Source organism: Musca vetustissima, unplaced genomic scaffold (assembly GCF_032173495.1).
Source record: "Musca vetustissima isolate MV318-11 ecotype Yass unplaced genomic scaffold, APGP_CSIRO_Mvet_v1 utg10043, whole genome shotgun sequence".
Classification (NCBI taxonomy): domain Eukaryota; kingdom Metazoa; phylum Arthropoda; class Insecta; order Diptera; family Muscidae; genus Musca; species Musca vetustissima.
Genome location: NW_026872583.1, coordinates 1 through 135,449, shown reverse-complemented (window position 1 = coordinate 135,449; position 135,449 = coordinate 1). Strand labels below are relative to the sequence as shown.

Below are 135,449 nucleotides of genomic sequence, written 5' to 3'. Positions count from 1 at the left end.
CCTAAACAACTACGTATTGCTATATATAGTAGATAGATAAATTGCAAATGTCGATTTAATCGAAAATACCTTGGGAGCTTAATGTACCATTTACATGAAATCGGCTGAAGCTATATATAAGTTTAAAAAGATTTTCAATAATTTCTATAGGGCTCGTCCTTGCACACGATACTAATTTACTAAATTCATCTAAACTTTGCACATCGTAATAGTAGGGGATGACGGATACCAAGCAACGGCTCTGATTGGCATTAATATGGCAAAGCCCAGGCTTGTATTGGCTCCTCTTTCATTTCAATTGTGGGCAATAACCTCCCGCGGTGTCACCTGGGGTAGCTATTTTCATTACCCGTTAGAGTAGTGAGCTGATATGTGCCGCCAGCTATACAAAAATAGGTAAAGGCGTCGGGTTAGTTTCCAACAAATTCAAAAATTAGTTTTTTACACTCAGAAAGAAGTACGTCTATGAAAAAGCAACGAAGAAGAAATCTAACTCCTAAACCCCGATCTGCAAATCTGCATTTGGAATGTGCGCACGATGTACAGAACAGGCGCAATTATTATTGCCTTATAGGAAATACGATCGAAAGGGACTGGCGTAAGTAAATCAGACGATTACGCTGCCATGAAACGAGACAAGAATTTCTCTGCAGATTTATGGTTAACAGGAGAAAAAAAATACATCATCTCCAGATTCTTCACTCCAGTATATAAGCGAATAGATGTAATCCCTATAAAATCGAAGCTCTTCTACATCAGTCTCATTTGCGCCCATGCTCCGACAGAAGAGCGTTTAGAAACAGCATATAACCGCTGCCCTGGTCATGGTATTAAAATTCTGCTAAGAGATTTTAATGCAAAAATCGGAAGGGAAAATATTTTTTGAATTTCCACCAAATTCAAGCACGTGGATTTCTCCTGAGCAAGCAACAAGAAATCAAATCGATCATGTTGTGATAGAAGGAAGGCGTTTATTCAGTGCTTTAGACGTTCGATCGATACGGACCACTACCTTGTAACAGCAAAGGTTCGCATTGGGCAATGCATGCCCAATGAGTGGAACCTCAGCATCCTGTGTCCCATGCACCAAAAAAAGACATGATGATATGTACCAACTATTAAGGAATAAGTTTCCTTCCCATTGTAAACGACTGAAGCTAATGGTCAATGACATTGTTGAATCTTACCAATGCGGATTCAGAACTAGCAAATCCACCACTGGCCAGCTTTTCATTCTGTGCCAAATCAATTTTTATAAATCTAATATCAAGCGATTGGAATGTCCGCACTTCTCTCACGAAGGGTCTAGAGGGCAAAAATGTCGTGCAGATCGCTTTGAAATATCATATGGAGTTCCGGGTATGGTCAAGCACGACACCTTTAATTTCCGGCGATGTTGAGATACATCTTAGGGTGTGTAATGACTCTAGAGGATATTATATGCAGAACATCGCATATTTTACAAGGTGACCATATACTTTGAATGGCTGTTTAGATGATTTTGGTCAATAATCCGATTGCCAAATCAAGCAAAACCTAGAGTGCCCAAATTTTTATTTTATGGCGTAAATATTCACCTCGGGAAACATGATTTGGAAAATATGCCAGGGTTAGAAATAGGAGCTGTCGACCTGTAATCGGCCAGTCCGACAATTGTGCTCTGCTCGCTGGTTTAATCCTGTGCTTACTTTCAAGAATTCATAAACAAATTCAGTGGTTCAAACTTTAGAAAACTTCTCAATCCATTGAATCAAAAAACTTTAATGATTCGTGGATCCACAGATTTAAATTTTTTATCACTTATTTAAGGACCCCGATAGAATGACCAATTGTTGCCCAAATGGCTCCACCGAGTCTAGGTTTGATTAGCTATTACAAAAGTTTACCATCGAAATTTCATTAATTTCTTCACCAGGGCCTTTTGCTTTTACCGTTTCACTCCTTGTAACTCATCCCTCTAATAGGGTCATAATTAAGATAAGCGTAGATTCCGAGTTGATTGAAAAATGAGTTATATAGGTATTTTATTTGTGGCACCATCTTCACAAATGTTCAATATTTCGAAATGTCATAGTCCTCATGAAATGTTGAAAGTGACACTAATTTGTTAGGACCCATGTATATGTTCCAATAACTCTCAGATTTATCTGATATATTTGCCACACATAAACCTCATTATAACGAACCCGTTGATAACATTATTTCCTGACTGACAGCTCAGGTAAAGACATTCTTCATTCGATTTAATTCTTCTTCCATAATAACAAACTAACCAAAGTCTAGAATGCCCCAAAAAGATTTTTCTAAGCGAACAAATTCTGTGTTATATAAATTTTAAATGAAAATATTTCCATAATAATTTAAATATTTTAAATCAAATATTATGATTACTCGGATTATAGTTTTGCCCTGTTTTCCTATTTGAAACAACCTGTAGTCACTATGCGTAAGATATTATACAAATCTAAAAGTATACCAAATAATTCTGCATTACGCATTTTTCTTCTTCTCATGAAATTCAATAAACCTTTAATCATAAATCTCTCAACAAAAATGTATTTGGTTTGTTTGCTGCAACAACGACAACAACATCAGCAGTAGAACAACAGAAATCAAATCATTTTCTTAGCCCGAAGTAATTCATAACAAAAATGTGATATGCGCTATGTGTTGCTGTTATACATTCTTGCCTTTGGTCCAGCAAACTGAATATTATGTCTGGATCGGATCGGACTGGTCGTTTTTCAAATTTACATTTCTGCTGATGTTTGCAGTCTAAATCATTGGTTGAAAATAATGTTATTTATTACAAATAACAAATGATTGTATTTCATGTTTTGCTGAATGAAAACACACAGGCACACATACGCAGAACACACAATGTTAAAACAAAACTGGGTATTTTAAATTTGAATCTGTGTATGTGTAACAAAGTAATCATTAGAGCATGAAATAAAATGTATAATTCTAAAATTTATATTCTCACTCTCAGTATGTAATGTGGTGTTTTGAATTGTAATTTAGTATTTTGGTCTGGTAGTAGGTTTTTATAGTTTTGAAGAACTTCAACCATTTACTACCTTTTAGACTTTCCATTCCTCTCCACAATTTTTTTATTATACCCTTCACCACACTGTGGTACAGGGTATTATGTCTTTGTGCATATGTTTGTAACAGGCAAAAGAAAACGAGATAGACACATGGTTCCTTTTGAGAATATACATAGAATCACTTTCTGAGTCGATTTATGCATGTCCGTCCGTCCGTCTGTAGATGTTAAATTGTAAACAAAGTACAGGTCGCATTCATGATCCGATTTGGATGAAGTTTGGCACAAGTCACTTATTTGGCCCAAGGACGAACCCTATTGAAATTAGGAAAAATCGGTGCAGATTTAGATATAGCTCCCATATATATTTTCATCCGATTTAGGTAAATTGGGCACCAAAGTCCCTCTATATCTTTCGATTTGCACAAAATTTGGCACAGAGTACTGAATTAGTTCCAGAATGATTTGTGCCAAGTTTCGAGAAAATCGGTTCAGATTTAGATATAGCTCCCATATATAGTTTCGTCCGATTTAAGGTAAATGGTGCACCAAAGTCCCTACATATCATTCGATTTGCATTAAATTTGGCACAGAGTACTGAATTAGGCCCAGAATGGTGTGTGCCAAGTTTCGAGAAACTCGGTTCAGATTTAGATATTGCTCCCATAAATAGTTTCGTCCGATTTAAGGTAAATGGTGCACCAAAGTCCCTATATATCCTTGGATCTGCACGAAATTTGGCATAGGGTACTGAATTGGGTCCAGAATGGAGTCTGCTACGTTTCGTGAAAATCGGTCCAGATTTAGATATAGCTCCCATATATAGTTTCGTCCGATTTAAGGTAAATAGGGCACCAAAGTCCTTATATATCTTTCGATTTGCACGAAATTTGGCATAAGGTACTGAATTAGGTCAAGAATGACGTGTGTCAAGTTTCCAGAAAATCGGGTCAGATTTATATATAGCTCCCATATATATTTTCGTCCGATTTAAGGTAAATAGGTCTCCAAAGTCCTTATATATCTTTCGATTTGCACGAAGTTTGGCATAGGGTACTGAATTGGATCCAGAATGATATGTGCTAAGTTTCGTGAAAGTCGGTTCAGATTTAGATATAGCTCGAATATATATTTTCGTCCGATGTAATGTAAATTGTGCACTAACGAACCAAAGATTGACCGACCCGAAAACAATTTTGTACAATGTACTGAAGTTACTATAACTTTTCGTGTGTTAAGTTTTCTTGAAATTGGTTCAGATTTACATATAGCTTCTATATATACTTTCGTCCGATTTTAAGTAAATGGTGTACTAAAGACCCATAACTAGGCCGATTGGCAAAACGTACTGAAATTAACAAAAATAAATTAATCTCGGCCATGTTTCCTTGAAATCGGTTCATATTTAGATATAGCATAGCGTCCATATATAATTTCGACCTATTCATGTTGATTGTAAACCAAATAATCAATGGGTGCTTGATTGATATGTTTCTTCGAAAAGACGACATATGTAAGGATACATATGTAGAATATCCCCAAAGTGGTGAAGGGTATCATATAGTCGGCCCAGTCCGACTTTACTACTTTCCTTACTGGTTTATTATGTATTGAAATCTTTACGAAAATGAATAATTTTCATTTTATATGTGCACTGCTAACCTGTACACAAAAACATATTTCATATATTAAATCTACATTTTTCTTATGGCATTGCCTGAGATTTTTCATAAAGGAAAAAGAGAGAGATGAAAAACCTGCAACGGATATAAAAACCAAACAGAAACATAAATCTTGAAGCAATTTTCCGGTAAAAACTAACAAACATCTTTATTTTGTATGAATACGTAAAGTTATTGAAAAAACTGAACAAGAAGTTGTCTGGATGTCTGCAGGCGGATAGAGAGTAAAAAAAACATGAATATACTAAAATATGGGTAAATGTTTGCATTAAAAATTTAGGGATTATTATGCAATATAACATTTATATTTCAAAGTAAATCCTACTATGACTTATCTTCAAATCAAAATTACAATATCTAAGCTCACCTATTATTAGGAGTTGTAAAAAGTGAGAATATACCGATAATGATTTGTGGGGAATTTCATTATCAACTGGAAAATAGAAATGGAAAATTATCAATAAATTTGGATGAAAATACTATATAAGAACTTTAAAATACCGAACTGTAGCGACATATTTATTTAGAAACCGAAATAATATAATAAGTAGTACATATTCAAGATTCCCTAAACAGGTCGGAACTTTTATATAGAAAATTTTTATTCTGCTCTGAAAAATAATGGCCCAAATTACAGACACTCAAGTTCAAAATTGTGAGAAGAACTTGAACATACCGAAAATAGCCACATGAGAAATTTTGGGTGAAAATTTAATAATATGAGGCCTACATCAAAATATGAACCTATATAGATATCTTTCCGCAAAAATATGGTTTACTCTTCAACATCCCAGAATGCCAATTTACAGCTACTGCATTGGGGAAATGCGGCTAAGACCTTCAAAATACTGGCAATAGAGCACTACCCCTTTATAGGATCTAAGGCAAAACATTAACCTATATTGATCATTTTCAGAATATATGTATGTCAGCCTTCAAGAACATTGGTGGGAGAATAAATAAACTAAAGATTGCAAATGTCGAAAAATGGTTGATTCCGTTATATGGAAGTTATAATTATAATTTTTGGAACGGAAATTTGACAATGAAGGTTACATTTTATGTGGAGGCTAAATACAAAAGTGGGCCGATATGTTTCATTTTCAATAGCAAACATGATGGGAGAAGCAGAAATGAATGTGCGAAATTTTAAAGCCGTGTTACAACCGATAGACAGGACATGGCTAAATCGACATAGAATTTTGTCCACCTTGAATTTACACACCACCTTGTGGTGAAGTACATACACATTCTTTGTTTAGTTAAAACCAGTAAGGAAAGTTCAAAAATCGGACGGGGCCGAATATATGATACCCTTCTCCACTTCTCCACAGGAGATGCTCATATGTACAATATCCTTTAGATAGATTAGACATAACATGTAGAAGATCTATATATATATATATAACATGCAGAATATCTATATATAAATGGACGTATCTGAACAACCATGGCATCCATCATTTGCTATGCTGCAACACAGTGCGCAATCCAAAATGTATCTCGACAAAAAATCCAATACAAACATTGACATGCATCAATCTAGACCTAATTCAGTTCTCTGTGCAAATGTTTGTCTCAATCGGACACATATTGGCAGTTAAGCGCACCATTTACATAAAATCGGAGGAAACTCTATATAAATCTAAACAGATTTCAAAAAAACTTTGCATACATAAATTTGTCCTACCTCGGAACGCTGTGCAAAATTTTATGCCAATCGGCCTAAATTTTATTCTTTGTTGCTCCATTTACATCAAATCTATATTTCATTTCACGAACCCAACCACACATCATTCTCGACTTAATTAAGTGCGCTATACCAAAATTCGTGCAAATAAAAAGACATATATGGACTTTGGTGCGTCATTTACCTTAAATCGTACGAAAATATATATGGGAGCTATATCTAAATCTGACCCGGTTTTCTCAAAACTTGACACACCTCATTCTAGACTCAGTTCAGTCCACTATAAAAAAGTTCGTGCAAATCGAAAGATAAACAAGGACTTTGTTGCCCCATTTACCTTAAATCGGACGAAAAAATATATGGGGGCTATATCTAAATCTGACCCGATTTTCTCGAAACTCGACACACGTCATTCTAGACTCAATTCAGTACACTATGCAAAATTTCGTGCACATCGAAAGATATATAGGGACTTTGGTGCACCATTTACATAAAATCAGACTAAAGTATATTTGGTAGCTATATATAATTCTGAACCGATTTTCACGAACCTAACCACACATCATTCTCGACTTAATTAAGTGCGCTATACCAAAATTCGTGCAAATAAATAGACATATGTGGACTTTGGTGCACCATTTACCTAAAATCGGGCGAAACTATATATGGGAGCTATATCTAAATCTGAACTGATTTTCAAGAAATTTTACATACATCATTCTAGACTCAATCCAGTACGGTATGCCAAATTTCGTGCCAATCGGAAGATATATAGGGACGATTTACCTAACATCGGGCGAAACTATATATGGGGGCTATATCTAAATCTGAACCGATTTTCACGAAACTTAGCACACGCCATTCTGGACCTAATTCAGTACCGTATGCCAAGTTTCGTGCAAATCGAAAGATATACAGGGACTTTAGTGCCCCCATTTACCTTAAATCGGACGAAAATATATATTTGAACTATTTTGTTTTTGCAAAATAGTCAGGCTTAATCCCAGTTTGTTGTTTTTATAAAAAAACAACTATTTATTAGTGGGGAATGTATGGCATTGTCCGCCGAGGGGTAAGGCAGGGAAGACTATAGTTTCGGATCTCGCCACTGATCCTCATCAGTTCCCTTAGTTTTTTGTTGGGGTATTCTCCCCAGAAGCTATTAATAGCTTCTTTACAAAAAACCTTTCAAACCCAAATGTCTCTTGTGACAATTCGAAGTTCTTACGTCACCAGCGATACGACCCCAATGAGAAGTTCGTTTCGTTGTCGCCTGACTTCGTGGTCAATAAGGCATTTACAGAACAAAAAAAGGCATTTTGCAAAAACAAAATACAGATAGTATCCCAAATAACCCGCCAAACACTACTGAAATTTGAACTATATCTAAATCTAAACCGATTTTCTTCAATTTCAATAGGGTTCGTCCTTGGGCCAAATAAGTGACTTGTGCCAAATTTCATCCCAATCGGATCATAATTGCGACCTGTACTTTGTTACAATATAATATCTACAGACGGACGGACGGACATGCATAATTCGACTCAGAAAGTGATTCTATGCACATTCTCAAAGAGAACCATGTGTCTATCTCGTTTCCTTTTGCCTGTTACAAACATATGCTCAAAGACATAATACCCTTCACCACAGTGTGGTATAAAAATCCCCTTTACATTTTCATACTAGGGTGTCTGTAATTTGGAAGAAATTTTTTCGGAGCATAAAGAGCTTATTTTGACATCCCTATCCGTTCATAGGTTTTAAAAGCCATGTCTGCGTTCGGCATTCCTGCAAAATTATTACCGATGTGCAGGATATCCTTAACTCGCACAAGGCCAGCAGTTAAAGTCAGAAGGGACCTCTCGGAGCCGTTTAATACCGAACGAGGATTGAGACAAGATGACAGTTTGTCGTGTGTCAAGGTGACAGTTTGTCGTAACATGCAGCTGGAAAAGATCATACAAGAGACAAAGGTGAACAGAAATGGCATCCTGTACAACAATCGACACATATTATTCGCCTGATATCGACATAATGGATCGAACATTGCGAGCGATAACATAAACCTTTGAACAATGTGAGGAGGAGTCTGCCAAAGTGGGTCTAGGAGTAAATTACTAGAAGACCAAGCTAATGGTATTAACGCGCAAGACGTCATGTGGACTTTCGAAATTTCCGAACGGATTGGCCTTTAATTTGCATTCCGATTTTTTTGTAGGGTGAAATATAGTACATTTACCAAACTTAGATTAACACAGAAGAGAGGAACCACTTTTTCTAGTACTTTAAATGATTAATGTTTTTAAAATATTTATATTTTGCATTTGATTTTATTGCTAGGGAATCTTCTGAATATATTAATCAAGCTCCCTTGGAGATTATCCCTATTTCAATTACACTGAAGGGCAAAACAACATCCTTGTCATTTCAATTTTCTTATTCTCCCGATTCAATACCATTCACATTCCATAAAATATATTAATATTAAATGCAGATTTCCATCTAAAATAAATTAACTATTTGGGATATTCCTACTCACTGTCATTACAGAAATATTATAAACTACCGAGATTCAATCATCCATCTCTAATGAATTTAAATACTTAAAATTCTTCAATTTCATCACTACAGCGCGGGAACAGTTATGTCAACGTAAAATAAATATTTTTCAGATCTGAATCTTGATGACAATTACAACAATAATTAACACCTCATTAATTCTTGTTCTTCTCCCACTAGTTCATTCACTATTCTTCGGCAATTACTCTTCAAGTTTTCATAACAACTTTTGAACTATTTTCTAATAACCCAAAACATGACAGTTTAAAAATGAAAAAAGCATAAAACCACTCATTATTCTCAACCCAAAGCGGGTTGACTGACTGTCACTCGACACAGAATAAGCATCCGAAGTAGAGAAATAATAATTTTTCACACAAATTCCTATCCCATCACTGTACACAGGATGGCAGCATCCTACTCAGAAGAAGCAACACTTTACTGTGGAATGTGCCCGAGGAAAGAAAATTGAAAAGAAAAAAGGGTTGCCTGCCTGGTTGGTTGGTTGGCTGTCAAAAAGTTTGTCACATAATTACAACCTATTAACAACGCCAAATAAATTGTTATTGTTTGCGTCAAGTAAATTATTTACTCAGAGTCAACACACACAACGTAACACACAAAGGGCATACACAGAGGCAAATATACATACACAGAACGTCTGAAAATCACGCACTATTCGACTCATTTACACAACACCATTTGGGGAGTGATATTCAAACAAACAAACAATTACACCAAGTTAGACATACCATCTACAACATCATCATCGTCGTCATTAACAGTGGGACGCAATAACCTGATTGGTGCACCGGGAATTGGAATCTACTATTACAAACGAGATTGAGATTGAATTTCTTCCTAAATAAATATTTTGTCTTTATGAAAACTAATAAGGATTACGGGTCTCTTTAATAGATCATATTCGGACCTTTTAAAAAAATACTTTCAATAAAAAAATGTCATCTCGATTTCGAAAGAATCTGATCTTTTGGACTTCTAACAGGATGTAACACTTTCTGATCTTCGATATATATTTGATGGTCTGACATAAAAAAAAATTAAGTCTGCTATAGAAAAATAGTCTTGTCTCGTCTACAGCATAAACGACGATTTTGTGCTATATTGAATAGAATCAGATCTTCTAATGTGAGACTTTTTGATCCCTATCCCTGTTTTCTTAAAGAGCATCAATTTCTTTTTCATAAAAAATGGTCTACTACGGAAAAACATCTTCGGATCTTCGCATTGTCATCTTTTACTCAAAATGTGTAGTCTTTATTGAAAAATGTCCTCTTAGTCTTTATTGATGATTAACTTCTGATCACTTATGGCTTCCGTGAAAAAGGTGTTTTCTGTATAGAACACCAAGTCAATTATAACCTTTGAAGATAAATTCTTACTCAGTTCTTCCATAGTGAAGACCTTAGGCTCTTCCATGATAAGGATATCCAGCCTTCTATGATGAAAACCACCGGACTTCTGTGCTTCCGTCGATAATTGGGCCTTCAGCTGTTCTATGATAAATACCTCTATATGATGAAGATAGCCAACCTTCTACGATGAAAACGACCCCCCTTCTGTGATCTTGTCTATAGTAAGGCCTCCACATCCTCTATGATAGAGAACTTTAAATATTCTATGATAAATACCGTCTATGAAGAAGCTGACTATCAGATGATCTCCGCAGGTCACTTCTATGAACAAGCCAATCATCTACTATTTTATGGTGACAAAGACTTCAGCTCTTCTATGATAAAAAAAGATCATCAGATTTTCGCCGTGGAAGGCATTTGAATCTTCTCTGAAGAAGATTTTCAACTCTACACTGACGAAGACCTTCAGATCTGCACTGAAGAAAACCTTCACTTGATCTTTGAAGGCGACCTTCAGCTTGTATATAAGGATCATTTGTTTTTCTATAAGGACGACCTTCCGGTCTTGTATAAAGAAGGCTGACCTTCACATATTCTATGAAAAAGCAGACCCTTAGCTATTTTATGAAGAAACTGACATTCCCCTCTACTGTGAAGTAGACTGACCTTCAGTTCGTCTATGAAGAAGCTGTCTATCTGAATAAACTGACTTTCTACTCTTCTATGAAAAAGAATGATCTTTGGTTCATCTATGAAGAAGGCTGATGTTCAACTCTGCTTTGCAGAAGGCTAAGCTTCAGATTTTGTATGAAGAAGGTCTTTTATAAAAATGACCTTTAGCTCTATTATAAAGAAGCTGACCATTAGCTCTACTACGAAAAAAATGATCTTCTGCTCTTCTATGAAGACACTGGCCTTTCATATTCTATGAAGAAGCAGACCCTCAGCTATTCTATGAAGAAACTGACCTTCCGCTCTACTGTGAAGTAGACTGACCTCCAGTTCGTCTATGAAGCTGCCCGTCTGAAGAAACTGAATTTCTGCTATGAAAAAGAATGACCTTCGGTTTATCTATGAAGAAGGCTGATGTTCAAATCTACTTTGCAAAAGCTAAGCTTCGGATTTTTTATTAGGAAGACCTTTTATAAAAAAATACCTTTAGCTCTACTATGAAGAAGCTGACCATTAGCGTTACTACGAAGAGGCTGATCTTCAGCTCTTCTATCAGGAAACTGACCTTTACATATTCTATGATGAAACAGATCCTCAGCTATTCTAGGAAGAAACTGACCTTCCGCTCTACTGTGAAGTAGATTGACTTCCAGTTCGTCTATGAAGAAGCTGCCTGTCTGAAGAAACTGACTTTCTGCTCTTCTATGAAAAAGAATGACCTTCGGTTTATCTATAAAGAAGGCTGATGTTCAAATCTACATTGCAAAAGGCAAAGCTTCAGATTTTTTATGAAGAAGACCTTTTATAATAAAATACCTTAACCTCTACTATGAAGAAGCTGACCATTAGCGCTACTACGAAGAAGCTGATCTTCTGCTCTTCTATGAAAAAACTGGCCTTTCATATTCTATGAAGAAGCAGACCCTCAGCTATTCTATGAAGAAACTGACCTTCCGCTCTACTGTGAAGTAGACTGACCTTCAGTTCGTCTATGAAGAAGCTGCCTATCTGAAGAAACTGACTTTCTGCTCTTCTATGAAAAAGAATGACCTTCGGTTTAGAAGAAGACCTTTAGCTCTACTTTGAAGAAGCTGACCATTGGCGCTACTACGAAAAATCTGATCTTCAGTTTTTCTGTGAATAAACGAAGAAGCTGACCTTATGCTCTTCTATAAAGAAGCTGACCTCCTGCTCTTCCAAAAAAAATTGACCATTAGCTATTCAATGAAGAACCAACCTTCAGCTCTTCTTGTAATAAGGCTGAGCTTCATTCTTCTATGAAGAAACCTGACCTTCGGCCCTTCTATGAATAAGCTGTCCTTCAGCTCTTCTATGAAGGAGGCTGATCTGCAGCTCTTCTATGAGGAAGACTCGCCTACAGCTCTTTTATGAAGAAGGTTGACCTTCAGCTATTTTATGAAGAAGGCTGAGGAAGTCTGACCTCCAGCTTTTTTGAAGAAGGCTGACCTTCAGGTCTTCTATGAAGTAAGCTGCCCCTTAGCTCCTCTATGAAGTAAGCTGACCTTCAGCTCTTCTATGAAGATGGGCGCACCATTTACTCTTCTATGAAAAAGCAAAAATTCTTCTATGGAGAAGACAGTTTTTCTATAAAGAAGGTTGACTTTCAGCTCTTCTATGAAGAATGCTGGCCTTCAGGTCTTCTATGGGGTAGGCTGACCTTCAGCTCTTCTTTGAAGAAGGTCGATCTTCAGCACTTTTGTGACGAGAAGTAATTGCTGTGGTTTTATGAAAAAATCTTCAGTTCTGCATTGAAGATGATATTTAAAACATTTTAGGTCCTATTTTTCATGAATTTTGTTCGCTTTGACCCACTGTCTTATGAAAGCCATAACATAAACCAACCGCAAGCACAACAATACATTATAATAAGAAGCACGTTTTTCTACAGTGACATTTATATGCAAACACACACACAAACATATACATACAATTAGGAAAAATATTTCTACGAAACAAATACACGCACACACAAACACACAGCTTCGAATACGACAAATGAAATATGAAGAAACGTGCCTCTAAGAGAAATGTAAATACTTAGCAGTTTGACTTGATTATAATGTCAGGCTTTCCCCCGCCACCTCTAAAACACCCACCAAAAAATCGTATTTTCAGTAATGTCTTTGTCTTTTTGGCTGTGGGAAAGGCGTAACGAGAAAAAAAACTTCGCGCAAAGGAAGAAAGAAAATTGGGATATTTGTATGTCGACATGAAGCGAAATGAAAACTTTTCGTTCAGTTTCATTTGTTGTTCTAAGCGAAGGCAGAGGAAAAATGAAAGAAATTTAGCAACAAGTATATTTCTACAATGTAGGACTACAATTGGTAATGGGCATGGTGGACTATAATTCTTCGCAGAAGTTGGTTGGAGATTGAGTACTCATAGTTCCATCATTCTGAATGATATTTGTTCTCACTACGAAAAAATAAGTTTCTTAAAATTTTTATAATTAGGGTTTGGACTTGACAAAGATTTGGATCAATTTCCAAACCCGAAATAAGTTGTTTGTAGAAGTATGTTGCTGTTGTAGAGCAATCGTTTATCTCCATTGCCTCCTCGTAGTATCGTCTAACATCATTTATGTATTAAGGAATTTCTTGTTAAAACAAAATGACAATTTTAGCCAAAGCGGGTGCGAGGAATAGTCAAAACATTTCGACTCTCAACCAAAAACTTTTTTCATTAAAATATTTTAATTTATTTGTTAAGGCAACAAAATCGAAACTGTTGATGGCGACATCAGCAGCCGAACAGCGCGTTTGCGAGAAATACCCCGAAACCACCATTAACACCATTATCCAAAGCAACTGTCTTATTGCCCATTACCTTTAATCCCGCTGTTGATGCCGCTGATGATGATGATGAGATGGCGGCGATGATTAGAATCTTTCAGCTGTTCCGTTGGCCCACTTTATGAGTTTCTTCAGGCCGGTCCGATAGACAAGAATAAAGTGGAATTTTTCTCAATGTTTTATGGCAATGCTAGCACCAACAATTTGTCTCAACTGTTAAATGTAACGTTAAATTGTTTGTTTCCGCCCGACCACGAATATTTTGCCTTTCATTTTCACACTTCATTTTGTTTGGGCTATTTTAAATGGTTGCCAAAGTCTTTATTGTTGTCAATTTGGAAATGTTGTGGTTGGGCATTGTAAAACTTTAAAATCCGTCGTTTTGGTGGAGGTTAGAAATATGGTCGTGGCCACAATGAGGGTTCTATTGTTGTAAATTTTCTTTGGCATTATGAAACAATTTTGTAATTATAGTCAAATTGTTTAGCGGAACTATGCTGACTTGTTTTAATGGAAAGGATTTTGAAAGTTGTGTTGGGATTTGCTTTAATTAAAATGACAAATATTTCGATGGACTTCTATAAAATCGCATAGTTGTACAAATGATCATCATAAAAGAGCTGAAGTCGTCTTTATCGAAGAGCTGAAGTATTCTTTATAGAAGAGTTGAAGGTCGGATTCTTCATAGAAAAGCTAAAGGTCACTCTTCTTCATAGGAAGCTGAAGGTTTGTCTTCTTAAGAGAAAAGCAGAAGGTTAGCCTTCTTTACGAGCAGAAGATCACCCATCTTTACGAGCGACCTTCACACCAGAAGAGCTGAAGGTCAGCTTCTTCATTGAAGAGCTGAAGGTCAGCTTCTTCATAGAACAGCTGAAGGTCAGCTTCTTCATAGAACAGCTGAAGGTCAGCTTCTTCATAGAACAGCTGAAGGTCAGCTTCTTCATAGAACAGCTGAAGGTCAGCTTCTTCATAGAACAGCTGAAGGTCAGCTTCTTCATTGGAGAGTTAAATGTCGGCTTCTTCATACAACAGCTGTAGGTCAGCTTCTTCACAGAAAAGCTGAATGTCAGCTTCTTCATAGAAGAGCTGAAGGTCAGCTTCTTCATAGAAGAGCTGAGGGTCAGCTTCTTCATAGAAGAGCTGGGGGTCAGCTTCTTCATAGAAGAGCTGAGGGGCAGGTTCTTCATACAACAGCTGAAAGCCAGCTTCTTCATAGAAGAGCTGAATGTCAGCTTCTTCATAGAAGAGCTGAAGGTCAGCTTCTTCATAGAAGAGCTGAGGGTCAGCTTCTTCATAGAAGAGCTGAGGGTCAGCTTCTTCATAGAAGAGCTGAGGGTCAGCTTCTTCATAGAAGAGCTGAGGGTCAGCTTCTTCATAGAAGAGCTGAGGGTCAGCTTCTTCATAGAAGAGCTGAGGGTCAGCTTCTTCATAGAAGAGCTGAGGGTCAGCTTCTTCATAGAAGAGCTGAGGGTCAGCTTCTTCATAGAAGAGCTGAGGGTCAGCTTCTTCATAGAAGAGCTGAGGGTCAGCTTCTTCATAGAAGAGCTGAGAATCAGCTTCTTCATAGAAGAGCTGAGAATCAGCTTCTTCATAGAAGAGCTGAGAATCAGCTTCTTCATAGAAGAGCTGAGGGTCAGCTTGTTAATAGAAGAGCTGAAGGTCAGCTTCTTCATAGAAGAGCTGAGGGTCAGCTTCTTCATAGAAGAGCTGTGGGTCAGCTTCTGCATAGAAGAGCTGAAGGTCAGCTTCTTCATAGAAGAGCTGAGTGTCAGCTTCTTCATAGAAGAGCTGTGGGTCAGCTTCTTCATAGAAGACCTGAAGATCAGCTTCTTCATAGAAGAGCTGAATGTCAGCTTCTTCATAGAAGAGCTTAAGATCAGCTTCTTCATAGAAGAGCTGAAGGTCAGCTTCTTCATAGAAGAGCTGAAGGTCAGCTTCTTCATAGAAGAGCTGAAGGTCAGCTTCTTCATAGAAGAGCTGAAGGTCAGCTTCTTCATAGAAAAGCTGATGGTCAGCTTCTTCATAGAAGAGCTGATGGTCAGCTTCTTCATAGATGAGCTGATGGTCAGCTTCTTCATAGAAGAGCTGATGGTCAGCTTCTTCATAGAAGAGCTGAAGGTCAGCTTCTTCATAGAGGAGCTGAAGGTCAGCTTCTTCGTAGAAGAGCTGAAGCCCAGCCTTTTTCGTAGAAAAAGCTGAACGTCAGCTTCTTCATAGAACTGCTGAAGGTCAACTTTTTCAGAGAAGAGCTGAAGGTCAGCCTTCCGTCATAGAAGAGTTAAAGATCAGCCTTCTTTATAGAAGAGATCAAGTTCAGCCTTTTTCATAGAAGACCCGAAGCTTAACATTCATCATTGAAGAGCTGGAGCACAGCCTTCTTCATAGAAGAGGACAGAAGAAATGAAGGGCAGCATTTTTCATAGTCCGCCGTGTTCGTAGAAGAACTGGAGGTCAGCCTTCTTGATAGAAGAAGTGAAGGTCAGACTTTTTCATAGAAGATCTGAATGTCTTCTTCATAGAAGGTATTAAAGTATTCTTCATGGAAAAAAATATCCTCTTCTCTTCAGATGAGCTGCAAGTTTCTTGTTATCTTCGTTACATAGAGAACCAAAATACCATACTACATAGGACTAGAAAATCTTCTTGTAGCGGACCTGGAAACTTCTCATTTAAAATACCAGAATTTCTTCACATTAAGACAAGCAACAGGTAAGATAAAATCCTAAAAAACATTTACCCATCATCATTATCGACAACAAATATTCGTCCTATTCTCCATCATCTCTTACATCCATCATTAAGCAGTAAAAAAAAAATTATTTGCTAAAATTATTACTGCTCGCATTGCCAGCTTGCTTTTTATGCGGTGTAAATTTTTATTGAACAAATTTGTTGGATTGTTTGTTTGGATTTCTGCATCGTTGAGTCTCTGGGTAAAGAACAATTGAGAACGCAAGACGTTTTTCTATGCAACAACCAGCAAGACGCATTGAAACCTTTGGAAATAATTTAGTCTGCAAAAGTTTTCTCAACGGCATTTCAAGAAGCCAAAGGAAAGTCCTTTGTTGCCACCTAAAGTTTTTTGTTTGTCTTGAGGATTTTTATTTGATGATAAATATTACTTATGCGGGTGACAGGGAGTGTGATTACTTTCTTCTCTATGGGGTTTTCTATGCTTTAGTCAACAATTGTTAAATAGGGAGGAAATTTTTAATGATACCTCTCAATCACAAGAATGAGAGTGAAAACACACAGATTCGGTAGAGAGTTGAATAAAATATCAACTTTAAGAAATAAATTCAATTTTTAAGGATATTCCTAAAATTAATTTATTTAAAGTATTGTTTCCCAAAGAGACAGAAATGTACATATCTCGGCAAATTTTTTAAATACAATTTTTCTATTATGTTAATAAAAGAATTAAATACTGTTAACAATTTTAGTGCTTTTGGCAAACATATTCGTATATTTCTCTATGTCAAATACATTCACATGTTGACAGTAGTTTGGCAAATACTTGACAATACATTGCAAACAAAAAAGACAGTAGAAATATAAAATATTGTTATATTCCGTGGGTTGACAAATAACCAGAGAAGATTTATTTAAATTGCTATTTTTATGCCAAAAAATCTGGAATGTTCGCAACATGTCGTATATTACAATGAGAATGGTATAGCTTAATTACAAGTTTACCAGTATATATTCTGAAGGAAGTAGAAGTATACAAGTGATAAAGAATATATGCTGATGTAATAGATATATGATTTGTTTAAATTATAAATGACAAAATGAATTTCCCGGCCTTATAGAAATTGTATCCAGAGTTGAAACAAAAATCGTTTTAAAGGTCATGGATATATTACACTATGGTACCAATCGACAAAAACTGACGCAATTCTAAAAAAAAGTAGTAGTAAAACTGTTTTTTTTTAGAATTTTCAATACACCCTCAAAATCTGAAGCCCAAAAGTGATTTTTATACCCTCCACCATAGTATGGAGGGTATATAAATTTTGTCATTCCGTTTGTAACTCACCGAAATATTCATTTCCGACCCTATAAAGTATATATATTCTTGATCAGGGTAAAATTTTAAGACGATCTAGGCATGTCCATCCATCCGTCTGTCCGTCTGTCTGTTGTAATCACGCTATCTTCTGAAGCAATTTAGATAGGGTTTTGTATAGGGTTGTCTTTTGTCTGCAGGCAGGTCAAGTTCGAAGATGGGATATATCGGTCTACGTTTAGGCATAGCTCCCATATAAGGGTACCCCCAACTTTTCGGTATTTTGGGGTTCTTGAGCACGTTTTTCAACCGAATTCGCTGAAATTTGGTACATTGGGTTCCTATTGGGTACTAAATGTCGCCACAAAAAAATTATAAATATAGGTCCACTTTTTCTGGTAGCCCCCATATAACTGTACCTCCTGCTTGGCAGTATTTTGGGGGTTTTTATCATATTTTTCCACCGAATTGTCTGTAATTTAGTATTTTGAGTTCTTAGTAGATACCAAATCTCTCCACAAAAAATTATAAATATAGATAAATTTTTTCGTATATCCCCCATATAAGGGTACCCCCCAATTATCGGTATTTTGGGGTTGTTGAGAGCGCTTTTCAACCGAATTCGCTGCAATTTAGTACATTGGGTCCATTTTGGGTACCAAATATCTCTACTAAAAATTATAAATATCGGCCCACTTTTTCTGTTAGCCCCCATTGAGCGCGATTTTCAACCGAATTCGCTGAAATTTGGTACATTGGGCTTTTATTGGGTACCAAATATATCTACTAAAAATTATAAATATCGGTCCACTTTTTCATTTCAAATACCTGTCAGTATACCTGTGGTGGAGGGTATTCAAAGTTCGTCCCGGCCGAACTTAACCCTTTTTCACTTGTTTTTCTTTAGCAATATTGGTATCTCCCCATGAATTATAGAGTTAAATGCAAAATGTCACATTTATTTGGCCAAGGTTGAAACCAATTGACATTTTGAAAATTGTTTAAGAATTACATATAACACCTATGTGGAGCTATCCATTTCGAAGTTTCAAAATATTGGACTGGAATTCGACATCTGTCAAACTAATTAGGTAAACCATTTTATACACCCTCCACTATAATGTGGATTGTATATTACATTTGTCATTCCGTTCGCACCACATCGACATATTTACCGGAGACCCCATAAAGTATATATATTCTTGATCGGAATAAAATTGTACGTCGATTTGACATTTTACACATGCATTGCTCTTACTCCTAAGATGATTGGGATTGCAAATGAGGTATATCGGTACCCCAAATATGCGGTATTATGGGTATTTTGACACGATTTTCAGCAGAATTGGCTGTAAATTGCTACGTTTGATTATCATTGTGTGTCAAATCTTCTTGGTCCACTTTTAAAGGTAGCTCCCAAGCAACGGTATTTTAGGGGTTTAGACATGTTTTTCTAAATAATCAGCTATAAATTGGTATTTCGGATCCACTTTGGATATCAGATCTGCCTACAAAAAATTATCAATATTAGCTTATGTTTCGGTGTAGGCCTCATGCAACGGTACCGCCCAATATTCGACAGTTTGATGGTTTTGGACATATGTTTCTTCCAATAGGTTATAATTTGTTATAATTTTGGGTTGCGGTATGGTAGTAAATCTTCTGACTAAATTTTATCAATATTGGTCCACATTTTAGAGAAACTCCCATACAACGCTACATCTAAAAGATCATTATTTTGGGGTGCTTGAGCACGTGTTGCATCCAATTTGGGAACAATTAATATTTAGGACCCTTATTGAGTAGACAATATCCCTACCAAAAATTATGAACATTGGTCCATGGTTCAGGGTTTCCCGATATAATGGTATTTTAACAGAATTGAGTAATTTGATTCATGAAATTCTTATGGGATATCAAATCTTCCAACTAAACATGATCAGTAATGGTTCATATTTTCGAAAATTCACCATTTAACGCTACATCCCTAATATCGGTATTTTGGGAAGCTTAAGCACGTGCTACAACTAAATTCGTGGTAATTGTATGTTCTGGATTCTCAATTGTGTGTATAATGTTCCTTCTAAAAATTATCAATGTCAGATTACGGTTTAGTATAGCTACCATAGCATAGCGCCATTCTATTTTCGGTATTTTGAAGTATTTAGTCGCATTTTCCAACCGATGTAGTTCTGGAGGTTTTACTTATACACAAATTTGTGTTGTATAGGTAAAAATTGTGTTATAACCCCACCTAAAGTTCCGCTTTTTAGGCATTAATACATTTTTATTCGAATTTTCTCATCGGATGAAGTTAGTTTGACATATCGGATGCCTAGGGAATAAAAAATTAATTTAAAAATGTGGAGTGGGCCAATGGATACCATCTTCAGACTTGATCTTGGCTTGGTAAAGGTTGTGCAAAATTTAGTTAAAATCGGGCATTCCATTCACCTAATATTCGATTTATAAATATTGTAAACTTTGACCATTTGTGTGGGAGGTACCAGAAGGAGTGGACCGATGAGTTCCATCTTCAAGGCTTGGTTAATAGAATAGGTTATGCCAAATTGGTTTCAAAACGGACATTCCCATTGCCTGTTACTAGATTTGTAAATATTGAAGTTTTTGACCATTTGTGGGGGAGGTACCAGAAGAAGTGAACCAATGGGTCCCATCTTCAAGCTTGATGTAGGCTTGATTAATGTAATAGGTAGTGCAAAGTTTGATTCAAATCGGACATTCCATTCGCCTGATATTGGATTTATAAATATTAAACATTTTGACCCTTTGTGGGGGAGGTACCAGAACGAGTGGATCGATTTTCCTCATCTTCGAACATAAACTATGTTTGGAAGAAATATTAAGATGTACAAAGTTTGGATGAAATCGATTATTATTCTCTTTGAGAGTTATCGTGAGCACCAGGCAGCCAGACATGCATACGGACAACGCACGGACAACGGATGGACATGTGTAAATCGACTCCAAATTTTCTGAAACGGATTTGGTCCAAAGAAACCTGGGCTCTAAAACCAATATTTCGATGTGGCACATTTTCACCGTATCAAAGTGTATTTACTCTCATTAGTCATAAGGCTGAGGGTATAATTATAAAACCTGTGTATAGTTCGCTTAAAAAATCGAGTAATTGAAAGCATTAGCGAAGAACCGAATGTGCCGATTCCTCATTGTTTTCAGGAAATAAGATTGTTTTTTTCGCATATTATTATCGACTTTCCCCTTTTCCAATGATATACCGAAATACTTTGGCACATTCAAAATATAAGTTGTTGGGTAATTATTATTAAAAAATATTCATCTTGATTTTGGTTAACCCCGCTTTGTTAATCCCAATTTAATTTGTTTAATATTACTTCCGCTCAGAGAAACAGCGAGCTACCGCAATAACCCAACCAAATTCAAATTTTGATGCGATTTGTAAGCAATTAAAATCATAGTAGCTAGCACAAAAACCCGAACAAAATTTTGCAATAAAGTGGAGGATTTTAAGCGCCACATATTCTTGTTTTTTATTTGGGGTTACAATGCTAATGGTTAACGCAAATGTGATCTGCCACAACGGAGCTTTTTTCCTCGTGACTCGATTTGGGGGCCCTGTGCTTCGTTAAGTGTCCATAGGTGCCCATATACCGGTCACCTATTTTGGATGTATTTAAATAAAATCTGATGTTACTATTAATTTGTTTTAATGAGGAATATATTGAATCTGAATCTAAAAAGAAAGCATACCATTCCATATCTTGAACCATATTGGTACTTTATATAGATATTTTGATCAGGTGTTGTTAATAAAAGCACATGGATATTAGCAAACGTTTGAATAGGTTTTTTATTTTATAATTGTCATCTTTCAATATATTTAAGGCCCTTTACAACATTGCAATATTTCCAACACATTCCCCTTTATTGTATCATTTTTTCGGTTGGCATCTATGACGCTGTGTTACTAATAAAAGTGGTTTGTGTGTTTAGAATGGCTGCAGCCACTTATATTTCAACACAGTAAAATAGTTTTGAAATATTTTTACATCAAAAGAGCCAGAAACAAAAAAAAAACAACAACACAAATCCCACACAAAATAATTTTTTTTATTAGTTTGTATCTCTTTGAAGCATCGGAACTGGATGAGCGCTTTAACCACATCTATGCATTACATGTTGGTCAGTGGTCAGAGAGAGCAAAAAATAGGTTGGGTGCAAAACACCAACAACAACAGCAACAAAAAAACTATCTATTGTTTTTATTCTGACACTGTTGTGGCTAAAACTGTAAAAATTGTTGGTTGGATTTTTTGTTGCTCTACGTCCATAAACAAATTCCAAATTCGAGAACCTGGAAAAATATTATTATAATCCGTTGAACAAAAAAGAATTTATTTTTTGTTACAAAACTTTTATTCTAACGAGATTATTATTAACAAACAAAAAAAAAAACATAAATAAAAAACAAAGTAATAGAAACAAATGGATACATTTAAAATAAATGCGAAACTATTAAGCCACATTTTTGGTGAAACAAGATGAAAATATCAGCGGATTATTTCAGTAAATCATAAAAAGATAGACCTGCAGGCAGGCGATGGATGGGGAGATGAAGAGTATCAACGTTAATTTTTTAACGTAGTCATTTTTAAAGAATATTTTTTTAACCTCGTTCCAAAGCGTGGATTATTTAAAGAATATTTTTTCAACGACCATCCATCCAAGGCGTGGATTATTTAAAGAATATTTTTTCAAACGACCAACAAGGTGTGGATTAGTTAAGGAATATTTTTTCAAACGACCAACAAGGCGTGGACTATCTACAGAATATTTTTTCAAAGGACCAACAAGGCGCGGATTATTTAAAGAATATTTTTTCAAAGGGTCAACCAGGCGTGGATTATTTAAAGAATATTTTTTCAAAGGACCAACAAGGCGCGGACTATTTAAAGAATATTTTTTCAAAGGACCAACAAGGCGTTGATTATTTAAAGAATATTTTTTCAAAGGACCAACAAGGCGTTGATTATTTAAAGAAGATTTTTTTAAAAGAACCAACAAGGCGTGGATTATTTAAAGAATATTTTTTCAAAGGACCAACAAGGCGTGGAGTTTTTAAACAATATTTTTTCAAAGGATCAACAAGGCGTGGATTTTTTAAACAATATTTTTTCAAAGGACCAACAAGGCGTGGATTTTTTAAAGAATATTTTTTCAAAGGACCAACAAGGCGTGGATTATTTAAATAATATTTTTTCAAAGGACCAACAAGGCGTATTTTTTATTTTTTCAAAGGACCTACAAGGCGTGGATTATTTAAAGAATATTTTTTCAATGGACCTACAAGGCGTGGATTATTTAAAGAATATTTTTTCAAAGGACCAACAAGGCGTGGATTTATTAAAGAATATTTTTTCAATGGACCAACAAGGCGTTGATTTATTAAAGAATATTTTTCAAGGGCCAACTGAGGCGTTGATTTATTAAAGAATATTTTTTCAAAGGACCAACAAGGCGTGGATTATTTAAAGAATATTTTTTCAAAGGACCAACAGGGCGTGGATTTTTAAAAGGATATTTTTCAAAGGACCAACAAGGCGTGGATTATGTAAAGAATATTTTTTCAAACAACCAACAAGGCGTGGATTATTTAAAGAATATTTTTTCAAAGGACCAACAGGGCGTGGATTTTTAAAAGAATATTTTTTCAAACAACCAACAAGGCGTGGATTATTTAAACAATATTTTTTCAAAGGTCCAACAAGGCGTGCATTATTTAAAGAATATTTTTTCAAAGGACCAACAAGGCGTGGATTATTAAAATAATATTTTTTTCAAAGATCCAACAAGGCGTGCATTATTTAAAGAATATTTTTTCAAAGGACCAACAAGGCGTGGATTATTAAAATAATATTTTTTTCAAAGATCCAACAAGGCGTGCATTATTTAAAGAATATTTTTTCAAAGGACCAACAAGGCGTGGATTATTAAAATAATATTTTTTTCAAAGATCCAACAAGGCGTGCATTATTTAAAGAATAGTTTTTTCAAGGCGTGGATTTTTTTAAAGAATATTTTTTCAAGGGCTATATAAGGCGTGCATTATTTAAAGAATATTTTTTCAAAGGACCAACAAGGCGTGGATTATTAAAATAATATTTTTTTTCAATGTATTAGCTTTGGTTTTCTGAAATTTTGTTTGCATTCATTCCATCAATTAAATTTTCTAAGGAGAAATTTCATATTGTTGTTCATCAAAGGTTCGTATTTTAATGGCAAAAGCAATTAAGAAAATTCCTTTGCATTTTTCAAGTACTTTATAACGCGCTTTAAAAACTTGCGTGATGTCACGTTTTGCTTGTTAAACTAACCAACCGTGCGACCATCCAACAAACATAAAACTTCAGATGAATGCACACACATAGCAAAACACAATTACCATTTGTTGACTCTAAATCACCTTTTAGCCACATTGTAAGGTTTGGCAAGAGTAACTAACAAAAAAGCGTACAACATTTCTTCACCATTGTTGAATCGCCGCCGAATGCAAGAGTCGCAGAACTGAACACTTGTTTGCAACAAGTTTTTTCTTTCTTGCTTTGGAGAGCAATAAAGCCTAATTGCTTTGTATTGGTGTAAAAATGACATTTACATGCTAGCAAATTTACACACATGCACACCAATAGTATCCACGGTTCATGGTAGCTAGCAATAAAAGGCGTAAAGTTATGCCTACATGAACACATTGTGTGGCAATTGTAGCTGTTGGCGTATGCGTAACTTTTAATTGTTCATTAAAAATAACTCATACGCCAACGAAGAACTTTTTGGTGTGTGTGCATTTGTAAACTTATTTCAATTGCATAGTTTAGGGAACGTCTTTTACGGCATCCTTGCTGGATTTTTGTTGTTTGCCATAAGTTTTAATGCCAAGAAAGTGTTAAATTGAATTGCTGTTTGTGGCTCTTATAAATTTCTTGTTAACTCAAATCTTCACAGCAAATTCACCAGTAGTAGTGGCATTACTTTAGCCTAGTTGTTTTGGAAGTGTGTAATTGTTTGGAAAATTATTTAATACGAAAGGGTATTAGGTTATGCATAAGTCAATTGGGAACACAAATGCATTATAAAATGAAAAAAATGACTATGAAGATTGTAGAGATCGTAAAAATTGAAGAAGAAATACAGAGTGTTCAAGGATCTATATATTTAAATAGGATACTGCTATTAATTGTTTAAGGAATATTTTTCAAGGTCTATAAAAGCCGTGGATTTTTTAAAGAATGTTTTTCCATTTACTATCACAAGGCGTGGATTTTTTAAAGAGGCGTAGATTTTTTTAAGAATATTTTTCAAGGTCTATCAAAGGCGTGGATTTTTTAAAGTATATTTTTCAAGCCCTAACAAAGTTTTGGATTTTTTAAAGAATATTTTTCAAGCCTATCCAAGTTTAGGATTTTTTAAAGAATATTTTTCAAGGCCTATCCAAGTTTTGGATTTTTATACCCTACACAACTATGTTGTCAGGGTATCATAGCTTTGTGCAGCCCCAAGAGTTTGTAACGCCGCTAAATATTGGTCCTAGACCCACCTTTTAGTAAACCGATCGTCATATCTCGACTATCTGAGTCGATCTAGACATGCGTGTCCGTCCGTCCGTCTGTCCATTATAATTTGTAAACACGATCTTCACGAAATTTTGCATGTAGAATGGGTTCTGGTCAATGAAGCCCCCTATTGTTTTTGGAAAAGATCGGTTAATATTTAGGGGATGAAATGGACCAAAACATTATTTTCGTCTGATTTTCTGGTCGCTCCAGAGGCCGCATTTATGGCCCAAACACCGCGATTTTTTGCACGGAGAAGGGGATTTTTTGCACGTGTGAAAAATTACAAAACTTGTATTCTATAGAGTATATATTTACTCAAGAAGGACATAGACCCGAGAGGTTGATATTAAATCCTAGAGAAGTAGTTGACCTTTAAATTGGTACCAATTATATTGCCGTAGGTACTCGGATGTGAGAGTAACACTTAAATATTTACAGGTGCTTACGTATTCATATATTATTTAGTAACCTATTACCACACTGAAGGGCGGACATATAGCGTTGATCGCTTTGAAATGTTCCATGAGGTTCCAGCCTATTTTTGTGTAAAATTTTAGGTTATGATCAGATAATCATTTTTCGGAGGAAGTGGACCGAAAACTTAATTATTTGTTCTTTTCGAGTCGAAAGCCGAACATCACAACACAACCCACGGTGAAGAGAATCTGGACAAGTAATAAGAGGGGATGTACTGATTATTAGTAACATTTGCTGACCTCTATCCAGTCCAAGGTGTGCAAATATCACCAAATATTGCCCAATCTCAGAATATAGAACCACAGAGAGTTAGATTTTCATGGAAGTTGTGTAGGGTATCGTATGGTCGGCCCCGTCCGACTATACAGCTCCGCTCACTGGTTTAAAGAATATTTTTCACTAATTTGTGGGAGAAAGATTAACTACCCATTGATAATTCAAAACCAGTAAGTAAAGTACAAAAGTCGGACGGGGCCGACTATATGATACCCTTCACCACTTTGGGTGCATACAAGAGATGTTAATATCTACCATATCCTGTGATAGAACAGACATAGAATCTTTGGAGGACCATTGAAATGGAATCGGGCGAAAGAAAATGTGATATATAGGTAGATATTAGAACCAATTGAAAAAAAAACCCATAAACAAACCATTCTGAAATCAATGAAAAAGTGCATTTAAACGGGAAGACTTGGATTCTTTAGTGTTCCATTTGTATTAAATCGAGTAAAATTATATATGGGAGCTATATATAAACACATGGACCAACCGTTGCATACACCATTTGTTTTTTTGTTATCACTCAACAAACCTTAGCACACATCCTTTTTCCTCGATTTGCTCGCATTTGCTTTGCAAAATTTTGCTCAATCGGAGAAATATTAGGAGTTTGATGTATCATATTATTAGGATTCACAAAAAAATGGACGAAACTATATATGGGAGCTATATCTAAATCTGAACCTAATTCAGTACTCTTTGTAAAATTATATCCCAATCGGACAAATATTGCAAAATTTTGCTCAATCGGAGAAATATTAGGAGTTTGGTGTATCATTCACAAAAAATTGGACGAAACTATATATGGGAGCTATATCTAAATCTGAACCGATTTAACCAAACCGTCGCAGACATCAGTCTGGACCTAATTCAGTAATCTTTGTAAAATTATGTCCGAATCGGACAAATATTGGGAGTTTGGTGCATCATTTACATGAAATCGAAGAAACTATATATGGGAGTTATATCTAAATCTGAACCGATTTTCTCCAATTTCAATAGGGTTCGTCCTTGGGACACATAAGGGAACTGTGCCAAATTTCATCTAAATCGGATCATAAATGTACTTTGTTCACAGAAATACATGGACGAACATGCGTAAATTGACTCAGAAAGTGATTCTATGCATATTCTCAAAAGGAACCATGGGTCTATCTCGATTCCTTTTGCTTGTTACAAACATATGTACAAAGACATAATACCCTGTACCACAGTGTGGTGAAGGGTATAAAAATGTTTTTAAGAAGGTTTTCTCCTAAGTAAGAGCCCAAAGATAAGATTTGAGGTACCTTTATTTGGGAGATACCCTAAAAAATCCAATTTTCAATACTTGTAACTAGGGCAATAGTAATTAATATTAAATTGCGAGCTTTGTCGGGATTTTAGTAGACAGACGACATAAAATTTTATTTTATTATTTATTTATAGGGTCTCAGGTTATTATTTCGGGGTGTTGCTAAAGGAATGATAAATTTCAACCTTGTGGTGGAGGGTATAAAAATCAATTCGTATGTGTGCGCTGTAATTTTTCCACTTTTACTCTATCCTTGCTAGTCCGTAAATCCATCTGGTATTCTTCGGCCTAATCTAATGTACCAAATCTTAAAATCAACCAAAATGCATGTTTGTGTAATTTTTAAGAAAAAACTTAGTTGCATGTCATTTACAGCATGATTTTTATAAATTACATTTATGAAGATTGCGAAATTATTTTTCTAATGTTATAAATGAAGTATTATATTCATTAAAATAAAATCGAATATTGAGAAGAAACCATGTTAAATTTTTTTGGAACCATACACCATGTTAAATTTTCTTATTATTGGGTTCTAATTGCATTCCTTACTTTGATTGAAATTCGCCTGACTCATCATCGATGCATAAGGATAAAAACCCAAAACAATTTAATATATACTATTTAAGGCTTGTTGCTCTCATACTGACCTATTTTTTATCAATCTTTCATTTCATTATGGTATTCGAAAAAACTCGATTAACATTTAATTTCGTTCAATAACATTTTCAATGTGAGAACTCAATTGCAAATTGCACTACAAAATAGAGAAGGATTAAATTTAAAAATGCAAAATAAGTAGGTGTAAATCACAAAATAATATTCACACATATTCTCGCATTTACATTTGTGTGCATTTCAATTACACTTCAATATCAATTGATGTTTTATGCACAACATCTAAAATAAAGCAAGCCTTAAATATGGATATCTGGAAAATGAGTGAGTGACTGAATGACTGACTAACTGAAATGAAATCACCAACATCATTGCCCAAAAAAATTGTTAATAAACCGGATGAGTGAATGTTCTTCTCGTATGGGTTTGAAATTTTCAATGCGACACTTACTCAAATACAGTCATAAAATCTGATTGGAATATTAATTCAAGCTCTTTTTTGGATTTTGGCTTCAACTCAGCTCAGCTCCGCTCATCTCATCCATATGCATGGTAAATTCAACAACTTCAACAGAATATGGTACACACACACACACAAATACAAATGAAATATTATCAACATACAGAGTTACTCAAACACAGACACACACACGCAAACACTCATACGTTTGCATATTCAAGGATATATTGGTATTTATGTGACTGGTCGTCAATCTCAGTATGTGATGTCTGTGATTTTATGATAGAAATATTCCCTCGCCCGACCTCGATTCATTCTCTCTCTCTCTCTACGTTAGTATTTCTGGTCTGTACGTGCTTTTTGTAGCATGTTTTCAATTTACATGAATTCAAAAGCTGAGCAATATATAAACCACATCATCAAATATTACGAACCGAAACAACCGTTTGCTATTCAACAAAAATAAAAATTCAGAACTAAGAAACGAAAATACATCGTTGAGGACACAATGTTTGACAGCAGTCAAATGCAAGTTTCTGTGTCAATGCATTTTGGACATTGAATAATATTCAAGTGCAAAGAAGTTTAATAAGAATTAATAGAAAATTCTTTGGAGAAAAAAAATTAAAAATCACTAATATTTAAATTCTTTATAAGACAAAAATTAACAAGTTCTTATTTACTTAGCAGGATTATGACAGAACGGTTGTTCCAAAAGTAGAGCTACAAAAATTCAAGCGCGTCGGTCTTATGCGCAGCTCATCCAAATTGAAAGATCATGTTCCGACATGTTGTCTTCTACTTGATCTTTTCATCGAATTCGTGGCCCTCCCTTTCTGGGTGAACCATCACTTGGCAGGCTTTTCTATGCCTTTTAAGTAGAGGTATCCCCATCGATGCTCATAACTTGACCAAGGCAACGTAGTTTCTGCAGCTCGATCTGTCTGACTATGTAGATGTTCGAGAATATAGTTCATGGGTCATTCGTCATTCGGACGGCGATATTCATCGTCGACGCAGATCGGCCCATAGATCAATCCACTCCAAGAGCTGTCTCATATGCTTTGTATCGCAAGTACCCATGATTCAGAACCATACAAAAGCACGGGTAGTATCAGCGTCTTGTAGAGTTTTATTTTAATCTGGCGGGAGGTGGCTTTGTTTCTTAACTCCTTACTTAGACCATAGGAGCATCTGTTGGCCAGCACTATTCTTCTCCCGATTTCAAAGCAATTGTTATTATTTTTTTTATGGCAGTACCGAGGTATATAAAAATCGTTCACTATCTCGAAGCTTAAGTTTTCAAGTTTCACAATTGGTCCGAGTCTGTTGGACAGCTTGCATTTGATACCATCATCTTGGTCTTCCTTCTTAAATCGTTTAAAATTGACTGTTACCGCCCTCAATGTTCGACACATTATGTCGATGTCATCGGCGTAGGCGTGTAACATGTGATGCTTGGTGTACAGAGTACCATTTCTGTTCACATTTGCATCTTTTATAACCTTTTCCAGCAGAATGTTTAAAAGGTCACTGGACAAACTGTCACCTTGTCTGATTCCTCGTTCGGAATTGAAGGGATCCGAGAGGTAATTTTTCTTTTGCCACTTGTTATCCCGCATAGTCGTATTAATTTTGCAGGAATGCTGAACGCAGACATGGCTTTAAATAGCTCTGAACGTATTGGGCTGTCGAATATGACTTTATAGTAGACGAATAGGTGGAATGTGTCGATGTGTTTTTCGTGGGTCTTTTCCAGGATTTGGTGCAGTGCGAAAATCTGATCTATTGTGGATTTGCCAGGCCTGAAGCCGCATTTATAATATGCAATAAATATATTTGAACATTGACTTCAGTCTTTCACACATAACGCTGGAAAGCGCTTTAAATGCGATGGGGAGGCGCATACCGGCCTGCCTCCTCTTTAGTACAGGGGACACAAGATGCAGAGGTTCCAATGATTGGGAATGTATTCCTCTAACCAAATTGTATTAATCATCATCTCTTATTGGTTCTGGGTTATCCTCTTCACCGCCACTCTCTGATACCAGAAGCTTTTCAAAATGCTCCTTCCAGATCCCCAACACGCTGTCTGTATTTGTCATCAGGTTTTCTTTCTTCATCCCTACAAAGGATGTGCCCGAACCAAAGCTGTCGGTTTGGTGTTTTACTCGTTGGAAAAATTTCCGGAATTCATTCCGAATCCTGTATATCTCGATTTACTCACGAACGCGTTTTTCTTGTTCTTTCTTTTGAAAATACGTTTTTCCTCTTTTTCTCCCGATAATTCTCTTTCGGCGTAGTTCACATCAGTAGCATACGACACTCCTGATGGCACCACGGGTCTCTCTAAATCTGGACCGACTTTCAGGAAACTAACACACATCATTCTAGACCTAATTCAGTACGCTGTGCCAAATTTCGTGCAAATTTAAAGATATATAGGGTCTTTGGTACACCATTTACATAAAATCGAACGAAAATATATATGGGAACTATATCTAAATCTGGACCGCTTTTCAGGAAACTTAACACACAATCTCAATTCAGTACGCAATACCAAATTTCGTCTAAATCGTAAGTCATATATAGGGAAGATATATAGGGACTTTTGTACACCATTTATAAGAAATCGGACGAAAATATATATGGGAGCTATATCTAAATCGAAACCGATTTTCACGAAATTTTGCACACATCGTTCTAGACTCAAGTCAGTACGCTATGCCACACTTCGTGCAAATCGAAGGATATATAGGGACTTTGGTACACCATTTACATTAAATCGGTCGAACATATATATGGGAGCTATATCTAAATCTGAACCGATTTTCAAGAAATTTTACACACATCATTCTAGGCTCAATTCAGAAGACTATGCCAAATTTCATGCAAATCGGAAGATATGTAGGGACTTTTGTACACCATTTATATGAAATCGGACGAAAATATATATGGGAGCTATATCTAAATCTGAACCGATTTTCATGAAATTTTACACACATCACTAAAGACTCAATTCCGTACGCTATGCTAAATTTCGTGCAAATTGTAAAATATATAGGGACTTTTGTACACCGTTTACATGAAATCGGACGAAAATATATATGGGAGCTAATCTAAATCTGAACCGATTTTTCCCAATTTCAATATGGTTCGTCCTTGGACCAAACAAATGAGCTGTGCCAAATTTCATTCAAATCGGATAATAAATGCGACCTGTACTTTGTTTACAATTTAACACCAACAGACGGACATGCATAAATCGACCCAGAAAGTGATTCTAGGCATATTCTGAGAAGGAACTATGGGTCTATCTCGTTGTCTTTTGCCTATTACAAACATATGCACTAAGACATAATACCCTGTACCACAGTGTGGTGAAGGGTATAATAACAAATTAAAGTAAGGGCGTTTGTAAAATGTGTCAAAAACCCGCAAAATACCAAATGTGATCCGATGCATCCCATTCTAATACCAAAGATCGTCTTGAAGTAGTTATGTGTGTAAGTAAAATTTAAATTCTCTATCTTAAATATTGTCATTTTAATCGTGAAATCAATGGATACATCGACTTAAGAAATTATGAAGGATTGAACTAAAATCAGACTGGGAGAGTATTTTTAAAAATTAATTGAATAAATTGGTTCCACATTTTATATGTAGGTATATAGAATGGACAGTCTACAGGTATATAGAAAGGACTATAGCCACTCGGCTTATTCTTTCTGAGAGGAGAGCAAGACAGAAACTAATAATATTAGATTTCGCAAATGACTAACCACCACTAGCGAATTTACATGCTATGTATATTCTAGTTCTCTATTTTCTCAACTATGTTGTCTCCCCCCATATTGGATTCAGTAACAAAATTAACTACACGTTCCTCTTAAGTTGTGCAATTGACTTAATAACAATTGATATTGCAGAAAATCCTCTTAACAAATCCCTTCAACATTTATTCATGCCATAGTGCTGTTGTATGTTTGTCTTCAATCTATTATGACATTACCAATAACAACAACGACCAAGTTATTGTCTATAACCAACTTCTAAATAACTTTATTAATGTCGAGTATGTGTTTTGTACGAGCGTGTGTATGTGTGTAACATATTTGATTTTGTACTTAAGGCATTATTAAATTAACTTTGATGACTAATCACACTTTGTTTGCCTGTTTGTTTGTTTGTCGTTTTTTTTTCTTCGTCTATTATTTTTATGGATTGTCACCATCAACTTCAAAGTGTCATTAACTTCACAAAAAGTTTGTTGTGGTGTTTCTGTTCTTGTTTTATTGAAGTGGAGACAAAAAATTCTTTATTATTAGGTGTTGTCATTAAATTACAGTGGTGCTTGAAAATACCAAATGTATATAAACGAACTCAATGTTCATATTATTCCCCCATTAGTTTTATTAAAACACTGTGCAACCCTGTAGTGACATATCCTTTAGAAAGTGTAGATTCGTTGCACATAAAGTTAATTTACTAAGTCATTGATTTTAATGGACATTGGTAGGGGTGGCTACGTGTTAATCAATTTCTATCAACTGAGAATGCAGCATACATTTTAAAGTTGGAAACAATTAAAACTCAACGTATCCGTTAACAATATGTTTTGTCACGATAAAATATGCGGAACGAATACCTTTCAGCTAAATAAAATAATAAAATCGGATACTTTATTCGCTTCAAATGATAGTCCCCTTTTTTCAAAATTGTGAGGAGTTACAAGGCGTGGCTCTTTAAGGAATATTTCTTCGGGGATTTTAATGGCCCAAGGCCTGGATTTTTTTAAGACTATTTTTTCAGGAATTTCTATAGCCTTTTATTTTTATTTCCTCTGTGACGTAGGGGATGGTAGACACCAAGGAACACCTCTGATTGCCTTTAACATGGTAAAGGCCAGGTTTATTTTGGTCACTCTTTAATCTCAATTGTGGACACTGTCCTCCCCGCGATGTCACCTGGGGTAGCTACTTTCAACGCCCAAGTAAACAAGTATTTCTTCAAAGTAAACAAGTATTTCTTCAAAAGTTTAAAGGACCACGATCTGAGAATCTGCATATGGAATGTGCGCGCGTTGTACAGAAGAGGCGCAGATTCCACTTGACGGTTGTACTCAAGAAGTACAAAGCCGATATTATTGTCTTACAGGAAATGCGATGGAAAGGAACAGTCGTAAGTAAATCGAATGATAACTCAAATCCCTGAAACGGGATTTGAATTTGGCTGCGGATTTTGCGTTTAACATGAGAAAAAAAGACCTCGTCTCCAGATTCACTCCAGTAGATGAGCGAATTGCTATAATCCGAATAAAAGCGAAGTTCTTCCACATCAGTCTTATTTGCTCCCATACCCCGACGGATGACAGATATGAACAGACCAAATACTTTTTCACGAGCGCCTAGAAAGAGCATATGGTCATTGCCCTGGCCATGATACTAAAATTCTGCTAGGAGATTTTAGTGCAAAAATCGGAAGGGAAAATATTTTTGGTCCCACCGTTGGAAAATTCAGCCCCCATGAAAAAAACATCGGGCAACGGCATGAGGTTGATTGACTTCGCGGCAGAAAAAACATGTTAGTTAGCAGCACCAGATTCGAGCATTTTGATATACACAAGACCACCTAGATTTCTCCTGACTAAAACACGAGAAATCAAATTGATCATGTTGCCATAGACGGAAGGCATTCATCCAGTGTTTTAGACGTTCGATAGATCCGAGGAGCGAATATAGATTCAGACCACTACCTTGTAGCAGCCAAGTGTCGCACTCGTCTTAATGTAGCAGCAAAGGTGCGATCTAATACAACACGGAAAGTCGACGTCGAAAAGCTGCAAACACAAAGATAGCTGAACCATACTCCGCTCAGCTCACCCACTTGTCTGACCAACCTGCAGACAGTAGCGACACGTAATGCTAGGGCGGAAGCAAATTGAGAGGTACGGGAGTCAGAACGAAGTCATGAAATTTTACCAACGAGTAAAATCGATGGCTTTGGTACAGACACATCCTCCTGTAGAAATCAACCTGTTGACCGATACAGATAGCGTGTCGAGAATCTGGAAGGAGCATTTTGCAAAACTGTTGGTATTAAATAGTGGTGGTGAAGAAGATACCCCAGAATCAATAATAGATGACGGTATAGAATGACTATAGGAATTCATGCCCATTGATTGAGACCTCAGCAAACGGTGTCCCGTGCAAAAAAAAAAAAAAAAAAGACCAGACGATGTGGTCCAACTATAGAATACTGTGTGAATGACAGAAGCCAATGGTCAATGACATTATTCGACGACTATAAAACCGCATTCGACAATACTTTCCGTTCAGAGGTGATTAAAGCCATGTCTGCGTTCGGCATTCATGCAAAATTAGTAAAGCTATGCAGAATAAATTTATGTGGCAAAAGTCAGCTGTTAAAGTCCGAAAGGACCTCTCGGACACCTTAAATACCGAACGAGGATTCAGGCAAGGTGACAGTTTGTCCTGAAATCTTTTTAACGTCCAGCTGGAAAAGGTCATACGAGATGCAAATGTGAACAGAAATGGCACTCTGTATACCAAACAACACATGTTACTCGCCTACGCCGTGACATCGAAATAATGCGTCGAACATTGCGAGCGATAACATCCACCTTTGAGCAAATTGAGAAGGAGTCTGCCAAAGGGGGTCTGGCAGTAAATGGCGACAAGACCAAGCTGATGGTATCAACGCGCAAGACGTCCAGTAGAATTGAACAAACTGTGGAACTTGAAAACTACAGCTTCCAGGTGGTCAACGATTTTATATTCCTCGGTACCGCCATAAACAAAACTAATAGCATCAGTTTTGAAATCCGGAGAAGAATAGTGTTGGTCAACAGATGTTACCAGGGTCTGAGTAAGGAATTAAAAAATAAGGCCATCTCTCGCCAGACTAAACTCACAGTCTACAAGACGCTGATACTACACGTGCTCTTATATGCATCTGAAGCATGGGTACTTACCCAAGCAGATGAGACAGCTCTTGGAGTGTTTGAGAGAAAAATTCTCCGAAAGATCTATTCTCCGATCTGCGTTTGAGGTGAATATCGCACTCCAATGAATATGAGTTTTATCAGACATCGGCATTTTTAGACGATGGCTAGGTTATGTTGTGAGAATGGATGAAGATGCCCCAGCTCAAAAGGTATAAAAAAGCGAGTCAAGTAATAGTTCACGTAGGAGGCGAAGGCCACAAATCCGATGGAAAGTTCAAGTAGAAGACAGGGTCGCGGAAAATGGTCTTTCAAACTGGATGAGATGCGCAAAAGACCGACTCACTGGGAAATCTTTTTAAACTCGGCTTATGGAACAACCATTCTGTCATAAGCCAGGTAAGTAAACAAGTATTTCTTAAAAAATTTCTATAGCCCTAGGCGTGGATTTTTTTAAAGAATATTTCTTCGGGAAATTCTATAGCCTTTGGCGTGGATTTTTTAAAGAATATTTCTTCGGGAAATTCTATAGATCTTGGCGTGTTTTTTTTAAAGAATATTTCTTCGCGAAATTCTATAGCTCTAGGCGTGGATTTTTTAAAGAATATTTATTTGCGAAATGCTATAGCTCTAGGCGTGGATTTTTTAAAGAATATTTATTTGCGAAATTCTATAGCTCTAGGCGTGGATTTTTTAAAGAATATTTATTTGCGAAATTCTATAGCTCTAGGCGTGGATTTTTTAAAGAATATTTATTTGCGAAATTCTATAGCTCTAGGCGTGGATTTTTTAAAGAATATTTATTTGCGAAATTCTATAGCTCTAGGCGTGGATTTTTTAAAGAATAATTATTTGCGAAATTCTATAGCTCTAGGCGTGGATTTTTTAAAGAATATTTATTTGCGAAATTCTATAGCTCTAGTCGTGGATTTTTTAAAGAATATTTCTTCGGGAATTTCTAAAGCCCTAGGCGTGGATTTTTTAAAGAATATTTCTTCGTGAATTTCTAAAGCCCTAGGCGTGGATTTTTTAAAGAATATTTCTTCGGGAATTTCTAAAGCCCTAGGCGTGGATTTTTTAAAGAATATTTCTTCGGGAATTTCTAAAGCCCTAGGCGTGGGTTTTTTATAGAATATTTCTTCGGGAATTTCTAAAGCCCTAGGCGTGGGTTTTTTATAGAATATTTCTTCGGGAATTTCTAAAGCCCTAGGCGTGGATTTTTTAAAGAATATTTCTTCGGGAATTTCTAAAGCCCTAGGCGTGGATTTTTTAAAGAATATTTCTTCGGGAATTTCTAAAGCCCTAGGCGTGGATTTTTTAAAAAATATTTCTTCAGGAATTTCTAAAGCCCTAGGCGTGGATTTTTTAAAGAATATTTCTTCGGGAATTTCTAAAGCCCTAGGCGTGGATTTTTTAAAGAATATTTCTTCGGGAATTTCTAAAGCCCTAGGCGTAGATTTTTTAAAGAATATTTCTTCGGGAATTTCTAAAGCCCTAGGCGTGCATTTTTTAAAGAATATTTCTTCGGGAATTTCTAAAGCCCTAGGCGTGGATTTTTTAAAGAATATTTCTTCGAGAATTTCTAAAGCCCTAGGCGTGGATTTTTTAAAGAATATTTCTTCGGGAATTTCTAAAGCCCTAGGCGTGGATTTTTTAAAGAATATTTCTTCGGGAATTTCTAAAGCCCTAGGCGTGGATTTTTTAAAGAATATTTCTTCGGGAATTTCTACAGCCCTAGGCGTGGATTTTTTAAAGAATATTTCTTCGGGAATTTCTAAAGCCCTAGGCGTGGATTTTTTAAAGAATATTTCTTAGGGAATTTCTAAAGCCCTAGGCGTGGATTTTTTAAAGAATATTTATTCGCGCAATTCTATAGCTCTAGGCGTGGATTTTTTAAAGAAAATTTCTTTGGGAATTTCTAAAGCCCTAGGCGTGGATTTTTTAAAGAAAATTTCTTTGGGAATTTCTAAAGCCCTATGCGTGGATTTTTTAAAGAAAATTTCTTTGGGAATTTCTAGAGCCCTAGGCGTGGATTTTTTAAAGAAAATTTCTTTGGGAATTTCTAAAGCCCTATGCGTGGATTTTTTAAAGAAAATTTCTTTGGGAATTTCTAAAGCCCTAGGCGTGGATTTTTTAAAGAAAATTTCTTTGGGAATTTCTAAAGCCCTATGCGTGGATTTTTTAAAGAAAATTTCTTTGGGAATTTCTAAAGCCCTATGCGTTGATTTTTTACGAATACTTTTCAGGAATTTCTATAGATCAAGGCTTGATTTTTTAATAGGAATATTTCTTTGGGAATTTCTATAGCCCACGGCTTGGATTTTTAATAGGAATATTTCTTTGGGAATTTCCATAGCCCTAGGCGTGGATTTTTTCAAAGTACTTTTCTGGAATTTCCATAGCCCTAGGCGGGGACTACTTTAAAGTACTTTTCTAGAATTTCTATAGTCCAAGGCTTGGATTTTTAATAGGAATATTTCTTTAGGAATTTCCATAGCCCAAGGCGGGGATTTTTTTGTAGTACTTTTCTCGAATTTCCATTGCCCTAGGCGTGGATTTTTTTAAAGTACTTTTTCTGGAATTTCCATAGCCCTAGGCGTGGACTACTTTAAAGTACTTTTCTGGAATTTCTATAGCCCAAGGCTTGGATTTTCAATAGGAATATTTCTTTGGGAATTTTTATAGCCCTAGGCGTGGATTTTACTTTTCATTACTTTTCAGAAATTTCTATTTCGCATGAATGAACTTTAGTATGTTTGTTTAAAGGGGGCAGAAAATTTGGGTTCCTTCATGAAATTATCAATATTCTATTGAATTTTCCACATACCCTGCACTTCCACTCTGTGGTAAAAATGTCCCATCTATACCATTTATATGTTAATACTTTGTCCGTATGTAACAAAATTACAACATCCTCCTCTAGAATTTGTGCAATCACATGAAAATATATTTTCTTCTAACAACAAAGTTCTTAATTTTCTTATCACACAAATTATTCCAAACCTATAATTCCATTATAAATTTATTGTCAGATTTAACACACAATTTTCGATGTCCTTACATGTATGCAACCCACACAGGCACATACATAAATACGACCACAAAACTAAATGGATAAGTCAACACCCACAAACATACCATTACCACTCATACATAAAAGAAATAAAAATTAATTTTGTTGTTGTTGTCTTTCAACTTATCCCTGTCAAATCCTTATAGTCTGTCTGGTCTAGTATATTTTAGTTCAGATTGCAAGTGGTATAAGGGAATATTTTGTGATTTGGAAAAGAGGACGTCTTCAGATGCAACCCAAAAAAAAAAAAAAAAATAAATAACAAGAAGAAAGAACAGAAAAATAGATAATACAATACAAGTGTCTTAGTGAGTGTCCTGTTGTTGCAACTGTGGCAGTAGCTCATCCCCGGCATTGTTATTGTTGTCAATGTGGATAGTCATGTTTGGGGTGGTGGTTTTTGGTGTTGAATGAGTGTGTGATTTCTGCATTGCAATCAATATAAAAATTGTGCAAACATTTGCACGAAATACACATTAAAATGTTCACAAACAAATCTACCCACCCCCTTTTTTCGGGCAACGATTGCCAAGGATTGTTGAAGGGTAGGGGGTTGATGACAAACATGATGTCAAAAGAACAAGTCAATGACGCCATATGCAATTGATGAAGTTATTCAATTTGATGTCCACAACACATCGTCTCGAACAAAAAGGACAATAGGAGTCAATGTGCCGAAGTCTATGGCAAGAACACAAGTGTGTAGAACAGCAGCAGCAACAACAACACTGCAAAAATGCAGGACATGACTCAAATGAACGACAGCAATTTTTTGTTGTAAATGACCATTTCTGGTAAATAAAAGAAATTGATGTAGTCGTAATCGGACATAAGGCCAAGCAGAAATAATGTAATCTTTTTGATAATGTCTTTTTTAGGTGTTGGTGGTGGTACTGTTGTAAAATTCACATGATAAGACAGGCACATAATTTCATGTGTATTTTTGAGAATTGTTCAATGCTTAGAAGCCGATTGGAATTGATGGGGAGGAGTTTATGAAATTATTGTCGGAATTAAAAGGATTTGAGTTTTGTAGAAGAAAAACATGATACAACGCAATTTCTATTTGCAATACACAGGAAGTGATTTCCGATAATCGTTGATTTGTTTAAGATTTTTTATTGAACGACAATAGGAGTCAAAATCCCTTAAAAATGAATGGACTTTAAGGACCATAATATAATATGAGTAAATAAACGTCAACGGCCCCAGGCTTGGATTTAAAAAAAAAATTCACGAATTTTCATAGCCCCAATGCGTGGAATTTTTGAAGGAATTTGCATAGCCCCAGGCGTGGATTTTTTAAGAGAATTTGCATCGACCCTGGCGTCTTAAGGGAAATTTTGAAGGAATTTTCATAGCCCCAGGCGTGGATGTTTTAAGGGGACCCCCCCATTCTCGGGGTCAAAATTTTTGTTGATATAATTCGAATCTACACTGATTAAAGAATGTCTCTACAAAATTTCAAGTGAAAATCTCAAGAACTGTTGAAGATATATCCGATTTATTGTGTCAGCATCAAGTGACGGCTGAAGGGCTTCTCAAACTTTAAACACGTTTTTCTCTTAAACATTTTTTTGCGAATGGCGGGCACGATAACTCAAAAACTAATAATCCAATCGGTTCCAAATTTTGCAACGTTTCTCTGGGAGTGTATAGCTCTCGTATGAACTAGGATAAAGCCAATCGGTGAAGATCTTCCTTATTTTTTAACTTGGTTTTTGGTAAAAAATCCGCGATTTTTCAAAAATATTTTTTCAAAGGGCCACCATTTTCTTAATTTTAGAGCGAAGTCAATAATCCTAGTTCATACGAGAGTCAGACATGTACTCTTTCTAACACCGTTGGAATTTTCGGATTCCGATGTTCCAGTGAGGAGTTATCATGCCCGCCATCAAAAATAAGGACTTTTCTTTAATTACAAAAAACAACAACAAAACAATAACAAAATTTTTTTGTAAATTATTTTTCTTCTCTTTTAAATTTTCAATTATATATGCGCAAAGTTACAAACCTTAACAAGCATTGGTATTGATTTACCAGCCCATTGAAAATCTTGAAAAAATAAAATCGAGAATGGGGGGTGATCCCTTAAAGGAATTTTTGAAGGAATTTGCACAGCGCAGGCGTGGATGTCTTAAAGGAATTTTTGAAGGAAATTGCATGGCCCCAGGCGTGTATGTCTTAAAGGAATTTTTGAAGGAAATTGCATTGCCCCAGGCGTGTATGTCTTTAAGGAAATTTTTGAAGGAATTTTCATAGCCCCAGGCGTGGATGTCTTAAAGGAATTTGTGGAGGAATTTGCACAGCGCAGGCGTGGATGTCTTAAAGTAATTTTTGAAGGAATTTGAATCGCCCCAGGAGTGGATGTCTTAAAGGAATTTTTGAAGAAATTTTCATGGCCCCATGGATGTCTTAAAGGATGTCTTAATGGAATTTTTTGAAGGAATTTTCATAGCCCCAGGCGTGGATGTTTTAAAGGAATTTTTGAAGGAATTTTCATAGCCCCAGGCGTGGATGTCTTAAAGGAATTTTTGAAGGAATTTGCATAGCCCCAGGCGTGGATGTTTTAAAGGAATTTTTGAAGGAATTTTCATAGCCCCAGGCGTGGATGTTTTAAATAAATTTTTTGGAAGAATTTTCATAGCCCCAGGCGTGGACGTTTTTAAGGAATTTTCATAGCCCCAGGCGTGGATTTTTAAAGGAATTTTTGAAGGAATTTTCATAGCCCCAGGCGTGGATGTCTTAAAGGATTTTTTTAAGGAATTTGAATCGCCCCAGGCGTGGATGTCTTAAGGGAAAATTTGATAGCCCCAGGCGTGGATGTTTTAAAGGAATTTTTGAAGGAATTTGCACAGCGCAGGCGTGGATGTTTTAAAGGAATTTTTGAAGGAATTTGCACAGCGCAGGCGTGTATGTCTTAAAGGAATTTTTGAAGGAAATTGCATGGCCCTAGGCGTGTATGTCTTTAAGGAAATGTTTGAAGGAATTTTCATAGCCCCAAGCCTGGATGTCTTAAAGGAATTTGTGGAGGAATTTGCACAGCGCAGGCGTGGATGTCTTAAAGTAATTTTTGAAGGAATTTGAATCGCCCCAGGCGTGGATGTTTTAAAGGAATTTTTGAAGAATTTTCATAGCCCCATGGATGTATTAAAGTTTTTTTTAAAGGAATTTTTGAAGGAAGGTTCATAGCCCCAGGCGTGGTTTTTTTAAAGGAATTTTTGAAGGAAGGTTCATAGCCCCAGGCGTGGTTTTTTTAAAGGAATTTTTGAAGGAATTTTCATAGCCCCAGGCGTGGATGTTTTAAAGGAATTTTTTGAAGGAATTTTCATAGCCCCAGGCGTGGATGTTTTAAAGGGATTTTTGAAGGAATTTTCATAGCCCCAGGCGTGGATGTCTTAAAGGAATTTGCATAGCCCCAATCGTGAAATTTTTGAAGGAATCTCCATAGCCCCAGGCGTGGATTTTAAAGGAATATTTCAGGATTTTTCATAGGCTCAGGCGTGGATTAAAAAAACTTCAGTATTTTTCATAGCCCAGGCGTGGATTTAAAAAAAAAACTTTGAAGGAATTTGCATAGCCCAAGGCGTGGATTAAAAAAAATCTTAAGCAATTTGTATAGCCCCAGGCATTTTTTTTTTAAAGGAATTTGCATAGCCCCAGGAGTGGATGTCTTAAAGGAATTTGAATAGCCCCAGGAGTGGATGTCCTTAAGGAGTTTTTGACATGGAGTATTAAGAAAAGGTTTCTTAACTGATTGTCATAGCCACAGTTGTTTATTTTTAAGGAATATTTCTTAAGTAATTATCATAGCCCCAGATGTGGAGATCTGATGGAAGTTTTCTTAAATAATTTTCATTGCAGGATTTTTTTAAGAAATTTCAGATTATAATATTGGGAGGCATGGATTTTCTTGCAAATACCTTAAACCGGGCATAATATAGTCGTCCGATTTTTGTACATTTCTTACTGATTTTAAATTATTTTCTAAGACCTAGGCCTGGTGTTTATAACTGTGGACTTACTCCGATTCCATTGCTCCTTCTGTCCTGTTTTTAAGCATTCCTTCTCTTTTCAAACTTCAATGGTGTAAATTGCATTTCTGCCATCCTGCCTAAGGTCATAAACCGGAAACCGATTCACTTGAATATTATGCAACTTGTTGTAAAACGGTTTATATAACTTTGTATATGTTAGTTTTTTTCATCATTTGGATATTCTCCACGTTCTAAGTTTCAAAACATTATTAAAAGTAGCAATTTGAGGACTTCACTAGACCGCCCTTAGTAAATCCAAGAATCAGCAAGTTCCTCACTCACAGCTAAAAAAATAAAAAAAAAATACAAAGTGTAAACAATATCTGGGAAGTAGCAACTCGAGCAATGCGACGATCCTACTTTTTTGTAGTCATAAAAATGTGCAACAATAAAAAACAAAATATGCAAGAAAACTAAAACAAACTTTTCGCGTCATCGTCAACACCATCAGTAGCATCAGCGACACCAGCTTTAGTCTCCATCAACGTGATCGTCGCCGTCAACATCATCCAACACCATGGTGGTGGTCTGTCTGGACATTATTATAACAAGCCAAAAACTTTGTACATTTAGAGTTAAAACTGTTTGTCTAGCTGCTGTTAATGCCCGTTGATGGCGATGATGATGATGGCGGTGATTATGTTGGTGTCGGGAAGGTAATGACGGTGATGGGCGGGCGTCTGCTGAAGTGTTTACAACAAGCTCACTTTGACAAACACTCAACCAGAATTATGTCATTAACAAAATACTCATAAAACTCGTAATGAGTCACAAGTGGGGTACTTTTGTCGGTATTTAATATTTTATTTGAATTCAAAGTTACTGCTGAATTTTTATAAATATTTAACTAGTTTAAAACCATAATTATAGGTTTTAAATATTTTAAATACAAAAATATTTAAAAAAGGCACGTGTTTTGGGTCAATCGGACAAATTTCTAACGTTTGTGACCATTAAAACAAAATCGGTCAAATGATAATATATACAATATCATATTGATAGGACAGACATATCATATTTGGAGGACCTTTGAAATGGAATCCGGCGAAATTAAATGTGTGATCTACACAAATGTTTGGACCTATTAAAAAACCCATACACATACGATTCTGAAATCTATGTAAATTTCCTGGTCAATCGGGGAGACTTCGATTCTTTGGTGTACCATTTGTATGAAACCGAGCAAAATTATGTATGTATGTACATTTTGACCTAATTAAGCAACCGGTATGCAGCAGCACAGTGCGCTGTCCACATATGGAACAGACATATAAAACACATAAAATCGGACGAAGCTCTATATGGGAGCTATAACTATATCTGATTTCAATGAAACACACTCTATCCTACTTTCAATTCCATGAGTTATTCCAATTTTTGTCTCACTCAGATAAAAATTGGGATTTTGTTGGACCATTAACCTAAATTTCCAATGAAGCTTTATTTGAGAGGTATATAACCGATTTCAAAAATATTTCACAAACATTAAACAAGACCTAATGCTGTGCAAAATTTTGTATCTATCTGACAAATATTGTGATGTTGTTGTTGCTGCAGCCCTATTGCTTTTACACAATGGGCTGAGGTGACAGACGTAAGACTCGGGTCGTTTTGGAACGTAGACCCCTCTGTCCTGGAAACTAAATCAGATGAAAATATATATGGGAGCTATATCTAAATCTGAACCGATCTTCTCCAATTTCAATAGGGTTCGTCTTTGGGTCAAATAAATGAGTTGTGCTAAAATGCATTTAATTCGGATAACAAAAATGCGACCTGTACTTTGCTCACAAAAAAACATGTACGGACAGACGGAAGGACGCACATGCATAACTCGACTCAGAATGTGATTCTATGCATATTCTCAAAGGTTATGGGTCTATCCACAGTGTGGGTTGCCCTATAAGCTGCGTTTTTCAACTCAGTAGCATTCCGACACTCCTAATTGTATCATGGGTTACTTAATAGTGTTCTTTTTACCCAATTGTTTATTTTGCTGCGGATTGTAGGGAGTCAGCAATTCTTTGTCATTATGCTTCTATGTTATTATCGGGACAAGGATATTTGCTCCTAGGATCGAACGTCGTTCTTGATCAGGAGAAATCCGTGTGGCATTGTGCATATCAAGATGCTTGAATCTGGTGCTGCTAACTACCATGTATTTTGCATTCGCGAAGTCAATCAGGAGCTGTCGGATGTTTCTTCATGAAGGCTAAATTTTCCGACGGCAGGGCCAAAAATATTTTCCCTTTCGATTTTTGTATTAAAATCTCCTAGTAGAATTTTAATGTTATGGCCAGGGCAGCCGGGGCATATGCTGTTTCTAGGCGCTCGTAAAATATTTCATCGGTCTGTTCATCTTTGTCTTCCGTCGGAGTATGGGCACAAATAAGACTGATACAGAAGAACTCCGGATTATAGATATTCGCTCATCTACTGCAGTGAGTTTGAGGAGGAAGTCTTTTATTCTCCTGTTAACCATAAATCCACACCCAAATTCATGTCTCGTTTCATGATTGCTACAATACAGTGCGTTATTGTCTGATTTACTTACGTCTGTCCCTTTCCATCGTATTTCCTGTAATGCAACAATATCGGCTTTGTACTTCCTGAGTACATCGACCAAAGCGAAAACTGCGCCTGTTCTGTATTAGCGGCACATATCAGCTCACTATTTCAACGGGTGATAATAGCTACCCCAGTTGACACCGCTACCAAAATCATCTCCTTATACCGAACCTGCTTCTCAACCTTCATTCGCAATTCAAATTTTAAGTTTTTAGCTTTATCCGTTCAAATACTACGAAATTGTAACAAATTTAGTACATTTACTACTTTTTATACCCTTCACCACACTGTGGTACAGGGTATTATGTCTTTGTGCATATCTTTGTAACAGGCAAAAGGAAACGAGATAGACACATGGTTCCTTTTGAGTATATGCATTGAATCACTTTCTGAGTCGATTTATGCATGTCCGTCCGTCCGTCCGTCCATCTGTTGATGTTAAATTGTAAACAAAGTACAGGTCGCATTTATGATCCGATTTGGATGAAATTTGGCACAGCTAACTTATTTGGTCCAAGGACGAATAGCTCCCATATATATTTTCGTCCGATTTAAGGTAAATGGTGTACCAAAGTCCCTATATATCTTTTGATTTGTACGAAATTTGGTATAGCCTACTGAATTGGGTCTAGAATGATGTGTGCTAAGTTTCGTGGAAGTCGGTTCAGATTTAGATATAGCTCCCACATATAGTTTCGCCCGATTTTAGGTAAATGGTGCACCAAAGTCCCTGAAGATCATTTGATTTGCACGAATTTGTACCTAGTGTATTGAATCAAGTTTAGAATGACGTGTGGTAAGTTTCGTGAAAATCGGTTCAGATTTAGATATAGCTCCCATATATAGTATCGCCCGATTTTAGGTAAATGGTGTACTAAAGTCCCTATATATCCTTCGATTTGCACGAAATTTGGTATAGCCTACTGAATTAGGTCTATAATGATGTGTGCTAAGTTTCGTGAAAATCGGTTCAGATTTCGATATAGCTCCCATATATAGTTTCGGCCGATTTTGGGTAAATGGTGCACCAAAGTCCCTGCAAATCTTTTGATTGGCAAGAATTTTGGCATAGCGCACTAAGTCTAGAATGGTGTGTACACATCCTATATGTATTTTCGTCTGGTTTAAAAAAAATTGTGCACTAAAGATCCATAGCTAGGCCGATTGACACAACGTACTGAAGTTAATATAAATTAATCTCTGTATTAAATTTTGAACAGTGCAGCGACGTCTTTTCAGATACATATGTTGAATATACCCAAAGTGGTGAAGGGTATCATATAGTCGGCTCAGTCCGACTTTACTACTTTCCTTACTGGTTCGATTTGAGTATATCCTATACATAAACAGTGGCCCTCATTCCTAATTTAAGAGTTCTAGCTCTACTGGTTCGCCAAATACAAATGGTACATCTTCAAACTAAGCTTGCCCTCACCCCAAATTTCAAGATTCTAGCTTCAGCCGTTTCGTCATAGCGTTGATGACTCATTAAGTCAGTCAAATGGATTTAAGGGAATCCCCCCCATTCTGTATTTCAAAATTTCGCGAAATGTTCTTCTTTATTTTCAGGGTTCTGAGATCAAAAATTGACAACATATCAGTAAAAGTTTAGGTCAAAGCATGATGAATTTTGTTTGGAAACGTTTAAATATCATACACCTTCAATTCCATTGAAGATTTCCAAATACATATGATGGGAACATCATCCTTACAATTTCATCAAATAATTAACTACTCTGCAGATCCTCAGTAACAAAATATCGTACTGGTATTTTTCACAGAAATTGTTCTTTTTGTGTTATCTGGTATTGGCATTTTTCTTAAAGTGTTGGTATTTCGATGTTGTTTTGTTTTCTTTCCTATCTAAACAATATTGTCTTAAGATGCCAATAAGCAATTTCATGAAGAGGCCGTTTGCTCAACTGCTATGGACATGATGTCCAGAGTGTAAATTTGTATGTGTGCGTATATCTGTCTGTGTGTATCGATGATAACCCTTTTATTGCAATGCCTTTAGCAGAAGCACTTATTTTTTATTTTTCAAAGATTCCTTTTCCATTGCATATAAAACAAAACACACATAAAATGTTCAAGTGAAGGAAAAACACAATAGAAGATATAACCAAAACAAAAATATCTTGAAGACGAAGATGAAGTCAAAAAGGGACCCAAGTCAAGTAATAACATCCTTCCTTATGAGCAACCAAACATTCAACCATCTATTCATATATACATCTATTCATCCAAATAACCTAGCATTACATACTATTTATAAAGGCATCCTTAAGATGTATAACAAAAGCAAGAAGAAGAAAAAGCAGTAAAAGCATAGTAGTAGTATACAAAAATAACAACAACAATACCAAATATCGATTTATTTATCTAAGAAGGCTCTATAGAAGATATTGAAAAATTGGAATTGAGATGTTTGTGTTTTCTGTTTTGTTTTTCGTTATATCGATAGCTTGTTGTCTGCCTGTGGTGTGATATGGCCAAAAGATTGTTGCAATAGCAAGAAGTGAATGTATGTGTGCGTGCGTATACAAATGTTTGTCTTTGTGTATGTTTCTAGCCCCAAAACCATACAAATCAAGAAATTGTAGAAACGACGAAAGAAAACACCAATAATGATTGCGGTTTAATGAAAGGATTATCGAAGTGTGCAGACGTGTGCAAGAATAAAATTCATTTATGTTTCTCTTTTTATCGACGAAATAATTCAACTGTAAGATAAATATGTTTTCGGGCGGATTTTTTTTTATTTCGTCTTAAAGAAGGAATATAGTTACAATAATTGGAAAATCTATGATATTACCGAAGATTTTCGAGAATGATGAAATGCATTTCAATTGTTGTGATTGTTTAGATTACTGAGGCGTAAATAGACAGATACAATAAGAATAATGAATGAAATTAATAATAATATCAAACAATAATTACTGTAATAATTGAATTTTATAAACCATTATTTTCTCTATACAGACTAGTTGGTCTTTAAACCGGAATATCGGTCTGTTTATATACCGATTGGTCTATATAAATTAATGTGGTCTGTACAGACCAATTGGACATAGGATCACCACTTGTATGCACCCAAAGTAGTGAAGTGGACAAAATAGTTGACCCCCGTCTGACTTTTGAAATTACTTGTCCAAAATTGTTTGTTGGTTACGGTCGAATTCTCTATACCTGTATAGCCCCCATATAATACATCATCCAATTTTTATATTTTGAGTACTCTGGACACGTTTTCCATCCAAAATGTCAAAAGGTTGATATGTTAGACTCTCATTGGCCTATCTTCCTGCCAAATTTGTTTAAAAAAATAAGATATATCCCTTTATTTATTCCTTAAAACATCCAGGGTTTTGGTTATGCCTTGAAAAAATATTTTTTAAAAAATCCAGGCCTTCGGCTTTGCCTTGAAAAAATACTAAATAACTCGGGCATTTGGTTATGTCTTGAAAAAATAGTTTATATATTGGTAACAAGTCCACCCCGCCTGTGCGTCTTCAGAAATATATTTAAACCAGTGAACGAAGCAGTATAGTCGGACGGGGCGAACCATATGATACCCTACACAACTTCCACGAAAATCTAACTTTCTGAGCTTGGGCAATATTTCGTGCTATTTGCACTCTCTTGGCCGACTACTAATATGCAGTACAGCCCTTCTAATTACTTGTCCAGATTCCCCTCACCGTGGGTTGTGTTGAGATGTTCGACTTTCAATTGTGGCCTCGAAAAAAAAAACACACACACAAAATTAAGTTTTCGGTTCACTTCATCCCAATATTATTATCTGACCATCATCGAAAATTATAGGCGTTGTCCTTGATCATACCTGGAACCCCATGGAAAATGTTAAAGCGATCAGCGATATAATTTCGCCCTGTTGTGTGGTAATGGGTTAGTAATGAATATATGAATACTTAAGCACTTGTAAATATTTAAGTGTAACTCCCACATTCGAGTACATACGGCAATATAATTGGTATCAATTTAAATGTCAATCACTACTCTTGTATATACTATCAACTTCGCGGGTCTATGTCCTTCAGGGGTAAATCCTTAAAAATATTAACTTTCTGTGGTTCTATATTCTGAAATTGGGCAATATTTCGCGATATTTGCACACTTTTGACTGGCTAGAGGTCAGCAAATGTTACTAATAATAAGCACAGCCCCTCCAATTACTTGTCCAGATTCCCTTCACCGTGGGTTGTGTTGTGATGTTCGGCTTTTGACTCCAAAAGTACAAATAATTAAGTTTTCGGTCCACTTCATCCGAAAAATTATTATCTGACATTCACCTAACAGTTTAGGCGTTGTCCTTGACTACAACTGAACCCTCATGGAACATTTTAAAGCAACCAGCGCTATATTTCCGCCCTCCAGTGTGGTAATAGGTTACTAAATAATATATGATTACGTAAGCACCTGTAAATATTTAAGTGTAACTCCCGCATTCGAGTACCTACGACAATATAATTGGTATAAATTTCATCCGCTCCTCTTGGAGCGGACATGGACAGCTTCTCGGGTCCATGTCCTTCAGTGGTAAATATATACGCTATAGAATACAAATTTTATCATTTTTCACACAAAAGTCAGGGTCCATTTGACACGCTAAATATTGACCGATCTTTATCAAAAATGGCATGCTTATTCTTCGGCCCGATCCCCTCTACATGTACAATTTCGCGATGTTTGAACCATAATTGCGGCTCCAGGAGCGACCAGAAAATCAAGAAAAAATAAAGTTTTTGGTCCATTTCATCCCCTTAATATTAACCGATCTTTACCAAAAACAATAGGGGTCTTCATTAGCCAGAACCCATCCTACATGCAAAATTTCATGAAGATTGGTCCATAACTGTGGCCTGTATCGTGTTTACAAATTATAATGGACAGACGGACGGACGGACACACATGTCTAGATCGACTCAGCTAGTCGAGATATGACGAGATATGATCAGTATACTTAAAGGTGGGTCTAGGACCAATATTTCGCTGCGTTACAAACTTTTGGGGCTGCTCAAAGCTATAATACCCTGATAACATAGTTGTGTAGGGTATAAAAATCCAAGCCTTCGGATTTTGCCCTAAAAAAATACTAAAAAACCCCAGACATTTGGTTATGTCTTCAAACAAATAGTTTATATATATTGGTATCAAGTCCACCCCCGCCTGTGGGTCTTCAAAAATATATTTAAACCAGTGAACGAGGCAGTATAGTCGGACGGGGCCGATAATATGATACCCAACAAAACTTCCACGAAAATCTAACTTTCTGACCATGGGCAATATTTCGCGATATTTGCACTCTCTTGGCCGACTATAGGTCAACAACTATTACTAATATTCAGTACAACCCTTCTAATTACTTGTCGAGATTTCCTTCACAGTAAGTTGTCTTTTGATGTTCGAATTCCAATTGTGGCCTCAAAAAAAAAAAAAAAAAAACACACACACACAAAATTAAATTTTCGGTTCACTTCATCCCAATATTATTATCTGATCATCATCGAAAATTATAGGCCTTGTCATTGACTATACCTGGAACCTCATGGAAAATTTCAAAGCGATCAGCGATATATTTTCGCCCTGTAGTGTGGTAATGGGTTAGTAATGAATATATGAATACGTAAGCACCTGTAAATATTTAAGTGTAACTCCCACATTCGAGTACATACGGCAATATAATTGGTTTCAATTTAAATGTCAATCACTCCTCTTGTATATACTATCAACTTCGCGGGTCTATGTCTATACGCTGTAGAATACAAATTTTGTAATTTTTCACCCAAAAGTCAGGGATCATTTGACCCGCTTAATACGGACCGATCTTTATGAAAACAGGTATGATTATTCTTTGGCCCGATTCCCTTCTCCATGTAAAAATTCGCGATGTTTTGGCCATAATTGGAGCCTTTGGAGCATCCAGAAAAAAAAACGACAAAAATTAAGTATTTGGTTCATTTTATCCCGTAATCGTGGAGAATGGTCCATAACTGTGGCTGTATCGTGTTTACAAATTATAATGGACAGACGGACGGACACACATGTCTAAATCAACTCAGCTAATCGAGGTATGACGATCAATATACCTAAAGGGCCAATATTTGGCGGCGTTACAAACTCTTGGGGCTGCACAAATCTATAATACCCTGACAACATAGTTGTGTACGGTATAAAAACCCAGGTTTTCTGTTATGCCTTGAAAAATATCAATAACAATTCCACCCCGCCTGTAGGCCTTCAAAAATACACACGGACACACATGTTTAGATTGACTCAGTTAGAGCAATATTTCGCGGCATTACAAACTCCTGGGCCTGACAACATAATTTAGTAAGGTATAAAAACTTCACCTTCTGTTATGCCTTAAAAATATTTATTTTATATCAATTGAAAACATATTGAAAAAAATCACGCATCTCTTTATAAAACAATTTTTTTGCTAATGTATGGACAAAATCGAACAGGTCTACATCATCGTAGGATGACACTCTGATCAATAAATCTTTAGTCACGCCTTTTGCATAATCTACACCTCTTTTTAAGACTTGAAAAAATACTTTTAAAAAACATGCCTTCCGTGATGCCCTAAAAATATTTTTAAACTAGTAAGGAAAGTAGTACAGTCAGACGGGGCCGACTATATGATACCCTTCACCACTTTGGGTATATTCAACAGATGAATCCTAACAGATGTCGCATGTTTGAAGGACCATTAACATGAAATTGGATCCATAAACATGCCATTCTGCAACCTATACTAAATTTTTCATTTGGTCAGATATAGAAGCTATATTTAAATGTGAACCGATTTTCACGAAACTTAACACACATCGTTCTAGACCTAATTCAGTACATGGGAGCTATATCTAAATCTGGGCCGATTTTCAGGAGACTTTTACATACATCATTCTAGACCTAATTCATTACCCTATGCCAAATTTCGTGCAAATCTAAAGTTATATATGGACATTGGTGCACCATTTACATTAAATCTGTCGAAAATGTATATGGGAGCTATATCTAAATCTCGACCGATTTTCAGGAAACTTAACACACATCATTCTAGACCTCATTCATTACCTTGTGCCCAATTTCGTGCAAATCGAAAGATATATAGGGACTTTGGTACACCATTTACATAAAATCGGACGAAAATATATATGGGAGCTATATATAAATCAGGACCGATTTTCACGAAACTTAACACACACCATTCTAGAACTAATCCATTACGCTGTGCCAAATTTCGTGCAAATCGAAAGATATATAGGGACTTTGGTGCACCATTATCTAAATCTTAACCGATTTTCACGAAACTTAGCACACATCTTTCCAGACCTTATTCATTACGCTGTGTCAAGTTTCGTGCTAATCAAAAGATATATAGGGACTTTGGTACACAATTTACCTTAAATCGGACGAAGATATATATGGGAGCTATATCTAAATCTTAACCGATTTTCACGAAACTTAGCACACATCTTTCCAGACCTTATTCATTACGCTGTGTCAAGTTTCGTGCAAATCAAAAGATATATAGGGACTTTGATACATATATATATATATATATATATATAAATCTGAACCGATTTTTCCCAATTTCAATACGGTTCGTCCTTGGGCCAATCAAGTGACCTGTGCCAAATTTCATCCAAATCGGATCATAAATGCCACCTGAACTTTGTTAACAAAAATGCATGGACAGACAGACGGACATGCATAAATCGACTCAGAAAGTGATTCTATGCATATTCTAAAAGGGAACCATTTGCCTATCTCGTTTCCTTTTGCCTGTTACAAACATATGCACAAAGCCAGAATACCCTGTTCCACAGTGTGGTGAAGGTTATAAAAATCCGTACCTTCCTTTATGCTATCTTTTATTTTTTTTGGATGGATTTTTAAAATATTTTTTTTTCAAGGCATAACCAGAGGTGTGGATTTTTCAAAAGGCATAACTAAAGATTTATTGATCAGAGTGCCATCCTACGACGATGTAGACCTGTCGGATTTTCTCCATTCATTACTAACCGTCCTGGGTACGCCACATTTTTTTTAACGAAATTTCAGGATTGATTGCATATCCTCCATGTGACGGATCTGTTTTTATTTCAGTATTTTTTAAAATCGTAACAAATATTTGTTTTTTATAGATCTCAGAGGATAATAAATATATTTGCAATATAGGATTTGGAATATTCATGAATAATCATGTCATCAGGCGGATTTCAAAATTTATTTCTCGCAAATAATTTCAATATAGATTCATGTTTTCACAATATCACTTAATTGAGACATTAGGAGGTTCCTATCTACATTTTCCAATAGAAATTTATGTACGTGGCATTTTGAAATATCCGAAAGTATAATTCATTCGCAAATAAATTTTCAATATAGGCCGTTGTAAGAATACAAGTTGTTATTTTAAGTTTAATATAGATCCAAAATTTACTAATCGATTTTTTTGCTAAAAAAATTGAGCATAAGCAGAGTTCTGTTGGATATTTAAATATTGGATATTTTTACTCCAATTATCAAATGTTAGCGTGGGTTTTGGGTTATTTTGGAGATTGTAATATTGGATATTTTTACCCCAATTATCAAATATTAGCTTGGGTTCCCTATACAAATTTGTACGCATTTCCATTTTTATTAGAAGAAAGTAAAACTGGAAATACCTCGCCACAGAAAGGCTCTGGTAGCGTTGAGTACATCAAAACCATTTGATATCGGCTACCGGGGAATAATCTATGAGGAATCGACTAGAATGTATTATATTTCTTAGCAAATCTCAAATAGAAAATAAACTTAGATTTTTTAGATAAGTTCTCCGACACATATAATTTTTCCGACCTATTCTACGGATTCAAAACAAATTTTCAGTTCCAAGTAAGAAGAAAACTACCTAGTAAACTTGATAATATAAAGTCCTACCTTTTGGAATAACGTCTTATACGTAGTACAGATGATTTTTGCGTTTAATTTTAGATTATTTATTTTGTTCACATGTCTTTATTTCTAGTATCCAAAAATCTTACATTTCCCTTACAGTTTCTTAGTCCTTTAAGATTTTTTTATTTAAGCAAATAAAAAACTTCATAATATTTTCCTTATGGCTTTATGGGCTTTTATCAAATCTAAACAGCCTGTGATGTTGTGTAGATTCATAAAATACTTACTCCTCGTTGATGGCACATCTGTGATATTTTTGAGACTTTTGACTTTCCTGTTTTATGCGTGATGTGAATGAAAAGGCAACATGAAAATGAATTTATGATTTCTACAGCTTGCTAGATGTTAAATCCTAACACCTGTTTTCTGTTTATTTGTTTGTAGGTAAAACATTCATTAAAAAGCACAAAGTCAATTTTAAAGGCTAAACAAACATTTACATTTTCAGGTGAGTAAATTTAAATTTACTGTTCTAACAAAGAAAGGTGGCTTAAAGTATTCCTTTTTTTGCAGTTAATTTGTATTTACTTATTCATTATAATATATTTATTATACCCTACACAACTATGTTGTCAGGGTATTATAGCTTTGTGCAGCCCCAAAAGTTTGTAACGCTGCGAAATATTCGTCCTAGACCCACCTTCAGGTATACCAATCGTCATATCTCGACTAGCTGAGTCGGTCTAGACATGTGTGTCCTTCCGTCCGTCCGTCCGTCTGTCCATTATAATTTGTAAACACGATACAGGCCACAGTTATGGACCAATCTTCACGAAATTTTGCATGTAGGATGGGTTCTGGCCAATGAAGACCCCTATTGTTTTTAAAAAAGATCGGTTAATATTTAGGGAATGAAATGGACCAAAAACTTTATTTTTGTCGGTTTTTCTGGTCGCTCCAGAGGCTGCAATTATGACCCAAACACCGCGAATTTTTGCATGGAGAAGGAGATCGGGTCAAAGCATAAGCATGCCTGTTTTGATAATGATCGGTCAATATTTAGCGGGTCAAATGGACCTTAACTTTTGTGTGAAAAATGACAAAATTTGTATTCTATAGCGTATATATTTACCACTGAAGGACATAGACCCGAGAAGTTGATAGTATATCAAAGAGGAGTGGTTGACCTTTTAATTGATACCAATTATATAGTCGTAGGTACTCGGATGCGGGAGTTACACTTAAATATTTACAGGTGCTTACGTATTCATATGTTATTTAGTAACCTATTACCACACTGGAGGGCGGAAATATAGCTCTGATCGCTTTGAAATGTTCCATGAGGTTCCCGTTATGATCAAGGACAACGCCTAAAATGTTAGGTGATGATCAGATAATAATTTTTCGGATGAAGTGGACCGAAAACTTATTTTTTTTTTATTTTTCGAATCGACAGCCGAATATCACAACACAACCCATGGTGAAGTTAGAGGGGCTGTGCTGATTATTAGTAACATTTGCTAGCCAGTCAAAAGTGTGCAAATATCGCGAATTATTGCCCAATCTCAGAATGTAGACCGCAGAAAGTAAGATTTTCATGTAACTTGTGTAGGGTATCGTATGGTCGGCCCCGTCCGACTGTACTGCTCCGCTCACTGGTTTAATAAATATATTATTATTAAATTAAATATATTAGTTAATTTTTAGGCCTTTGAATGTGTTTGGGTGATTCGAACAATTTGCAAATTTACATAAATTCCTATTAAAGTGTTTATATAATATTTTAAATCCTATTTACTGAGATTCCAATACATATTTGAATGTCTTGTTGCTAAATGTACATACATACATCTAACAACATGTAGTTTCAAAATTAAGGATTATTTAATAGTCTTGTAAAAGGTTAAATACTTTTAAATTACATTTGAACCCATTTGAATGTGTTGTTCGATGTGTTCATTTGCCAAAAGTTTTATGTTTGATTTCTTAAACATTTAATGTATTTAAGACTTTCCAAGAAAATATAATGCGTACAAAACTAGTGTTTAAAATAACACTGTGGGAAAATATATGCATAATATGTGGGAGAAGAAGGAAGCACAGAATATACGACAATGTATAATAGAGTAAAGAAGTCGTTGTGAATACTACATTCATAGAAATGGCAATCAAAGATCTTTGTACATATGGCGCCTGGGACGTACAGCGAATCGGCTCATATGCCGTTTTTAAACAAGCTTAACATATTTTTCTCTCTAATGAATTTGGTTGTGTGGGTCCTGTATATCCTGCAGATTGACATTAAATGTTGGGTATAAAAACGCCCGTCGCCCGTTTTATGGCTTATTGATTTGAACGAGTTGAAAAAGGCCTCAAAACACACATACGAGTAACTTTGTGGGACCCCAAGAGTTTGTAACGCCGAGAAATATTGGCCCTTTAACTATACTGTTCGTCACATCAAGACTAGCTGAACCGGTCTAGACATATGTATCCGTCTGTACATTATAATTTGTAAACATGTTAGGCCAGGCTACAGAAATTTTGCATGTAGGAGCAGTTTTGGAAAAAAGCCCCTATTGTTTAATCACTTAATGTTTAGGGAAGAAATTGACCAAAAAATTTTATTATTGTCAGTTTTTCTGTTCGGTTCAGAGGCTGAAATTATGACCCAAACATCATGAAATTGTACATAGAGAAGGGGATCTGGCCAAAGAATAAGCGTGAATGTTTTGATACAGATTGGTCAAGATTTTTCGGGTCAAATTAACCCAGATTTTTTTTTTTTTTTTTGTAAAAAAGATAAAATTTACATAAAATATTTAAACGTATATATTTAACGCTGAAAGACATAGACCCGATAAGTTTATAGTATATCCAATAGGATTGGTTGACATTTAAATTGATACCCATTATAATGAAGTACGTAACAGGATGGAAGAATTAATCTTAAACTTTGCAGGAGTCTATGTATTCTTATGTTATTTAGTATTACCATTATTACAACAGAGACGGAAATGTAGCGCTGATGTCTAGGAAATAACAGATGTTATTTCGATGATGATCAGATTTTATCACTAATTTTCCATGGAGAAGACGATCTGACCAACTAAATTGAGTGACTGTCATGATAATGCATGATGTGGCAGAGAAGTTGTTGATATCTAATTGGTCAAGAGAATGCAAATATTACCCATGTTTATACCATTCACCATACTGTGGTACAGGGTATTATGTCTTTGTGCATATGTTTGTAACATGCACAAATAATCGACATAGGCCCATGGTTCCTTTTGAGAATATGCATAGAATCACTTTCTGAGTCGATTTATGCATGTCTGTCGGTCTGTCCGTCTGTTGGTGTTAAATTGTAAACAAAGTACATGTCGCATTTTTAATCCGAATTATATGAAATTTGGCACAGCTCATTTATTTGGCCCAAGGACGAACCCTATTGAAATTGGGAATGAATCGGTTCAGATTTAGAGATAGCTCTCATATATATTTTCGTCCGATTTTATGTAAGTGGTGCACCAAAGTCCCTATATATCTTTCGATTTGCACGAAATTTGGCACAGCGATAATGAGTAAGGTCTAGAATGATGTGTGCAAAGTTTCGTGAAAATTGGTTTAGATTCAGATATAGCTCCCATATATAGTTTCGCCCGATTTTAGGTAAATAGTCCACGAAAGTCCCTCAAAATCTTTCGATTTGCACGAAATTTGGCACAACGTAATAAACAAGGTCTAGAATGATGTCTGCCAAGTTTCGTTAAAATCGGTTCATATTTAGATATAGCTCCCATATATATCTTCTTTAAGGTAAATTGTGTACCAAAGTCCCTATATATCTTTCGATTTGCACGAAAATTGGCACAGCGTACTAAATTAAGTCAAGAATGATGTGTGCAAAGTTTCGTGGAAATCGGTTCCGATTTATATATAGCTACTATATATAGTTTCGCCCGATTTTAGGTAATTGGAGCACCAAATTCCCAGGAAATCTTTTAATTTACACGAATTTTGGCATAGCGTACTGAATTAAGTCAAGAATGATATGTACAAAGTTTCCTGAACATCGGTTCAGATTTAGATATAGTTCCCAAATATATTTTCTTCCGATTTTATGTAACTGTCCCTATATACCTTTCGATTTGCATGAATTTTGGTATAGGGTACTGAATTAAGTCTAAAATGTTGTTGCTAAGCTTCGTGAAAAGATCTATAGCTAGCCGATTGACACAACGTACTGATATAATATAAATTAGTCTCAGGCAAGTTTCCCCGAAATCGGTTCAGATATAGATATATAACATAAAGGTGTCGTCTGTTAGGATACATATGTAGAATATACCCAAAGTGGTGAAGGGTATCATATAGTCGGCCCAGTCCGACTTTACTACTTTCCTTACTGGGTTTTAATAAAAAAAATTGGCCATCTGTGGAGATGTACCAGAAGAGGTTGCCCTATAGACCCCACCTTCAGAGTTAGGTATGTAGGTAGGTTTAGTAAAATATTGTGATGTGCAAATAATTTATAAAATCGGCTATTTAATCCGCTTCTAAATACTTTACAAGTTTTTAAAATGTTAACCTATTGTGGGATATGAGGTCCCATCTGCGGATTTGGTAAAAATATTAGGATTTTATATTGGGCCGATGGGTCCATCTTACGATTCAATGTAGGCTAGGTAAAAATATTACGATGTGTAAAGTTTTGATAAAATTTGGATATTCTGTTCGCATAATATAAGATTGACAAATTTTCAAAATTCTAAACATTTGTGGGGAAGCTACTGAAGGAGTGAACCGATAAGTCCCGATTTCAAACATTATACATGTTTGGTTAAATATTAGGTTTTGCAAATGTTAGTTCAAATTAGTTAGTCTGGCCGCATGCTATTATACAATTAATTTTCATCAACATTTGGACCAAATTTTATCGTAAGGAGTGGACCAATAGGTCCCATCTTCAAACTTGATTATCAACTCTTGTATCAACTCGGACATTTCATACGATTATCATTAAATTAACAATTTTTGAAAATCTTGTGTGGTAGAGGTACCTGAAGTAGTAGCCTTCGTATTCGATCACTAAATATATATATATATATATATATATATTTGAAGATTTAAAAGAGAAGAAAAATAATTTGTTTTGTTGTTGTTGTTTGTAATTAAAAAAGTCCTTATTTTTGATGACGGGCATGATAACTCCCCACTGGAACATCGGAATCCAAAAATTCAAACGGTGTTAGAAAGAACACATGTCTGTCTCTCGTATGAACTAGGATTATTGACTTCGCTCTATAATTAACAAAATGGCGGGCCTTTGAAAAAATATTTTTGGAAAATCGCCGATTATTTACCAAAAACCAAGTTAAAAAATAAGGAAGATCTTCACCGATTGGCTTTATCCTAGTTCATACGATAGCAGTACACTCACAGAGAAACGTGTAAAAATTTGGAATCGATTGGGTCATTAGTTTTTGAGTTATCGTGCCCGCCATTTACAAAAGAGAAAAACGCGTTTAAAGTTTGAGAAGCCCTTTAACCGTCACTTGATGCTGACACAATATATCGGCTATATCTTCAAGAGTTCTTGAGATTTTCTCTGGAAATTTTGTAGGGACATTCAAAAAAAAATGTTTGACCCGAGAATGGGGGGGGGGTCCCCTTAAGTAAAATGTTGAACATTTTATGAAGTAGGTTTTGACCAATGGGCCCCATTTTCAGCTAACATTTCACCATATTGTGGGAGAAGTACCAGACGGAGTGGACCGATGTTCCTCACCTTCGAACTTTATTTATGTTTTGAAGAAACATTATGATGTGCAGACTCTTTAGATGGAGTCTGTTACAACCTTCAAGAATTATAGAGCATACCAGCCAGCCAGGCAGACAGAGGGACGGACGGACTCCAAAATGTCTGAAACGGTCAAAATATATGTAATCGGTTGGGTGCTCATATCTATATGGGGCTATACCTTCTGAATAACATGTATATCAAGAGTTTTTCTATCCTATCAAAACTAGAGACAAATTGGTACAAAATTCACCCAGAACCACAAAAATGATTTGGACCTGCATTATTTTTTTTCGGGGCAAAATCTATACATTAAATACGGATAATGTACAGGCATACGGATAATCTCAGAGGACACATTTCAAGACAACGATCCATAAGATCATTTCCTTTGTTACTGCCCAGCCTTTGCATAGAAAGTTATTCAAAAAATTGATAGAAGTTGAAACAAAAATAAATAATCCCTGTCTTGAAAGTTCTTTGAAGATTTTTTTTTTTCAAAACACTGAAAATTGTGCGGGACAATTTTTATGGTCAGAACATGGTCCTGTGGTTTTAATTTTTGCATAGATTGCGGCTTTTTCGGTTCGAAAATACACCTAAAACCTTCAAAATACCTAACATTGAGCGGTGCCATTATATGGGAGCTATACCAAAATGTGGGTGTAATAGAAATGTCAGAGCAAACCGACGAATCTTTCAAGGTGTAGAATATACAAATTCCTCGCATTAGTTTTTCTTTCAAAAAATATATTTCAAATGGGCATGCTAAAATAGTGCTTCAGTTGTGTTCTTTAAGAAAGGCATTCTTTCAAAACATATTAAAAATCGACACCTTCATAATACTTTTTAATGATAAAAGCATTTCCAAATAAAACATTTCACAAATTTATTCCAAAACTATTGCTTTAAAAATCCTCACAATGATAGAATTTGAAAATATAGTTTCCATCTCAATTGCCAACTGTCTGACCTTAACATTTCATATTTCTCAAATTTCAACTTCGTTTCATATTAATTTCATAAAAAGCCTTTTGTCACATGTTATTGGCAAATATATATCACAAATACCTACCTTTTGTCCATTCAACCCCCCTTCAAAAACAAAAACCAGGCCATTAGAGCGATTGTATTGTCTGTCACAAAACAATAGAAATAAAATACTTTTTCATAAGTGCATTTTTGTTGCCTTTTTGTGTTGTTGTTTCGTTGAAGGTCATTGCGTACCACTCTGAAATATAAGACAATTGACAAGCGACTTTTTCTTGTCGGCAGTCCATTTAAAAAGAAAGTCAAAAAACAATTACTTATCTCTTTTTGTGTTTTCTAAGTGAAAATATTAATTTCATAAATAATATTGAGGGGTGGACAAGCAGTTTCATGCTGGTTAGTTGATAACTGTGTCATTTTTACTTTCAGATCGAAAATGTACGTGGCATGAAAACATTGTAACGAATACTGTTAAAATGAAAACTAAAATAAATGGTTTATTTAATGGGGTAGTAGTAAATTCGCGTTCGATGTATACATGTGTAACAATTGCAATAATGCAAATTTATGTTTGTCAATTTAAATAAAAATTATAGAATTTTGGCAATATTTTACATTTTTAGGTATGTAAAAAACAAATGTTTCAAATATCTCAGAATGCAGTCACTTCATAATGACATAATATGGTCACCTACACTCTAAATTAACACTAGAACGCCGAAGGCGGTCATTTTGACCGCTTTCCAATTTCAAGTCCAAAAGCAAATGTGCATTTAATGACACTTTTTTTTAAAATATGGTGACTTTTTGTACCTCATAGAATTACGTTTATTATAAAAAATTCACCAAATTTAAAAAAAAGTGTCATTAAATGCACAGTTGCTTTTGTACTTGAAATTGGAAAGCAGTCAAAATGACCGCCTTCGGCGTTCTAGTGTTAATTTTGTTGAAAATCGCAATGATAATGATAGGCAACGGGATGCCGCACAAATGTGCGTAATTTTCAACGTATTTGTTGTTGTAAGGTTTTTAGTCAGAATGTGCTTAATACTTTACTTACTTAGCTGGCTTGTTACAGAACGGTTGTTCGATAAGCCGAGCTTAAAAAAGATTTCCAAGCGCGTCGGTCTTGTGCGCAAGTCCACCAATTTGGAAGACCACGTTCCAAGATGTTGTTTTCTACTTGGTCTTTCCATCTAATTCGTGCCCTTCCCCTTCTACGGGAACCATCAGTAGGCTCATTTTTATATGCCTTTTGAGCTGGGGCATCTTCATTCATCCACACAACATGGCTTAGCCACCGTAGTCGCTGCAGCTCAATACGACTGACTATGTCGATGTCCGCGTATAAATTGTAGAGCTCGTGGTTCATTCGACGCCGATATTCACCGTCGACGCAGATCGGCCCGTAGATCTTTCGGAGAATTTTTCTCTCAAACACCCTAAGCGCTGCCTCATCTGCTTGCGCAAGTACCCATGCTTCTGATCCAAATAATAGCACGGGTAGTATCAGCGTCCTGTAAAGTGTGAGTTTGGTCTGGCGAGAGGTGGCCTTGTTTCCAAACTGCTTATTTAGACCATAGTAGCATCTGATAGCCATCAGAATCCTTCTCCGAATTTCAAAACTGATGTCATTCGTTTTATTTATGGCGGTACCTACCTCGAAGATGTAGTTCTCAAGTTCCACAGTTGGCCCGAGTCTACTGGACGTCTTGCGCGTTGATACCATCAGCTTGGTCTTCTCGCCGTTTACTGCCAGACCCACTTTGGCAGACTCCTTTTCAATTTGTTCAAAGTGGCTGTTACCGCTCGAAATGTTCGATCCATTATATCGATGTCATCGGCGTAGGCGAGTAACATGTGTTGTTCGGTGTACAGAGTGCCATTTCTGTTCACCTTTGCGTCTCGTATGACCTTTTCCAGTAGGATGTTAAAAAGATCACACGACAAACTGTCACCTTGTCTGAATCCTCGTTCGGTATTAAAGGGGTCCGAGAGGTCCTTTCCGACTTTAACTGCTGATCTTGTGCCTGTTTAAGTTATCTTGAATAGCCGAATTAATTTTGCAAGAATGCCAAACGCAGACATGGCTTTATACACCTTTGAACGGATAGGGCTGTCGAATGCGGCTTTATAGTCCACAAATAGGTGGTATGTGTCGATGTGTTTTTCGTGGGTCTTTTCCAGGATTTGGCGCAGAGTGAAAATCTGGTCAATGGTGGATTTGCCAGGTCTGAAGCCACATTGGTATGGTCCAATAATGTCATTGATCATTGGCTTCACATCACTTTATATGCGATGGGAAGGAGACTTATTCCTCTATAGTTGTCTCCTTTTTTATGCACGGGACACAGGATGCTGAGGTTCCAATCATTGGACATGCATTCCTCTAGCCAAATTGTACTAATCAGCTTGTGCATGCTCCTGACCAGCATCTTACCACAGGTCTTGAAAAGTTCGGCTGGTAATCCATCGTAACCTGCTGCATTATTGTTCTTCAGCCGATTAATCATCGTGGCTAGATGGTATACATTCTATACCGTCACCTCTTATTGATTCTGGGGAAGATACCTCACCGCGACTAAATGATGCCAGAAACTTTTCAAACTGCCCTTCAAGATCCTCAACACGTTGTCTGTATCGTATCTTCCTTCTTCATCTCTACAGGAAGATGTGCCTGCACCAAAGCCTTTGGTTTGGTGTTCTACTCGTTGGTAAAATGTCCGGACTTCATTCTGACTCCTGTAAATCTCGATTTACTCACGCCTACGTTTTTATTGTTCTTTTTTTTTTGAAAATATGTTTCTCCTCTGTCCTTTTCTCTTTATAATTTACATCAGTAGCATTGCGACGCTCCTGATCACACCATGGGTTACTTGATGGTGGTTTTTGGTAACCAAGTGTTGCTTTTGCTGCAGTTCGTAGTTAGTGAGCAATTCCTTGCCATGGTTCTTCTAAATTATTATCTGGACAAGGAGTGCTTTCGGCAAGCAAGTGGGTAAGTTGAGCGGAGTAGGCTTTTGCTACTTGTTGTGTTTCGTGTTACATTAGATCGCACCTTTGCCGCTACATTAAGACGGGGTATTTTATTCTCCTATTAACGATAAATCTGCAGCCAAATTCATTCTGCTGTAATAAAACTTACTACCGAAGGAAAGGAGGTATAAATGTCAACATGCCAGTTAAAAGATAAAATTCCAATTCTAAAAATGTTTCGATATATGTTCCCTTGTTTTATATAATCCCTATATTACGATCCCTTCCATTATTTAATACATCGGAAGTGGGTTTAGGAAGTTCACAAATTTTATTATATTATTATTACAATTTGGTACATAAATGTTGATCTAATTTTTATTTTTTGACAACAATGTTCATCCATAAAGTCCTCTAAATATTACCGACATTTGACCAAATGACTTACTGAGGATTCTGCACATAGCGACCAACGATATACTAAAATTTGGTTCTATTACGAATAAATTGGTATGTTACATACTCGGAAAAATAACAATACAGCTCTGAAACATTAATCATCTAACTCATAAAATATATCCTCTATTCATGATAACGCACTCGCTCAACTGAAAATTCCTCAACATTTTCTCTTTATACAAATACATCCAATAAGTACATTTTTGAATATACATAAAAAATGTCTAATGACAGTTTCCATCACTTTAAGTGAATCCAACAATTTTGAAAGTGTTATCATTCAACATCGATCAAATTGACACAGCACAACACTTGACACAAATGATGACCTTTTTTTAATGACATTTAGCTATTTTTACTTTGGGTGCTAAAAGCAAAGTTCCTTTCTGTTTATTTTTTCCTTGATCATGTTTAACATAATCAATTACTTGCAAGTACCTACCTACCTACCAACCATTCGCACACACACACAAAATTGTAAGCAAAAAATCTCAGCCTGTCAGTTGGGGTTTCCTTCCTAAAGCCTCCACACACAACAAATAGCGCAAAAATCCATCAAATATCTTCTAACGTTTATATGTACGTAACATTGTGTGATTGATAACAAAAAACAACGACAACAAAGGAAACAACTTGATTTTGCTGTTTACATTTGCGGAGACAGACTGACGGGACAGCCCTCATATGTTTATCACAAAAAGCACGTGGATTTCAAGGAATATTATTCGTTAATAATGTACGACGGTAATGCGCAGAAGTCGTCTGTGGGAGAGAGTAATATGTGGTGTGCTCTTTGTATAAGAGTTTGGTTTGTTGTGTGAAATAAGGGGAAATTTGAGACGGTATTAAGAAACTTTGATTGAGGAAAGTGCGTGACTATTTGACTCTTACTGTATGATAATATTTTTGGATTATCTTGTAAGAGTTACGAAGAAATTAAAAAATAAAATAAACAACAAATAAACATTAAAAGCAAATTTAGTTTTCATTTGATAGATTATGTTTTTATATTGAAATTTTCAAAGTCATAAATCTAAAGATACCACAGGGATATTTGGTCGAAAATCCGTCATGATATATACATTAATGTAGGCAGTTTTAGGATCATATCAAGAAATTCCTGCCATGATTATTTGTGCAAAATTTAAGCCACTCGGGGACTATGTTAAAACATGGATCAACATATAGTTGTGTACTTCGGTTGGAAAATGCTACTAAAAGCGTTCACAATGAGTTGGTACTTTTATTGGGGTAGTCCTAAAACATGGACCTTCATTAAAAATTTTCTGGAAGTTCGTATTTAAAGCAAAAAAAATACTATTTAGCGAATGGAATTGAATCTTGAGATATGGAGTTTGTTTTGAAAATGTTTACTATGTATATCTAGAATATTGATATTTGGTATCGAAGTTGTGAATTAGAGAAATGATTGAATTATAGAGATAACTAAAGAAATTCGTACTATAAGTGAAAACTTTGTATCATGTATCGCGAAATTTATTATGGGAATCGTACTTGATTTGTAGTTTTGTGCTAGGAGCCGGTTTTAGATAAATGTCTTAAAAGATGATTAGTAGGTTAGAAAAAAACATGCTGAGTGCAAAATACGATTAGAATTTGAGGGTATATTTATCGCGTAATGGTCCTTAGTATGGGAATCATTTTTACTATATGTGTTGAGGAACAAAGATATTCTTGGATTTTGGACGAAAAGTACTAAATAGTATTAATATATCTACAATATTTCAAACAATTTGAAATATGGGAGGGGGTCGATCGGAATTTCAGTTAATACGAAGTATAAATACACCCGAAGTACATTTACATAAAGTACAGTGAATAAGACAGATAGTGAAGTAAGAAATTTGAAATGGGATTCATTTCAGGGTCCAGGGTTTAATGTTGGAAATAGTTGGAATAGTTTATAACGACATATCGGATATAACGACGAAATCCAAAAGTCACTTTGTCCTTTGTAGTCCACAAAATGAATTCTAATTTTCCTATAAATTTTAACGAAATCGAATATCTTTTTATTTATTACTATATATAAAATGTACTAGCGAAGTGCCCGCTACTTTGTATTCCGTAAAGGAATACAAAACAAATTAATTATATTCTATATAAACAAATAACTACACATTTTCAGGCCAACCTTCATATCTCAGCAATCAAACAACAATTAATATACCTAATTATAGGTTTCCAGTTCTATCCGTTCACCCAAAATGCAAATTGTACTAAAATTAGTATCACTTAATGTATGTTTTATGTATATTCAATGTACAGATTAATTTTGCACTTATAAGTTTAAAGGTTAAAAAAACTAAATCCTAAACTCTAACAGTAAAAATTATAACATAAAAAAATATTATGAGGCTTGAAAGGAAAAAGTGTTCAAAGGTGCCCCCTCTCCCCTACTCTTCATACTCATAATTAAGAATTTCTAAAACTACACCAATCCTAAACTCTAACAGTAGTCTTAATTCCTCACCCAAATTGTACTAAATTTAGTTTTCATAAGTAAGAATTTCCAAACTTCAATCCTGCTTTCCAATAGTATTCCAAATTTAAGAATTCCAGCTCATCTGTTCACCTAAATCTAAATTGCATCCAAATTTAGTACCATTTAATACTTTTCGTAGATATAAGTACGATTTTCAAAAACTTCCTCAGTTCTACACTCCAACAGCAATTTTAATCATAATCCCAACACTATCCGTTCACATAATCCCAACTGCACCATATTAAGTACCATTAACTACTTTTCGTACTTAAAGGTTTTTTTTTGATTTTGATTCTAAATTTAAGTTTTCCATCTCTATCCATTCACTCTGATCTAAAGTGTACCAAATTTAGTACCATTTAGTACACAAAATGACAACTTTTCAAAACTACCGACATATTTCAATCCTGCACTCCAACAGTAATTTTAATTCCAAATTTGAGGATCTCAGCCTTATCTGTTCACACAAGTCCAAATTGTACCATATTCAGTATAATTTTGTGCTTTTCGTACCCATAAGTACGAATTTCCTAAACTTCCTCATCCAACTCTATTCGAGCACACATTCTCAAATTGTACCAAATATAGTACCATTTAGTACACATAAGTACTATATTTCCATATTTAACTTTTCAGCTTTCTCCGTCCACCCAAATCCAAATGTAACCAAATCTAGTGCCCTTCAGTACTTTTCGTACACATATATACGAATTTCTAAAGGTGAATCTATGGCTCAATCCTCAACAGTAATCTTAGTTCCAAATTTCAGGTTTTCAGCTCTATCCGTTCAGCCAAAATCCGAAATGTACTAAATTTAGTCCCATTTAGTACTTTTTGTACACATACATACTTTAATCCTACGCTCTAACAGCCATTTTTATTTACAATTTCAAAAATCCAGCCTAAATCCTGTATGTACCAAATTTAGTACCATTTAGTACTTTTCATACACATAAGTACGAATTTCTAAATCCGAATTCTAGTTTTTCCCGTTTACCATATTTAGTACATTTTAGTATTTTTCGTACCATTCTGGTTCGAATTTCCAAAAACGCAGCCTTATCTCACGACTACACCCACACTCAAAATTTCAAGCTTCATCCGTTTCGTCTGAGCGATGATCTGGCAGTCACTCCTCGTTATAAGCGATTTGGACTATATTTTTGTTAATACCAGTAAGGTAAGTCGGACGGATCCAACTATATAATACACCTCACCACGTTGAGTATATCTAAATGATGCATCTTTATAGGCATCGCATTTTTGAAGAACCATTAACATGAAATTGGATGCACTAAAATATTTAATCCTTACCTAAATGTGAACCGATCAATGATCAATACATAAACATGTCATTCTGCAACCCATACTAAATTTTTCATTTAGACCACTAAAAAGTCGTTTGTATACAATGGAGCAAATAATTTAAACCGCAAATCTCAATCGAAGATCCCTTGATTATTTGGAGTTCAATTAATATGAAGTCGGTCGAAAATATATGTGGGTTATGGCTGTGTTTCTACAAAACGTATTTAGTACCATCCGTCTAAAATTACACCTTGTGGGAATAATTGTTACAAACTCAAAATAAGTGCGATTTGAAAATAATTTTATATTTTTGGCGTTTCTTCTGATTTTCGAGTTTTGGTTTATTCCGAGGCTTAGGGGTGAAATTTTATGACATACAATTTTGTAAAAAATTCTGACCTTATAAAGCCCCGTTATAAATGAGTTTTAAAGCATGCCTTGACATGCCCTCAGCGAGTCGACTGAGAATTAAAGATTCTACGTTTTTCTGAATGGCTGGATACAAATACGAATCTTATTAGCCCCTGTTGTATAGTCGCTTGAATGGAACTGGCACGTTTGGACCTATATTCCTAGTTATATAAGTCAGTTTCAGAATAGTATATATTCGGTAAATTTGTAGTTCGGGGTTTTATGCCCTTCAACACACTGTGGTACAGGGTATTATGTCTTTGTGCATATGTTTGTAACAGGCAAAAGGAAACAGGATAGACACATGGTTTCTTTTGAGAATATGCTAAAATCACTTTCTAAGTCGATTTATGCATGTCCGTCCATCTGTCCGTCTATCGGTCCATGTTAAATTGTAAACAAAGTACAGGTCGCATTTATGATTCGAATTGGCTCATTTATTTGGCTCAACGAAGAACCCTATTGAATTTGGGAAAAATCGGTTCAGATTTAGATATAGCTCCCATATATATTTTCGGCCGATTAAGGGTAAATAGTGCACCAAAGAACCTAAATATCTTTCGATTTCTACGAAATTTGGAACAACGTACTGAAATAAGTCTAGAATGATGTGTGCCAAGTTTCATGAAAATCGGTTCAGATTTACTTATAGCTCCCATATATGCTTTCGTCCGATTTAAGGTAAATTGTGCACCAAGGTCCCTAGATAGCTTTCGATTTGCATGAAATTTGGTACAACGTACTGAATTCAGCCTAGAATGATGTGTGTCAAGTTGCGTGAAAATCGGTTCAGATTTAGATATAGCTCCCATATATATATTTTCGTCCGATTTATGGTAAATGGTGCACCAAAATCCCTATATATCTTTCGATTTGCACAAAATTTGGCACAACGTACTGAATTTATCCTAGAATGATGTGTGCTAAGTTTCATGAAAATCGGTACAGATTTAGATATAGCTCCCATATATGTTTTCGTCCGATTTTATGTAAACGGTGCACCAAAGTCCCTATATAACTTTCGATTTGCACGAAATGTGGCTGTGGCGTACAGAATTGAGTCAGGAATGATGAGTGGTAAGTGACATTATTGCGTTTTGTTGAAATTGGTGCAAATGTAGCTAGTTTTCAGATGAATTTCGAACAGGTGTCTGATTGAGCTTACATTTTGAACAGTTCGACGTACCGAATAGCGTGTATCAAGGCATGAGTATGTTCATTCAGGGGAAACATTGACATGTAGTTTTAAGGGTACATATGTACAATATACCCTTCACTGCTTTCCTTACTGGTTTCTTAATATTAATATTATATGGTTTAATATTAACATATGAATCACCCTTTGTGTTAAGTCGAGACTGCATTGCCAATTTTTAAATTTATGAAATCATCTAGAAATATGCAAAATATGTATATAAATGAAAAGCTGTTGACGTTTTGTATTGTCGAAAATCGTGCTGCAAAAAATACGAGGAAAAGGAAGAAGCAAAACTATTATTTCCTTTCAAAATTGCATACAAATTTCACAAAATCACATCATTGCAATGGTGAAAATATATCCTCCACACAAAGCAAGAAAACCTTAAACTTGAACTAAATATGAATATTTTCAACAACATCATCTTCATACACACACGCACAATATTTCAATTGAGAGTAAGAGAGTGGTAAAGTATTACCAAAGAGTACGAAAAACGGAAGTTTGGTTCTCTTTTATGGTTTGTTATTTGGGGGAGACCAAATTCACCACTCTAACAAAACGAGAACGTGCATTTACGATGTTGTCTCTCGTTGATGTTACGAAGCTGACGAATACGGTGACCCGGCACTCACACAACCACCACAACCAAATGTGAAGTTCTATTATGTGATAGGGCAATGAAAGAAAAAAAAAACCGTAAATATGCCGAACGAAGCATATCCTTAAGCAACGAAGGCAATGACAATTCAGTTAAATGTTGGATTTACAGATAAACGGACCGAAGCGGAAATTATAGACCAACAAAAGCGTTTAAACGAAAATAAAGAAAAATAAAAAAACAACAGAAAATAGGGAATTCAATTGACAGAATCGTGTTGTGGATAAATGTGGACGCGTAGCAATTTTTGTTTTGTAAAGAAAATTTTGTGAATGTGCGATTTTGTAATGAAAATAATTGTTTAAAAAATTTTAAAAATAAATAGTGTTGTTTTTATATAAATTTATTTGTGTATGTGTGAATTTGTGTAAAATACCGGAAGTGTAATTTCGAAGCGGGTTTTTATTTTGAAACCCTGTCGGCATTTCAAAGTCATTTCTTTTAACATTTGAAATCCACCGAGTCATTGTCTAATGTTGTAAAAGGCTTTCATTAACACCACCACAGGCTAAAATACACAACATCCATTGCCACCCATCATACATCTTAATTGGAGTATTTGTTACTCCCACCAGCCGGTTTGCCTGCCACACTGCTCTGCGGGTCTCTCTGTGTGTGTGTGTGGGTCTCGTGCGTGCCTGCCAACCAATGTTGCATTGAAAACCACTTCTAATGCATTTTATGTCAATTTGAGTTAATGTTTACATGCTGTTGTTTTAACATTCAACATTTTCTGAGCCACCATCCTCCACCGCACCGAACCATACAGACAAACAACTACCCATAAATCTACAAGCTAGACAAACTTTTAAGGAGAACTCTCTATATTTTTATGGTATTTGGACAAGTTGAAGGCAAAGGGATCGCTGCAATATCAAATGGCTGTATTAAAACCGCACCATGTTGCCGCACATATATGAACAACAAAAACAAGAACAACGACAACATCAACAAAAAAGGAATCTACATTAGCAATAGCAGACACGTTTAGACAATGTTGAACAACAACAACGACAGCAACAACTACAGAGGCAATGTTGTTGCCTGACTTTTTTCAAGGAAATAATACCAACAACAACTACAACACAAGTTACCAGTCTATCAGTACCGGGACTCAGGATGATGATGGTGATGTTGAGGATGCTGATGTTGGTGGTAGTGTTTCTATGGCATAGCTAGCTCATAGTGGTGGTAATGGAAAGAAAGGACAATGTTATTATGGCAAACATGCACATGTTGCCATTTTGCCTTGTTTGTGCAACGTAATACAACAACAACACTAACAGCAATAAAGACATCAACGATTTGGCATAAGCAATCAGGCTGCAACTGCAACTCGAACATCGATGAACTTTAAAGGCCCAAAGGCTTTAAGTTTTTGGCTGCAGAATTGCCTTTGGAACAAATGAACATAACCTAAAAAAATAACTAACGAACAAACTGGCAAATCATACCAACGAAACCGAAAATAAAAAACTTAAAAAAAATCGAAAAAATAGTAATAAAAAATCCCGTGCAACAAAAACCAATTTGAATCCAACCCACCAAACAATAGCCCACTTCAATTTTTATTCTTGTTATTTCAACACCAACGGGGAACAAGAATTTTTTGTCCGTCGTCTCCTACTTCTCCCATACGTTTGGTGTATTGCATTTTTTTCTTCAAGTTTTTTTCTATATACAAAACTATATATTTTATACTTCTTCTTCGCTACGCTTGCCTGCCAGCCAGCCAGTATTTCTATAACAAATAAGATCGGCAAAACTTAAAACCCCAAAACGCCAAAAGTAAAAAGAGCATAACAAAATAACAACAAAAAAAGTGGAGAAAGCAAAGCAAAAAATTGTTGCAACATTATTTTTACTTTCTGACAAGTGAAACGTCATAATAATCGTTTATTTTTTTACAAAAAAAGCCTTGCCAAGCATTAAGGCTCTGCTGCATATTTATTCCTACTACCACTTCGTCTACTTCCACATCATTCTGCGATACGAATATCAACAGCCGTTTGCTGCAACAACAACATAATGTCATCGTGGTGCCCTTCAGGATTAATCGCTTATTCAGCCATCGTTTTACTTTGTACTTCCGGTAAGTGAAAACTTCATCATCATCATCATCGTCATAGTTGTCGCTTTTATTCCAGTTCGGTTTCTTTTTTTTTCTGCTACCAACCAAATTCCCATTTCCATGTTCTTTTATAAAGAGTTTACCCTACTGCCACCACCGCCAGCAACAACAACACCATCACAATCACCACCACCACTAACAGCAACAACGACATCAACTCTTCATCAGCTCCACTACTCAACAATCCTCATTGACATCAACATTCGTTGATGGTGTCTTTGTATTCGTACCACTAGACGTTTCTGCTCTTTTTGTGTGTGGCATCTGCAGTAGTAGTGGTGTTGATGGTGTTGGTGATGATGTTGTTGTTGGCATGGTGCACATTTGATATTGTTGTTGATTGGGATGCAACGAAGGCAGTATGTTTGAGAATTGTTCTAGAAAAGAAAGAAATAAAATCTCTGGGACTCAAAAAGTTCCAACAATTCAGATCTCGTACATACAAAATATGCAAGGTCCTTTTCAGAAGTTGATGAAACTGTCCGAATTTTTAAATAATTACTTTTCATTATCACGACTGGATTCGAGATTACCGGTATATATATTTTGCAAATGTATAAAAGTGTACAATATTATGACCCTTGTCATATTTAAAGATATTTGGCTTATGCTCCTAATTGAAATAGCATTTTTAGAACCAAGCTTCGTATGACCAAATTAGAAAATATTATGGGAGTTTAGTCATTCTTGCTTGGATGATGTGCACGATAACTCAGAAAAAGATTACAGGGTTTTAACAGGGTTACAGGGTTTTAAAAATGGAAGTAAACAAAGAGAGCCAGTAAGGAAAGTAGTAAAGTCGGACGGGGCCGACTATATGATACCCTTCACCACTATGGGTATATTAAACAGGACTATTAACATGAAAGTGGATGAAGTAAAATATGTGATATTTATCTAAATGTGAATCTAACTAGATCTATCCATAAAGTATGTAAATCGACTTCAAACAAATATAAATAGGTCATCCGTTGGGCTATGTCTGTACATCTAGAAAACGCAACTACGTAATTTTATGCTCAATTTTGTACGTTGTGCAAAATTTGATGTTAATCTGACTAACATGAGGAGAATGATGCCCAATTTACTTGAAATCAATCTATAATAAAATGGAGCTATATATAAATTTGGACCGATTTTCACGACATAAGACAGACATCACTCTAGGCTCAATTCAGTACGTCATGCCAAATTTCGTGCAAATCGAAGGATATACAGGGACTTTGGTGCACCATTTACAAGAAATCGGACGAAAATATATATGGGAGCTATATCTAAATCTAAACCGATTTTCACGAAACTTGGCACACATCACTCCAGGCGCACCCCAGTACGCTATGCCAAATTTTGTGCAAATAGAAATATATATAAAGACTTTGGTACACCATTTACATTAAATCGGTCGAACATATATATGGGAGCTATATCTAAATCTGAACCAATTTTCAAGAAATTTTACACACATCATTCTAGACTCAAGTTAGTACGCTATGCCAAATTTCGTAGAAATCGAAAAATATATAAAGACTTTGGTACACCATTTACATTAAATCGGTCGAACATATATATGGGAGCTATTTCTAAATCATAACAAATTTTTCCCAATTTCAAAAGGGTTCGTCGTTGGGCCAAGTAGAAGAGCTGAGCCAAATTTCATCCAATTTGGATCATAAATGCGACCTGTACTTTGTTTACAATTTAACATGGACAGACAGACGGACGGACATACATAAATCGACTCAGAAAGTGATTCTATGCATATCCTCAGAAGGAACCATGTGTCTATCTCGTTTGCAAAAAGACATAATAACCTGTACAACAGTGAAGGGTATAAACAGCAAAAAAATTTATAGCGAAATGTCACCCTTCCAAAAGCATAAATCTGAAATTTGATCGATACTTTACGAGAAATTGGGCAATAGCGCATCAAAAATACTTAAATACTTAAGGGAAACGCTTCAATAATACTTAGAATCATTTTAGAAATGTATCCGAGGGTTATGTAATTGTAAATTGTGTGCTAGATGTTTTATCCTTTCAAGTTTCAGTCAGAAAATTGGGCTAACATCTTTAGTAAAAAAAGTTTTTTTACCCAACTAGAAACCGAAACGCCAAATTACAGCACCTTTGTTTGAAAAATGTGTCTAAGATCATGAAAATACTTAAAACATGATATTATATGAGTTTAAACGCAAAACTGAACATATGTTGAACAATTTTTATAAAAACAAAGAAATGTTTCCCACCATGAAGCTGGAATGCCAAATAACATAGCCTTGAAAATCAGAAATGGGTTGGTACAGTTAGTTTGCCGACCCTGAGCTCTTTTAAAAATATTTCGCGATCTCCGGCTCCGGTTCTGCGGTTCCTTCACTAAAGTTGCTTAGAATTGCCCATAGATTTATTGTAGAGCTGGATTTAATCGACAAACAATTTGTGCTGATGCAGATCGCTTTAACTGGATTTGTATGTAACTAACACAATATTTGTACCGGTTTTAATGAACCTATTGGAATTATATGTATACCATTTGTAATCTGAAAATAGAGTTAATCACATGGGATAAATTATCCTCTTAACATTTAACTAAATCTTATTAACTGGCATATGCTTCATATTACGAAGTTCCTGATTTTAAGTATATGCAGTTGTTTTTGGTTAAATCATCATCATAACCATGATTCATTCGCAGGCATTCGCAAATTCTTGAAGATATGCCTTTTATACTGACTGTTGTTTGTGATGTATTTTGTAGTTCATGGAATAAGGGACTATGCCAAAATTCTGACGTGGATCCTCTTCCAACGAATCATCACCGAATATTATAGTTCATGAAACTTTTCACGTTATTCAATTTATACATATTTGCCTATAACTCCAACATCAGACTACACCTCAATGTGTTGGATATTAATTAAAAGTCCAAGCACTTCTCTTGGATAAAATTTCAACTTATCCGGTCGATGTCCTTTATAAACCGTAGAATGCAAATTTCGCCATTTTCCACACAAAAGTATCTATACGGAACCTCATGTCTATATCGACTCACTTAGTCGACATATGGCGATAAAGGTGGGTCTAGGACCAATATTTCGCGTTGTGGGCCACACAAAGCTGTAATACGCTTATTGCATAGATATGTATGATATTCAAATAATTATCTACACTTCACGAATGTTTTGAAGATTTTTTGACTTTATAATATTCCGATTTTATATTAATTCAGACATTTTTAATATCATTTTTCTTATAGTCTCTCTTCACGCAATAAAGCCAAACCATGATATCGCTCGAAATGTACTTTTCTATAATCATCTTAGAATTTATACAAACAACTCCAATATCTTCCATTACACCCTAATATTTTGAGTGCGGGTAATATTGACAACAAGTATATTCATGCTTTTGAACTTTCTCCTGGGTATATGGGAGCACATTTTTTTTTGCATTTGATTGTGTATGTGCTTTCAGTATTTTTTTATTTTATTTTTTTAGTTCATTCCTTTTCACTGAATTGCATTTCAATGTTATTCAATATACTTTGAATAAAATGTTAAAGAAGAACAAGATGAAAATTTTGGCAAAACCGAGAAAAACACATACACACACAGCCACACAAATGCATTTTATTAAAGTGCTTATTTCAATAGACATAAGTTTAAAAACATTGATCTTGTAGTTGAAGTTGAAAATTGGATTTTTTTGTATTAAACTTTATGCCATTAAGAAGTGTTTGTTAAATTAATGGGCTACATAGGAGGCAGTAGCTGTGTTTTTCTTATGTTTTCAAACTGAAAGTTGATACTAGGAATTCTAAGGGGATAAAATACTTCATGGTAGGTCCAAAAAGAGCCTCCCATATAACAGTAGCCTTGAATATTCGGTATTTTGGATTGACTGTAATTTGGGATCTCATTATGTAGCAAATACAAAAATCCATATTTGCTCACTTTATAGGGTAAATTCAAAATTTCTGACATTAGCACGGTTTTCAACCAAATAAATGAGTAGAAAATTAAAAAAAATCAGTATTGGCCCGTGATTTATGTTACGATTCCTTCCAGTATTCGGTACCAAAAATTAGAAGTGCTAGTCTACGTTTTCGTATAGGTTCAAATATCTGTTCCGCCCTATTTATACCCTTCACAACACTGTGGTACTGGGTATTATGTCTTTGTGCATATGTTTGTAACAGGCAAAAGGAAACGAGATAGACCCATGGTTCCTTTTGAGAATATGCATAGAATCACTTTCTGAGTCGATTTACGCATGTCTGTCCGTCCATGTATTTTTGTTAACAAAGTACATGTCGCATTTGTGGTCCGATTTGGATGAAATTTGGCACAGTTCGCTTATTCGTTAATGGTGCACCAAGGTCCCTATATATCCTTCGATTTGCACGAAATTTGGTACAGCATTCTGAATTAAGCCTATAAAGACGTGAGTTAAACTACCTGAAAATCGGTTCAGATTTAGATATAGCTCCCATATATATTTTCGTCCGATTTTAGGTAAATAGTGCACCACAGTCCCTATATATCCTTCGATTTGCACGAAATTTGGTACAGTGTAATGGATTAGGTATAGAACGATGTGTGTTAAATTTCGTGAAAATCGGTTCATATTTAGATATAGTTCCCATATATCTTTTCGTCCGATTTTAAGTAAAGACTGCACCAAAGTCCCTATGTATCTTTCGATTTGCACGAAATTTGGCACAGCGTACTGAACTAAGTCTAGAACGATGTGTGTTAAATTTCGTGAAAATCGGTCAAATTTAGATATAGCTGTGTGTGTTAAATTTCGTGAAAATTGGTTCAAATATAGATGAAGCTCCCATATATGTTTTCGACATGGTGCACCAAAGTCCCTATATGTCCTTCGATTTGCACGAAATTTGGATTTTTAAGTAAAAGAAGAACTCAAAATGTGGCCGAACATGTGACAAGTTTCGATGAAATCGGTTTAGAGTTTGATATTTTTGCTTTTAATTTATTTACCTAATTGTGTCCCATTATAAGAAACAACTCTATATCTGACCAACATTTAGTATTGGTTGCAGAATGACATGTTTAATTTCATGTTAATGGTCCTTCAAAAATGCGACGTCTGTTAGGATCCCATCTGTTGAATATACCCAACGTGGTGAAGGGCATCATGGATTCGTGAACGGTGAAAAACATGTTTCCACAACTTCATACTTTGGCATAACACTCATATAACAATACCGCTCCATGTTCGGTATTTTATAGTTAGGGAACCACATTACTTATAATTTTTCACCATAATCTAGCATTTAGGTCCTCATTTAGACTAAGTGTCCATATGAAGACCCCTCATATTATCGGGAAGATTTGAACAAAATTTTTTTTTCAATGAAGTGGTTTTATTTTAATACTAGGTGTTCTTGAAAGACAAAAGAAAATTTTGCAGAAACTGTCTATATAGGTTCAAGTCCTGGCATAGTCCCCATAAAAATGTAATGTCTTTATTTTCGGATTTTTTAAGTTTTAGCCAAATTTCCCTACCGAAGTGATTGTAATTTGTTATATTTTTATACCCTACACAACTATGTCGCCAGGGTATTATAGCTTTGTTCAGCCCAAAAAGTTTGTAACGCCGCGAAATATTGGTCCTAGACCCACCTTTATGTATACCGATCATACCGGTCATATCTCGACTAGCTGAGTCGATCTAGACATGTGTGTCCGTCCGTCCGTCTGTCCATTATAATTTATAAACACGATACAGGCCACAGTTATTGATCAATCTTCGCGAAATTTTGCATGTAGAATGGGTTCTGGCCAAAGAAGACCCCTATTTTTTAAGGTAAAGATCGGTTAATATTTAGGGGATGAAATGTACAAAATACAAATTTTTTGTGGGTTTTTCTGGTCGCTCCAAAGGCCGCAATTTTGGCCCAAACATCGTGAATTTTAACATGGATAAGGGGATCGGGCCAAAGAATAAGCATAGCTGTTTTCATAAAGATCGGTCAATATTTAGCTGACTTTTGTGTGAAAAATTACAAAATTTATATTTTATGGCGCATATATTTACTTCTGAAGGACATAGACCCGAGAAGTTGATAGTATATCCAAGAAGAGTGATTGGCCTTTAAATTGTTACCAATTATATTGTCGTATGTACTCGGATGTGGCAGTTACACTTAAATATTTACAGGTGCTAGGGTATTCAGATATTATTTAATAACCCATTACCATGCTGGAGGGCGGAAATACAGCGACGATAGCTTTGAAATGTTCCATGGGGCTCCTATAATTTTCGGTGATGATCAGATAACAATTTTGGGATGAAGTGGACCGACAACTTAATTTTTTGTGCATTTTCGAGTCGATCTATAGGCCAGAATTGAAAGCCGTACATCATAACAGAACCCACGGTGAAGGGAATGCGGACAAGTAATTAGAAGTACTGTACAGAATATTAGTAATATTATGAAAATATGTCAGTGTAAGGAAGATGTGCTGTTGACCTCGTATCGTTATCGGGCAACATGGTGCCAAAAAGTGCAAATTAATTGTAATCTCTTTAATTTTGTGATATTTTTGAAAATACATATTCTGACTTTAAAATCTCCCCAAAAAAATCATCAAAGTTTGATGATCATATTTTCTTTTACATAAATTTGTTTCAAACAAAGCATAAGAAAAAATGCATACCAATACGAACATGCTTACAAAAACGAGTGTCTTCTACATACATATGTCGGTATTTACTTATCTACGCACATAACTATCCCACATTCATTGATATCGAGATAAGGAAGGATGGAAAAGAAAAAAACACACACACACACACACAAGAAAATGCATTTCAAGTGTGTCGGAGTTCTACTTCTGTTAACGAGAATTTTCAAAATAAAATTCAATTGATACAAAAAAATTTTTGGTAATGCAATAAAAAACTTCAATACATGTTATCTGTGTATTTGTGAATTTTCCCAATATACATACCAGCATGCATGCACATGGAAATGCTGTTGTTAATAGAAAGAACAAAATCTTAAATAATGAAAAACAACATTCGATTTAAAAGAAGTTCTAAAGTTGTAATATTTTCATTTGCAAAAGCGATTGGTCTATGGTGTTTTTCTTTGCAAAGAAAACAATAAAATCGATTTTAAAGTTAAAACTGAAGATAAAAGAAGTTATTGTTATTTTAAATTTGACAAAATGTTACTGATGTTATTGTAAACAAAAATTAAAACATAATAATGGTATATGACACACAAATAGGATTGTCTATTTGGATTTTTGAAAATAATATGTATTTTGTTAAGGAGGTGTATGTAATCTATGTTAGGAAACTTAGCATACGAACTAAAACAAAAGGGAATCAATTGAATTCACGGAAAGAATATAACTTAATTTGACGTCATGGAAAACATGAAATGTTCAAAACATAAATATCTCAATAAATAAATGATACGCAAATTTCTGTTTTTAAGGAAAAAAATTAGCTTTTAAGGCTTATAGAAACTAACAAACAGAATATATCAAAGGGCATGGTCTGATATTTCTCTCTCCCCACAGATAGAAATTTTCCTTTTCATAATTAAGCCACTTGTTTCCATTTTTGGTCCAAGTTTTAGGGTAGCCCTCCGTCTATATTTTCATGTTTTTGACCATGTTTTCCAAGCGAAAAAGTCTCTAATTTTATATTTAGAATTTTCATTGGATGGAAAATTTTCATACAAAAAATTATTATTAGTCCGTTCACATTTTGGTATAGGCCAAGGCAGACAGATTTTAGACCGTATGGGCTGTAGTTATATGTTTTAGTTCTTAGTGGGTGACAAATTATTATACCAATATTGTTTCCCTAGAATGGTAACCCCCCTTTCTCAAAAAAATCCATATAAAAATCCACGACTATGACCTCTTACAAAAAATGCAATTTAAAAAAATCCACCCCTATGACCTCTTACAAATATAATACCCTTCGCCACTTTAGGTATATTCAAGAGGGGCTCATACGTACAATATCCTGTAGATAGAATAGACATAGCATCTTTGGGGGACCATTGAAATAGAATCGGACGAAATATGTACCTTATAATTTTTCACACAAAAGTCAGGGTCCATTTGACCCGCTAAATATTGACCGATCTTTATCAAAACAGTAATGCTTATTCTTTAGCCCAATCCGGTTCTCCATGTACAATTTCTCGTTGTTCGGGCTATAATTGCGGCCTCTGGAGCGACCAGAAAAACGGCCAAAAACTAAGTATTTAGTGCATTTCATCCCCTAAATATTAGCCGATCTTTACCAAAAACAATAGGGGTCTTCATTGGCCAGAACCCATCCTATATGCAAAATTTCGTGAAGATTGGTCCATAACTGTAGCCAGTATCGTGTTTACAAATTATAATGGACAGACGGACGGACGGACACACATGTCTAGATTAACTCAGCTAGTCGAGATATGATGATCGGTAAACATAAAGGTGGGTCGAGGATCAATATTTCAGTGCGTTACAAACTCTTGAGGCTGCACAAAGCTACAATACCCTGACAACATAGTTGTGTAGGGTATAAAAATATACGCCTTGTGGAAACAATTACGTTTAAAAATCCACAATGTTAAAAAATCCACGCTTCAGAATTTATATAGCACCTTAATAGATTAGAAATATTTGTTCTTTACAAATATATATTTTTAAATCCACTCTTATCTCTCAAAAAATCTTTGTTTATGGCTCATAAAAAACGTATTATTATTTCTAATACTATAACATGTTAAAATTTGTGTTATAAAGGTGATTTTCTTTATAAAATAATAAGATTTTATTTAAAGCTTTTAAAAATTCTAACTTATCTCGTATGAAGTTCCTTGAACGTATAATTGATATTATTTACCGTATAATGGTGCGTACTAGTACGCACCCTGGTACCACTTCTGAAACTACCTTCTCCCAACAAATGATAGTCAGTGATGCTTAAAACAATAAATCGAAATACACATTTTTTAACGTACTAAATTCTCCGATAGTGGATTATAGAAGAGAAATGCTTTTGGTTTTTGTCGAAAATGAAATTTTAATGTTTTTAGTTGAATCCATTAGAATTCAGGATTTCAAAAACAACAATAAAATCCTCACCCAAAATAAGTTATTCACTTTAATTCCATTTCAACATTTGCACTCGCACTTTATTTTTGGTGAACAACATATTTTATTGGTTTTAATGCCACTACTACTGGTAGTATTCATAGTTGAATAGGTAATTCAACTAAAACGATTGGTTTTCGCAAATAAATTGAGGGAGAGAAGAGAGGTAGATTTGAAATTTGCAGGAAAACAAAAATATAAAATAGATATTTTATTTTTCAAAATTTAACTAGTTTTATATCATCTGTAAGTTTTCTTATTATAAGTTGATTTGTTGTATTTTTTAAATAAAATTTAATCTAAATTCATAATCCTGGTTTACTCCTTTTTCACCAAATGTTGTATGTGCTCAGCGAAATCAATGGGAGTATGTAAAATAAAATGCAAAAAATAAAATACGAAAAAAACAAAATTTTTCGGAATGTGTTGGAAACATTTGAAAATGGTTTTTAACAAAACTAAATAAAAATTGCTATAACGACACGACCGACTACCAAATACAATTAACAACATGGTAGTCCAAAATACAACATATCTATTATTGAACAAATGTATATGTATGTATATATGATGGGATATTGGGGTGTGAAGGCATTGGTTCATCTTAAAATAAAATTGAATAGAATGGGAAGGCAGTAAATATATATTTTTATAAATTAATATTTAAAATGCTAATTATACCCTTCAACACACTGTGGTACTGGGTATTATGTCTTTGTGCATATGTTTGTAACAGTCAAAAATAATCGAGATAGACCCATGGTTCCTTTTGAGAATATGCATAGAATCATTTTCTAAGTCGATTTATGTATGTCCGTCCGGCCGTCTGTCTGTACATGTTAAATTGTAAACAAAGGGCAGGTCGGATTTATGATCCGAATTGGATGAAATTTGGCACATCTCATTTGTTTGGTCCAAGGACGAACTCTTTTGCAATTGGGAAAAATCGGTTCAGATTTAGATATAGCTCCCATATATATTTTTGCCCAATTTAGGGTAAATGGTGCACCAAAGTCCCTATATATCTTTCGATTTGCACGAAATTTGGCACAGCGTAATAAATAAGGTCACGAATAATGTGTGCAAAGTTTCGCGAAAATCGGTTCAGATTTAGATATAGCTCCCATATATATGTTCGTCCGATTTAAGGTAAATGGTGCACCAAAGTCCCTATATATTTTTCGTCTGCACGAAATTTGGCACAATGTACTAAATTAAGTCTAGAATGATATGTGCAAAGTTTCGTGAAAATCGGTCCAGATTAAGATATAGCTCCCATATATAGCTTCGCCCGATTTTAGGTAAATAGTCCACTAAAGTCCCTGGAAATCGTTTGATTTGCACGAATTTTGGCATAGTGTACTGAATTAAGTCTAGAATGATGTGTGAAAAGTTTTGAGAAAATCGGTTCAGATTTACATATAGCTCCCATATATAGCTTCGCCCGATTTTAGGTAAATAGTCCACTAAAGTCCCTGGAAATCGTTTGATTTGCACGAATTTTGGCTCAGCGTAATGAATAAGATCGAGAATGATGTCTGCCAAGTTTCGTTAAAATCGGTTCAGATTTAGCTATAGCTCCCATATGTATTTTCATCCGATTTAAGGTAATTTGTGCACCAATCTTTCGATTTGCACGAATTTTGGTATAGGGTACTGAATTAAGTCAAGAATGATGTTGCTAAGGTTCGTAAAAAGATCCATAGTTAGGCCGATTGACACATCGTACTAAAGTTATATAAATTAGTTTCTGCCAAGTTTCCCTAAAATCGGTTCAGATATAGATTTATTACAAAACGCGTCGTCTGTAAGGATACATATGTAAAATATACCCTAGTGGTAAAGGGTATCATATATTCGGCCCAGTCCGACTTTACTACTTTCCATACTGGTTTTTATCTTAAAAAATTGTTTAGTAGTTTTTCACAATTTTCTCCATTTCCATGCCTTTAAATCACTTGGCGAAACATATCTTCCACGCCGATGGAGATACATCCGAAACATGAATTTTGAAGACTTCAACAATGTCTTTTGGCGACGGAAATCATTGATATCACATTTTGTCTGCATTTGTAGAAACTAAATGAATTCTATTGGTACTAAATCGCGGCAGCACTCCTAATGGCTCATAAATTTCACATTTTGGGCGGTCAATAAGGTGCTAGTTTGAGCGGATGTGTGGGAGTTCCAATTGTCATGATATACAATATTCGTTCTTCGAATTTGCTCGTAGACTTCATATCATGTAGCGAACCTTTCCGAATTGATCGTCTCAGAGCTTCTTCTACGAACAGCTGGATTTGTTTCAACTTCGCTGACCTACACAGTCGATTGTTGATTTGCTTTGATCTCATACCCACCCATAGATCTCGGATTCGTGACTTGTAACGACTTTGTAAATGTCTTTTGAAGTATCGCGGTCGTATAATATTACAACATTTCTTTGCACAAATTGACGGGAGGGAGTACTAACTTTTTAGCATAATCTAATATATTCATGGTAAATATTTCAAAAGAATTCGTCAGTTATTCATAATGAATCTTTTCAAGGCAAGGGTTGGGTACAAATGGAAAAGGACGTTGAAAACATACGAATTTCGATTTTTTGTCTTTGGAAACCCTTTATAAAATATTATGAGCGACATTTTTGTAAAATATAAGGAGGTAAAGGAATTTCGTCTTGAGTATTTAATTTACGTTTCAAGAAAAAGGACGACATTTATGGAAAAATACTGGAGATAAAAAGATAATATGTTTTATAACAAATAAATACGTCGTTAAGTTCGGCCGGGCTTAACTTTTTATACCTTTGACCACGTAAAGTGTATTAAAAATCCTTAAGTCGATCGGGACTATGTTATGGTGTTATGTGATAGTAGGTTATTCTTGCTCCGAAAAAAGATTCTAAATTACAGACATTCTAGTTGGAAAACTTAAACGGGAATTTGTATACCCTTCACCACATTTTGGAACAGGATGCCATGTCTTTGTGCATATGTTTGTAACAGGCAAAAGGAAACGATATAGACACATGGTTCGATTTATGTATGTCCGTCTGTATTTTTATGAGCAAAGTGCAGGTCGTATTTATACCCTACACAACTATGTTGTCAGGGTATTATAGCTTTGTGCAGCCCCAAATGTTTGTAACGCCGCGAAATATTGGTCCTAGACCCACCTTTAAGTATACCGATCGTCATATCTCGACTAGCTGAGTCGATCTAGACATGTGTGTCCGTCCGTCCGTCCGTCTGTCCATTATAATTTGTAAACACGATACAGGCCACAATTATGGACCAATCTTCACGAAATTTTGCATGTAGGATGAGTTCTGGCCAATGAAGACCCCTATTGTTTTTGGAAAAGATCGGTTAATATTTAGGGGATGAAATGCACCAAACACTAAATTTTTGTCGGTTTTTCTGGTCGCTCCAGAGGCCGCAATTATGGCCCAAACACCCCGAATTTTTGCATGGAGAAGGGGATCGGGCCAGAGAATAAGCATGCATGTTTTGATATAGATCGGTCAATATTTAGCGGGTCAAATGGACCCTGACTTTTGTGTGAAAAATGACAAAATTTGTATTCACATATATATTTACTCCTGGAGGATGTAGACCCCAGGAGTTCATAGCATATCCAAGAGGAGTGGTTGGCCTTTAAATTGATACCAAACATAGTGATATATCTACTCAGATGTGGGAGTTACAGTCAAATATTTACAGGTGCTTACGAATTCAGATATTATTTAGTAACCCATTACCACATTAGAGGGAGAAATATCGCGCTGATGGCTTTGAAATTGTTCATGAAGTTCCAGTTATGGTCAAGAACAACGCCTACAATTTTCGGTGATGATCAGATTAAAATTTTGGGATGAAATGGACGGAAAACATAATTATTTGTGTGTTTTCGTATTCAGATATTATTTAGTAACCCATTACCACATTAGAGGGAGAAATATCGCGCTGATGGCTTTGAAATTGTTCATGAAGTTCCAGTTATGGTCAAGAACAACGCCTACAATTTTCGGTGATGATCAGATTAAAATTTTGGGATGAAATGGACGGAAAACATAATTATTTGTGTGTTTTCGAGTAGAGTATAATCCGAAAATCACAACACAACCCACCGTGAAGGTAATCTGGACAAGTAATTAGCAGGACTGTACTGAATATTCGAAAAAAGTAAGGAAGAGGTGTTGTTAACCTCTAATCGGACAAGAGGGGCAAATATCACGAAATATTACTTAGACTCAGAATAAACATCCTCAGAAAATTAGAGTTCGTGGTAGTTGTGTAGGGTATCGTATGGTCGGCCCCGTCCGACTATACTGCTCCGCTCACTGGTTTTGATCCGATTTGGATGAAATTTGGCACAGGTCATTTATTTGTTCCAAGGACGAATTCTATTGAAATATAAATAAAATCGGTTCAGATTTAGATATAGCTCCCATATATAGTTTGATTGACATTCAATATCTCATAAATTTCAGAATGATGTGTGTACTTGTTGTTCATAATATCAAATACTGACACTGAAAAACTAACTGAAAGAAGATTTTTGGAAGGAATTTTCAACAATGATTATGTGTGGAAGGAAGACTAGACACCCTATACAAAATTGATAAATCAAGTTAAAGCGAAATCAGTTGAAAAACAGTGAGTGGAGGAATATAGTCGGTCGGGACCGACCATATTATACCCCACACAACTACCACGGAATTCTAACTTTCTGCGGATGTTTATTCCGTGATATTTGCTCGACTTGAATGATTAGAGGTCAACAGCACATCCTCCCTAAATGTTTCGAATATTACAAATATTCAGTACAGCCCTTCTACTTACTTGTCCGGATTCCCTTCACGCTGGGTTGAGTTGTGATGTTCGGCTTATATTCGACTAGAAAACACACAAAGAAATTAAGTTTTCGGTCCACTTCATCCCAATATTTAATTCTGATCGCCAGGAGTAAATATATGAGCCATAGAACTCAAATTTTGTAATTTTTCACACAAAAGTCAGGGTCCATTTGACCCGTTAAATATTGACCAATCTTTATCAAAACAGGCATGCTTATTCTTTAGCCCGATCCCTTTCTCCATGTAAAATTAAGCGATGTTCGGACCATAATTGCGGCCTCTGGAGCGACCAGAAAAACGGACAAAAATTAAGTATATGGTCCATTTCATCCCCTAAATATTAACAGATCTTTACCAAAAACAATAGGGGTCTTCATTGGCCAGAACCCATCCTACATACAAAATATTGTGAAGATTGGTCCATAACTCTGGCCTGTATCGTGTTTACAAATAATAATGGGCAGACGGACGGACATACATGTCTACATCGACTCAACTAGACGATATATGACGATCGGTATACATATACGGTATAAACTCTTGGGGCTGCACAAAGCTATAATACCCTGACAACATAGTTGTGTAGGGTATAAACATGCCCAAAGCCCCCAAAATACGGAATAATAGATGCATTATTATATGGAAGCTAACCGGAAACTTGGCCCAATATAGATCATTTTTGGTAGAGAAATTTTCTACTCAATGAGAGTAAAATAACAACTAATTTGGTTGTATCATGTGTCCATGCTCTTTAAAATACCGAAATTGGGTATGTAGAGTTAGTTGGGAATTGTAAATGTGAACCAATATTGATCATATTTAGTAGAATGATTCAAATTAGAGCGAATTCGGTAGAAAAACATGCCCAGAATCTACAAAATTACCGAATAATGGGAGCTACCCGGCGAATGTTGATTATTTTTGGTAGGGACATTTTCTACTAAATGAGGATTCCAAATATTAAATTGCTCTCAGATTGGTTAAAACAGATTGGTTGAAGCTCTCAGGTTGGTTGAAGATTGGGGAGTAGATTTATATGGGGACTCCCGTTAAGGTTGGACCATGGTTGATAATACACATACACCAGAAGACTTACTGCCGTACCAAAAACCAAATTTACCAATTAGGTTGAAGTATTTGCCCAAAACCCTTAAAATACCGAATATTGTGGGAAACAGTTACATGGGGGTTACCACAGAACATTAGTCAATATTGATTTTTTTTCGTAGGCAGATCTGATAAAAAAAAGTGTATCGAAAATACAAATTAACAGCTGATTCTTTTAGAAAACGTGTTTAAAACCTCTAAAATAACGAAAAATGGAATGGGTACCGTTATATGGGGGCTACACTAAAAACAGCATTTTCCCATCCACCGATGTGGTAGTTCGTGTAAAGGGTTCTTGAAGGCTAACATACATATATACAGAAAATTATCAATATCAAATTGGCATAGGCATCATATAAAGAATACACCCCATTGTCAGTATTCTGAAAGGATTATTCGAATTTTCCCATCGAAGTTGCATATAATTTGGTATTCCGGAACATTGAAGGGTAAAACACATATTTTCGAAAACTTTTCCATGTAAGTCCAAGTATTGATATACGCCTCCACATAATAGGCTTCATTAGAATTTTCCCACCGAATTGTCGAAATAGGTTTGATGGTTTTAGCCAAATTTTCCACTGTAGTTGCTGTAATATAGCAATGTGTGGTTTTGGAGAGAAAAATGCCGTCCCATTTTCGGTATTAATCCGTTTTTAGCCTAATTTTCTCTTCGAATTGACTATACTCTGACATATCGGATTCCTGGTGAATTAAAACTTCTTTCTAGAAATTATTCGATAAAAGTTAATGTTTTAAAATAACCCCCATCCAAATGTTGAAGTAACTACCAGATGTCCAACCCGTATTTCTGTAATTTGGAACTTTATTTTTTTAGAGCATGGACTATCATATAATGCGAATAAAAGTTCCGATCCATTTAATGCAGCCCAAACACAATAAATGGGCTATATTTTCAAGAGTTGTTGGGATTTTCGGTTGAAATTTTTAAGGGACCTTCTTGAATTATAGTAGGCTCGAGTTATATAAGAATCAAAATTCAGTTTTTTGAAACCTAGATTTAAAATCTTGAAGAATTTTGAATTTATTTCACATTGCAAAGGGTATAAAACAATTCGATTTTTGGAATGCCCATCGCCATTTTAATTGCTGTAGTGTGATTTTATTTTTTCCTTTAAAAATTATGTGGGATTTAAAAGAATCACCAATTCTGCTATCGAGTATTCATTTTAATAACAGAAAACGAGATGAGGGATGAACTGCAGAGTTAGAAGTTAAACCATATTTGAATATATCCAAAATACTGATCCGAATCATTGATTTTCAGGGTCTAAAACTAATATTACTAGGAAATTTTGTTCAGAATATTTCAAAGTTAATAAACTTTCCTCGTGATGGAGGGTATAACTAGCTCTGTCGGGACTTAAATTAATTGTTTTTTTTTTTTTTGTCTAACGTCATTACACCCAAATACACAAATAGAAAATAGAATTTTGCAAAACACCAACAAGTCTGCCGATATCTACACATGACTGCATTTATAGTTTTGCCGCCAACATATGCATACAACCACTAATAAAAACAAAAACACACACACATACACTCACATATAAACACCTACATATGAATGAAACTACAATACATACAGAGACTACAACTAGCTGTAGTCGTAGTAGTAGTTGCAGCCATAGTCGTCATCATCATCAGTCCATTGAGAAGTTCAGGAGTTAGTTTTGTATATTGTTTTTGTGGTTGTTGTTTGTGGTTTGATATATTAACAACAAATAATTTTTAATTCCTGCTGCACCAACAACAGTGGCAGCAACAGCAATACCCAACTAAACCAAAAAACAAAAAAAAAAACAAAACTGGGATTCCAACTAAACTTCAAGTTGTTTATGGCCTGTTGATGTGTGTTTTGTTGTTGTTATTATTTTTCGATTTTTTTTCACTTTTTTGGCAAACGAATTGAATTTGTGTTTTACACTTCAAAATCATTGCTGTTGGTCACCAAGGTTTATTAAATTGTTTGGCCAATTTAATGAATTTTGTGGTAAATCTGAACAGGCAAATTTTGTAAATTGAAATAATTTATCATGTTTTTGGTCACGAAATTGGTTACTCGTTTTATTAATTTATTATTTGCCGTAATTTGGTAATTATTGTTTATTACCAAATAGCAATCATGCATTGTTTGGTCGATATGAATAGTTGCTAGTTGTTATTAAATTTTTGGTTATACACCAATTAGTAAATAATTAGTTGTAATAAGCAAGGTCGGTCAATATGGTTCGCCAATGTATCACAAGTTTACAAAGAAATGTTAGAGATTCCGAATGTATACACAATTACGCGTAGCCCCCATTTTTCGTTTTTTTTACGTAGGTTTGGGAACTTTTTTCAAACGAATAAGCTCTTATTTGTTTTTCCAAGTTCTCGTGGGGTATTAAATATTCCGCCCAAAAACGATCAATATGGGTTTTTATACCCTTCACCACATTGTGGTACAGGGTATCATGTCTTTGTGCATATGTTTGTAACAGGCAAAAGGAAACGAGATAGACACATGGTTCCTTTTAAGAATATGCATAGAATCACTTTCTAAGTCGATTTATGCATGTCCTTCCATCCGTCCGTCTGTCTGTCCATGTTAAATTGTAAACAAAGTACAGCTGGCGTTTATGATCTGAATTGGATGAAATTTGGCATAGGTCACTTATTCGGCCCAAGGAAGAACCTCATTGAAATTGGGAAAAATCGGTTCAGATTTAGATATAGCTCCCATATATATTTTCGTCTGATTTAATGTAAATGGTGTACCAAAGTCCATTTATATCTTTCGATTTACACGAAATTTGGCATAGCGTAATGAATTAGGTCTAGAATTATGTGTGTTAAGTTTCCTGAAAATCGGTTCAGATTTAGATATAGCTCACATATATATTTTAGTCCGATTTCAGGTAAATGATGTACCAAAGTACCTAAATATCCTTCGATTTGCGCGAAATTTGCCAAAGCGTAATGAATTAGGTCTAGAATGATGTGTGATAAGTTTCCTGAAAATCGATCCAGATTTAGATATAGCTCCCATATATATTTTAGTCCGATTTCAGGTAAATGATGTACCAAAGTCCCTTAATATCTTTCGATTTGCGCGAAATTTGGCACAGCGTAATGAATTAGGTCTAGAATTATGTGTGTTAAGTTTCCTGAAAATCGGTTCAGATTTAGATATAGCTCACATATATATTTTAGTCCGATTTCAGGTAAATGATGTACCAAAGTACCTAAATATCCTTCGATTTGCGCGAAATTTGCCAAAGCGTAATGAATTAGGTCTAGAATGATGTGTTATAAGTTTCCTGAAAATCGGTCCAGATTTAGATATAGCTCACATATATATTTTAGTCCGATTTCAGGTAAATGATGAACCAAAGTCCCTAAATATCTTTCGATTTGCACGAAATTTGGCATAGCGTAATGAATTGGGTCTAGAATGATGTGTGTTAAGTTTCCTGAAATCGGTCCAGATTTAGATATACCTCTTATTAATTTGTTTCTTCCGATTTATGTAAATTGTACAAAAAAGACCCAAAGTTTGTCCAATTGCCACACAATTTTGTACAATGAACTGTATTTAATATAAGATAGCAAGTCTCAGTGAAATCGGTTCAGATTTTGATATAGCTTCTGCATATATATTTTCGTTCGATTTTACACAAAATTGACACAATTTTTACATAGCGTACTGAAGTTAGTATAACCTAGAAGTTAGATATAAATGCTTCACCAAGGTGGGCCAATCGGTACAAAATGTTGCACTACGTACTGAAGTTACTATAACGTAACGTGTGGCAAGTTTAGTTGAGATCGGTTTAAATTTAGATTTAGCACCTATATATAGTTTCGTCAGATTTTAAGTAAAAGGTGCACCAAAGATCAATGTTTTGAAGTAGGTTCAGATTAGGATAGATCTCCTATATATATATATATATATATATATTTTCACCAGATTTTAAGTACATAATTGTGTTTAAAACTTTTCAACTTTCCTTACTGGTTAATTTTGTATCGGTATCTTGAAGGCTTTATCCGCATTAGCCACCATATAATGCTTGCCGCATTTTCCCATTTCAGGGACTCTAAAGAGTCTCGAATAAGTTAAGGAATTCTGAATGCATGCCAGTGAAGGGCACCGAATTTCGGTCCGGTCGAACTTAACGACTTTTTTTAATTATTTGTATGTATATAAATTATATATGGGAGCTATACCTTAATCTGAACCGTCTACATCAAAATTTCACGGACGTCAACCTGTACTTAAGTACAGTTCAGTACAGTACACTGTGCAAAATTTTGTCTCAATCGGTCAGATATTGTAAATTGGGTGTACTATTGTGGCATCCGACTAACCTTTAAATAAGAAAGATATTTATTAATCTAAACCGCATTCAAAAAGGTTCATCCTTAAGCCAAATAAGTGACCTGTGCCAAATTTAATCTTATTCGGATCATAATTGTGACTTGTACTTTGTTTACAATTTATTATGGACAGATCTACATAAATCGACATAGAAAATGGGTCTATCTCTTTCGCGTATTCCTTAGAATAAACTGGTCATGTGCCGACCGTATTGTAGGCCGATCACTTCTGAGTGGTACACCACAATTTGTTTCCCTGAAAACTCCATAGAAATTCGAAAAATTTACAAGAACAGACATATCATTGTACACCAAGAGCCTGTTTGGCCGGTAAAACCGGTATCATGCGTAGTACAGCCTTGACTTCCTACACAATGACGTGTTATTCCCATTCTCATGACTTCTTATTCCCATATATCAAGAAAAACCAGTAAAGAAAGTTGTAAAGTCGGACTGGGCCGACTATATGATAACCTTCACCACATTGGGTATATTGTACATAGGTATCCTTAAAATCGCATGTCAATGTTCCCTCGAAAGAACATACTCATGCCTTAATATAATTTCTTGCAAATCGAAAGATATATAGGGACTTAGGTGGACCATTTAAATTAAATAGGACGAAAATATATATGTGAGCTGCACCTAAATCTGAGCCGATTTGCAGGAAACTTAACATACATCATTATATACTTAATTCATTACAATGTGTCAAATTTCGTGCAAATCGAAAGATATATAGGGACTTTGGTGCACCATTTACATTAAATCGGACGAAAATATATATGGGACCTATATCTAAATCTGAAAAGATTTTTCCCAATTTCCCAAAAATATTCTTTATAAAATTCACGCCTTGTTGGATGGTCCTTGAAAAAATATTCTTTAAAATAATTCACGCCTTGTTGGATGGTCCTAAAAAAATATTCTTTAAAATAATTCACGCCTTGTTGGATGGTCCTTGAAAAAATATTCTTTAAAAAATCCACGCCTTGTTGGATGGTCCTTGAAAAAATATTCTTTAAAAAATTCACGCCTTGTTGGATGGTCCTTGAAAAAATATTCTTTAAAAAATCCACGCCTTGTTGGATGGTCCTTGAAAAATATTCATTAAAAAATCCACGCCTTGTTGGATGGTCCTTGAAAAAATATTCATTAAAAAATCCACGCCTTGTTGGATGGTCCTTGAAAAAATATTCTTTAAAAAATCCACGCCTTGTTGGATGGTCCTTGAAAAATATTCTTTAAAAAATCCACGCCTTGTTGGATGGTCCTTGAAAAATATTCTTTAAAAAATCCACGCCTTGTTGGATGGTCCTTGAAAAATATTCTTTAAAAAATCCACGCCTTGTTGGATGGTCCTTGAAAAATATTCTTTATAAAATCCACGCCTTGTTGGATGGTCCTTGAAAAAATATACTTTATAAAATCAACGCCTTGTTGGATGGTCCTTGAAAAAAATATTCTTTATAAAATCCACGCCTTGGATATCCCTTGCAAAAATATCCTTTAAGAAATACACGCCTTTGATAGCCCTTGAACAAATGTCCTTTAAAAGATCAGCGCCTTTGATAGCCCGTGAGCAAATGTCCTCTAAAAACTCCAGGCCTTGTATGGTAGTTGAAAAAATATTTTTTTAAAAAAATCCTTCAAAAATATTTTTTTTTAATCAAAGCCGTTTATAGTACTTTAAAAAATATTGTTAAAAAATCCATTCTTATCCGCGTTCTTCTTCGAGTCCTTCAAATATATTCATGCAAACTATTTTCCCCTTTTCCTATAAATGTATCGTTTCATAGTTATCAGGTATTAACTTGTAAAATTACTATCCCTCTCCAAAAAAATAGCAGCATAAATACTTCATTGATGTTTAAACTTTTCTCTCTCCCTCTATTCAATTTTCGTTTCACAATTTAATTAACATTATTCGACAAGGAAAAGTAATACCTGTAAATGCCAAAAAAAAACTGTTGCAAAAAACAAGAAAAGTTTCGAAAAACAATAATGAAATATGTGAACATGCATATATATAGAGACAAATTCTCTTTTCCCTCTTCCTCCTTCTCCCATTCAGGATAACATTTTGCACTTCAGACAAAAGCAAAAAAACGAAAACATAGAATACATAATCGCTCCATTTTTAGTCATCAGCATCACTTTGTCTTCCAACATGGTTCTCTTTTTGGGGGGTAATACACACACATACAGTCGTATTCATACTACTCACTTATTCACATATGAGATTTAGCTTACCAATGACCACTAAGTGACCATTGCTTAAATGTATCTGCCACGATAGTTGAACAACGGCAAACAGAAGATATATGCGCGCCGAAAAAAAGGACTTTACGGTAACGTTGAACAGTCTATAAAATGAATTTGCCCAGTTTGGTGGACAGGACTGGTCTGGTCAGACATTACAAAAAAATCCTCTTTCAGCGGCATAAGCGCTTTATTAAAGTTGAAAAAATAGATCTACCAAAAATGTTGTAATAAAAACTCTTCTTAAATACACACATCCGCAAGGTTAACAAATTCATGTACAAAGTACCTTACTTACATTAATGGAGTAGCTCACTTTGTAGCTAACTAGCCAAAATTGGAGTTCATATTATTAGGATTTAAAAGTTGGGTTCTTTTTGGAAGGTATTTAAAATAAAGGTAATAATGTAAAAATAGCGATTTTTAAAAATGTTTTCCTCTCTAACCTCTTCTCTTTTAGTCAATGACATTGGTTTCTTGAGCTTGGTGTTTTTTGTTTTTTTTTTTCCTATTGTTTTTATACCCTTCACCACACTTTGGCACAGGGTATTATGTCTTTGTAAGAGGCAAAATGGAACGTGTAAACACATGGTTCCTTTTGAGAATATGCATAAAATCAATTTCTGAGATTTATGCATGTCCGTCTGTCCGTCCGCCCGTGTGTCTCTCCATGTATTTTTTTGTGAGCAAAATACAGGTCGCATTTATGATCCGAATTGGATGACATTTGGCACAGACCATTTAGTAGCCAAAGGACGAACCATATTGAAATTGCAGAAATCGGTTCAGATTTATATATAATTCCCATATATATTTTCATCCGATTTTATCTAAATGGTGCGCCAAACCCATATTTGTCCGATTGAGACAAAATTTTTCACTGCGTACTGAATTAAGTCCAGTTTGATGTTTGTGAAATTTTGTAAAAATCGGTTCAGATTTAGATATAGCTCCCATATATAGCTTCGTCCGATTTTATATAAGTGGTGCACCAAACTCCCAATTGTTGTCCGGTTGAAACAAAATATGGCATAACGTATGGAATTGAGACTAGAATAGAGTGTGTTAAGTTTCATTGAAATCGGATCATATATAAATATAGCTCCCATAATAGTTCGACAGATTTGGTGCTCCAAACTCCCAATGTTTGTTCGACTGAGTTAAAATATTTTCGTTCAATTTCATGCAAATGGTGCAACGAGGAGCTTACGTTTGGTGGCGTTACATGAAATATTGTATAGAGTATAAGATTAAAAATTGTTTAAATCGGTTCGTATTTCAATTTTTATACCCTTCACCACACTGTGATACAGGGTATTATGTCTTTGTGCATATGTTTGTAACAGGCAAAAATTATCGAGATAGACCCATGGTTCCTTTTGAGAATATGCGTAGAATCACTTTCTGAGTCGATTTATGCATGTCCGTCCGTCTGTCCATGTTAAATTGTAAAGAATGTACAGATCGCATTTATGATCCGAATTGGAAGAAATTTGCCACAGCTCATTTGTTTGGCCCAAGGACGAACCCTATTAAAATTGGGAAAAATCGGTTCAGATGTAGATATAGCTCCCATTTATATTTTCGCCCGATTTAAGGTAAATGGTGTACCAAAGTCCCTATATATATTTCGACTTGCACGAAATTTGGCATAGCGTACTAAACTAAGTCTTGAATGATATGTGCAATGTTTCGTGAAAATCGGTTCAGATTTAGATATAGCTCCCATATATATCTTCGTCCGATTTAAGGTAAATGGTGTTCCAATGTCTTTATATATCTTTCGATTTGCACGAAATTTGGCACAGTGGACTGAATTAAGCCTAGAATGATATGTGCAAAGTTTCGTGAAAATCGGATTTTGATATAGCTCCCATATATAGCTTCGCCCGATTTTAGGTAAATAGTCCACTAAAGTCCCTGGAAATATTTTGATTTGCTCGAATTTTGACTTTGCACACATAGAATAATGTGTGCAAAATTTCGTGACAATCGGTTCAGATTTAGATATAGCTCCCATATATATTTTCATCCGATTTAAGGTAATTGGTGCACCAAACACCCTAAATATCTTTCGATTTGCAAGAAATTTGGCACAGCGTACTGAATTAGGTCTAGAATGATGTGTAATAAGTTCCCCGAAAATCAGTCCAGATTTAGATATAGCTCCCATATATATTTTCTTCCGATTTCAGGTAAATGATGTACCAACTCCCTAAATATCTTTGGATTTGCACGAAATTTGGCACAGCGTACTGAATTAGGTCTAGAATGATGTGTAATAAGTTTACTGAAAATCGGTCCAGATTAAGGTATAGCTCCCATATATATTTTCGGAAATATTTTGATTTGCTCGAATTTTGACTTTGCACACATAGAATAATGTGTGCAAAATTTCGTGACAATCGGTTCAGATTTAGATATAGCTCCCATATATATTTTCATCCGATTTAAGGTAATTGGTGCACCAAACACCCTAAATATCTTTCGATTTGCAAGAAATTTGGCACAGCGTACTGAATTAGGTCTAGAATGATGTGTAATAAGTTTCCCGAAAATCAGTCCAGATTTAGATATAGCTCCCATATATATTTTCTTCCGATTTCAGGCAATTATGTACCAAACTCCCTAAATATCTTTGGATTTGCACGAAATTTGGCACAGCGTACTGAATTAGGTCTAGAATGATGTGTAATAAGTTTACTGAAAATCGGTCCAGATTAAGGTATAGCTCCCATATATATTTTCGCCCGATTTAAGGTAAATGGTGTATCTTTCGCTTTGCACGAAATTTGGCACAACGTACTAAATTAAGTCTAGAATGATATGTGCAAAGTTTCGTGAAAATCGGTTCAGATTTAGATATAGCTCCCATATATAGCTTCGCCCGATTTTAGGTAAATAGTCCACTGAAGTCCCTGGAAATGTTTTGATTTGTTTTTTTTTGGCTTTGCACACATAGAATAATGTTTGCAAAGTTTCGTGAAAATCGGTTCAGATTTAGATATAGCTCCCATATATATTTTCAGCCGATTTTAGGTAATTGGTGCACTAAAATCTCTGACAATCATGCGATTTGCACGAAATTTGTCATAGCGGACTGATTTAAGGCTAGAATGACGTGTGCAAAGTTTCGTGAAAATCGGTTCAGATTTAGATATAGCTCCCATATATATTTTCGTCCGCGTTTATGTAATTGGTGTTCCAAAGTCCCTATATATCTTTCGATTTGCACGAATTTTGGTATAGGGTACTGAATTAGTTCTAGAATGATGTTGCTAATCTTCGTGAAAAGATCCATAGCTAGACCGACTGACAAAACGTACTGAAGTAATATAAATTAGTCTCTAGCAAGTTTCTCTGAAATCGGTACAGATATAGATATATAACAAAAACGCGTCGTCTGTTAGGATACATATGTAGAATATACCCAAAGTGGTGAAGGGTATCATATAGTCGGCCCAGTCCGACTTTACTACTTTCCTTACTGTTTTTTTTTTTTTGTCGATTAGGACGAATTACTGCACAACGTATAATATTGGAGCGACAATAACGCGTATTGGTGTTTGTAGAATATATTCATATGTAAATACATTTTTTTACCTGAGTCCATGCGATTTGTGCAGCATATAATAAAGGTTTCTTCTACCGAAATGAAATTGTGAACTGCGGAATGTGCTGCAGAATACTAGATGGCGCATGCCTCGGCTGCTCGATTAGGTCCTGATTTACATTTTATACAATTTTTTATACAAATTTGGTGTACCAAAGAATCATAAATATCGGAATGGTATGGTTTTCTCATTGGTTCTAATATGTATATCACACATTTAATTTATTTTCCGTTCTATCTACGGCATGCTGTATATATTAACATTTTTGTATGTACCCAAAGTGGTGAAGGGTATCATTTAGTTGGCCCCATCCGACTTTTGAATTTTCCTTGCAGGTTAATTTCTAAGTTGTTTCAACATCTTTACTCCGAAAGGGATTCCAGATGCTCTTGGTAAAGATACATTTTTCAAAAATTCATTATCATTACAGAGTATCAATTAGTAACTCAATGTAAAGTACATAATTTAAAATACACCAACAACAATGTACTTGAAATTCCGCATAATAATAATTGTAACTTATTTAACATATTGCACATGCAATTGTTGTAGTAGTAAATTAAACTACATTAAAATCAATTAATTTTTTCGCAAATGAAAGCGTTTTTACCGATTGAAATTGTTACATGATTTTTTGCTATTATTTTTGCTAGAAATTAAATTCACATAATTGATGTTTTAGAACAAAAAAAAAATGCAAATGAGAAATTGTTTCAACAAAAACTGCAAAAATACATAAATGAAATAACTACGTTACCAATTATTCGCATTGAAAACGTTATTATTACGAATCGAATTAATATTGTGAAGAGGCAAAAAAATGTAATTGTTACGTGTTTTGATGTTATAATAAATTTATACGAATGAAAAAAACGCTGCACTTGTAGTCAATATTTTTGCATATACATATTTGAAATAACTGGTTGAAATCGAAGTATCATTATTATTAAAAATACAGATTAATTATTTGCAACAAATGTATGTTATTTTATTAAATTCCAAATATTTTTCGTTTTTCAACAAAATATTATTTTTAAATTCTTATACCAGAAATCTTTTTTTTTTCTAAAAAATATAAACCATTTTCAAGTTTCTTCTTCACCTAATTGCCATTATCATCTGAGGGTAGCTCCAAACGCTGTACTCAGTGGCGTATGAACAATAATTATTATTCATACGCACGTGAGCATCTTGCAACGTCATACATATTTGCATGGCAAAGCAACAGCAGCAGCAGCAACAACAACTTCAGCAGCCATCAAACACATAACCCCTTTTGGGATCATATTTAGGTTTTTGTTACATTAAGTGTAGGTATGTGTGTGTGCGTGTGTGCATCCCAGCATGTATATATGTTTGCGTGTATACAAAGTTTGGCTTGTATATATTTATAGAAGATACACAATAGTTATGCACACAGGTACTTTGGTGCTTTTTGGCGGAAGGAAGTGCCCCATGAAAACGTGATTGTTCATTAGTGGTTTTGAACTTAACATTCTTGGTTGATGTTCTTCATGTATTGAGTCACAATAACTCGCGTTGAAGTTTTTCGTGACACAGTTGAGAATGAGTATGATATTATGAGATAATGTGCTAGAAGTTTATTTTTATGAGAATATCATGTTTATATTTAGACCATAAACATATGGAACACAATACGTATTAGAAACAGCATAAAATGTTGTTAGGGTAAAGATTTAATTTAATTTTAAAAATATTTAAAATATCTGAAACCAAAAAATCAGATTAAAAGATTCCATGCTGAAGTTTTGGTATGTGGTCGGTAGAGTAAAAGCCTAAAAAGTTTTTGAGTTAAGAAGTTAAACATGTTTATATAACCTTAAACAAAATGTTGTGCAAGGCAACTTTGAATCACTTGGATCATTGGTATTAATAACACTGTGCCACATGTACGTTTTTTTTTTTGTTTTTGAATGAGGTTCGGGTAAAAGTGAAAAAGAACGATGATTTTTTTAGAATACAAACTTCGAGTACGCCTGTTACAGCAAACTTTATTTTATAGCTAACATATTTTCAGGTCCCGGAGTTTTAAGACATATATTTCATAAAAAAAATATTTTTAAAGCGATCTAGGGATATATGATTTGGGTTATAACGAACTTGCTACAAATATACGTAATACTGCACGCTGACAATCTTTATTTTTTACGCTAACGCTGGCATCCTTTATAAAAAAAAATTCAGCTTTAATGTCAGATTCAACAAAGAAAAAGAGAAACAGCTTTGGTATTGTCAACAAGAATACAAAATCTTGGATACATACAAGACATGCTAATATACAATATCCTGTAGATAGAACAGACATATAACCATTACAGGAACATTGAAAAAGGTCGAAACTAAATGTGTAATCTACATAGATATTTGAACCAATTAAAAACCCATATAATCGGATTCTTTTGCGTACCATTGTATGAAATCGAGCAAAAAATGTATGGGGGGCGACATGTAAGTCTGGATCTAATTGAGCAACCGTGACATATACCATTTGGTATGCTGCATCAAAGTTATCTGTACACAATTTTATCTCGCACAGACGTAGGCTCATCGGTGCGCCATTTACATAAAATCAGACGAACATATATGTTACGGGAGATATATCTAAATCTAAAGTGATTTTTGCAAATTTAATACACATCACTCTAAGTTCACCTCTGCCAAATTTTGTGTATATTATCTGTCGGACAAACCTTGGGAGCTTGGTGCACGATTTAGATAAAATCGGACAAACATATATATGGGAGCTATATGTAAATCTTAACCGCTTTCCATAACTCTATATAAACTATATATGGGAGCTATATCTAAATCTGAACCGATTTCCACAAAACTTCGCAGGCATTAAACTGGACCCAGTTCAGTACCCTGTGCAAAATTTTGTCTCGATCGGACAAATATTATGTGTTTGGTGCACCATATAGATAAAATCGGACGAAATATATATAAATATGAAGCGATTTCCACAAAAGTTCGTACACATAAATATGGACATATTTCAATACGTTGTGCAGAATTTTGTAGAAATTGGACAATCCTTGGGATTTTGATGCACTATTAACCAACAATCGGACGAAACTATATTTGGGAGTTATATCTAAATCTGAACCTATTTTCAAAAAAAACTTCATATACATCAATATGGACCTAATTCAGTTCGGTGTACACAACGCTGTTTCAATTAGACAAATATCCGGTGTTTGGTGAACCATTTACATAAAATCGGACGAAACTGGGAGCTATATCTAAATCTAAACCGTTTTTCTCCAATTTCAAAAGGGTTCGTCCTTGGGCCAAATAAATGAGCTGTGCCAAATTTCATCCACTTCTAATCAAAAATGCGACCTGTACTTTGTTTACAATTTAACTTGGACAGACGGACATGCATAAATCGACTTAAAAATTGATTCTGTGTCTATTCTCAAAAAGAACCATGTGTCTATCTCGTTTCCTTTTTCCTGTAACAAACATATGCATACATAATACCCTGTACCGCAGTGTATTTTAGCTACACTCCTGAAAAAATACCGAAAAATTATTTACCATATTTGACCTCATCATCAAAATGTGGAAAACGGGTCGGATACCCTTCAACACTTTGGGTATAATCAACAAACAGACGTAAATTCGGTCGAAAATATATGTGAATGCTATGTCTGCATCTGCAGCAATTTACATAAAACCTTGTGCAAAATTTCGTGTCGATCGGACAAACATTAGGAATTTGGTGCAACATTTACCTAATGGTAGACGAAAATATGCTCATAAATGAATTGAATTAGTTTTCAAAAGAAATGTTGGGGGTACCTTTATATGGGGGCTACCCAAAAAATTGGATCGCCATCATATAAAGGAGTTTGTGCAAAATTTTCAACCGAAGTGGTTCTTTCGGGCTCTCATTTGATATCGAGATACAATATAAAAATGTTCGGTTCGAAATTTTGTTATGTTAGTTCGCGATAAGGCATCAACCCCGTATTATGCTACATCCCGCTTTTCGATATTTCATACCAGAGGTATTTAATATTGGTCCCTCTTTTTTGGTATTGTCCCATATAACTTTGTCCTCTAAATGGCAGTATATTGAGGACTTTAGATACTTTAGCTTCCATCCTACTATATCGTTCCACATTTTGCAGTTTTTGAGATTCCAGAAAAAACTGAATCAAACGTTCATGAAATTCAATTTTGTCTGCATAGTGATACCGCCCATTATCCAGGAGAGTCTATGATGTCGCTGCAAAACATTGTTAACCTACGTTCATTTATGTTTAATCTATCCCCCTATCTAATTATTCCGCCGATTTTTGATATCATCGCGTGGGGTTACAACTTTCATGGCAAGTAACTGTCTGTGTACCTATGGTGGAAGGTATCCAATGTTCGGCATGGCCGAACATAACGCTTTTTTCGCGTGTTTTTTAGGATGGTGCTTCAGATTTGTGTTCGTCAATGTTCATTCGTCGTGATGCCTTTTGAAATGATACACACGAAAATGTATGTTCAAGGTAAACAATTTGTCTAGGCCATAATAATGTCCGCCTTACCACCAATTTCTTGATGAGTAGTACTGAAATGTGATCCGAGTTTTATATTTAAAACATCGTACACGATTTGAAATTTTATAATAGTAACATAGAGTATGAGGAGAATCTTAGAGTTAAAATTTTTATCATATTTATATTCTTTCTAGATTATTTCCAATTCTATATTCTATGCATAACTACTAGAAAAAGTGATAAAGCCGGATGGTGCTAACTACATGAAACCCTGCCATACGAAATGACAAGATTTATAGTGACCCGATAAAGATTTTTTGTTCCCAACAATATCAAATGTAGCAAACCTAAAATGTCATATTTTTTCAAACCAGAAGACGCATAAAACTTTATTCTATTTAGGTTAAAACCTCAATTAATTGCAAATGATAACTATTTTGTTAACAGTATCAATACGAATCATAAAACTTTGTTTTCAAAATCCTCACACCCAATTCCAATCCATGGTCCTAATTTAATATTGTGAAACAAATCGATAAAGTGGCATAACTTGCCAAAAATCAGAAATTCAAAAACATGAAAAGAGAAAAAGTCATCAAACCTCTTAGTAAACAAATAGCCATCATTTCCAAGTAGAAGGGGACAGATTGAAATGCTCTGTTTGTTTATTTTGTTCATTGACTTACTCCGACTGCCAGTCTGTGTGTTGTCTCGTCTCAACCACCAGAACGAACGAATGATGACAATTGATGCTGTTTCCGTATTGTTGTGGACGCCACAATGTCTGGCGCCATTTATTTTCGCAAAAACAAAAAACAGCAATTTTTAACTTTAGCAATTTTCTTGTGACGCAACTTAACTTCAGCTTCCCCCGATTTTGGCATCGCCGGTTGTAATGTAAAAAATGTAAAAACCAAACCCAATCCAAGAAATGACTGAAACTCAAATCAAAAGAACGTGTGGATGGCGGACATGCTTCTTATGCCACGGTATCATGCATAAGAAGAAATGATATAATAACGACAACAACAGTGGCAGCAGCAAGCAATACTGACTATAAAGAAAATGTGCTGCTGAGTTGAGCCCCACAATTTATGCATTATTATAAACCAAGAGAAATCTCGAAGTTGTATTACTACTACACAGCTCGTAAAATATTTGACTTAACTTATTTATTTTTTTTTTTTCGAAAGCCAAACGGAAGCTTCATATTTCTTTCATGTGAACTTTGTTTGTTATTCTTATTGAGGTTTCACTGCTGCGGAAGTGTAAGGCTGCCGCCACTACGGCTGCTGCTTCTGGAAATTCTGAAAACAGTGAAATAAAGTTGTTTCGATTTTTTTTTGCGTGAGAAGAATTGTTGTGTGGGGTGGTATAATAAGAGCACTAAAATGGGGTTGAAATAATTATAATATAATAGATATTATTTATTTTTTTTAATAATACAAAAATATTACTTTTGGAGTATAGGATTTGGGTACTTTAAGATGGAATTCGTACTTATTGGAACAAAAAGTACTAAATAGTACAAAATATGTTATAAAACAGAAACCTGAAATATAGGATTAAGATTACTTTTGGAATGTAATTGTATCAAATGGTACTAAACTTGGTATAATTCAGATTTGGTATAATGGATTGAAACAGAACCCTGAAATTTCAAATAAGATTCGTAAAGTTTTAAACCGAGATTTTATGAGCCATCTCCCTTATTCCAAATCCTGAAATTTGGAATTTAGATTACTGTATGCGTGTAGGATTAAGCTAATTTTGGAAATTTGTACTTATGGATACTAAATTGTACTAACTAAGATACAATTTGTTTCTGTGTACACGGATGGGGAATCCTGAAATTTGGAATTAAAATTACTTTAAGAGGGTAGGAAAAAATGCTAAATGGTACAAAATATTGTACAATTTCGATTTGTGTGAATGTGAATAGGTGTGAGATCCTGAAATTTTGGAAATCAAATCACTGTTGGAATGCAAGATTGAGATATGGAGATAGTTTTGAAAAATCGTAATTATGTGTACTAAATGGTACTAAATTTAGTACAATTTAGATGTGAGTGAATGGATAGAGATTTTTAAACTTATATTTTGAATTAAAATTACTGTTAGAGTACAGGAACGAGGTAATGTGGGAAACTCGCAGTTATACGTACGAAAAGTACTTAATGGTACCAAATATTGTACACTTTGTATTCATGTGGGATCCAAAAATTAATATTTAAAATTATTGTTGTGGTGAAGAATGTAGGAAGTTTTGGAAAATCGTACTTACGTCTACGAAAAGTAATAAATGGTACTAAATTTGCTACAATTTGAATGTTCGCGAAAAGCACGAACAACTTGAACTTTGGTGAACGGATAGAAGTGGAATCCTGAATGTTGCATCTAAGATGACTGTCGGAGTGCAGCATTGAGGTAGGTAGGAAAAGTACAGAATATTACCAAATCTGATACTATTTGGATTTTGGTGAACTGCTGGGGCTGGAATTATTAAATTTGCATTTACGATTACTATTTGAAAGCAGGATTAAGGTTGTTTTGGAAAAGTATTCATTGTTTTGGAAATATTATTTATTTTTTAATACTCTCCACCATAGTATGGAGGGTATATTAATTTTGTTTTTCCGACCCTATAAAGTATATATATTCTTAATCAGCGTAAAACTCTATGACGATATAGCCCGTCTGACCGTCTGTCTGTCCATCTGTCGGTTGTAATCACTCTATCGTCTAAACGAATTGAGATAGATCGCCAAAATTTTGCATAGAGTCGTGATTTGTCTGCAGGCAAGTCAAGTTCGCAGATGGTCTTTATCGGTTCACGTTTTGTCATAGCTCCCATACAAGGGTACCCCCCAATTTTCGGTATTTTGGGGTTCTTGAGCGCTTTTTTCAACCAAATTCGCAAAAATATGTTACATTGTTTCTTATTGGGTACTAAATGTCTCCACAAAAAATTATAAATATAGGTCCATTTTTACCCATATAAGGGTACCCCAATTTTCAGTATTTTGGGGTTCTTGAGCGCGTTTTTCAACCGAATTGGCACAATGGGTTCTTATTGAATACTAAATTTTTTTACAAAAAATTTTAAATATAGATCCATTTTTTCGGGTAGCCCCCATATAAGGATCCCCCAATTTCGGTATTTTGAGGTTTTTGAGTGCGTTTTTCAACCGAATTTACTGCAATTTGGTATTTTGTAGTCGTATATGGTAACAAATCTCCCTACCAAAAATTATTAATATTCGCTTCCTTTTTGGGGTAGTCCCGATATAAGCCCCTTTTTATATTAAAATAGTTATCTGATTTAATCCGCGTTTTGAGTTTGGTTCTAAGACTCTGTTGTAATAATTTCACCTGCGGAGGATAGCGAAATAAAAAATTAGAACCTAGCCCCTGTGTGGAGGTTCCAGAATGAGTGGACCGATATTCCCTTATGTTCGAATTTGAACTAAGTTTGGAAGAAATAATAAGATGGGCAAAGTTTGGATGAAATGTAAATTTTCTGAAACGGATTTGTTCCAATGAAACATGGTGTCTAGAACCAATATTTCGATGAGGCACATTTTCATATTTTGATATGATCCCTATATTTTCATTTCTAGTACCTGTTATTATATCTATTGTGGAGGGTATCCAATGTTCGGTCCGGCCGAACTTAACGCTTTTTCACATGTTTATTTTATTGTGTTTCAGAACGTTTTTCAACCGAATTAGATATCATTTGATTTTTCAAATTATCATGGGGTGTCAAATCGTCCTACCAAACATTATCAATATCGGTGTGCGTATTGGTATAGCTCCAATATAGAGGTACCCATTTTCGATATTTAGAAGCCTATAACCGCATTTTCACACCAATGTGCAATTTGTTAAACAGGGTACTGAAACTTATCAATGTTTTGGCATATCCATAAATGGGTAGTGGACCAGTCACTTTTTAAAGGCCCATTGAATTGGCTGTGATTTGTCATCTCTCTCTTTATATATATATAGCCCCCACATAAAGACCTCGCCTATATTCGGCATTTTTAGGTTTTAGTCGAAATGCGACTGGTTTTTATATAAAGTTCGAGAAATTTTAAATCTGTTAGCCGAATTCTCCACTGAAGTTTCTGTAGTATGCTTAAAACCTCCAAAATAATAAAAAATGAGGGTTATATTTGTATGGAGTCTACCCGGAACCATAGGCTGATCATATTTGGTAGGTACATTTTCTACTCAATGAGGATTTTTATATTAAATTGCTCTCAAAATGATTGAAATACATTCCCAAGCTCCACAAATAACAATCTTTGGAGTGTAGCGTTATATGGGGCTTACCAATTCACAGTGATGGTTTCAAAAAATCCCTATAATGCCGAATATTTGGTTGTACCGTAATATGGGGGCTATACCAAAAAATATATATGGAAGCTAAACCTGAAACGCCTTCAATTAAATACGCTAGCAATATTTCATGTAAAACGAACAGTCATAGGCTCCTTATTTGCACCATTTGCATAAAATCAGACGAAAATATATATGGGAACTATATCTAACTCTGAACCGATTTCAACAAAAATCCACTGACGTCAAACTGCAGTAGCTTCAATACTGATGTCAATCAATAGTAACTTCAATACACTATGTTAAATTTTGTCTCAACCGGGCAAACATTGACTGTATGGTGCACCATTTACGTAAAATCGGACGAAGCTATATATGGGAGCTATATCGAAATCTGAACCGATTTTCTCTAATTTCAATAGGGTTAATCCTTGGACCAAATAAGTGACATGTGTCAAATTTCATCCAAATCGGATCATAAATGCGACCTGTTCTTTGTTCACAACAATACATGGACAAGCATAAATCGGGCAAGCATAAATACCACAGTGTGTTGCTGGGTATTATTATCCTAACCCCATCTTGAGCCACATTAAAATATTTCCCCTAATTTATATCCATAACATTGTGCAAAATCTAGTTATGATCGTTTAAAAATTATTGCAGGACAAGCTCCATTGATAATTTCCATATAAGAACTAATATTTATTATTTTCAAATCACATGATCTTCTTCTTAACCAGCTATAACTGCATACACCGACCTCCTATCTATTATTGTCTCAAATCTCAGTCAACTAACAACAAATATGCGGAACAGAACCCTATAACGTGTTGTCTAATGTTTGGAAGCGTTACTCTTCCTTGCTTGCCATCTACAACCAACCAAACCATCCTTCTTACTATCTACTTAAAATCATCGCACAATAGCTCGATACGACGATGCTATTAAGTTGGCGACTAACTGACTGCAAAGACAACAAAAAAACAAACAATTCAAAGTATCATAAAACTCATCCTGATGTCGTCATTCTGGCTGCTGTTTTTAGTCAAAAAACACCCTCCGACAAACGACTAGGGTATGGGTAGATCCTTTGTATTTTTTGGGAGCATTGAATGAGGCAAATGGGATATGGGTTGGATGGGAATTATTGCAATATGCGAATGAATGAATTTTTTGTGGCACCGGCCGTAGCTTCCCATTCTAAAGTATGAACCAAAATAACAAAAATGTATTGTCAACATAATAGTGGTGCGTACAAAAACATATATCTTCAAGTCGCCCAATTTGTCTCAAGCATAATAATGCAGAGGAAATACTGAGGGGAATACATAGAAGAAAAACCAGTGAGCGGAGCAGTATAGTCGGACGGGGCCGACCATACGATACCCTACACAACTACCACGAACTCTAACTTTCTGAGGATGTTTATTCCGAGTCTGAGTAATATTTCGAGATATTTGCCCCCTCTTGTCCGATTAGAGGTTAACAACACCTCTTCCTTACTATTTTCGAATATTCAGTACAGTCCTTCTAATTACTTGTCCAGATTACCTTCACGGTGGGTTGTGTTGTGATTTTTGGATTATACTCTACTCGAAAACACACAAAAAATTATATTCTCCGTCCATTTCATCCCAAAATTTTAATCTGATCATCACCGAAAATTATAGGCGTTGTTCTTGACCATAACTGGAACCTCATGAACAATTTCAAAGCCATCAGCGCGATATTTCTCCCTCTAATGTGGTAATGGGTTACTAAATAATATCTGAATACGTAAGCACCTGTAAATATTTGACTGTAACTCCCACATCTGAGTAGATACATCACTATATTTGGTATCAATTTAAAGGCCAACCACTCCTCAAAACATGCATGCTTATTCTCTGGCCCGATCCCCTTCTCCATGCAAAAATTCGCGGTGTTTGGGCCAAATTTGCGGCCTCTGGAGCGACCAGAAAAACCGACAAAAATTTAGTATTTGGTCCATTTCATCCTCTAAATATTAACCGATCTTTTCCAAAAACAATAGGGGTCTTCATTGGCCAGAACCCATCCTACATGCAAAATTTCGTGAAGATTGGTCCATAACTGTGGCCTGTAACAAATTATAATGGACAGACGGACGGACGGAATAGTGTCTAGATCGACTCAGCTAGTCGAGATATGACGATCATATATCTTAAAGGTGGGTCTAGGACCAATATTTCGCGGCGTTACAAACATAATAATGCACAAAGCTATAATACCCTGACAACATAGTTGTGTAGGGTATAATAAAGTGATTTTTAAGAACATTTGTAATGTTAAGTGTACATGGAAAATAAAGATGTTAAATGGAATTGCAAATTTTTTCAAGGGTGTTTAAAACAATTTGACAAAAACCCTAACAAAGAAGACAATTTCGTACAGTAATTTTTAATATTTCCTATCATAGTATTTAATATTTTTAAACCTCTTTAAATTGAAATCCAATTAAATTATTTCAAGAAATCATCATTAATTTTGTACTATGTTGACATTTTCCTTTAACTTTACCAGAAAGAAAGTGAAATTGAAATTGGAAGACATTTCCCAGAACAATGTTAAACATGCCATCAATGAATGATAAACATTTCGACATGAATGACAAGAACTGTAAGGAAAAGTTCATAGAATCCGAACATGTTACACACCTCAAATCATACACACCCACAACAGACATGTGTGCAAATACTCTCACCATCAGTAGCCAGACACAAGTGTACGTGTGGTTTGTGTGTCCGTCTATATTGTCTCGGTAAGGATATGTCTTACAATACAAATAAGCTCACTTACAAACTATGACACACACACAAAACGCACCTATGTCAACACAACACAAAAATGTTGTATGTAAAACATCTGCTGTTGACATTGTCATACACTAAGGTGGGTTAATGAAGAATTTTTTTTACGAAAATTATTGCTATTCAAGGCCATATGAAATACGTTGAGGAAAAAAAACCATTTTAGTGAACAATAGTGTCCAAAAGGTAGCAAAATTGAAGTCATTTTGATCACTATATAGGATCAACAATCCATTTTATTGTCAACTGAAGTCGTTTACATGGACTACATCATAATTGATGTAAAACAAAGGCCAGAACTCTTTTCGGGACTTTTGGATACCATCATTATATGACGTTATAATCGATGCAGTTATAAAAGATTTCGACTGTATGTTGAAGCTCCTGTTTTTATAGACTGTTCCCCATCAATTAATGAATTAACGAATTAGAAGACTTCATTGAAGCACGTATTAGTCCAGATTGGGAGGCGCAGTTGCGGTCAACATGTGCATGAAATAATCTCCAGACATTATATTAGGTTGGGGAAAAAAACATTATTTTTCGGCAGATAGCTGTACTGATAGATTTATCGTAAAGTATCGATCAAACCATTTCAGATGTATGCTCGTTGGAAGGGTGACATTTCGGAGTAAAAAAATTATTTTACAGGGTGTTAAAAATGGAAGTGAACAAATTAAAAATTCCGTACATTTTACAGTTTTTCTTTGACAAAGGCGAAAATGCAAACCAAGCGCCTAAAATTGTGAATGGAGTTTATGGTTCCGATACTGATTTCGTAGATTCCGTTCAGGAATTTTTGATGTTAAGGATGCACCTCACACAGGTAGGTCGGTCGTCGAAAATGTCGATAAAATCGGAAAAATGATGGAAGTTGGCCAGCATGTTATCAGTCGTAGCATCACTCAGGAGCTAAAAATCTGCCATAAAATGCTTTTAACCCATTTACAATTGATCAGAAACGGCCAATAGTAGAGGTTTCGTTGTCCACCATGACAACGCTAGGTCACACACATCTACAGTGACTAGCCAGAAACTTCGGGATTTGGTTGGGTAGTTTTAATGCATCCGCCATACAATCCGGACTTGGCACCAATCGATTATCATCTTTCTCTTGCATTGCAAAATTTCTTTAGTGATAAAAAAATTGGTATCTAGGGAGGATTGTGAAAATCGACTACTAGAGTTTATTGCATGTACTCGTAGAGAGCAGGACTTCTATGAGAGCAGCATTATGAAGTTACCTTTAAAATGGCAGCAAATCATACAAGAAAACGGAAAAGTTTTGTCCCACATCGAACATTCCGAAGCATGTTAAATGAAGTCCTATAGTTCGTATAAAAATAATGGATTTCTTTTTCCCACCCTATTATTTTCTAAAAATTTAAATCGTGTAGATTTATGTACGTCCGTTTGTCTGCCTGGCGGTCTGTTGAAATCACGATAGAGAAATTTTAAATTTTGCTCAGACATTACACTTATTCCTAGGTCCACGTTTTGTTGTAGCCCCCATATAACGTCACCCCCAAACTATTCATACAATGTTAACCTTCATTATTCGGTACTTTCCGGTTTTGGGACACGTTTTTTAACCGAATTGGCTATAATTAGATTTTTCAGGTTCTCATAGGGTGTCAATGCATGATCGTACTAAACATGATCAATATTGGTTAACTTTTTTGGGAATCCTCCATAAAATGCTACATCCTCAAATTTCGATATTTTGGGGAGGTTGAACACATGCTACAACCAAATTAGTTGTAATTATACCCTTCACTACACTGTGGTACAGGGTATTATGCCTTTGTGCATATGTTTGTAACAGGCAAAAGGAAACGAGATAGACACATGGTTCCTTTTGCGAATATGCATAGAATCACTTTCTAAGTCGATTTATGCATGTCCGTCCTTTATCCGTCTGTCTGTCCATGTTAAGTTGTAAACAATTTACAGGTCGCATTTATCATCCGAATTAGATAATATATGTCACAGGTCACTTATTTGGCCCAAAGACGAATCCTATTGAAATTGGGATAAATCGGTTCAGCTATATATATATATATATTTTCGTCCGATTTAAGGTAAATGGTGCATCAAAGTCCCTAAATATCTTTCGATTTGCACAAAATTTGGCATAACGTACTTAATTGAGCCTAATGTGATGTCTGCCAAGTTTCGTGAAAATCGGTCCAGATTTAGATATAGCTCCCATATATAGTTTCGTCCGATTTTACGCAAATGGTGCACCAAAGTCCCTATATATCTTTCGATTTGCACGAAACTTGGCATAACGTACGGAATTGAGCATAGAGTGAGGTCTACCAAGTTTCGTGAAAATCGGCCCAGATTTAGATATAGCTTTCATAAATATCTTCGATTTTATGTAAATGGTGCACCAAAGTCCCTATATATCTTTCGATTTGTAGGAAACTTGGCAAAACGTACTGAACTGAGCCTAGGGTTATGTCTACCAAGTTTCGTGAAAATCGGTCCAGATTTAGATATAGCTCTCATAAATTTCATGAAAATCGGTGCACATTTAGATATAGCTTCCATATAATTTTTTCGTCCGATTTAGTAAAAATAGTGCATCAAAGTCCCTATATTTCTTTCGATTTCCACGAAATTTGTCATAGCGTACTGAATTAAGTCTATAATGATGTGTGGTTAGTTTCGTGAAAATCGGGCCAGATTTAGATGTAGCTCCCATATATATTTTAGCCCAATTTAAAGTTAATGGTGCACCAAAGTCCCTATATATCTTTCGATTTGCACAAATTTGGTATGACATATTGAATTGAGGAATGATATGTGCTGAGTTTCGTGAAAATCGGTTCAGATTAAGATATATATATTTCCGTCAGATTTAATGTAAATAATGTACCAAAGTTCTTATATTGCTTAGATCGATTGATTTTAAGTAATTGACGCACCAAGGAACCAATATATGGTTGATAGGAACAAAACGTTCCGAAATTAGTATAACCCAACCTGTGACAAGTTTCGTTGAAATCGGTTCATATTTGGATATAGATTCCATATATATTTTCGTCCGATTTTAAGTAAACTGATGTTTGTCAGATTGACATGAAATTTTGCACAACGTATAAAATTGAGCATAGAATAACGTAGTTGCGTTTTCCAGAAGTACAGACATAGTCCAACGGCCCAACATTCCTTACTGGTTTTACATTCTAAATGATTTTATTAAAAAAATAAAATTTGTGTATGTGCACAATGCCGTTGTGTCAGTGAAACGTAGCTTTATTGGAGTCAAATACGCCGATGTTAGCATTTTAATACCTAAAAAACTTATATAAAGTTCGATGTTGAACCCGTTGGCCCACTGATAGAACCTGTGCGGTCTGAATATAGCAGACCTTAATATTTTTACTAAATATAGATTTGGTGCAATTATTGGTTATGTAGTTCCATTACCTTTAATACATCTCCTACCTATCACAAATGCTGTCATACTTTTGAAAACTAGACAGTCATTCCGTAGACCTCCGCATATATATCTCTGTTTGCTTAACACGTTATTCTGGACCCAAATAGCTATCGTATGAATTATGATAAATCCAATCAGTGAAGATCTTCCCTATTTTCCAGCTTGGGTTTTAGCCGAAAATATGCGCTTTTTTAAAAAAGGTCCGCTATTTTGTTAATTTTTGAACGAACTCAAAAATTTTTCTAACACTGTCGAAATATTCGGATTTCGATGTTCCAGTGAGGAGTTACAATGCTCGCCATCAAAAATTAGGACTCGTCTTCATTCATAAAAATTAAAAACAAAATATTTTTTTTTTCTCTTTAAAATCTTCAAATATATATGAGCCATGTTAAAACCAAATCAAGTATTGGTATTCACTTACCAGCCCACTCCTTAATTCAGCCGGAATATTATATACCAGCATCAAAAAACACAATTCCTTACAGTTGCTATGGTACTTAGTTCGATGTACAAGACTTCAAATAATGTATAGCCTTTAGTAATTCTTCATGCACTACAGGGCTACCAACAAATAATTCATTAAAGTATATCTCAATAACTTAATATATGGTAAAGATAAAGTTATTGAATTATAGTTTAATGATTGCCTATTTGGTCCATTGAAATATATTAACCTTTCTGCTTAATTTTATTATTTTTTACAACCCATCTTAATGTGACTATCCCAAATATATTCATTTAATATCGAAATGATTTGGAAAATTGATAGGTTTCCTCTTTAGCAATATCATATAAATATTTATCGTTTTCATTAGAATGATATTATGTCATCGATTTTAATTAAAAATCTATACAAAAATTAATGTCTATCGTTGTGTATATGAACGTTGATGAAATGTGTGAAAGAATTTCAATGTTCGATATCAATTCGTGTTTACCGAAATTTGGCAGTGCAGGAATTGTAATAAGAGAAAATGACTTAAGGGCCTTTAATAAAATACTAAAATAGTAATTCAAATGAATTTCAATGAGTTACTACCAAACTGAGACGTAAACTTAAAAGGAAAGGGAATCGATTTTTCAAAAGTTGGTAGTAACTCTTCAAACTATTCTCTAATAAAATGCCAATTTGATAAAATATTAAATTTTTATTATTGCTTTAATTATGTAACTACTTAAGTACCTACTTAAATTTTAATATGCAATAATTGGCATGAGACATTATTAGAAACGTAACACTTGTAAAAATATTTCATAAAAATTGTGGATATTCGGACCTTGGTTTCAGGATTAGAAAAGAAAATATGTAGGGGAGACTGGGGCACCTTCGGCATCGGGGCACCTTCGGCAATCGCGTTTTCGATATGAAGTTCTCACCGTACATCACTAGTTTCGATACATAGGTATCGAATATTGAAATAAATAACTGACACAAAGTTTGAAATTTCTAGCTAATAAGCTTATTTAGATACATAGGTTTTTGTATTTTTATAGATGTTTCTGTAATATTTCAATTCCATTTCGTAAGTATTTCGTGTATAAAACTTTTAAAATTTTTAAGACAATATTATTAAAAAGTGGTTAACTACGATGTGTATTATTATAAAAATATTTAAAAATATAATCTTTTTACAAATCTGATCGAAAAAAATGAAAAAAACTATAAAAAGTACATTCGGGGTACATTCGGCATTTCAAAGTGGGGCACATTCGGCCATATACAGATTGTGCAATATTATTTCCGTAAAAGGTTTTTGAGTTTGTTTTTAAAACTAATCCTTTAATATGGTTCGAAATTGCATATATAAGATCAAACGTGCTTGTATTGACGAAAATGCGATAGAAAACCCCTATTTCTGATGGTGTGTGCGACCTTGAGATGTAAACGTCCGCCGCTCGAAAATAAAGCCATATAATTCAAACATTGTGTGGCGTATTAAAACCTAATAGTGTTTGTTCAGAATTTCAACCAGACTGATAGCGATGACAATTACCCGGCTATGACTATGGTGCCGAATGTGCCCCATCAAATGCCGAAGCTACCCCGGGTTGGGGCACATTCGGCGAATTTGACTTTTTTTACAAAACAGTAAATTTTTTTAACTAATACTATTTTTTTATATCTTTTTTTTAACTAATACTATTTTTTTATATCTTTTTGGTATATAAATTTTATAATATATAGTGTTCAAAAATACATTTCACTATTAATTTATCTAGCCATTGATAGTGTGTGCCTATATTTTGTTGTTGTTGTTGTGTGCTAAATTTCTGTAAACATCTGTCACATATAAATGACTTTCCCTTTGATAGCTGATTTTTGTTGTTGTTGTTGTTTTATTTCTGTTTATGGTAGGATGTTGTATTGGTTACGTTATGCTTTAGTTATCCCTGTAAATAGTTCCATTGATTTAGTATTGCTAACATGTTATTTAGGGGAGTTAAAGTAAATGTTTTCCATCATCAAAGTGGGGAAGTATAAAATCAATTTTTTCCTATCTGCCAGTGACTTCTTTAAGTGGATGTGATATGATCTGTAAACCCTATAAAAAACATATGACAGCAGGATTCATTAGGAAAGAGATACGTCAACTTTTAATCCTGCTTCCAAAATTCTTTGGGAACACGACAAAATCTAAAGGTACAAGGAGAGCAGCACTGATCTACCTTAAATATATCGATCGTGATTTCAACAGACATACAGGGGGGCGGACACACATAAATCGACATTGATTTTTTTTTCTGATCACGAATATGTATACTTTATTGGGTCTCCGGTGAATATTTTGATGTGTATAAATCGGAATGACAAATGTATCAGATAATCTCGACTTCCAAAGATTTTAATTAAATGATAAAATAACTCTTTAAGGCCTTCTATGATTAAACGATTTTTATAGAATGTAAGTTAGATTGCAGGTGTTCTATATATTGAAGGTGTTTCATATATTGAAAACCCTTATAATGTATTATTAACAGGCCTTATGGAAAACGGGGTTTGAATATAAAATTTATTATACCCTACACAACTATGTTGTCAGGGTATTATAGCTTTGTGTAGCCCCAAATGTTTGTAACGCCGCGAAATATTGGTCCTAGACATACCTTTAAGTATACCGATCGTCATATCTCGACTAGCTGAATCGATCTAGACATGTGTGTCCGTCCGTCCGTCCGTCTGTCCATTATAATTTGTAAACACGATACAGGCCACAGTTATGGACCAATCTTCACGAAATTTTGCATGTAGGATGGGTTCTGGCCAATGAAGACCCCTATTGTTTTTGGTAAAGATCGGTTAATATTTAGGGGATGAAATGGACCAAAAACATTATTTTTGTCGGTTTTTCTGGTCGCTCCAGAGGCCGCAATTATGGCCCAAACACTGCGAATTTTTGCATGGAGAAGGGGATCGGGCCAGATAATAAGCATGCATGTTTTGATAAAGATCGGTCAATATTTAGCGGGTCAAATGGACCCTGACTTTTGTGTGAAAAATGACAAAATTTGTATTCTATGGCATATACATTTACTCCTGGAGGATGTAGACCCGAGGAGTTGATAGCATATCCAAGAGGAGTGGTTGGCCTTTAAATTGATACCAAATATAGTGATGTATCTACTCAGATGTGGGAGTTACAGTCAAATATTTATAGGTGCTTACGTATTCAGATATTATTTAGTAACCCATTACCACATTAGAGGGGGAAATATCGCGCTGATGGCTTTGAAATTTTTCATGAAGTTCCAGTTATGGTCAAGAACAACGCCTACAATTTTCGGTGATGATCAGATTAAAATTTTGGGATGAAATGGACCGAAAACTAAATTTTTTGTGTGTTTTCGAGTCGAGAATAATCCGAAAATCACTACACAACCCACCGTGAAGGCAATCTGGACAAGCAATTAGAAGGACTGTACTGAATATTCGAAAAAAGTAAGGAAGAGGTGTTGTTGACCTCTAATCGGACAAGAGGGGGCAAATATCACGAAATATTACTCAGACTCGGAATAAACATCCTCAGAAAGTTAGAGTTCGTGGTAGTTGTGTAGGGTATCGTATGGTCGGCCCCGTCCGACTATACTGCTCCGCTCACTGGTTTTATCTACAGAACCCTGACAGAGGGATGTATATCTATAGATTACTAATGTATAAGTTTCCCTGTATATAAGATACTCGTATAATGAAGGTTTGAAATGTGCAGAAAGGCAAACATTAAATTCTCTATTGACATTTAAATTACAATCCTACTCTGACATTTTTCCCTCCAAACATATAGAAGGTCCTTCTCGTTTAATGTCGGAAATTAAACACAATTTGCTTAAAACGTAGTATAACTTCTAACAAAATCTCTCATCCCAGTACAAAAGGTCATTGATTTAATTCTCATTTCCCACATTTCATTTCTTATTTATCTAATGTCAACTTCAATTTAATAAATTTTCAACTAAAATACAGTACATGGAAGCTTCCATTTGTGTTATTAATTTACTCTGGCGCCAGAATGTCCAACACACACAGTCGCATTGCACTTTAAGAAGACTTTATGGAGTCGGAATATTGATTTGGCCAAAAACTAGGAAAACATTTATTTATCCAGTAAAATCCTATTTTCCCACCATACACAAACACAAAATCCAACAACAAAACAAACAAATATTGGAATAATTTATGTTCTCTTCATGTTCTTCTTTTTTTGTGTTATGCATTCTCTCATTCTCTGTGTGTTTGTTTTGTATTTTGCAGGAATCAAAGCCAGTTGGGAGGAATGGTGGACATATGATGGTATATCCGGTAAGTGAACTTATGGCCAAATGAAATGAACTCGATTCACACTATGCGCATAGACAAACAAATAAACACACACACACAGACAGACACACATGTATATTGAAATTCAAAGGCTTTGTTCGAAAAACAAAAATAGTCGGGAAAAACTATTATTTTTAGTTTGCTGTCTGGTAAAAACATTCGTGCAATTATTAACAAATGAAATTCAATGGCAGTGGAGTAGTGAAATGCCATCGTAATTCTAGTTTTTTGTTTTGGTTTTTTTTTTAATTTTTTAAATATTTTTAGCAATTAAATCATTTACAGGCACATACATTCGAATTCGTGAATTTGACATCAGGGACGAATAATGGATAATAAAAATGAATTAAAACTAGAATATGCAGATATAAATAGTGTATAACCCAAAGGGCTTTTAATAATAGATGAATTAATTTCATTTGGTGATATAACTGTAATTTAATTTAAATGGGGAAATAGACAAAAAGAAGCGGAATTGAGGGAATGAAGTTTTTTATTAATTAAATTCGATTAAAGTTTTTCATTGCAAATGATGTGTATCAGATACCGTTGAATCTTTTTTAAAGGACTATTGAAGACGTACATTTTTACAGAACATTTTTTCAAGGACCAACACAAGGCGTGGAATTTTTAAATATTATTTTTTCAAGGACCATCCAACAAGGCGTAGATTTTTTAAAGGATATTTTTTCAATCGTCATCCAATAAGGCTTGGAATTTTAAAGAAAATTTGTTAGGGACCAATACAAGGGGTGGATTTTTATAAAGAATATTTTTTTCAAGGACCAACACAAGGCGTGGATTTTTATAAAGAATATTTTTTCAAGGACCATCCAACAAGGCGTGGATTTTTTAAAGAATATTTTTTCAAGGACCAACAAAAGGCGTGGAATTTTTCAAGGACCAAAACAAGGCGTGGATTTTTAGAAAATAATATTTTTCAAGGACAATCCAAGGGCATGGATTTTTTAAAGAAAACATTTCAAGAACTATCCAAAGGCGTGGATTTTTTAAAGAAAACTTTTCAAGGACAATCCAAGGGCATGGATTTTTTAAAGAAAACATTTCAAGAACTATCGAAAGGCGTGGATTTTTTAAAGAAAACATTTCAAGAACAAACACAAGGCATTGATTTAAAATAAAATATTCAAGGATTTACCAAAGACGTGGATTTAAAAAAAAATCAAGGATTAACCAAAGGCGTGAATTTTTTTATAGAAAAAATTTCAAGGATTAACCAAAGGCGTGGATTTTTTATAGAAATTTTTTCAAGGCGTGGATTTTTTTATAAAAACCTTTTTAAGGCGTGGATTTTTTTATAGAAAAATTTTAAAGGCGTGGATTTTTTTATAGAAAAATTTTAAAGGCGTGGATTTTTTTATAGAAAAAATTTCAAGGATTAACCAAAGGCGTGGATTTTTTTATAGAAAAATTTTAAAGGCGTGGATTTTTTTATAGAAAAATTTTAAAGGCGTGGATTTTTTTATAGAAAAATTTTAAAGGCGTGGATTTTTTTATAGAAAAAATTTCAAGGATTAACCAAAGGCGTCGATTTTTTTATAGAAAAATTTTAAAGGATTAACCAAAGGCGTGGATTTTTTTATAGAAAAAATTTCAAGGATTAACCAAAGGCGTGGATTTTTTTATAGAAAAAATTTCAAGGATTAACCAAAGGCGTGGATTTTTTTATAGAAACAAATTCAAGGATTAACCAAAGGCGTAGATTTTTTAAAGAAAAATTTTCATGGACTATCCAAAGTCGTGGATTTTTTAAAGAAAAATTTTCAAAGATTAAACAAAGGCATGGATTTAAAAAAAAATTCAAGGATTAACCAAAGGCGTGGATTTTTTGATAGAAAAAATTTCAAGGATTAACCAAAGGCGTGGTTATTTTTATAGAAAAATTTCAAGGATTAACCAAAGGCGTGGATATTTTTATAGAAAAAATTTCAAGGATTAACCAAAGGCGTGTTTTTTTATAGAAAAAATTTCAAGGATTAACCAAGGGCGTGGATTTTTTGATAGAAACATTTTCAAGGATTAACCAAAGGCGTGGATTTTTTTATAGAAAAAATTTCAAGGATTAACCAAAGGCGTGGATTTTTTTATAGAAAAAATTTCAAGGAATAACCAAAGGCGTGGATTTTTTTATAGAAAAAATTTCAAGGATTAACCAAAAGCGTGGATTTTTTTAAAAAGAAGAAGAAATTTTAATTAGACTATTAAAAAAATTTTAGTTGCTCAATTTTACACCAATTAAAGTCCCATTATTATAGCAGAATATAATTCCTTTAGTTATTCATATCAGTCCTTTCCTCCACTCTCCTCTCTCTCTCTTTTTAAAGTCAACCTCAAAAGTAAAACACATACACACAAAAACATTAAACAATAAAATATCAATGAAAATTCCATGAAACTGTCCGCTGATGTTCAAACCAAAATGTCACACAATGCCATCATTTGGTTTGACACGAACATTGCAACTTAATAGATACAGTCAGACAACGATTTTTGTGTCAATACCAATGTTGATGTTTTTGTTATTTTTTTATTCGTATCCATTCGCAGTCAGGTTTTTTGTTCGGAAATGTAACAAAAGGTACAAAAAAATAAATAATCAAATTTGTTAAGGTAACTCTTAACACAATGGACACTGTGTATACAACAGCAGCAACAACGATAGCAACAACATGTTAATATTTAAAATGGAAATACATTTTGCAATACAATTGAACATGGTCACACAGAATCACAGAATCCGAAAGTAAAGATGGTTAGCCAGACGCACTACGAGACAGAACTGCAGTACAAAACGAACAGAGACAATGTGGCTTTTTCCCCATTCACCATCAGATAGACTGTCATTTTCGATTATTTTCAACATTTTCGAACATTGAGACTACAACCAGAATGGGAAAGAGGAAAAATATGTAAAAGATTGTATTGTGGAGAAGAAAAAAATATATTTATATGTTGGTAACAATAATATTGGTTGCTACAACAATACATATATAACATGAATCAATACAGAAAATAAAAGGGTTATTAGAGAGAGGGTGAATTTTTACACCCCTATATATATATATATATATATATCTTTGTGCATATGTATGCCGGATAACAGGCAAAAATAATCGAGATAGAATGGTTCCTTTTGTACCATAGAATCACTTTCTATCGATATGCATGCTTTTGCCGTCCGTCTGTCCATGTTAATTTGTAAACAATGTACAGATCGAATTTATGATCCGAATTTGGAATTGGATGAAATTTGGCACAGCTCATTTGTTTGGCCCAAGGACGAACCCTATTGAAATTGGGAAAAAACGGGTCAGATTTAGATATAGCTCCCATATATATTTTCGTCCGATTTAAGGTAAATGGTGTACCAAAGTCCCTATATATCTTTTGATTTGCACAAAATTTGGCACAGCGTACTGAATTAGGTCTAGAATGATGTGTGAAAAGTTTCGTGAAAATCGGTTCAAATTTAGATAAAGCTCCCATATATAGATTCCCCCGATTTTAGGTAAATAGTCCACTAAAGTTCGATTCTTTCGATTTGCACGAAATTTAGCACAGCGATATGAATTAGGTCTAGAATGATGTATGCAAAGTTTCGTGAAAATTGGTTCAGATTTAGATATAGCTCCCATATATATCTCCGTCCGATTTAAGGTAAATTGTGTACCAAAGTCCCTATATATCTTTCGATTTGCACAAAATTTGGCATGGCATACCGAATTAGGTCTAGAATGATGTGTACAAAGTTTCGTGAAAATCGTTTCAGATTTAGATATAGCTCTCATATATATTTTCAACCGATTATAGGTAATTGGACCCTATATATCTTTCGAATTGCACGAAATTTAGCATAGTGTACTGAAATGCGTCTATAATAATGTGTGCTAAGTTTCATGAAAATCGGTTCAGATTTAGATAAAGCTCCCATATATTTTCGTCCGATTTTAGGTAAATTGTGTACCAAAGTCCCTATATATCTTTCGATTTGCACAAAATTTGGCATGGCATACCGAATTAGGTCTAGAATGATGTGTACAAAGTTTCGTTAAAATTGGTTCAGATTTAGATATAGCTCCCATATATATCTCCGTCCGATTTAAGGTAAATTGTGTACCAAAGTCCCTATATATCTTTTGATTTGCACGAAATTTAGCACAGCGTTATGAATTAGGTCTAGAATGATGTATGCAAAGTTTCGTGAAAATTGGTTCAGATTTAGATATAGCTCCCATATATATCTCCGTCCGATTTAAGGTAAATTGTGTACCAAAGTCCCTATATATCTTTTGATTTGCACAAAATTTGGCACAGCGTACTGAATTAGGTCTAGAATGATGTGTGAAAAGTTTCGTGAAAATCGGTTCAAATTTAGATATAGCTCCCATATATAGATTCCCCCGATTTTAGGTAAATAGTCCACTAAAGTTCGATTCTTTCGATTTGCACGAATTTGGCATAGCGTAATGAATAAGGTCTAGGATGGTGTGTGTTAAATTTAAAAATTTGTAGATTTATATAGTCCCATATATATTTACGTCCGATTTAAGGTAAATTGTGTACCAAAGTCCCTATATATCTTTCGATTTGCACAAAATTTGGCATGGCATACCGAATTAGGTCTAGAATGATGTGTACAAAGTTTCGTGAAAATCGTTTCAGATGTAGATATAGCTCTCATATATATTTTCAACCGATTATAGGTAATTGGACCCTATATATCTTTCGAATTGCACGAAATTTGGCATATTGTACTGAAATGCGTCTATAATAATGTGTGCTAAGTTTCATGAAAATCGGTTCAGATTTAGATAAAGCTCCCATATATTTTCGTCCGATTTTAGGTAAATGGTGCACCAAAGTCCCTGGAAATATTTTCATTTGCACGTATTTTGGCATAGCGTACAGTATTAAGTCTAGAATGATGTGTGCAAAGTTCCGTGAAAATCGGTTCAGATTTAGATATAGCTCCCATATATATTTTCGTCCGATTAAAGGTAAATTGTGTACCAATGTCACTACATATCTTTCGATTTGCCCGAATTTTGGTATAGGGTACTGAATTAAGTCTAGAATGATGTTGTTAATTTTCGTGAAAAGATCCATAGCTAGGCCGATTGACACAGCGTACTGAAGTAATATAAATTAGTATCTGGCAAGTTTCTCTGAAATCGGTTCAGATATAGATATATAACAAACACGTGACGTATGTTAGGATACATATGTAGAATATACTCAAAGTGGTGAAGGGTATCATATAGTCGGTCCAGTCCGACTTTACTACTTTTTTTTACTGGTTATACCTTTCATTACACTGCGGTGCAGGTATTATGTTTTTGTTCATATACTTGTAACATGCAAACGGTTCATATTTGGATATAGATCTTATATATTTTTTTCGTCCGCTTTCAGGTTAATGATGCACCAAAGAGTCTAGGTTTGGCATTTTGATACACAATTCTGTACAATGAACTGAAGTTAGTATAGCCTAACGTGTCTCAAGTTTTATTGAAATCTGTTCAGAATAAAATACACCTCTCACATATTTTTCCGATTAACAAACATGGGACTCCAAATCCGCCCAAATGAAATTAAATTTATCATAGATTGCAGAATGGCATTTGTATGAATCGATTTAATTCGGGTTACATACTAAAGATCACATATTTTAGTTCGTTCAGTTTCATGTCAATGGTACTTTAAAAATATGACGAATCTTATGATGCATCTGTTGAAGTCGTAAGCAATTGGAAAAGTTTCCACACCCTTCCAATGAATTCACACAAGAAAATCTGTCACTGAGTGATGGAATATATGTCTTGGGAATACCTCAGGCTAAGAAAATTGGTCCGCAATTCCGCATAATAAAATGTTCATATCTAAATTCACCACATATCTGTTTCAGTTATACTCTCCCCACAATAAAAAATTGCACTCTCTTTTTGCATATCCCTTTTGTAAGATATGCAAATATTGAACTCAAAAAACAAAGGAAACATGTGTAACCACATTGTGTGTTGATGGTATTGGCAACATTTATTAATATCCTTTGGTTAATATTTGCAATGAACGTGTATACACGTTTTTTATTTAGCTTTCATTTATTAATAAAGCACCTTTATTTGCTAGTATTAAATAAGGTTAATATGTACATTTCCTGAAAAATTTAAAATGTTGATTTTGAGTTACACATGCTCGGTATTTTGGCAATTTTAGACAGATTTTCCAACCGAATTAACTGTATTTTGGTAATTTGCCTTCTAAGTCAATAACTCATATCCGTACTAAAAATTATGAATTTTGATCCAAGATTCAGTATAGACACCATATAAGGTTCTCCCCAATACTCGGCATTTTGGTGAATTAATTTGGGTTTCCAACCGAACTGGCTGTAATTTGGTTTTTATTTTTTACCTAACTTTAAGGGTAGTCCTCATAATATGGTGCCCTCTAATGTGGGGATTTTGACTCGATTCTCAATAAATTGGCTGTGATTTGATATTTTGAGTTTTGAAAAATCATAATATAGACTAGCTTTTTCTACCGAGACTGTAATTTGGCTGTTTGTATTCTCATCGGTTGTCAAATCACACTAGCAAAAAATAACAGTATTGATCTCCGTTTTATTATAGCTCCATATAACTGTAGCCCCTCTATAATATATTTTGAGAATTCCATCGATATTTTTTCACGTATTTTGCAGCCCCAAAAGTTAGTAACGCCGCGAAATATTGGTCCTAATTTGTAAACACGATACAGGTGTGTCCCGTCCGTCCGTCTGTCCATTATAACTTGTAAACAGTTATGGACCAATCTTCACGAAATTTTGCATGTAGGATGGGTTCTGGCCAGTGAAGACCCCTATTGTTTTTGGGAAAGATCGGAAAATATTTAGGGGATGAAATGGACCAAATACTAAATTTGACATATGCCCGAGAAGTTGATAGTATATCCAAGAGGAGTTGTTGGCCTTCAAATTGATACCAATTATATGGCTGTATGTACTCCGATGCGGGAGTTATACGTAATTAAGTAAAGGTGACTATGTGCATATTATTACTATTACTCCATTAGAGGACGGAAATGTCGCGCTGATCGCTTTGAAATTGTACATGAAGTTCCGATTATGGTCAAGGACGACGCTTATAGTTTTCGGTGAACTTGAGATTTCATTCAGGGGGTGCAATGAACCGAAAACTTTAATTTTGTCAGATTTTCTAGTCGCTCTGGAGGCAAATATTATATGCAGAACATCACATATTTTACAATTGACCAAATACTTAGAGCGGCTGTTTAGATGATGATCGGTCAATTTTCCGAGGGTCAAATCAACCAAAACCTAAAGTGACCAATTTTTTATTTTATGGCGTAAAAATTCACTTCAAGAAAAAACATTTTGGAAAATATGCAAGACTTAGAAAAAGGAGCTGTTGATCTATAATCGGTAAAAAGGGTGCAAATATCACGAAATATTGCCCAGGCTCTGAATATAGAACAGCCGAAAGTGTACTTTTCGTGGTAGTTGTGTAGGGTATCATATGGTCGGCCCCGTCCGACTATACTGCTCCGCTCACTGGATTTTTATCTATAAACTGGTACCCACTCATTTTAATAATTTGTAGGATTTCAGACAAGTTTTTACTGAAGTTTTTACCATATTTATTGCATTGAATACAAAATGTTCTTCTGTCTTAAAATTTGAAATACAAGTTTTTACAATTTTTCTCACAGTATAATAAGAAAAAAACATAAAGTTTAAACTTGTGTATTTGAAACAAATACAAAAACAAACATTTGCATGTATTAATGTGGACAGCCCTGGTATAAAAGTAGTTGGAACTTCATATATAGATATTTTTATGACCATTTTCCAAATGAAGCTGTTATATTTTAATATAACGACACAGCCTCCATACAGCGGACGCTCGTCGTTTTCAGCATGTTTCAACCTAAGTGTCTGTCGTTGGGTATTTAATTTTCTTCTAGCGGCAATTTATCATTGTACGAGTTCAGGTATTTTGAATGCTATATGGAGGGTATACAACAATTCTAATCTGCTAAATAGGCAACTAGATTGTTATACCATTTGTTTACATCATCGGGCTATAAAAGGTTTAATTGCCCTTAGACCGGATCCACTTAATTCTTAAGCACACAAGCTTTCAATTGCACCTTCGATCATGTAGCTCATCTCGAAAGAGAAATAAAACACATTCATCGCCCTAAAACGGCATAAAACTCAAAAATTCAGCTTTAGTCCGGCTGGGATTAGAAACCTGGTTTTCCGGCGTCTCAGCGTCCAAAGACACCACCATATCTTCCTAAGGTTGCACAATTTGCAGTTGTATACCATAGAAGAAAAGCTATTGTAGGTTGTATGAAAAAAAACCGTGCCTACAAGAAAAATCTGCTCTGAAAAGGGTTGTTCTGGTGTGATGTCAAATGTCCGAACCTTGACACGGTTGAATTTTATTCGGAGATGCAATTTCGCAACAATATTCGACAGTTTGTAAACAAACAAAATGATCGTGTTTACTTGCCAAAGAGATCAGCTGAAAATGTGCACCTTCGGTTGGCCATCAGAACTCAAGCGCCGGCCATGGTGATGGTGTGGGCCGCCATAACAGCCGATGGTAACACTACGCTCGTATAATCGACCGTGGCCGAATATTCTCGCGAAAATATTTTGGAGGGTGCATTAAAGTCTTGGACACGCAAACATTTTGGCCGCAGACCTTGGACATTCCAACAGGACTCAGCACCATCGCACTCAAATTTCGTGCAAATAGGGACTTTGGTGCGCCATTTACATTAAATCGGACGGAAATACATATGGGAGCTTTATATAAATCTGAACCGATTTTCACTTAGCACACTTCATTGTAGACTTGATACAATACGCTACGCCCAAATTCGTGCAAATCTAAAGATTTACATGGACTTTGGACGAAACTTAACACCCATCATTCTAGACTTAACTCAGTACTCTATGTCAAATTTCGTGCAAATCGAAAGATATATAGGGACTTTGGTGCACCATTTACATTAAATCGGACGAACATATTTATGTATGTTTACAATTTACGGACAGACGAACGGACGGACATGCATAAATCGACTCAAAAAGTGAGTCTATGCATATTCTCAAAAGGAACCATGGGTCTATCTCGATTAACTGTTGCCTGTTACAAACAAATGCACAAATCCATAATAACCTGTACCACAGTGGGGTGAAGGGTAAACATACCAATATCGATTATCGTCTTTGGCGACCTAAATTTTTATAAGCGACATGTTTGTGGAATATTTGGAGGTCAAAAAATGTTGTCTTTGCGGTTCAAGGAACTAGAATGAAAACAATCCACAAGTCTTGAGGATGTGGATTTGATTTACTGAAGGCCTGTCATCCCCAAATTAATCTGCAATATCTGCAAACAAACATATAAAGGACTTTCGTTCATGCACATAGGTGAATTTGTCCTTCTGGATTCATAATATACTCGCCAAGGGCTTTCATCCCAATAATGAGTATTGCACCCTCAGACGATTTGTGTGTCACAGTTTTATTAACATCTTATTTATATATTTAAGTTTCCTTAATATAATAATACACTATATATTACAATTAAAATGTTTAATAAAATATAATTTACTACTTTCAGGACCAAGTTTTTGGGGCCTTATAAATCCACAATGGAATATGTGCAACAAAGGTAGACGACAGTCGCCCATCGATATTGTACCAGATAAATTATTGTTCGATCCGTTCCTGCGACCACTGCATATAGACAAACATAAGGTAAGATGATGTGGAATATAAATGTACTAAGAAAACCAGTGAGTGGAGCAGTATAGTCGGACGGGCGGACGACCATATGATACCCTACACAACTTCCACGAAAGTCTAACTTTCCGTGAGTTTGTGTTCTGAGCTTGAGCAATATTCCGCGATATTTGTACCCTCTTGACGGACTAGAGGTAAACAAATATTACTAATATTTAGCACAGCCTTTCTAATTACTTGTCCAGATTCCCTTCCCCCTTTTGTTTTGTAAAGTTCGGCTATCAATTGTGGCCTATAGATCAACTCCAAATTACACAAAATATTAAGTTTTCGGTCCAATTTATCCCAAAACTATTATCTGATCATCATCAAATTATAAGCGTTGTCCTTGACCATAACTGGGACCTCATGAAACATTTCAAAACGAACAGCGCTACATTTCCGCCATCCAGTGTGGTAATGGGTTACTAAATAATGTCTGAATACGTAAGCACCTGTAAATATTTATGTGTAACTCCCACATCCGGGTACATACGACAATATAATTGGTATCGATTTAAAGGTCAACCACTCCTCTGCGATATACTATCAACATTTTGGGTCTATGTCCTTCAGGAGTAAATATATACGGTATAGAATACAAATTTTGTAATTTTTAACACAAAAGGCAGGGTCCATTTGCCCCGCTAAATATTAATCGAACTTTATCAAAACAGGCATGCTTATTCTTTGGCCCTATCCCCTTCTCCCTGTAAAAATTCGCAATGTTTGGGCCATAATTGCGGCTTCTGGAGCGACCAGAAAAACGGACAAATATTTAGTATTTGGTCCATTTCATCCCCTAAATATTAACCGATATTTACCACAAACAATAGGGGTCTTCATTGGCCCGAACTCATCCTACATGCAAAATTTCGTGAAGATTGGTCCATAACTGTAGCCTGTATCGTGTTTACAAATTATAATGGACAGACGGACACACATGTCTAGATCGACTCAGCTAGTCGAGATACGATGATTGGCATACTTAAAGGTGGGTCTAGGACCAATATTTCGCGGCGTTACAAACTTTTGGGGCTGCACAAAGCTATAATACCCTGACAACATAGTTGTGTAGGGTATAAAAATGCAATGCCTTAACCCTTTGAGGCCCAATGTTGCCCACAGGCAACAAAGTGTTTTAGAGCTTATATTTAATACGCTGCTAGTATATGTATATTATTTGGATTACATATGTTAAGAGCTGATTATGGACGACACCTATCAAAAGAAACATATAAAAAAATTAAATTTTTGGAAAAGTTATAAGCATTTCAATATATAGATGAGTGCAAAATGTGTGCAGTACCAATTAGCGTATACAGTACAAATTATTCAGATTGCTTCGTATTTGAAATGTACGGATTGTGTCCTCCAAATTGTTGTTGAGCCTTGTAAAAAAGAACCTATAGAATAATTAAAAGTGATTTTTTCGTCGATATTGCATTTGCTTTACTTGATATTGGACTTTTATTTTTCAGAAAGAAGGTACTGTGTCTCCCGAATGCAAGGATGTAGCGACATCAACTTTTGTGCATATCCTATTTAGGATAGATGCATTAAATCTGTGCACAGAAAATAGTTTTATAGTCACGGAAAAAAATTCGGGGCTCAAAGGGTTAATTATTTCGAAAATCTATTTTCAATTACACAAAGAATTTACTGAATATTTAAATTATTATTATAAACATATTATTTTTATAATCATAAACATCAATTCACCATTTTCAGGTTTCTGGTACACTACACAATACCGGACAATCGTTAGTATTTCGCGTGGACAAAGATACGAAGCAGCATGTGAATATCTCCGGTGGTCCATTGGCATATAAATATCAATTCGAAGAAATATATATACATTACGGTACCCAGGATACACGTGGTTCGGAGCACTATGTACAAGGTTATAGTTTTCCAGGGGAGGTAAGTAATGCCACAAAGGTTTCCTCTTGTCATTTATGTGAAATTAATTTATTGAAAATGTTTTCATTGATGCATTTTTTTTCGTTTGTTTGTTTGTGAGTTGAGTGAGTATTCATGTGCAAATTGCTGATTTTTTACTCTCTTTCTCTTTTTTGTAGATACAAATTTATGGCTTTAACAAGGAATTGTATCATAATATGTCCGAAGCACAGCACAAATCCCAAGGCATTGTCGGCCTTTCGCTAATGGTACAAATTGGTGAAACGCCAAATCCAGAATTGCGCATCATAACGAGCACATTCAACAAAGTGGTTTTTCGAGGTGAGTAGGCTGTTGATGCTGGCTAAAATATGTGGCAGGATTTTGATTTTTTTGTTTGTTTGTCGGTTGGTTGGTTTGTGACTACAAAATACTTGGCTATTAACAGTCATCCGGCATACTTTGCCACCTACAACCACAATGGCACACTCACGCAGCCACCAACGAACACACACACATATACATACACATAACATTGCTTATTTCAGTGACTTTTCCAAAACCACTCACGTCGACATCGTTGAGATTGACATCGACATGGTTGGTGTGATGATTGTTAAAAATTTAATAATCTAGGTCAACATTGATGGTGTTGTTGTTGTTCACTTTGTTGTACTAGCATTGTTATTATTGTTGTTGTTTTTGTACACAACATAATTTAATAGGAGTTCGTATGTAGGTGTGTGTGTGCGCGCGTCGTTTTTGTCTTCACCATCAAACCTCCAACTGCATGTTGCATGTTATCGTCGTTTTCCGTAACTTTTGTTGAATGTCGAGTGTCAGCCGTAAACAGGTGTCAAATATTATGACATTAACAAGACTTTATATTTCCGGTCATTTAAACATCGCCATAGATTTTTATATATATTAATGATGACCTCAATTTTGTACAACGAAGAGTGGGAGCAAATGAGAAATCACTAAATTGGGTGCAATTTAATGTAGAATGGAAATGGAAAGTGGGTTAGGGAAAGTATTCCATTGTTGGCATTCGGCATTTTCTCAAGAACGTTGAGCCCATTCAATTTGCAACTGCATTTCTTTGTAAGTGCAGAAATTATTGAAATGCGATTTTGTAATATTAACAATAGCTAATTAGAATTTCAAGGGAAATCCGAAACTAGAAATATTATATTTTATTAAAGCAAAGGCTGTGATTTCGTTTTCACAATTAAGTTGAGTTGGAAGGTTTAAAGGTCAGAGGGAAATAATATAAGAATTTTCCACGAAAATTTTAAAATATTTGCTCTGCTAAATCGATTTTTGGGCTATGCTATTATGAGTAAACTCAATTGAACTCAAGTCGTGACGCTATATTTTCGGCATGTTGAAGTCCCTAGCCAAGGCTTTCAGTGTGTCTTTAATGCATTTAATTGTCGCAGAGCATTAGATATCTACTAGCATGCGATTAAAAATAAGGGAATTTGAATGCATATCACGCGATAGATTTTAAAACAAGCCTATATTAATTATTGTTTTACACCCTCCATCATAATGTGGTTATATCCGTCATCATATCGGAACTAACTGCTGTAAGGGCCGTGTTCGAATAATAATAAGACCACATCCTGCAGACAAGTCCAACACGTAGGTCCAGAGATAATTATTGGGAGAAAAGGAGAGAGGACAAACGTATCTTAAAAAAAAGATGAAAGAAAAGGAAAAAATAAGAGCGTGAGATAATTGAGATGTTACAGTCAGAAAGAAGTGTGAAAATTTTCCTATCCTGTAGAGATGAAGAGGGAAACCTGGTGACAGATACAGGATTTGGAAGGATCATTTGCAAAGCTTCTGGTATCAACTAGTCGCGGCGAAGAAAATACCCAAGAACCGTTAAGAGATGACGGTAACAAGTGTATAACACCTAGCCAAGATGAGGTCAGAATATCAACTAATCGGATGAAGAATAATAAACCAGCAGATGCCAATGAGTTACCAGCCGAACTATTCAAAACCGATGTTCAAATGGTAATAATGAGTATGCGTAAGCTGATAAGTACAATTTGGCTAGAGGAATGCATGCCCAATGATTGGAACCTCAGCATCTTGTGTCCCGTGCCAAAAAAGGAGACAAGACTATATGTTCCAACTATATAGTCTCCTTCCCATCATATATAAAGTGCTATCCATCGTCCTGACATTATTGGACCATACTAATGCGGCTTTAGGCCTGGCAAATTCACCATTTACCAGTTTTCCACACTGCGCCAAATCATGGATAAGACACACAAAAAATATATTCACACATTCCTCCTATAAAGGCGCATTCCTCCTATAAAGGCGTATTCGACAGACCAAACCGCTCAGAGGTACGTTTGGCATTCCTGCAAAATGAATACGGCTCAGTTAGTTATCAGGATCAGGAAAAGTCGACAAGGACCTTTCAGAGCCCTTCAATACCGAATAAGGGTTCAGACAAGGTGACAGCCCCTCGTGTGATCTTTTTATCATCCTGCTGGAAAAGGAGAAAATCACAAATAACATCTTATATTGAGATTCAGAGAAGGATAGCGTAGACCAACACATTCTAGTATGGTCAAGGTAAGCAATTAGAAACAAGGCCACCTCTCGCCAGACCAAAGTCACACGCTATGGGGCGTTGATACTACCCGTGCTGTTGTATGGATCTGATGCATGGGTACTTGCGCAAAGAGATGAGACAGTTCTTGGAGTATTTGAGAAAAAAGTCTCTGAAAGACCCACGAGCCGATCTGGGTCTGGTTCACGTTGACAGTGAATATCAGCGTCGACGGTGAATATAGCGAATGAACTAGAAGCTATGCTATATATAAACTGCAATCGACATAGTCAGACGTATGGAGCTACAGCGACTATGCTGGCTAGGCCATGTACTGCCAATGGATGAGGAATATAAATGGTATTCTACTGATGGTTCACGAGGAACGGGAAGGCCACGTATTCGATGGAAAGATCAAGTGCAGGATGGCATCAAAGCAGTGTCTTTCAAACTGGAAAACGTGCGCACAAGTTTGGCTTATGGAACAAATGGTCTGTCCCGAGCCAGCTAAGAAAGTAAAGTCCACTTTTTAAGGTAGTCCAAATCTTGTGATGCCTCTTAAATTAAGTAGCAAATTATCCTGCTCTACTTTTTACTTTCTGGTCAGTACCGGTTATTATTCGTGATTTCGTTGTCATTGGTTGAGACCCAATTTTCCTACTACGATTTATGTAAAAGTATCAAACAATTAAAGTTATGTCCACCTCATGATGGTGCGTATAGAAAAATCGTCCCGGCTGAACTAAAAGAGGTTTTTACTTGTTCTATATTTCGAAATGAGCTGTAATGCCGGGTTTTGGGGTTTTGGGAGGCTGACATACTTCTATGTGTGAAACTATTAATAAAAGTCCGCATTTTCGTATAGCCCTCATATTAAGGTCCCACCAAACGAAAAGGCTCTAATTTGGCAACACGGGGGTTTAGAGGTTGACATACATCTGCGCAGAAAATGATCATGATAAGTCCTGTTATGACATAGCCCCAAATAAAGGTCTCGCCTAATTTTCAATATTTTGAGGGGTTTAACCGAAGTTTTCAAACGAAAAGGTTCTGACTTTACATTTCTGGATTTTGAAGGAAGCCATATAAAGGCCCCGCCTAATTTTGAAAAGAAAATATTTAAATATACCGAATAATGTTTGGTATTTTAATGGGGTTGAGCCGTTAAGCCTCTAAATTTGGCATTTCGGGGATTTGAAGGTTGGAATATATCTGTGCAGAAAATTATGTTAATTGGGTTGTGTTTTGACATAGCTCTCATATAAAGGAACCATCAAATATTCGGCATTTTGATATCTGCAATTGCTCACCAACGGGATTATTTTTTTGTTCTTCGAATTTTTGGAAACTGACCTATTTATAAGTAGAAATTTTTGTGATATAGACCACAAAAAAGGTCACGCCCTTTTTCAATATTTTGTAGGTTTTAACCGCATCTTTCAAATAACTCGTCCTACTTTGGTATTCCGAGTTCGTGGAAACTGACATTTTTAGGCAATTTTCAGTATATGTTAACTTTTGACGTATCAAAAGTTCGGTTGGGTCCACGTCTTTACTTCATAAAAATTTGTATGTCAGACACATATATATGCTGTACCACATATTCTATATACAATTTATCTCACAGTAATATCGGTTTTATACCTATAAGTTTTTTTACCAGTATTAGACAATATTTAGATACCAGTACGACTGGCTGACTGCTTGGTACCATAGTTTTCGAAGGGAGTAACCGTTTTGATACCAAATTCCAAATATCACAATAAAAGGGCCGATGGATCTACTCCCTTCGAACTACAAACGATCCCACTGTTCAAACAGCAATGTTTTGACCCTCAAATAATACGAATATATATTTTATCGATTCAGTATAAATTTCGTGGTACTTAGTTCATGAAAATGAAAAAGAAAAAGGAGCACAGAGGCTCGATATAGGAGTAGGATATGTTTTTTAAAAAAGTCCCTTTTTCGGTCCATTTCATACCCTAAATATTAGCCGATCAACAACAAAAGGGGTATTCTTTTGGCCGAACAGATCCTACATGACCCATAACTGTGGCCTATATCGTGTTTACAAATTATAATGGACAGACGGACGGAACACATGTCTAGATGGAATCAGCTAGTCTAGATATGACAATCGGTATACAAAAAGGTGGGTCTAGGACCAATATTACAATCTCTTGGGGCTACACAAAGCTATAATACCCTTACGACATAGTTGTGTAGCGTATATAAATATAAAATATTGAAGTACCCGCTCAGACCTTTTTATCGAAGATGAATTATGACCCCTCAATAAGTCCAAATACAATATTTCATAAAATGACATTTTCCACTTTCCTGACTATACTAGTCATACCCAACGTATTTCTCTTTAAATACGAAATCTGTTCGATAAAAAATATTTTGTAAATTAATTCCTCAATCCTTCAGAAATTGTAAAATAGTTACATAAGGTGTCGACCTCTCTGTCACATATTTACAATTTGTACTCCGTGACTTCCCTCATAAAGGAAACATAATAGACCTTTAAACATGTCATGCACTTTCCCTAAGTCAAGAAATAAAATCGAGAATATTTGTTTTCACCCAAAAACACACAACCACACGTACACTCCCTCACTCTTCGACTTACAATTCTAACAAAATTATAAATGTCTAGCAACTACAAGTCATATTCATGTTTCATGAATATCCTTTTCCTTTCTATACACCAAAAAGGAGGTAAAGAAACCTACGTTTCCAAAACTATGCTAGCATAACTTGCAGCGGTTCACGTACATGGAGCTGCAGTTAACTGAAGTTCCTCGCAAAGAAAAAAGAGGAACGTTATGGATATTGGTTTGGCTTTCGCCAAAAGCCGTTGATATCGTCATTGCCACCACTATTAACGGTAATAAAAATATTTCAAAATATTACACGTAATGCTGGTATGTTTTCCCGACTCACACCCTCTTCATGGTTTTGGTGACTATGAAGAAAGAGAAAATAAGTTTTCTGGGATAAGTTTGCCGGGCTCACATTTTCGTTTGCACCAACACCAGTCTAGTATAGACGTCTGCTTTTTTCTTCTCCCCATCTTTGTCGTTTTGCTGTCGGGTTGTTTTTTTTTCACAATTTGTTTGCGGCTTATAATGTTTGCAAATTTGAAGCATAATTTTGCATGCAACAGCCGACCAGGTCTAACAGTAATTGCCTACT

The 135,449-nt window shown here is 35.1% G+C and overlaps 1 protein-coding gene across 1 annotated transcript; it reads left to right on the top strand.

Annotated features, from left to right (window-relative positions):
- Window positions 1-72,466: 72,466 nt before the first annotated feature.
- Window positions 72,467-130,009, top strand: LOC133330790 (carbonic anhydrase-related protein 10; the record flags this gene model as incomplete). Its single annotated transcript, XM_061539232.1, has 5 exons — window positions 72,467-72,562; window positions 117,856-117,903; window positions 127,605-127,741; window positions 129,497-129,688; window positions 129,847-130,009. Coding segments are annotated over exons 1-5 (604 nt in total), but the record flags the coding sequence as incomplete, so codon positions are not given.
- Window positions 130,010-135,449: the final 5,440 nt, after the last annotated feature.